The following is a 144,179-nucleotide window of genomic DNA, read 5'->3' on the forward strand; positions in this document are numbered from 1 at the left end:
CAAGATGGGGTGGTCTTCCTGATCCTTTTGGACCTTTGCACAGCTTTTGACACTACTGTTCATACTATCTTATGTCATCACCTTGAGGAGATTGGAGTTACTGACATAGCCCTTGAATGGTTTACGTCCTTCTTATGAGGCCATTCCCAAAAGTTATCTCTTCCCTCAGTACCATCTTGTGGGGTCCCTCAGGGATCTGCTATCTCGCCCCTGCTTTTAACATTTATTTCTGCCCTCTGGCTAACCTGATAAGGAATCATGGCTGCCAGTGTTATGCTTATGCAGATGATACCCAGCTCATTCTATCAGAGAATCACAACCTCAAGGAAGCTGCGTTACGGCGCAGGGTTGTCTAGCAGATCTTGGCACTTGGAGGAACAGTAATTGGCTCAAACTCATGGAGATAAGAGTGGTCCTTGTGATTGCCTCCCCCCTCCCCACTGCTCGGTCCTAATGGACTGCAGATTTTAGGCCCCCATCCCTGGGTGCCCTCCTTAGCCCAGTCAAATCTGTTAAGAAGCTGGGGATCAGCATATCGGCCACCCTTTATCCAGACCTACAGATCAGTGGTTGATGCAGTTTGAGCTTTTTTAGTTGAGAACTTATAAAAAAGTGATGCCGTTTATGCCTTCTGATCTGAAGGGCTTTGTGGTTGCCTGTGCAAACATGGGCATTTTGGATTATTGCAAAGCCACTTTGTTGGCCCAGCACAAATATCATATGAAAAGACTGCAGGTTGTCAATAACTCTGTGGCGCGGTAGGTAGCGGGCCTTCCCAACTTTGCGCATGCCTCTCCAGTTCTGAACAAGTCTTATTGGCTCCCGGTTGAGAGTATGGAGAAGTTAAAGGCCCTGTGTTGGATCCATCAGGAATTACATGGCCATGGGGCCCTATAACTCCATGAGAAGATCGTCCCATATGTTCCTAGCAGGGCTCTTCGCCCCGCTGGTCATCATCTTCTCCTTGTACCATGGACTAAGGAATCCACGGTAGGGGACCGGCGTTTTCCGTGGCAGGCCCCTTGATTTGGAACTCCCTCCCTCTGACCCTGAGGCTTATAGATGAGCATCTTAAATTCTGCAAGTCTCTAAATACCTTCCTCTAACTGCTATAGTTGTTTCGGCATGCTTGTATGTTACCAGATCCTTTGCTTTCTTGACCCCGTTGGTTGTCCCGTTACAGCGCCAAGATACCTCCGGGTGAAAGCTGCACTATACCAAGTGTTAACATAACATGATGGGATGTGAAAAGTAAAGTTCCGACTGCAAAGGGAGCTGCTAAAAGCCAGGGTGAGTAGCAACGGGGGGCAGAGGGGGGCAGTGAGGGGACTGTGTGAAAACCGGGTCAGAGGACAAGCAGTGCAGGTTTCACCTACAGTATGTTAGGGAGACTGGGACATGGGGGGAGCTTTAGCGGCGGTGCTCGGGTGACAAGGGTGAATAAAAGCAAACACCCTCTATCCAGATGGAAATTTCAGGCTCCTGCCCTTGAGAAGCCATCCCAATAAGAGGAAGCAGCAGAAGCTTTGGATGTTGCTCCATATCGTCTCCAGTGCCAAGTCTTCTGAACCACGGGTTGCTGGTGTAGCAGAGGTCGGCCTGGGATCAGACATTCCAGGTCTAGCCCCTCGGACCAGGATTGCCAGAAAATAAAATCCATGTATAGTCCAAATGTATTTAGGAACTAGCCCAATCACATACTTTTGCATGGGCCTACATATTTTGGTTTATCAGGTACTAAAACAGACAATTGAAACAAAAGGTTTACATTAATTTTGCATGCATATAAGAGATTTCCATATAGGAAGCTCGTATGTGAATTCCTCACCACCGTGACTGTCTGGACGGCTCTGCAAAATGCACTGCGTTCAATTAGTGATGTTCATTTGCTCTGCTGTAGCTGCCTAAAGCGCACTTTGTCCCATGCTTGCATGCTGTGTCCATGCAATCCAATGTAGCACTGATTGGAGAAATACATGCTAACAATAACCATGTCAATATTATTCTACATCCTATACTAACCGAAAACATATCTTGACAGAACTCCTCTGAAATACAAGTTACAGGAAGTGTGGGATGTTTTTACCCATGCATCCGAGCCCTACCACAAAAACTGTGCAGTACTGGCATTGAAAACATCATGATGGCCAGAGCTTCCCAGAAAATGCCCAGGGAAATGCATGAAGAATAGGCTGCCACACATTTTTGCCGATGTTATGGGAACAGAAGGGCACTGCCTAAAACCACCATTGGACTACCCACACAGTAGCCTGAAACCATTGGGAATGGCAATGCTGAGTGCAAAAAGCAACCTAGAACTGTGGGGAATTCATTTTCTTAAATCCCAAAAATGGTTGCATTACCAGTACTCACCACTATCGGAAAGCCGGCGTTTTAAAAACACCAGACTTTTTTGTGTAAAACTGAATAAATGAACCCAAAGCAGGCCAAAGAAAGACTTACTGAGAGGTGGATACAATCTAAAGTTATATTCTGAAGTGACTTGAATGTTCATAACAAGACTGGCTGAGCTCTGCAGGTCTGCAGCAGCCTAACTGAAACTGGATTTAAAACTACCAAAAATCGAAAATGTTTAAATTAACTGAGTGACCTACTTTTGAGTGTCACATAGTTTGTCACTGTTAAAATGTCATAGTTTTGAGCTTGGAATCAGCATTCTAGCTGCATATGTAAAAATTGTTAGTTTTATTTGAATGCAGAAAACTGGGTAACTAAAAGTGACATTAGCTGGGGCCTGGCTTAATGAAACTGAATTCTGCCTGACATCTACCCCCACAGGAGTTAAAACCTGCTCAGCCACTCTTCCCCTGGCCAAAAGGAGTTGTCACCTCTCTGATTAGATTAGGGGTGGAGCAGCTACAGGGAGTTGAACAAAGGCCTGTCCTGGGCCCAGGCAGAGGGTTTATTGGGGGGAGGCCATAAATGGCTTCCTCTTGAACAATGGGCCTTCCAGGGCCCAGGCAGATGGTTTATTGGGGGACCGTAAAACAGCTTCCTCTTGGCAGGAGCTGGGAGGGGCAGGGTCTCTGAGCTTGGCAGAAACTGGATAAACTGGTTTCTATACCATGTGACCTGAAAAGACACCCCCCTGGGGGCCAGAACATAAATCTAAAAAAATGGATCATTCATAGAGCGGACTTGTGAAAATTTTATAAGTGATATCATTATTCTTGTGATTTTTCTGTGCACATTTGAAGACGTGTTAGGACCCGGTGGTATGTTCAGGGGAGTTTTTAGCGGAAAAGAGGATATTACTCTAAATGTATGTATGTTAAAAATCTGACACTCCACCACCTAATGCCCACATGCTTTGCGAACATTTGTGTAAATGCGGGGACAAATCCAATATTGGTAACCCGACCAAAAAGTGAAATATGTTGCCATTTTTGAATGCAAGCCCCCAGGAAGACCAGAGTTTGAACAGGGGATACCTCATGTGATATGTGATGGGTGCATGTAATTTTAAACAAATGTGTACCTGTGCAAATATGCATTTGGATCAGATATAGAGTGTGTGTAAAGTTGACAGGGGTGGGTTCTCTGTATCATAAACAGACCTCATCATGATGACACTTCATTTCATTCCCCTAATCAAGGGGAAGAGGAGGAAGTGGCCAATGACAAGTGGAGAGGGGTAGGGCCTAGAAAGCTAGCCTCTCCACCCACTTTCAAAACACATAAAAGCAGACAGTCAGGACAGATAGGGACCTTCAATTACATTTGCTGCGGAGCATGCTGCCGGACCATACCACATCCAGAGATCCAGACTTCAAATCCATCAATCTCCAGAACCTGTAGCAGTACCTAGAAAGCAGAGCAGTATCCAGAATCCAGAGAGGCTAGACCAGCAGAGCAGAGCTGACCCAGATCACTGTGAAGTACCGAGACCAAAACCGGAGTCCAGTCCAAAACCTGACCAGATCCGTGGCGAGGCCTATTTCTATATACATTGTGAGTACCTAGCAGAACTGTGCAGAACCCAATCTCTTAGTTAAAATAATCTAATGCAAGCTATTTTAACTTGAGTAGAACTGTCTCCTAGAGATCCTGTCACCTATCATTTGCAAAGCTGTCACTTGTCATTTTCTAGCTGCAAGCTGTAACCTGTCGCTTTGAACTTTTAAAATTTCAAATAAAAAAAAAAACAACCTTCACAAAATCGTTCATAACTCCGTAACCGTTTGGGCTAAGAACTTGGTTTAACTTTCCTCTGAAAGCTTAGGATCTCAGCCTTTCAACGAGCCTAGAACCGACTTCCTACTCCTTATACTTTCTCCATAATCACGATTCTCGCACCCGCGAATTTTGCCGCGATTTGCGATTTGGCCCGATTTCTTTACTGGTAAAAAGACAGATGCTGTTGCCTGAACTACTAAATTTTGTTTGCCTCTTAAGAGCCATCCCTGAATCATGGCTAGAGTGAGCCTGGACTAATATTAACTAGATACCACTCACCCTGAACCTCTAGAGGGAATTAAAAGCATTTTAGCATATTTTTCACTTCATTGCCAGCACATATAAAAGCATTTTGGGCCTGTGTTTCAAACTTCTGTAGTCTAAGCTTGCTGGGGTGAACTGAATTACATTTGATTGCATTTCTGAGAACTGTGTGCTTTCCTTCCATTTCCTTGCATTGCATAAAGGGGGGGAGTGGATTGTCAGAGAAAAGTGATTACATTGTTTTGTTGAAATCATATTCAGTATTTTCTGTACTGCCTTTCATTCAACATTGCATCCATCTGAACTTATATAAAGCATTCTCTACCACCTTATTCTTCTGTTCCTATTCACAAGTGTGCTAGTGCCAGACTATCCATTATTGATTACTGCTCAGATTAAGTGTGATATTCAATTATTAATTCATTATAAAAGTGTGATATATATATATATATATATATATATATTGTTTAAATTCTCAAATAAACCTTTTAAACGTGCAAAACAGAACTACTTCTTGGCTCAGCGGGGTCAGAGGGATTCCAAGAGAGGGGTGTTATATAGGGGTAGTCATCCAGAACGCATGAACTGGACATAAAGATATATCAATAAGGGTTTTCATTCAGTATTCTAGACTAGGCGTTGACTTAGCTGTAGTGTTGAATTGAATCCTCTTACAGAAGGCACACCATCAGAAGGTGCACTGAATGTCTCTAATAGTCACAATAACCCACCGCAGATACACCATCACTCTGCCCACTCCTTAAGCACTGCTCTGACAGACACCAGAGACAACCACACAATTACCTTAATAATCTGCTGACAACTCACAAAATAACTAAAACGTATACCCTACAGGCAGCCCTATGTTTCCAGATCTGCACACATCCACATTGTGTCAATGCAACCTTGCCCTGCTCTCTGCCTGCTGCTAAATGAGTCCCCTGCCTCCTACAGTCCCTCCAGCTCATAGAAACTGTGAAATGGCAGAGGGCATGCTGATCAAGATTCCATAACACATGGCATAGAGAATAGTTTCACTTCCTCTCCTTTGGGACACAGCTCTGGGCAGCCCAAGCAACTTCAGTGACGGGTAGCAGATGAGGAAATTAATGTTGGTTCTGCTGCAGTCCCCCCCACCCCCCAATATACACACATCTTTGGTGCACGGAATGGCTTGTGAGACCAAGTGCTGTGGGTCTGAGGTGGGTCAAAAACAATAGTAATACAGTTTTAGGTGACAGCGTTGGGGGGGGGCATGAAGGTAATCATTTTGTCCCTAAAATCATTGGATCTGCCCCATTATTAGGGCATATTTTTTCATAGTGTGTGAATATAATAACTTATTAAGGACTCCAATGTGTGTGGTTAAATCAGAGAGAGATAACATTACTTGCCCAGGTTCACACTCTTTGGCTAAACAATCCACTAAGCAATTTAAGCACTTGACCTCACATTCATGGCTTTACTTGGCACAAATACGCAAGCTTTGGAATTCAAACCATATCATTTTGTATTACAGAGTTTGCTGCCATGTGTGTATTCTGCAAGTAATCTGAAAGCATGTAAATCCTTATGGGAACATGTTAAACTACAAGGATATCTAGGTAGCTTTATATTTCACATCCTGAAAGAACATTTGCCATTGACATAATGTGAACTCCCCCACCCCCAGTTCAAGCTAGCAGACATCATGGGTATAAACACATCTTTATGGAACTAATTTTGACTGGTTTGGAAACTGGCAAGTTTCCTAGTTAACTGATGTTTCATTTGGAAATGTCACAGCCATTACGCACAAAGGGTTTACTGATAACAAAGTAAATGTGTTTGTGAGCCCCTTAAGAGGTGCTGGTTGCAGCTCCGGGTGTCACTCTGCATCTGTGTGGTCAGCCAGTTCGCCGCATGGAAAATGGGAAGCGCTTGCTGCATGGAACAGTGCCAGACAATTGCATGGAAAATGGAAAGCGCTTGCTGCATGGAACAGTGCCAGACAATTGCATGGAAAATGGAAAGCGCTTGCTCCATGGAACAGTACCAGGCCATCGCATGGGAAATGAGAAGCTCTTGCTGCATGGAACAGTGCCAGGTGATCACATGTGAAATGGGAAGCGCTTGCTGCATGGAACAGTGCAAGGCCATCACATGGGAAATGAGAAGCGCTTGCTGCATGGAACAATGCCAGACCATTGCATGGGAAATGGGAAGCGCTTGCTGCATGGAACAGTGCCAGGTGATCACATGTGAAATGAGAAGCGCTTGCTGCATGGAACAGTGCCAGACCATCACATGGGAAATGGGAAGCGCTTGCTGCATGGAACAGTGCCAGGTGATCACATGTGAAATGGGAAGCGCTTGCTGCACGGAACAGTGCCAGACCATCGCATGGGAAATGGGAAGCGCTTGCTGCATGGAACAGTGCCAGGTGATCACATGTGAAATGAGAAGCGCTTGCTGCATGTAACGGTGCCAGGCCATCGCATGGGAAATGGGAAGCGCTTGCTGCATGGAACAGTGCCAGGCCATCGCATGGGAAATGGAAAGCGCTTGCTGCATGGAACAGTGCCAGGCCATCGCATGGGAAATGGAAAGCGCTTGCTGCATGGAACAGTGCCAGACCATCGCATGGGAAATGGGAAGCGCTTGCTGCATGGAACAGTGCCAGGCCATCGCATGGGAAATGGGAAGCGCTTGCGGCATGTAACAGTACCAGGCCATCGCATGGGAAATGGGAAGCGCTTGCTGCATGGAACAGTGCCAGGCCATCGCATGGGAAATGGGAAGCGCTTGCGGCATGGAACAGTGCCAGACAATTGCATGGAAAATGGGAAGCGCTTGCTGCATGGAACAGTGCCAGACAATTGCATGGAAAATGGAAAGCGCTTGCTGCATGGAACAGTGCCAGGCCATTGCATGGGAAATGGAAAGCGCTTGCTGCATGGAACAGTGCCAGACAATTGCATGGAAAATGGAAAGCGCTTGCTCCATGGAACAGTACCAGGCCATCGCATGGGAAATGAGAAGCTCTTGCTGCATGGAACAGTGCCAGGTGATCACATGTGAAATGGGAAGCGCTTGCTGCATGGAACAGTGCAAGGCCATCACATGGGAAATGAGAAGCGCTTGCTGCATGGAACAATGCCAGACCATTGCATGGGAAATGGGAAGTGCTTGCTGCATGGAACAGTGCCAGGTGATCACATGTGAAATGAGAAGCGCTTGCTGCATGGAACATTGCCAGACCATCACATGGGAAATGGGAAGCGCTTGCTGCATGGAACAGTGCCAGGTGATCACATGTGAAATGGGAAGCGCTTGCTGCATGGAACAGTGCCAGACCTTCGCATGGGAAATGGGAAGCGCTTGCTGCATGGAGCAGTGCCAGGTGATCACATGTGAAATGGGAAGCGCTTGCTGCACGGAACAGTGCCAGACCATCGCATGGGAAATGGAAAGCGCTTGCTGCATGGAACAGTGCCAGGTGATCACATGTGAAATGAGAAGCGCTTGCTGCATGTAACGGTGCCAGGCCATCGCATGGGAAATGGGAAGCGCTTGCTGCATGGAACAGTGCCAGGCCATCGCATGGGAAATGGAAAGCGCTTGCTGCATGGAACAGTGCCAGGCCATCGCATGGGAAATGGAAAGCGCTTGTTGCATGGAACAGTGCCAGATCATCGCATGGGAAATGGGAAGCGCTTGCTGCATGGAACAGTGCCAGGCCATCGCATGGGAAATGGGAAGCGCTTGCTGCATGGAACAGTGCCCATTCGAAATTCTATGTCAATACCAGAGGCTTCCTATTATGCATTCATCTCCTTTATCTACTCGTACAGCAGCAAAGAACATTTTTTACATTTAAAGATGACCTTTTCAAAAACAAAATGAAACAGTTTTTGATAACATGAAACGTGGCTCCATAACTTGCTGAATTTATGACCTCTGACCCAGCCAATCAGAGCCAGACCCAAAACATAAAAGGCTGTGTCGTTCATCTCTCGTCTTTTCTTCTTTGCTACTCGTCACAGCAGATAAGTACTCTACATTCCTGTGTATTATAGGTGTTAGTCGAAAAAATGTTCGCTTATGTGTTTACTTTGGTTTAAGCAGTTTTACTTCATTGTACATGTATGTGTTCATTGTAATACTGCTTGCAGTGTAAGAATATTCTTACTGTGTCACTGTTCTATGTTGCTCTACGTGTAGAGGACCGAGTTTACAGGAGAAACCCCGAGGTTCATTGGGCTTCGCTGTGGGGCCCCCACAGTTCTTTTGTGTTATAGCGACGCAGGGCCTTTTTCCTTGCTGGGTTGCATACCATTTAAAAGAATGCAACACACCCTTTGGCCTTTTGTCCGTCATTTCTCAGAAGCTGTGCATTAACGCGAGCGTTTCTGCCGCCTGTAAATACAACTCTGTTTGTAGCGTCCCCTCTCTATGACGATAAGTCACAGCGAGAGTATCTGTCCTCTCTTTATTTCATGCGGGATGCACGTGCATGGAGACGGGGTTACTGCCAAAGGAGTTCAGTTCTGAGACATCATTAAAAGGAGATTAGAAGTGATTCATGTCTCTGTGCCATTATTTAATTTGCTGCGCTTCATCGCAAGTGTTATATCTAACATTGGCGACGAGAAAATAACTGCGCGTGCTGTGGACATCTGCCTTCCAGCACAGGCAACAAACTCCTGTGAATTGCTGCTCCCTGCAGCCCAAGGGGGGCCCCGGGGGGAACGCTAAGCGTTTCCCCCCCGGGGAGTTTTTGGCACTGCACACGGCCAGCGAGTGGCCGTGGGGGCAGAGTGCCTCGGGGGGGTATTTAAGGGCTCAGGGAAGGTTCGGGAGGCAGGCGACGGTTAGGACTTGATGATTGTCAAGTCCTGTTGCCTGCTCCCGAGCCTTCCCTGTTAGCTGTGATTTCGGTGCTGTGAGGTAGCATAGGTGAGGCGGATTAGATCTGTAGTAGTGGGGGAGGTTAGGCATATTTAGTTAGGGTGATCATAGTCGGGGGTACCGTACATAAGGTACCCCCCCCTTACCAGTGTTTTTGTCCTTTCATCCTTGTGGTGCGCCCGTGGCAGTCGGTGCGGGGTTTTTTTCTGTCCTTTTGCATGATTTTTGGGGAAGTAGGTTTGTGGAATAGGAGCTCCTCCCAGTCCCGGGTCCTCGCTTAATTTTGTTGGGAGAGTTCGACTCCGCTGTTCGTGCCCGCGTTCATTTGTTAGGCAGAGGGGGCAGGGTCGGGCATTGCAGGGTCCGCCACTGGAATAAGGTTGTCTATGGTGGGAGGAAGTTGGGAGCCATCCCGCCGCGAGTGCCCACGCACGTTCAAGTCTTGAGGGCGCACGGTAGCTGTCTCCTGACAGAGGGGGCAGAGAGGGATCATTAAAGGGCCCGCGTGCTATATAGAGCAGGACAAGGCGGTTCTCACGGCACGCCGCTAGAGGGCAGTGTATACCGCAGCCTTCTGTTCACCAATTTGGAGCCTGTGAGCCCAGTTTTGGGGTTTTCTTGGTGGCGGGGGGGCTAATTTTGAATTAAGGAAGGGGTCCATCGGATAGGGTAGTTTTGAGGGGAAATAAATAGCGTTTTGGTGCCAAGTGCGGTTAGGCTTCAATCCTCCAGGGGGCAGTGTCATAAGTTTGTTTTGGGCCCATTGGACCTTGTTTTTTTTTTTTTTTCTTTTGTTTTTTAAGGTGTCATTTTCTCCCATAGCAGTTTAGGAGCTAGAAGGGGCCTGTTAGGGCAAATTGGGTATTATTAAGAAGGGTTTTTTAAAATTTAAAAAAAAAAAAAAAAAAACATTTGTCAGGGGAATAATTATTTATAAAACTTATATCTTGTTGTGATTATAAGGTATTTGTTTCTCAAGAAGATTAGTTTTTATTTTTAGGGCAGTTTTCTGTCCTGGGTGTCCCATTTTCCTAGGATATTGGGCCTCATTACGACCCAGGCGGTAAGTTACCGCCTGGGCCGTGACTTTACCACCATGGCGTAAACTACGTTTACGCCATGGTGGTTGGCGGACTTACCGCCCCATTCCGACCTTGGCGGGGCGGTAAGTCCCCAATTCCCATTTACCCTTCCCCATTCCCATTTTTGCCCCATAGGGTATAATGGGAGTGGGGAAGGCGTTAATTACGCCACCGTAAATTACGGTGGCGTAATTAACTCCATGGTCCCTTAGCGCCATGGATTTTAACACCTGCTAAAAGCAGGTGTTAAAAGCGCCATGGCGCTAAGGGACCTCGTACTCAGGCGGTAAGGGTCGGCGCTGTTAACGCTGCCGTTAACCCCTTACCGCCTGGGTCGTAATGAGGCCCATTGTCCTCGGGTAGGTGCTGGCTCGGGGGCTTAGTTAGTTAGCTGCAGGGGCATAATTTTAGCGCACATCAAGTATATTAGTGCAAAATGGTGGGACAGGGATCAAGTAAGAAAGGGCTGGTGGATGCTAGGGCTATGAGGGAGGCCCTGGAAATTATCAGCAGGGCGTCTAAGGCCCAGCTGGAGGGGGCAGTGGGGGAGGTCACGGGTGAGGGGGAGGTAAGTGGTGGTAGGCCGCAGCGTAAAGCAGCGGCAGATGGGGTTCTCGTGGCAGTGGTGGCTTGCACCTCCCGCTGCGGGGAGAGAGGAGGTTTGGGAATCCAGGGGCAGGAAGATGAGGAGGGAAATAGATAGGAGGGCGTCAGGGGGAGAAATGATTGCGGGTGGGGAGCCAGTGAGGGAGGGAGTGAATGATAGCCCTGGGGAGTGCTCAAAAAGAGATGGGTCAAGGGAATCACGGCAGGGGCGGTGATGGGGCGCAGAAGGGGTTGACAGGGCAGAGGGGAAGAGGGGGTAAATACCTGCAGAAGAGTGCAGGTGGGAGAAGGAGGGTGAGGTCCCCATCAATGGAGGAGGTTAGGAGGAGTGAGGGCTGAGGGCGCTGCGCAGCCCCCGCTGGTCAGGTGGAGGTAGAGGGTTTCAGTACGGCCCCTCCTCGGTCAGCGCAAGGAGAGCCTAGAGGGCGCAGCACAGCCCCTAGCAATGAGGATTCCGGGGTGGAGGATGGAACGCCTCGCCCGAGAGAAGAGGACCAGGCAGGGGTTTCCACAACCCCACCGAGAAGACGTCAAAGGAGTGGCGGGGCGGACGCCCCGGGCTCGGAAGAAGATCATCAACTCAACTCGGGCATGAGCTCGCATCCGCAATGTAGGAGCCCTCTAAGAAAGGAGAGGAGGAGCATCGGTGTGGACGCCAGACCACAGGCGGCAGGTGTGGAAAGAGGTGAGCGGGAAAGGGAATGGTCATCTGCATGGCAGTGAGGGGTCACAAGAAGGGGGACAGGGGATGAAGGGTCTGGACTGCAAAGTGTAAGGAAAGAAGTTGGTGTGCAGGCCATTGGAGCCGCAGGGGTTGAGAAGAGCATTTGCTCAGTGGAGGTCTAAACGGACAAGGTGGTGGAGCCATTGGTGCTCGAAGTGCAAGCCGGAAAAGATAAGGAGTGTGAAGTGAAAAGAAAGGGGAAAAAATTGCCATACATGGGGATAACAAAACCATTGGGGGCGCACTTGATGGCAGCGACCAGGGAGAAGATTCAGGCGGGGGAATTTGTGGATGTTTTTAAATTGCTCCATAGGGAAGTGAGAGCAAAGGAGGGGTCTAAGGAGGAAGAGAGGGAACTGGCTTCACGCCCAAGGGTCCCGGTGACTATTGAGAATTGGACGTCGGCGTTTATCATTTATGCCAGTGGGTACTGTGAAAAATTCCCGGAGCATTGCGTGGCCTTGCTTAAATATATGGACGTAATTAGGAAGGCTTTCACGAGTTTTGGGGGTTTTGCCTGGGTACGCTATGATGAGGAATTCAGAGCGAGAATGGCGGAGGACAGTCAGGCGGTCTGGGGGGAGATAGACATGGATCTTTGGCTGCAATGGATGGCTCCAATGAGGCCTGCCCCGACATTGCACACAGCAAGTGGGCTGCCTGTGCCTTACCGGCCCTTTCTTGGTCACCCCGCCCATGAGGGGGGGGCGGGGAGGAGGCAGAGGACAGCCCTCGACAGCATGTTGGGCGTTCAATAAAGAAGGATGCACGAGGTGGATGTGCAAATTTAAACACGAGTGCAGCAGGTGTGCGGGTCGGCATCCGGTTACAGATTGTTTTCAGGCAGGGGACAGTGGGTCAGGGCGAGGAGCGGGGCAAGGAGGTGGGGGGGAAGGACCGCATGCCAGGTAAATTGGGGTGTGCTGGTAGGTCGGGCTCAGTTTAACGTAAAAGGAGGGGGGGCACAAGGTTTGATGAAAGGTTTTTGGGGGCGAATTAAAGAGGGTAGGAGAAGGGTGAGGAGGAAGAAGCGTAGGTAGGGGAGGGCCGCAGGGGGGATGTAACTGTGGAAATTGTTAAGGGGTGGTGGCCGTCGTTTGGAGGGCATGGACGACGGTGGCGAAGCCCTCACTCTTGCCGCACGACAAGGTGAGTAAGCTTCAGGCTGCATGGACGGAGGTGCGGGAGCGCCTCTGGTGCAGCAAGGGGAAGTGATGAGCTGGGTCTGCATGGACGGGGGTGCACTAGGGCCCCTGGTCCAGCTGGGGGAAAAAAGAGGAGCAACGAAGCAAGGTGCTGGAAGAGGAACTTATGTGGAATGGACTGCATGGACGGGGGCACAGGTTTGGCCCCTGGTGCAGCGGTGGAGAGGAGTAAGGCAGAAAAGGGGCCTGCATGGACGGGGGTGCACTAGGGCCCCTGGTGCAGGTGGGAAACAGGTGGTAATGGACGCAAGGATCTTGAAAATTAGTTATATGGAAGGGACTGCATGGACGGGGTGCAGGTTTGGCCCCTGGTGCAGTGGCGAGAGGAGTAATAAAGTAAAGGGCCTGCATGGACGGGGGTGCACGTGGGCCCCCGGTGCAGGGAGGGGCAACGCAGGGCCAATATTAATAAGATGATGGAAGGTGGGGGGGCAAGGGGGAGCAGGAGGGTAATAGTTTAGAGGAAAAAGGGGGTCTAAGTGGGTTTAGGTGTATTGTTTAAAGGTTAGGTGAAAGGGGCGAAATATAGGGGGACGGTAGGAGAAGACCTGGGGTGTTTCCGGAGAGGGTTAAGGAGATGGCCAGAAAGGATAGGGTACTGAGGAGGTGTTACTAGTAGTGTGGGAAAGGTTAGGAGGTTGGAACTCATTCATTTAGGAGGGGTGCAGCATCTGAAAGTAGCAGGCTGGGCTATTAAGAGGAGTTGGTGAAAAGGTTGGGACGCTGGGAGTAAGGGAGACACAAAGGGTATGTCAGGGACCGGGGCAAATGGAATGTCTTTATAGAATTTTTTCAGTAGGTAGCAGGAGTGTTGCATTTATTAGGATGTTGTTGATTTGTAAGTGATTTTGTAATTTCTTTTTCAGATGCTGCTAGGAGGCCCGGTCAGATGTCAAAAATCTGTTTTTGGGACATTCTAGGGTTAAGTGGGCGGGGAAAGAAGCTGAGAAAAGGGTTGTTGGCAGGCAACTGGGGTGCAACTATAAAGATGTTGTGGTAAGATATCCGGGTTTGGGGGGCTGGCCTGGGATTAGTTGCTTCCTATGTTGGCTGGGGTGAGGGAAAGCTATGGGCCTCCAGATGGGGGGGGATTAGTCTTGCTGGGGAAAATGATCTGGTAAGGGATACGGGTGTGGCTCTTCTTAGGTTCTTGGCTGGGAGACTGGGTAAAAAGTTTGAGGTAGAAAAGTTTAGGGGGGGGTGGGGCAGAAAGAACTCCTCGGGAGAGGGTTTTTCTGGTGCCGGGGGCATGGCCCCTTTTGATGTGGGGGGAGGGAAGCACAATGGGGGAATGACACGGGAAAGGATGGGGTGGCGCTGTTTGCACAAGCAGGTCACCCCGGGGGAACAGGTATTGAGCCTGGAGGGGCATGGCCCCTGGGAGAAAGCGGGATGCCTGGAAAAGGGGCAAGGAGACGGTAGGATCCAAGGGATCATTAGGGAGGAAATGGGATATTTAATTATTTAATTGTTGGGGGAAAATGAAAATGAAAATGTTTAATTTATTTAATTGGTTGTTAAAATATTTCTTTAGTTTGTTAGGCCATGGAGCCAGTTAAGAGTTTGATTGTAAGCTTTGGCCTGTCACATTAAAGCGACCTTTTCCACTTTTAAATGAGTCTGGGTTTTTGTGCAGTAAGCCAAAAGGGGGACCCCGGGGGGAACGCGAAGCGTTTCCCCCCGGGGAGTTTTTGGCGCTGCACATGGCCAGCGAGTGGCTGTGGGGGCAGAGCGCCTCCCGGGGGGTATTTAAGGGCTCAGGGAAGGTTCGGGAGACAGGCGATTGTTAGGACATGACGATTGTCCCACCCTCCCACCCCTTTCATTTTCGTTTTAGGGTAGTGTCTGGTTATGTAATATGGGGGGGTCCATTGTTCATGGGATTATGCGGCGGTTTTTTAGATGACATGGCGAGTTTTTTATGAGTTTTGGGGTCTGTTAGGAGGGTAGGGGTTGGTAGTTTTGTGTGACACGTCAGGGCATTGTGAAAGTGTGTGTAATATATGTTGCTGATGTGGCAGGTCAGGCTGGCTGCAGGTCATAGGAAGGGGGAGTTTGGTGTAGAGGGGAGTTTGAAAGGTGTTGAAGTGGGTCGGGGCGCCGGGGGCATGGCCCCTTTTGATGTGGGGGGAGGGAAGCACAATGGGGGAATGACACAGGAAAGGATGGGGTGGCGCTGTTTGCACAAGCAGGTCACCCCGGGGGAACAGGTATTGAGCCTGGAGGGGCATGGCCCCTGGGAGAAAGCGGGACGCCTGGAAAAGGGGCAAGGAGACGGTAGGATCCAAGGGATCATTAGGGAGGAAATGGGTTATTTAATTATTTAATTGTTGGGGGAAAATGAAAATGAAAATGTTTAATTTAATTAATTGGTTGTTAAAATATTTCTTTAGTTTGTTAGGCCATGGAGCCAGTTAAGCGTTTGATTGTAAGCTTTGGCCTGTCACATTAAAGCGACCTTTTCCACTTTTAAATGAGCCTGGGTTTTTGTGCAGTAAGCCAAAAAGTCCGACAGCGCTCACACGTAGCTATCATCAACCGGCTGAAGTATGAAGAGCAGCGTCAGCCCAAAGCGGATTCGCAAAGAGAATCACGTGTGTTTTCCAGGCACCAGCGCACACCCCCTCTAGTAAGAGTTGGCCACACTTCACCCTGCAGCTGTGTGTTTCTGTCACTCCTGGGCAATTAATGGCTCAATTCTGCAAGAGGACAGGTGCCCCTCTGCGAGCCCATAGACCAGCACCATATCAGACTTGGAAGCTGTCAGTAGCTTAAGTATGAGCTTTATCAGCACAGGCTTCCCCTCCCCCGCCCCTTCACTGCATGACAGGGATAACAGGGGTTATGAGTCCCTGCAGCTACATGCAGTCTTGCCTTTTGACATCATGGATACTAGCTGCTTAGCCCCCAGATGGAACAGATGGTTCAAGGAACTGCACATATACATTGATGCAACGGGGGTGCCGGAAGAACGCCTCCTTAGAGGAATTTTAATGCACTCGCTAGGCCCTGTAGTGCTTGACATCATTTTTGAAATGCCTGAGAATAAAACCACCACATTTCAAGGCTTCATTGATGCTCTGAATAACTATTTTGCCCCCCTATGGAATGTAGATTACGAACGGCATATTTTCAATACTTCCACGCAAGAAAAAGATGAAACGCTAGACAATTTCGTCATGAGATGGAATCCCTAGGAAAAGTCCGAATCACACAGATGCCACACACTGCATCCCTATGCCAGGTCCGAGTGTCTGAGAGAGAACAGAGCAGAGATCAGAAGAAATGCTACAGGTGTGGCTATAATTTTCCCCATGTTGGCCCATGCCCAGCTTTCGGTCACATTTGTGATAAATGCGGAGGAGAGAATCATTTCCAGTCGGTATGCAAGAATGTGAAATACTTCCAAAGGCCCAACAACCACACCGTACCAAGCAGAAGGAGAGATAGCTCCCACTCGAGGCAGACAAGGTCTCCCGCGAGCAGAAGTCGACGGTCAATCAGCAGAAGGAGGGAACCCCTGCATCGATCCAGGCATCAACGGGAGAGGAAATAGGACATTCGAAGAAGGCGTTTGCCTGAGACCACAAAGAGAAGATTGACAAGGCACAAAGTGCAATACATAGAGACCTCACCAAGACGACGCAATGCCTCAAACTCCTCATCACCCAGTGGCGATCTCAAGAGAGGCTATGTACATGCCATAGGTATTATTATTGCAGTTGAACGGCAGCCCCCAGGAATTCCTGATTGACTCAGGAGCACCCGTAAAAATAGTAAACAAAGAAATCTACCAGGGCCTCAAATGCAAAAGAGAGCTGAAACCAGCTGACATTGACATATACCCATACAGCGCAAACACGCCCCTACAATGCAAAGGCATGTTCAAAGCCACATGTTCATACAAAGACAAGACAGCAAAGATAATAATATACGTAGTCAAAGGAGAGGTGCCAGGCGGCCGCATACTCAGTTTCAAGTCTGCCATACAGATGGGTCTAGTACAAGTCATGTACTAAATCATGACGACCTACACCACCAGCCCGAAGGACATGATGATCAAAATGTTTCCGACCCTCTTTAAAGGACTAGGACGACTCAAAGGGAAACAAATCAAATTACACATCAATCCAGACGTTAAACCTGTAGCACAACACTATAGAAGATCCACTAAACATCCAAAAGCAAGTACAGGATCAATTACACTCACTTCTAAATCAAGACATCATAGAACATGCCACAGGGCCGACACCCTGGGTGTCACCCATTGTCATCTGCGTCGACATGAGAGCGCCCAACACTGCCATTGAAAGAGAGAGGCACGTGTCACCAAGAATGACTGACTTGATGCACTTGCTGCATGGAGCAAAAGTCTTTTCAAAATTAGACCTCAACAAGGGCTACCATCACCTCGAACTACACCCGGAGTCCTGCTATATAACTACCTTTGCCACACACGTAGGCTTTTTCGTTACAAGCGACGCAGCTTTGCAGTGTCTTCGGCTGCAGAAATTTTCCAACATGAAATACATCAGACAATTCAGCACATCCCACAATGTCTTAATTACAGCGACGACATTCTAGTGTTTGGTGCAACTCAAGAAGACCACGTTGATGCCCTGCGTCGGGTATGCATGGCACTAGAAGAAGCCAATCTGACCTTAAATGTCGACAAGTGCGAACTGAGCAAGACAACGCTCAAGTTCTTTGGACATATCTTTCACATAAAGGATTGCAACCAGACCCCGACAAAGTTCAAGCGCTCGTTGAGGCGCCCACGCCCCAGATAACATCAGCAGTCTGGTCATTTCTAGGCATGGCCAGCTATTGTACATGGTACATACAGGACTTTGCATCTGTCAGCACACCTCTACGGCATCTCACAGGAAAAGGACAGGATTTTATTTGGTCAAACGAGTGTGAGGAGGCTTTCCAAGAAATCAAACGGCGGATCGCATCGGCCTCATGCATTACCCACTATGATCCAGATCTTGAAAGAGAAATAACAGTCAATGAAAGCCCAGTTGGCTTAGGAGCGATCATTGCCTAGTTCAAACCTGGCTCCCCATCATCAGCATCACTTTGCATTGTAGCCTACGCCAGCCGCAGTCTACCCCCTACGGAGTGTGCAAACTCCCAGAAAGTCTGAAAAAGAAAGCTTAGCGGTGGTGTGGGCATGTGAGCACTACCACTTGTTCCTCTACGAATGCAAATTCACCATTATCACTGACCATCAGGCCCTCACAACCATCTATGGAAAATCAACAGCTAAAATGCCTCCCCGCCTTGCACGATGGGGACTTCGCCTACAAGAATATTCATTTACAATAGTGCATCGTCCTGGAAAAGACAACAATCCAGCAGACTTCCTATCGAGATATCCTCTTCCTGCACAAGAGGAATCACAGTCCCGCAAGGCAGACCAGTACATCAATTACATTGTCAGTAACGCACTCCCTAAGTCCCTCACCATCACTGAAATACTCAACAGCATGCGCCAAGACCGAGTGCTCGTGACCGTCAAAAAGAGAGTATCCTCCGGGAGATGGCATGAATCAACACTGGAAGAGCAAACCATCCCTGATAAAGAAAATAAACTACTCCAAACGTTTCACCTTCTTAAACATACACTGTCACTATCCCCAGAGGGCCTGCTGCTAAAAGAGGATTGAATCGTAATCCCAGAGACACTACAAGACAGAGTGATCGACATGGCACACACCGGACATAGAGGAATTGTGTCCACCAAACACCAACTGTGGACAAAAGTATAGTTTCCCAAATGGATGCAAAAGTCAAGAAGATTCTAGGAAACTGCACAACATGCAAAGCGGTCGCACCGCGCACATTTCCAGAACCACTCAAATTGACAGCAATGCCAACCCAAGTGTGGTCTGAGTTGGCAGTCGACATGTTTGGACCCATGTCCAATGGCAAATATGTCCTGGTCGTTACGGATGAAATGTCCAGATTTCCAGAGATACATTTTATACGCTACACCGCGGTGCACACACTCATCCCGGCCCTGGACAAGACATTTGGAGACTACGGAATTCCAAACATTGTAAAATCTGGCAATGGATCACTGTTTAGTGGACATGACTTCAGAAGGTTCGCTGAACACCTTGGGTTCCAGCGCAGAAAAATGACCCCCTTATGGCCGCAGGCAAATGGCACGCTAGGACGATTTATGGCAAACCTAAAACGCACACTACAGGTGTGTTCCATCACGACCGGCTCCTTTATGCAAGCCATCTGCACTCTGCTCAGAGACTATCAAAACACTCCCCACAGTTCCACGGGAGTGTGCCCCTCTGGACCCATGTTTGGTAGAATTGTAAGAAACAACCATCCCACATCTGCTGGTATCTAGCACTAAAGGCAAGAGAACAAGACAAAGAAAGCAAAGAAAGAATGAAGGGTTATGTGGACTCAAGGAGGAAGGCGAAATAGGCAGAGGTACAGATAGGCGATCAAGTACTAGTGCATCAGTCACAAGGGTCGAAAGAAACACAGGTGTTCAATCCACAACTCATGACAGTCACCCACATTAACGGATCCATGGTAACAGCGCAATCCCAAATGGCATCGTAACTAGAAACTCCTTGTTCTTCAAACGAAAAGGCGAAGAAGCACCCAACAAAGCGAAGAGAGTGAACCCTCTGATGACTGCTCAGACAGTTGTTCAGACTTTATGGACGGGGACATCGACAACAGTGACAGTGAGTGAGATGATCACCCTCAAGTTACCCGCAGTCCATCCAAGAGAGCTATTTGTCGACCCACCAAATGGATAGAAGAGATGAACTGAAAGAGAATGTTTCAGCTAAGTAAGGGGGAGATGTAGCGTCCCCACTCTATGCCCATAAGTCCCAGCAAGAGGATATGTCCTCTCTTTATGTTTTGAGCGGTGCGTGCGCATGGAGGTGGGGTTACCGCCAAAGGAGTTCAGTTCTGAGATATCACTAAAGGAGACGTGCGTCATCGCAAGTGTTAGATCTAACACCATTTATTTCAAAAGTTCTACATTGTATTGTTTTAGTCTCTGGACGGAGCTTAGCTAATGGGCAACGTTTCTGACTTGAAAGCTGGGTAATAAAGGGCATTGCGGATTCGAGCCTGTGTTCAGTGAGTGCTTTACTTTTTTAAAGTGCATTCATTTTTTTCTTTATGGTGGCTATTTTTTATTTATTTTTGATTTTAGCTTAACCTTAAATGCCAAAATGGGCTGCATTACCAGCCCTCGTCTTGCTCCTTGCAAGTTCCACAACAAGGAAGCTGGGGGAACATGCACTCTGCTCAGGTGTTCTTCACTGCATGAATGCGTATATTTACATCATTTTGGAGGTTAACACATTCCTGCTCAGTTCAAATACATTTGTTCCACAACAAGGACGTTTTGGGGAAAATGCACTCTGCTTGTTGCCCCTCACTGCATACAGGTTTTATATATTTATGTATGTCATTTTTGTGAAGTTATTTTACATCCCTGCTCCGAGTCATGTTTCCACTCACATATTGGAACCCAAAACGCTCCACTTATATGGCATTGTTTACCCTCATGCCTGGTTGTCGAATTGACCTAATTTAATAAAGTGCCAGGTGACTGGTATTGCTGTTCCCCTTTCCGACTGTTTGTCAGTGTCTGCCTGCTCGGCACTGGCTTGCTATAGCCCTAGTATTGGTGGCGTTACACCTTCTGCCTACTTGGCAGTGTCTGTCTGCTCCGCAGTGGATTGCAATGAAACTGATATGAGTGTTGTTACACCTTCTGACTGCTTGGCAGTGTCTGTCTGCTCAGCAGTGGATTGAAATGAACCTTGCATGGGTTTTTACACATTCTGCCTGCTCGGCAGTGGATTGCAATGAAACTGATATGAGTGTTGTTACACCTTCTGACTGCTTGGCAGTGTCTGTCTGCTCAGCAGTGGATTGAAATGAACCTTGCATGGGTTTTTACACATTCTGCCTGCTCGGCAGTGGATTGCAATGAAACTGATATGAGTGTTGTTACACCTTCTGACTGCTTGGCAGTGTCTGTCTGCTCAGCAGTGGATTGAAATGAACCTTGCATGGGTTTTTACACATTCTGCCTGCTCGGCAGTGGATTGCAATGAAACTGATATGAGTGTTGTTACACCTTCTGACTGCTTGGCAGTGTCTGTCTGCTCAGCAGTGGATTGAAATGAACCTTGCATGGGTTTTTACACATTCTGCCTGCTCGGCAGTGGATTGCAATGAAACTGATATGAGTGTTGTTACACCTTCTGACTGCTTGGCAGTGTCTGTCTGCTCAGCAGTGGATTGAAATGAACCTGGTATGGGTTTTTACACATTCTGCCTGCTCGGCTGTGGATTGCTATGGACCTGATATGGGTGGTGTTACACCTTTTGCCTGCTCGGCAGTGGATTGTTTTGGACAGAAGGGGCAATGTTGGTGCTACATTTGTCAGACTGCACTTAAAGGTGCTCCCGGAAAAGTAAGTCTGTCCCATGATTCCATGAAGGTGCTGCTCGCGCACTATACAAGCTATAGGCTTGACCATGTTAATGTGGTCTCAGGAGCAATCAGGTCTTCACCCTGCTTGGATGCATTTGTTCTTGGCATACTGGTTGGTATGTACATGTATACAATGCCTTCATGTTGTCATACTGTAACATTTTATTGTTGGGAGATCTGGGTTTGTTTCTCTCTTTGATTCTTGGCGACAAAATGTATCCTTTATTAATGCATTCTTGAACATAGTCATAGAACTTTCAAGTCCAGTCATATGAGCGTTTCAAACCATTCCTTTCTTCTAGCTTTAAATTAAACTGATAGGGTAGTGGAGAGTCACAATTAACAGGATGAGCAGCTTCTCGCTCAGCTCCTAGGGGTGTTAAGGCATGTTTCTACATGTGATCCTTTATGTCCCTTTTAGATGTACAAAGGTCGCAACCTTTTATTCATGTCTCAGGTCAAAGGCGTCACGAGTGCTGACTAAAAAGTGCGACACGGTTTTCTTTAACCTCATGGGAGGATGTTCTCGATTCTAGCCCTCTAACCTGCCTGCAAGGTTTATATACTAGATAAGGTACACTTCAGACGTTTCTGTTCAAGGCTGAGCACACTATCAGTCCTCTCAGCTAACACGGCATGGAGGACATACGTTCTCTTGATGAGTCTGGCGTCTTCTCCCACTAACAGAGGACATATTTGCTGGTATGAAGGTGGAGTTCTCCATTGGTAAGAGAGACCAGTGTTTGCAAGTGTTTAACATCTGTATGTGGCATAATTGCCACTCCATCTTAATTGATTCCTCTACCCAAGCGGATGGAACAACCACCTTGTCTGTTTTCTGTCATTAAGAAGAGAATTTGGCTGGGTCCAAATGTCTTCTTCCTAAGTGGACAGTGTTTGTTTTACTTAAATCTTGGATGGTTTCTTCTTCCCTTAGTTTCCCTAGACTGGTTCAGCGGGTATTCTCATAAATGGGTCTATTTATGTGGCTTTCACCTCCTCCTAGGTGCCTGGTGCAAATCCTCTGCGGCATACAGTCACATTTTCTATTTATATTCTATCAATACATCATCACCATTTCTTTCTTCCCAGCTGGGTTATGGCATGCAACGGTATCAACATTAGCTTGTCGCGATTCGGTGGAGTAACACATGGTTTACTAGCAACTTGTGAAATAGGTCTTTGCAAAGAGCTTTAAACTTGCATAATAGGAAGCCTTCGGTCTTGACATAGAATGGCTAATCCCACCTAACTATTATGAGTGGGGGTTTAGATTCTGTTAAAGACACGGAATAGAGTATTATCCCTCCCTCCCGGGTTTATAGTGGCCCTTTTCATACCAGGGTTATGCTGGAGTAGAGGATTTTAATTGCAAATATGATACTATCCTATAATTGTCATAGGGCCTTTTCCTTCCAATAGACACTTTTTCACACTTGTTGTTTTAACAATGGTGTCAGGAAGTTTCTTACCCATTGCTTTAGAGGGTTGATTTCTCACCCTATATCACTGGGATGCCGTTACATAGGTTTGTCAGTTATGGCTCTCCCATTGTTCAGTCCCGTACCCTTATGTTACAGTAACTACAATGGGTAGTTTTTTCTCTGATTGTTTTCAGCTGGCCCTGCCTACATGAGACTAAGACGAGTATTCAATGGGTAAGAGGATTAAGGCAACCTATCGAGTTTAAAGGATCACACAAAACATCTCATTATATGTATATTGACAAGAGATGCTATAATGGCTATAAAGCGGGCCGTAGATGAGTCTGCGCAACGTGTCTTGCTCCTTATGGTAACATAGCTACATGACTCCACCTTAATTAACTGTTCCATTTTATAGTTCACAGCAAGTATGTTATTTCTCTTAACGGTTAATTGTGAATGGTAGGTACCCGTTTCGTAGAATGTTACAAAGGATATTCCTATTGGTAAATTGACTCAATAACCTGTTTCTGCTATCCAGGATATTTATTATCCTGACGCAGATGATCCTCTTATGTGAAACATTTAAATGCTTGGTTTCAATTTAATACATCCCATTTGGGAGATATGGAATGTCCGCTTTTCCTTTGCTTTGAATGTGTTTTGCTCAGCATTCATGTAGGAGTCACCTTACGTTTTAGTTGCCTTTCAGATTAGGGCAGTTCATTTGTAATAGGGAACCACCACCTTTGCAAGTGTCCGTTTTTGAGGTTTTTTCTAGTGCATTCCCCATTTGGTTTGAATGATCCTTCACAGTATATTTTAATACACATTCTAATCCCTGTGATCCTAGGGGCTATAAACCGTGACCTAATGGTTGCTATTTTCACTGGTTATCAGAGACAGGTAAAACCTGGGGAGGTTCACTTTGTACTGTTGAGATGGGGTCTGCTAGTAGCCTACGTCTAAATTATTTCCCACTAAGGAGAATAACTTCTCATATTCAAAGAAAGGGGAGGCCATACCTTGATCTGTTCTGTAAAGCATTCAAGGAATACCAAAGGCAGCCGGGGGCAAGGCATTATATCATGTTACCCTCAGGGCAATAGAGTGCATTTCATTTGCAATATGTTTTCCTCTCAAGCAGCTTTGGCATTTCTCTGGTCAGTAGCTGCAGGACATTATTTTCCACCTCGAGGTGCGAGTTGTTATGCCTTCTGTCCACGGTAATATATTTTATATTTATTTCTGCCTGACATACGGATTACAGAATATCTCTATTGGATATCTGTGAGATTTTCCAAAGGAGCTGCTCCTTGTGGATATCTTGTGGATCTTTAAAGTCTGTGCTCTAACATTAGGAGTGTATATTTTAGTGGTTGTGTTTTACATTAGGAATACTATTGTACTGTTACATTGTGCACGGTTGTGAACTTCTGTTGCACGGGACTACCGCAACCTAATCAGTCCTCTTTCTTTGACTAACAGTCGGTCCTACGCCTCGTTCTGACATTCTCCTCTGCACTTATGTGTCACATGTCTCGCGTGCCTTCAGCACACCAAAGGCGTTCTTAAGGCAACCCCTGTCTGTGCCTGTCCGTGCCCAGGACGGGTTCTAGGTGTGTACATGTGCCAATCCTTGCTCCCGTGCTCGCCACTATACGTGTGATGAGCTGATTGCACTGGCACTTTCCTCTACAAAAGTTCCTGGAACATTTGCCACATGTTCTGCCTCAAACTCAGAGGTGTGTGGGCTGCTACTTAATGCTCGCTCATTAGCAGCGCATACGTTAAGCTGCCGTGATCTGCTGGAGGATCTTCAGCCTGACCTGGCTGGGATATCGAACATGACTGGACCCCCATTGTGACCCTTTAATTATTCGATTGCTACCATCTGATTATGTCATTCTTAGGTGTGACCACGAGCCCCCTCGGATAGGTGGAGGTGTTGCTGTTGTCTCCAAGTCCAAGTTTCAAACCCGTGTTTTTCCACCAACACATGATTTGAATATGGATGCAATTTTATTCGGTCTATCCTTATCTGCCTCATGTACGCTATATCTACTTGTGGTATACCGTCCTCCTGGCTATGATAGGAGGTTTTGTGAGGAATTCCCAGGACTGACTATTCTGCTCCTCCAGAAATATTTGAATTTGGTCATTCTGGGCAATTTTAATTTGCCCACTAGTGAGACGGGTGGGCTACTGGCCAAGCAATTTCTACTCACTATGGAAGACCTAGGCTTTCCCCAATGGACTGTCTATCCTACACATCGTCTTGGCAACACCCTTGACTTTATCTAGGCTGCACCGGCTTCCCTCTCTGTTTGCCCGGCATTGCCCATTATTTGGTCTGACCATGTGGTGGTCCCTTTTTCTATACCTACAATGTCCCAGCCAGTGCCCGGCCCACAACGGTTTGCCCTCAAGCGTGGCTGGCACAAGGTGTCTTCCTCAGAACTTTCGTCAGCTATTCTTAGGGAACTGGCCATTGTTTCTAATGGCAACTTGGCTGCCTTCCCTCAGACCCTGTCATCTGTGGCTGATAAATTGGTCCCTTGTAAACACTGTCTCATTAGTACCCGACGCTCTGAGCCTTGGTTCTCTGCGGAGCTGAAAGCTCTCAAGCTCCAGAAGAGACAAGCTAAAAGGACATGGAGACGTGCGACTCTCCAGTATCACAAAGCTATTAGAACTGCAAAACAGCTCTATTTTAGTAAAAGTATTGAACAGGCTTTAAAACAGCCCAAGGCCCTATTTGAGGTCGTTAAGTCTCTTTCGGTGCAGACATCTCCCCAGTCGTAGGGTTCCCTCGTCCCAGGAACTTTGCAACTTGCCATCTCTTTTCTTTGAGGAATAAATAGCTAACATATGAAACGATATTGCTGCCTGTCTACTGTTCAAGACCCTTCCACGAGCATGAGTATGGTCGACTCTACTGTGCCGTCATCTCAGTGGTCCTCCTTCCCTGTGGTCACAGAGGAGGAAGTGCTTGTGGCGCTTGAGCGCCTTAAATCAGCTTCTCCTGAGGACCTGATCGCTTTCTATGTACTGAAAAACATCTCCTGGGATATTGTTACCCAACTCACTGAGGCAATTAATGGCTCTTTTACCTCAGGTATTATCCCAGATAGGCTGAAACATGCGTTGGTTATCCCTCTGCTGAAGAAGCCGGGGCTTGATCCTACTGTCATGTCTAATTTTCGGCCCATTTCCTTGCTTCCTTGTTCGATGAAGCTCATGGAATCACTGGTGTTTCCCCTGCTGAGCACTTTTCTTGAATCTTCAATTTTTTTTTATCCATTTCAATTGGGATTTCTCCCTGGCAGAGGAACTGAGTCAGTGTTGGACTCAGTGCTGGATGATTTGACCCACCTGGTCGATCGGAGTGGGGTTGGTGCTCTTATTCTGCTTGATTTATCAGCAGCATTTGATACCATCGACCACCCTACCCTGATCTCCCGGCTTTCAACCGCTGGCATCTCCGCCCGGGTACTGGCCTGGTTTTCCTCCTTTTTATTAGGACACACTCAGTCTGTTTTTCTGTCCCCTTTTTGTTCCAATGCAATATCCTTACTCTGTGGTGTCCCCCAGGGCTCTTCCCAGTCTCATATTCTGTTTAATGTTTATATCCATCCCCTTCTGGCTACAATTCACGCTTTTGGTTTGCTTTACTACTCTTACGCGGATGATACCCAGATTTTTGTACGGCTTGATATTGCAATCTCTGAATCGGCTGGCCAACTGAAAAACTGCCTGCTAGCTATTGCTGAATGGATGACAAGAAACTGGGTTAAACTCAACAGTGGTAAAACTAAGGTTTTAGTGGTGGGCTCCACTGCGTCATCTCTGTACTGGACCCTAGAGTTTTGGCCACTGAGTCTTGGTCCTTTTCCCCAGCCCCTTTCTTTTGTCAAAAACCTGGGTGTCAAGCTATCGGCTTCTTTGTCCATGGCTGATCAGGTCTACTCTTTGTGTCAAAGGCACCATTTCAAGCTACGCAGGTTACGCAAGGTTCTTCCGTTTATTCCAGCTAAGCTTCATGCCCCAGTTGTATCAGCCCTAGTTATCAGTAACATCAATTACTGCAATGCTCTGTATGTAGCCCTTCCTGAATATATTTTATGCTGTCTTCAGCTTTTGCAGAATGCAGCTGCTAGGGCTATTCTCCATCCGCCCTGGGGTGCCCATATGACCCCGCTGTTACGACAGCTTCACTGGCTCCCTGCTGCGCAACGCATCAAGTTCAAGACTCTTGGTATCGTGCATAGGGCTATCTTAGTTCCTCACTTTTTTATTTTTTTGCCCCTCACACTGATATTGTGGTCTCATCCTTCCTCCCTCTTCTTTGGACCCATTATTTTCTTATTTCATTTGTGACTCAGCTGCAGGACACTGTAGTGCACCCAGTCAAACCTGCCATTGTGAAACGCAATTGGCGCAAAGTCAACAACAATGATTTGGTTGCTGTCACGATCCGTCCCTGGAAGCTATGGCACGATTGGAAGGCACTACCACGAAGAACCTGACAGTAACGGCCTAGCCCTCAACCAACATGGAGGCCACCGCTACTTAAACCAGCCCCGCCCACTTACCTGCGCGTTGTATCTGTGATTTTCAACGATACGCTCGCTCGGCTACTCCTCCGAGTAGCCTCCTCCCAGCCTTCTACTGTTTTCTTCCTGCGATTCACTCTACTTGCCCTGCCTACGAATTTACCTTGCTTCCTTCTTTCTGCGGCGTCTGCCGCTCATCATTCCACTCTGATTCCTTACCTTCGGCGCCTCGCCGTTCCGACTCGCGGTCTCCTCCGCCACTCTCGCGCCTCCTCGCGTTCTCCTCTATTCGCTTCGGGGTTCGGTCTTTCCTTTGGGTTTGGGACTATACCTGGCTTCTAGTCTCTCTCTCTCTTTCTATCCTTTCTGCTTCCATCGCTCTCTTCTGAAACTGTTACGGATCCTTCTGTGATAGCTTACAGTACTCTTCTACTTCTCCCAATACCTCGTACTCTTTGCTGGTATATTATTCCTGGGGCTTTGCCGGTTTGCTTCCTATGTGATCCTGAGAAGTGAAAGAAGTGAAAGTCACCCCAGAACTTTACCGGTCTGCCTCTTGCAACTATACTCGACGCGAGTACCCTTCCTGGAACAGTCTGCAGGGTTTTTTGTGCCATCCATCGGCTTTTTCCCTGTCTTTTTGGGGCTTGGCTCCTTGGGGCCCCCCTCAAGACAGGTCCCATTCCCTGTCGAGGTGGCCTCCGAGGGAGCCAGGCCTTACTTGCATGACAGGAGGTCAAAGGAGAAACCATCTAAGGAACATCCCAAGGTACTACGGAAGAAGCCATCCAGTGTCCGAGAAAGCCAAGAAGGATCTTCAGGTGAGGAGCAGGGGGCGGAAGGTGATCAACGTGACAGAATACAATGCCTGAACGTAACCATGGCTTCTCTGGAACAGTACCAGGAGTTGGTTGCCGCCTTACAGGGTTTAACCATAGAAGTACAAGCCCTGAAGACTGAGAACGCCGCTTTACGCCAACAAGTGGTCTTCCGTAGAGATGACCAAGGGGATTTGCCGCCTATGCCTCTTACATTTGGAAAGTATGATGGTTATCCCGGCAGTCTAAAGGAATTCTTAGACGCCTGTCAAGTTCACTTCGTCTTTCGACCTTATGCATTTGAAACTGCTAGAGATAGGGTCGGTTTCCTTATCACCAACCTAACAGGGAATGCCTTGGCATGGGCCACCCCTTTGGTGACCAGAAACGATCCCGCTCTGTCCAATTATGACCAGTTTGTGGATCTCTTCAAAGGGAGATTCGATCGTCCTGAGGTCCTATACACCTCTCTTGAGGCAATACTCGATGTGAAACAGGGGAACACAGACGTGCAGACCTACATATCCCGATTTTTGAGACTAGCGGCGAAGACAGACTGGCCTGATTCGGCTAAGCAGACGATATTTAGGAGAGGTCTCCAGGACGAACTAAAGGACGAGTTGGCTAGGGTAGCTCGCCCACCGTCGTTCCAAGATATCATGACACTGACCCTGCAATTGGAATACCGGCTATCCGAACGCCGACAGGAAAGAAGGAGACCTCGGCTCAATCTACCATCACCTAGCCCTGCTCCACATCCTCCCAAAGACATGCCGACATCAGAAGAACCAATGCAGATAGGAACAGCCCGAGGTCCTTTGACGCCTGCAGAACGCAAAAGAAGGAGAGACTCTGGTCTCTGTTTATACTGCGGCTCCTCGAAGCATTTACTCAGGGACTGCCCGGAAGTACCTCCACGAAGAAAGGAAAACTCCAACCCTCGGTCCTTTGCAAGGGTGGTCTCGGGGGAACAAGAAGCAGCCCTTGCAACCTTACCCGACCCTCGGAACTAAGGGAAGACAACAGTCTGATGATCTTTCGGGTTCAACTATGGACTACAGAATCCTCCCCCATAGAAGTTCTAGCCATGCTGGACTGCGGAGCCGCAGGAAACTTTATGGATACCGAATGGGCTAAGGCACAACGAATCGCCATTAGACGCAAAGAGAGACCTATCCCTGTAGAAGGGGTAGACGGTGAACCCTTGTCCTCAGGTCCCATAGATTCCGAGACTTTACCCTTACACTTGGTCTTGGGAGAACACCATGAATCTATGATATTTGACCTGATTCGAGCAGCACATTTTCCTTTGGTGATAGGTATTCCATGGCTTAGAAGTCACAACCCTCAGATCAATTGGACCACCAATGTTGTGCGTTTTGACTCTACTTATTGTAAGGACCATTGTACCATCAATCCCCCTACCCAGGGAGAGAACAAGGAACACCGAACACCCCAGCATAAGGTGGTAGCTGCCATTCCCCTACGATACCAGGAATATGCTGAGGTGTTTCAGGACACTGTACCCAAGCTATTACCTCCCAATCGACCAGAGGACTGTGCCTTAGATCTCCTTCCAGGGTCCGTGGTTCCCTTTGGTAGAATGTATCCTTTGTCTCCTTCCGAAAAACTAGCCTTACGGATCTACTTGGACGATAACCTTCAGAACGGACTCATTCAGGAATCCCGATCGTCCGGGGGTGCATCGTTATTCTTCATCCCCAAAAAAGAAACCACCGAATTGCGGCCCTGTATTGATTACAGGGGACTCAACCAGATCACTGTTCGTGACCGCTATCCTATGCCTTTAATCAGAGACATTCTGGAAACGGTCAGAGTGGCCTCTTATTTCACGAAACTAGACCTCAGGGGAGCCTATCATCTTCTCAGGATAAGGACAGGCGACGAATCGAAGACCGCATTTCGAACCCCATTCGGGTTATACGAATACTGTGTCATGCCCTTTGGTCTCGTGAATGCCCCAGCTGTTTGCCAAAGATTTATAGATAAGATCTTTTCTGACATGTTGTTTGTGTCGGTTGTCATTTATCTGGATGACATCCTTATCTACTCTGAAAGGCTTCAAGAACACCAAGAACATGTGAGACAGGTGTTACACCGACTCCAGTCTAACCACCTTCTGGTAAAACCAGAGAAATGCCAGTTCGAAGTAACAACTGTTTCTTATCTAGGTTATATCCTATCCAAGGAAGGAATCCAGATGGAACCCGAGAAGATCAGAGCCATCATCGAATGGAAAGAACCTAGAGGAATAAAGGAGGTTCAAATATTCTTGGGTTTAGCCAATTTCTATCGCCAGTTCATCCCTAACTTTTCCGACCTGATGTTACCTATTACCGGTCTTCTCAAGAAAGGAGTTAAGTACGTTTTTGGTCTTGAACAGAAGAGGGCATTTTTGCGCCTTAAGGAGTTATTTACTTCGGCTCCCATACTTGTACAACCCGATCAAACAAGACCCTTTATAGTGGAAACTGACGCGTCTGGAGAAGCACTGGGAGCCGTACTTCTACAAAGAACGGACGATGGCCTCAAACATCCAGTCGCTTATTACTCAAGGACTCTGACGAAAAGTGAACGTAATTACTCAGTTCTGGAAAGAGAATTACTTGCCATAAAATCAGCCTGTCAAGAGTGGAGGCACCTACTCTTGGGAGCAGTGTATCCTTTCCAAATACTTACAGATCATCGCAACCTCCGGGTATTGCAGCAGATGGAGTGCGCCAATGCTCGACATGGCAGATGGGCCTATTACTTTTCCCAATTTGAGTTCACCATTTCATATGTACCGGGTACTGAAAACAAGATGGCAGACGCACTCTCCAGATGCCAAGGAGAGGAAAACAACCTACCGCACGAGCATGACCTCTTGTTCCCAAATCTGAAGATTATGGCTAGGGTCGTGCCACTTTTACAAGATCTGGTAACCCAATACAGTCTTCTACCGGCCATACCCGCTTCCGTCACTCAGGCCAATGCCGGTCTATACTACCATGGTACAGAGCTGTTTCTCCCTTCCAGAGAGCTTCAAGAACAGATACTATCATGGTGCCACGATACCCCCCTAGCGGGACACCCAGGTATCAAGAAGACACAGGAACTCATAAGCCGCAGATTCTGGTGGGCAGGACTACCCAAGGATGTCAAAAGATATGTAACCACCTGTCCTGTATGCGCCGCCAACAAATACCAAACAGGCAAACCTTTGGGCCAGTTGCAACAGCCTATCCTACCCACTAGACCCTGGGAACTGATTTCCATGGATTTTATTGTTGACCTGCCGGAATCCGAGAATAAGACAGCTATTATGGTCACTGTAGACACCTGTAGCAAGATGGCTCATTTTTCTGCTCTCTCAGGTCTTCCGTCAGCTCCAGAGACGGCTTCGATCTTTCTCAGAGATGTCATTCGTCTCCATGGATTGCCTCGGACCATCATTTCGGACCGCGGAACCCAATTCACCTCCAAATTCTGGACGTTACTATGTCACCAATTGGGTATCAGCCCAGCACTTTCCTCTGGTTTTCACCCCCAAACTAACGGACAAACCGAGAGACTCAATGCTGGGCTGGAACAATATTTAAGGTGTTTCTGTAGTCACAAACAAGAAAGATGGTCAGCCTTTCTCTCTCAGGCCGAATTTGCCTATAATAACAATTACCACACGTCCATTCGCATGAGTCCATTCTACTGCACTTACGGATATCATCCACAACAACTGCCCTGGACCGGAATGCAACCTACCCAATCTCCCGCCATAGACGACAGGTTGTCCGAACTCAAGGAAGTTCATAGAATGGCTAGAGAAGCACTGGAAGGCAGTCAGCTCACACAGAAAAGATGGGCGGATAGAAGTCCACGGTCCAACCCAGAATGGAAGCCAGGACAGAGAGTCTGGTTATCTACCAAACATCTTCCTAGATGGATACACACAGGCAAATTTGCACCTCGATACCTGGGTCCTTATCCCATCATCAGACAAATCAACCCCGTAGCTTATGAACTACGCTTACCTAGAGGTCTTCAAAGGGTACATCCAGTCTTCCACACCTCATTACTCAAGGAATACAAGGAGGATCCTTTTCACCGCAAGACTATGAAGACTAAGACTCCAAAGGTAAAGGAATCCCAAGAATACGAGGTTGATTACTTAGTGGATTCACGTTACCACTGAGGGAGACTCCAATATCTGGTCCATTGGAAGGGATATTCCGAAGATGAAAGGACGTGGGAACCCAGGTACCATCTTCACGCACCCAGACTCGTAAGAAGGTTTCATCTGAGGTATCCAGGAAAACCAGGGGGGTTCCGAGGAGGGAGAGGCCATACTGTCACGATCCGTCCCTGGAAGCTATGGCACGATTGGAAGGCACTACCACGAAGAACCTGACAGTAACGGCCTAGCCCTCAACCAACATGGAGGCCACCGCTACTTAAACCAGCCCCGCCCACTTACCTGCGCGTTGTATCTGTGATTTTCAACGATACGCTCGCTCGGCTACTCCTCCGAGTAGCCTCCTCCCAGCCTTCTACTGTTTTCTTCCTGCGATTCACTCTACTTGCCCTGCCTACGAATTTACCTTGCTTCCTTCTTTCTGCGGCGTCTGCCGCTCATCTTTCCACTCTGATTCCTTACCTTCGGCGCCTCGCCGGTCCGACTCGCGGTCTCCTCCGCCACTCTCGCGCCTCCTCGCGTTCTCCTCTATTCGCTTCGGGGTTCGGTCTATCCTTTGGGCTTCTAGTCTCTCTCTCTCTTTCTATCCTTTCTGCTTCCATCGCTCTCTTCTGAAACTGTTACGGATCCTTCTGTGATAGCTTACAGTACTCTTCTACTTCTCCCAATACCTCGTACTCTTTGCTGGTATATTATTCCTGGGGCTTTGCCGGTTTGCTTCCTATGTGATCCTGAGAAGTGAAAGAAGTGAAAGTCACCCCAGAACTTTACCGGTCTGCCTCTTGCAACTATACTCGACGTGAGTACCCTTCCTGGAACAGTCTGCAGGGTTTTTTGTGCCATCCATCGGCTTTTTCCCTGTCTTTTTGGGGCTTGGCTCCTCGGGGCCCCCCTCAAGACAGGTCCCATTCCCTGTCGAGGTGGCCTCCGAGGGAGCCAGGCCTTACTTGCATGACAGGAGGTCAAAGGAGAAACCATCTAAGGAACATCCCAAGGTACTACGGAAGAAGCCATCCAGTGTCCGAGAAAGCCAAGAAGGATCTTCAGGTGAGGAGCAGGGGGCGGAAGGTGATCAACGTGACAGTTGCATCCCTTTGTGCCCAACTTACCCTCCACAGTCCTTGCTCCCTCAGCTCTCTCGGAGAATCCTTCTCTATAGTGGCAGACCAGCTGGCTCCACTTAAGCTCTGTAAAACTAGGAATCTCACCTCAGAGCCATGGTTTTCAGATGATCTCAGAGCCCTCAAACTCATCTGTAGACGTGCTGATAGGAAATGGCGTGCAAAATACTTAGATGCCGAAAAATGTATTTTTCGCAGCACTATGGCCTCCTACCAGAAAGCCATTAGTGCGCCAAAAAAATCATTTTTCAGTGACAAGGTGCAAGCTGCTGTCAACAAGCCTAAGGCTTGATTTGAACTCGTTCAGTCCTTGTCCGCCCCCAATGCAACGGGCTATGGTGTTACACCTTCTCAAGCCCTTTGCAACGCTCTGTCATCTTTCTTTGTGACTAAAATTGAAACTATTCAAAATGGTATCGCGGTGGCAGTTAGCCAAGTCTCCCTTGTGCCGCCCCCCACCTCCTCCGCCATTGCCTAGGTCAACCTGGTCCTCCTTCCCGGTGTTCTGTGAACGTGACATTTCTGAAGCTATTCAGCGCCTTAAATCCGCTTCTCCAGCTGACCCTATACCGCTAACCTTGCTTAAAGACATCTCAGGCGAGGTAATTTCCCATATTACAGTGGCAGTCAACATGTTGATCCCTGAGGGCTTTATTCCCAGTCCATTGACTGGTTATACCTCTGCTGAAAAAGGCCGCTCATGATCCTGGGCTGCTTGAAAATTTTCGCCCCATCTCACTTTTCCCTGTATTGATGAAGGTCGTGGAGGCACTTGTCTCCCCTCTTTTATCCTCCTTCCTGGAATCTTCCGGATGTTTTGACATCTTTCAATCCGGTTTTCGCCCAGGAAGGGGCACTGAGTCGGTACTCAATTCTGTACTCGACGATCTCACTCGCCTGGTTGACCAGGGTGGAGTGGGAGCAGTACTGTTGCTGGATTTATCCGCGGCTTTCGACATGGTCGATCATACCATACTTATCTCCCGGTTGTCGGAAGTCGGGATATCCGACAAGGTTCTAAATTGGTTTTCTGCCTTTCTGGCGGGCCGTTCTCAGTCTTTCTCCCTGCCCCCTTTCTGCTCTAAACTGGTAGGGCTTAATTGTGGAGTTCCGCAAGGTTCTGCTCTTTCCCCTATACTCTTTAATATATATATCAGATACCTCCTCCTTTTCTGCTCAAGATCATAGATAAAATAGCGTACCCCCAAATTCAAGCCCATCTAGATCAAAACTAGCTCCTGGGTGCCAGGCAATCAGGATTTAGGCCTAACCATAACACTGAAACGACACTCCTTGACATGAAAATCAAGATGGACACCATTAGGGACGCATATAATCTTTGCATACTACTGCTGTTAGATCTATCAGCAGCATTCGATCTAGTGGACCAAGACCAACTATGTGATACATTAGCGAATGACTTCAGTTTGTCTAAAGATGCTACCCTCTGGGTGAAATCTTTTCTAGCTGAGCGTACGTCTAGAGTATCCATTGGTAAAGAGGCTGCAGATCCCATCCCAGTCCACATTGGGGTACCCCAAGGGTCATGTCTTTCGCCTACCCTATACAATGCATACACTAAGCTTCTTTTCTCAGCTTTGGACGCCATGGGTGTCATCTATACCAACTTTGCAGATGACACCCATATCCTCATACCGATCACAGGGAACTATAACCATGACACATTGATCATCAACAAAATGTATGCAAGAATACAAAATTGGATGGCTCTGAACAACCTATGCCTCAACGATGAGACAACAGACTCCCAACCTAAAATCAACGCCCTCCACCCGGACTACACATCAATTAACATTGATGGCACTCCGATTCCAGTATCAAAACAGGTAAAAACCTGAGTCTACCTAGACACTAATCTAACTATGACAAAACACGTAAATGCTCTATCCTCATCCACCTCCTATACAGCCAAATTAATTGCCCTAAGTCGCCAGTTCATCACGCCCACAAACTGCATCACCCTAGGCAGGGGGTTGTATACGAATTGTACGAATGACAATTGTCCAAATAACAATCGACCTTCTGCACAATTGACCGAATACAAACGGTCAATTAGGATATCCTAATTGACCATTTAAATTCGGTCAATTGTGCCTATTTATATATATATGCGGGGGAAACCCCCCACAGCTCCCCACCCAATCCAAACCCCACCCCAACCCCCCACCCTATCCCCTTATATTATTATTACCCCAACCCAACCCATTATATATATAAAAATGACCATACGGTCAATTGTGCAGAAGGTCAATTCGGACCCCTAATATTCGAACATTTCTGTCATTCGAACAATTGTAAACGAACAATTCGGGTAATACCAGGCAGGGCCCTGATATTATCCAAGTTGGACTACTGCAACACACTCCTATTAGGTACTTCGAATGCCAAATTAGGTAAACTACAACTCATGCAAAACAAAGCGCTACGAGCAGCCCTAGGGCTAAAAAAGTCAGATCGCATCTCGAATATCACGAGGGAGACCCACTGGCTACCCATCAAAGCTAGAATCATTTTCAAATCACTGTATCAGCCACAAATGTCTCGCCAAGAAAGCACCCATCTACATCAATAACTCAATACATAAAAAATGATCTAACAGAACACTCAGATCTAATAACAATTCACTCCTTGTGGTCCTGCGTTACAAAAGCTCCAGTGCTGGGGGAAGCAGCTTCCCAATCATGGCCCCTAATCACTGGAACACCTTACCTTTAAACATCAAAAATTAAGACTCCTTCCAGTGCTTCAAAAAATGACTAAAAATGTGGTTGTTTAACCAATTTGAGCTAGATGATACCTAGTTAATTATAGTTAGCCTCCTTCCACTCTAGATAGATACCAATTAAACATAAAACCACCACCTAAATATGTCATAAGGAACGTGACCTGTGTAACTTCAACCAATGTCTTCCTCAATATGTAATCTTTTGTAAAAGTGTGATATATGTATGTACTTTGAATGCTGTCGAATTATAACTAAGATGTCTGTAACTATGCCGTGATACCTCAGGGTTAGGGCATAAAATAAATGCAATATATATATATATATATATATATATATATATACAGACATAGTAAGCAATGGTTACCAACTGTAATTTGGAAGTCTGGTTATTCAAACTTGTGGTTTCCTCTGAACATGCTACCCACGGTTTTCTTTCTTTTCTCTTAGGTTCCAAGGGATTAACGGACGTCATGGTTTAAAGGCTCCTCTTGGTTTATCAGTGGCAAATTAATTTTCAAAGGGCCCTGCGGAAGCGTTGTTGATCCTCAATAAACAGCGTATGAAGGACAGTGGCTGATAGGAAGTGACAAGGGTGCTGCGTTACCTCTTTGCTTGGATCCTTAATGTAGGGATTGTTTCAAGTAAATGCTATTATTCTGAGCGCTAAAGATGAAGGACGAGAGATGAACGACACAGCCTTTTATGTATTGGGTCTGGCTGTGATTGGCTGGGTCAGAGGTCAAAAATCCAGCAAGTTATGGAGCCACGTTTCATGTTATCAAAAACTGTTTACATATTTTTTGAACAAGTTTTCTTTAAATGTAAAACATTTTCTTTGCTGCTGGACTAGTAGATAAAGGAGATTAAAGCATAATACTTGCCTCCGTGTCTTTAATAGAATCTAAACCCCCACTCACGATAGTGAGGGCAATTAGCCATTGTTCTTCCTTTTCATGACATTTTAAACTGAAGGTAAGCACCTTAAAATTAAAATGAACTGGTGCTCAGGTACCAATGATTTGTGTTGCACTTCCGCCTCTAATGATAGTGTACAAACAAACATTTAAAATCATTTTAATTGTCAAAGCATTGCCGTTCAAACTAGGCCAAAATAGCCCAAAATCCACCAACCTGCTCACTTCCGTAATTTCCAGGACAATTAGATTTTGAGTAGTCTAATTGCGTGGTAAATGGCCCAATATTGAAAGGACAAGATGTGTAGAGAAAGGGAGGGGCCCAGAGCGTGTGAAATTTGTGGTAAGAAAAGTGCTTGGTAATCTTCATTTCTCCTAGTCCAACGCTTCCTCGTAATTATTTGTGAGGTGACATAAGAAACTCTCTTTTATAGTGAATGTTTATTTATTTATTTATGACACGCCCAGACCCTAAGGTATGACGGCGAGGTTAAAGTTATAGAAAATATTTGTCGTACGCAGCCGGGCCGATTGGCGGGTACTTCCGCATTGGAGGCTCCGGCGCAGACCGTAGTTCCAGCACGTTGCTTTCGCTTACGTGCAGCCGCGGTCTAGTTCTCTGGCAGCATGGCGGTCGCTGGGAGGTATTTCACTCACTCCCAGCGATCGCTGCATTGCAACCCCCGTAGTGTTTTGTTTCCTGTTTTGGGTGAGAACGCTAGTATTTCCCTTACCGCGGCTTGGTCCGTGCTTTTCCCTTCACCTTTCCTAGCTCTCTCTCTCTCTCTCTCTCTCTCTCTCTCTTCGCTCCTTTGCTTCACTTTGGCTTTCATTCAGCTCCCGCGGCTCTCTCTCGCCGCCGGCTCGAGTCTCTCTCGCTACTCGTTCTTGCGAGGCGATACCTGCCTTGTTTCTGCCATCATCAGCTGTCGTTTACCTCCTCCAATCCTCAGTAGCCGGCTACCTACTCTTCTGCTACCACTGGAGACGACGTACCATCAATCTCATTGGGAGACTCCGGATTGGCTTCGTTCCTTTCAAGGATTTTTTCTGCCGTCAAGGCTTTTTCCCTTGTCGCCTACTACGGGAGAGGAGTCCCAGGACTGCTTGTTTCAAGCATTCACTGTGGCTTCCTCTCGTGGTAGACAAGTATCTTCGACCACGAAGAGAGACTTCTGCTCACGTCGGCATCTCAATACGGAAGAGTTGGAGGATTACTGATCAGGTGAGGAGAGTGGGGAGGAGAGGGAAACAAAATCGGACAGTTTGCAACGCCAGGAGAACACAATGTCAGCCGAAGAACAGATCCAGGAACTCTGGAAGGCGGTTCAGGGCCTGTCACAAGAATTACAGACGGTTAAAGCTGAAAACGTGGTTCTGCGCCAACTTGCCACGACTCGGGAGGTTTCGCCTGCTGAACTACCGACAATGTTGCTTCCTTCGGGGAAGTTTGATGGTTCACCAAAGAAGATAAAAGAATTCATGGAGGCTTGTGCAGTGTACTTTACATTTCGGCCTCGTTCCTTTGCCACCGATCAATCCAAGGTAGGCTTTTTGATCTCAAACATGACTGGTAACGCCCTTTCTTGGGCCACGCCATTGGTGATCAGTGCTAACCCCATATTACATGACTTTGCCGGGTTTCAGGCCTTACTGCAACAAACATTTGAGAGACCGGAACTAACCTTCACTGCATGTGAGGATTTGTTGGATGTACGGCAAGAGTCCTCAGATGTTCCAACCTATATATCCCGATTCAAGACTCTGGCGGCAGGAGCAGGTTGGCCGGAACAAGCCCAGTACACCATCTTCAGAAGGGGCCTAAGAGAAGAGATTAAGGACGAGCTTGCCAGGTCCTCTCGTCCACCGACTTTCGCTGATCTGCTATCCTCCACGTTGCAGATTGAATATCGTCTTCAAGAACGCAGAGCAGAACGCTGCAAACATTGTGTAGCAACAAAACCTCATACATCCAATACTTCTACGTCCTCTTCTCACGCCTCCTCCCACTCCCTCGAAGAGCCAATGCAGATCGGAGCTACCAGGGGTCCGCTTTCATTTGCTGAGCGAAGAAGGAGAAAGGAAAAGGGACTGTGTGCCTATTGTGGGTCTGAGCAGCACCAGCTCAAAGATTGTCAGGTGGTTCCAACCAGGTCACAGGGAAACAAACTTCCTCGGCGCCAGTAGGGACTTGGTTCCGAGGATCAACTTGCAACCCATTAAGTCCCTATGTTTCTCTCTCCATTACAGCTCCCAACACTTTGGAGGATTCCAGGTTGATGGTTATTCCTGTACGAATTGAATCCCGGGGAAGGTCTATAGATGCCTTAGCCCTCCTGGAATGTGGGGCGGCCGGAAACTTTGTGGACACTCTCTGGGAAGAGAAGGTGGGCCTTCATAGAGTAGCCCGCAAAGAGGATCAAAAGGTAGAGGGTGTGGACGGATCTCCCCTCTCGTCGGGTCTGATAACCCATACCACGGAAGAACTAGGAGTTACCATCTTCCAACATAGAGAAGTGCTCAGATTCGATATCATTCGAGCAGCGCACTTTCCTATAATTCTTGGAGTTATCCATGGCTTCGTAAACACAACCCTCAGGTAAACTGGACTAGCAACCAGTTGAGTTTTTCATCTCTGTACTGCAGACAACATTGCCTATCAGGACCATTCCATGGGGAGTCCCTTACTTCGACGGTGTTAACAAGCGATCATGTGGGAGTTCACGCATTACCACATTATTGTTTACCCTATCAGGAGGTCTTCAAGGAGACTATACCTGCGGATCTACCCCCACACAGGCCTGAGGATTGCTCTTTAGAGCTGGAACCTAATGCTTTAGTTCCTTTCGGTAGGATGTTTTCCTTGACCCAAACCGAGAGACAGGTATTAAGGAACTACTTGGATACCAATTTGCAAAATGGCCTTATTCAACCTTCCAAGTCTCCGGCAGGAGCTTCATTGTTTTTCATAAGAAAGAGGGACTCCACCGATTTGCGTCCTTGCATTGATTACAGAGGACTAAATAAGGTTACAATCAGAGACCGCTATCCCATGCCACTCATATCTGAGATCATAGAGGCCGTACAGGGAGCCCGTATTTTTACTAAACTGGACCTTCGGAACGCATACCATTTGCTTCGCATTGCCAAGGGAGATGAATGGAAGACGGCATTTCGCACCCCGTTCGGATTATACGAATACAAAGTAATGCCATTCGGATTAGTGAATGCCCCGGACATTTTTCAGCGATTCATGGATCGTTTATTTTCCGATCTGTTGCTGGTTACCGTCATCTTCTACTTGGATGATATTTTGATTTACTCATCAGATTTGGAATCCCATATCATTCATGTGACTCAAGTGCTGGAGCGTCTTCAACGTTATAAACTTCTTGTCAAACCCGAGAAGTGCGTTTTTGCAGTCCCCTCTGTTCAATACCTCGGATACGTTCTCTCGGAAGAAGGAATTTCCATGGATTCAGGCAAGGTCGCTGCTATACTCGATTGGTCCTCCCCGGACAGTGTAAAGGAGGTACAAAGATTTCTGGGTCTCGCAAATTTCTACAGGAGGTTCATCCCAAACTTCTCAGAGATAGTACTTCCCATTACGAGACTCTTAAGGAAAGATTCAGGGCCTTTCCTATGGTCACCCGAAGCTGAACATGGGTTTAGGGACTTAAAAGGATTGTTCTGTTCCGCTCCGATTCTTCGACATCCGGATCAAAACCGGCGGTTCATCGTGGAGACTGATGCCTCTGCCTTGGCTATAGGGGCAGTCCTTTTACAAACCTACGATGGTGTGTAACATCCAGTAGCCTATCTCTCGAAGACTTTGTCTCCCAGCCAACTCAACTATTCGGTTTTAGAGAAGGAACTACTCGCCATGAAGCTGGCCTGTGAGGATTGGCGACATTTACTGATGGGTGCGCGTCATCCTTTTCTCATTAGGACAGACCATAAGAATCTCAAGGCACTACAAAACATGGAGTGTGTTAATTCAAGGCAAGCTCGATGGGCTTATTTTTTCGCCCAATACGACTTTCATATTACCTATCTACCAGGTTCCTCGAATAAAGTCGCAGATGCCTTATCAAGGAAGGAGGTTCCTGGAGACTATACCCCTCTTTCTCGAGAAGCTATGTTCAGAAGAAACAAGATCCTGGGACTCGTCAACGTTTTCTTTCAAGAAGTGAAGACCGCGTTGGCTTCCGAAAGGATGAAATTTTCTAAGCTACGAGGAGGAAAATATACCGAGAAGGAAGGTTTAGTGTTTTACGAGAACCGACTGTACATTCCCGAAGGCCCTTGGCGTAAGAAGATCATTAATTTGGGCCATGATCCACTTACCTCGGGTCATAGAGGAGTGCAGAACACTACTGAACTTATTGCAAGAAGGTTCTTCTGGCCTGAATTGAAAGGAGAGTTTAAGGATTACATCAAGGCCTGTCCAATATGTGCCAGAGCTAAATATCCATCGGGCAAGCCCTTAGGTTTGCTGACCCAACCCGAGATGCCTACACGCCCTTGGGGTCTCATCTCTACCGATTTCATTGTGGATCTACCTGAGTCCGAATCCTGCACTTGCATTATGGTGACAATAGATACTTTCACGAAATTGGCACATTTTTCCCCGCTACCTGGCTTACCCACCGCCACTCAGATGGCGGAAACCTTCACACAAGATGTTTTTCGACTACATGGCTTACCTGACAAGATCATTTCCGATCGAGGTAGTCAGTTCATCTCAAACTTCTGGAAGGCTTTGTGTACTAGAGTGGGCATGGAGAGAGCACTGTCATCTGGTTTCCACCCTCAGTCGAATGGCCAGACAGAACGACTGAATGCCACCTTGGAACAATATCTGAGATGTTATACCAACCGACACCAAGACAACTGGGTGTCATTGTTACCCACAGCGGAATTTACATACAACAATTCTACACATTCCGCGATAGGTCTTACTCCTTTTTTTTGCACGTATGGAGTGCATCCTCGATCCATTTTTCCGGTGATTTCAGCTCCTACGAACTCTCCCACTGTGGAAGCAGTACTTCAGTCCGTTGCGGAGGCGCATAGGAGTGCAGAATTCAGTCTGAAAAGGAGCAGAAGCCGGAACAAGGAACAGGCGGATAAACGTCGGCAGGACTGTCCCGATTGGAAGGAGGGAGACAAGGTGTGGCTCTCTACTAAATTTCTGCCTCGATGGGTTCACCCTTCCAAACTTTCTCCTCGCTTTTTGGGACCCTTTTCTATTCTATCTAAGATCAACCCTGTCGCTTTCAGATTGAAATTGCCTCCCACTCTCAGTCGCATCCATCCTGTTTTTCACTCCTCCCTTCTCAAACCTTTTGTTCCGGATCCTCACCTAAGATCTCTTCCCCGTTTGCAAGTCCAAAGTTCTGGAAGTACGAAGGAATACGAAGTTTCGGCTATCCGTGACTCCAGATTCTACAGGGGACGATTGGAATACTTGGTCTCGTGGAAGGGTTACCCAGAGTCGGAGGACTCTTGGGAACCGGTCTCCCACATTCATGCCCCCCGGTTGTTGACCGGGTTCCATCAGTGTTTTCCGGGTAAGCCTGGGGGGGTTCGCTTTGTGAGGGGGCATACTGTCGTACGCAGCCGGGCCAATTGGCGGGTACTTCCGCATTGGAGGCTCCGGCGCAGACCGTAGTTCCAGCACGTTGCTTTCGCTTACGTGCAGCCGCGGTCTAGTTCTCTGGCAGCATGGCGGTCGCTGGGAGGCATTTCAGTCTCTCACTCCCAGCGATCGCTGCGTTGCAACCCCCGTAGTGTTTTGTTTCCTGCTTTGGGTGAGAACGCTAGTATTTCCCTTACCGCGGCTTGGTCCGTGCTTTTCCCTTCACCTTTCCTAGCTCTCTCTCTCTCTCTCTCTCTCTTCGCTCCTTTGCTTCACTTTGGCTTTCATTCAGCTCCCGCGGCTCTCTCTCGCCGCCGGCTCGAGTCTCTCTCGCTACTCGTTCTTGCGAGGCGATACCTGCCTTGTTTCTGCCATCATCAGCTGTCGTTTACCTCCTCCAATCCTCAGTAGCCGGCTACCTACTCTTCTGCTACCACTGGAGACGACGTACCATCAATCTCATTGGGAGACTCCGGATTGGCTTCGTTCCTTTCAAGGGTTTTTTCTGCCGTCAAGGCTTTTTCCCTTGTCGCCTACTACGGGAGAGGAGTCCCAGGACTGCTTGTTTCAAGCATTCACTGTGGCTTCCTCTCGTGGTAGACAAGTATCTTCGACCACGAAGAGAGACTTCTGCTCACGTCGGCATCTCAATACGGAAGAGTTGGAGGATTACCGATCAGGTGAGGAGAGTGGGGAGGAGAGGGAAACAAAATCGGACAATATTAGACAATGTTACAGGCAAGGCAAATGTACAGTTAGCCGGAGGGCTGTGGATACAGTAAAATACAGTTAGAATATACAAAGTAGGTGTACAAGAAAACTTACACTTATGGTTACTGTTTTTTAGGTCGAAGCATCCCAGTGCTGAAGTTGGTTAGGACCTAAGCGGTATGGCACAGTTTATCAATATTGGTTAAACAACCAGGTTTTCAGGGCTTTAAAGCCTGTGATGGTTGTGTACTTGTGTACTAACCCTCCCTGGGGTTAAAACCTCTCCTTAGCCCAACAGCCCTCAGCTAAGCCTAACCAAGCCATTGCATCATTCTGCCAGGTGGGAGGAAGAGGTGGGACACAAGTACCGTCTATGTAGTGGAAATGTTGGACTAGGTTAATGAAGATTACCAATAAGTAAACCCCACATAACCTTCACATCCCTCTCCCTGATCCTGAAATGTACATGTGAGGTATACCAACTGGATGCACTAAATGGGCTTAAAGAAACACACAAACCACTGATGCCATGCGCACCACCCATAACCATTTTATTAACAACCAGTTCTCAGACAACAGGGAGTTCGGAGCATACCCGCCTTCAGGACCAGGGCCGTCACGAGGCGGGGGCAGGAGGGGCAAACCCCGGGCCTCGCGCTTGCAGGAGGCCTCGTGGCACCCTCTCCTACATAGAAGGCAGCACAGTTCACCCGTGTCCATTATTCACACGCAGGACTGTGCACTGTCTCCTATCTGCCCCTGAAATGATTTTGCTGTGTGTTGCGAAGCCGTTTGGCTCTGCAACAAACAGCAAAATAATGGGAGACAGCGGGGTCAGAAGTGAGCTCTGCTGTCTCCCGTTATTCAGCTGAAAACGTGGACATGATGCCTAACAGGAGAGGACTCCTCTCCTATCAGTCAAGTGTGTTCACGTTGCTCATTGTGAACATGCTGACTGATAGGAGAGGAGTTCTCTCCTGTCAGGCAGCATGTCTACGTGTCGGAGTGAGTGCCATCCGGTCCCCCGTGGCTGCTCTGGTGTTTTTCATGGGTGCATGGAGGTAAGGTAATTGTTTTTTGTTTTAATTTATATGTGTATATATGTGTATTTAAATTAAATGAGTATGTATATGTGCATGAATGTGTGCGTGTATGTTGGTGCTTATGTTGGTGTCAATGATGTGTTTGGTTTTATGTATGCATGCATGCAAGGAGTTGTGTGACTTGTGGATGAATGCATGGGTGAAAGTGTTGTATGTGAGTTTGTGCGCCAGCCCCCATCCCTAAATTTAGCAGACCTGCGGGCCACTTAATTAAGGGGTGGAGTCATTACATTAGAGGTGCTCCTAGGCTACATTTTCGGGGGGCAAAGGAGTGGGACTAATACTTCAAATGTTGGGAGGGACGCTAACTTCAGAGCCTGTGGGGGAGGGGCAAACTTACTTGTGTGGGCACATTTAATAGCTTTCCACTTTCGAATTAGATTATTCTGATGAAGCTTCAATGTTACAAGCAACTATCTTTCGCCCTCATTTCTGAAACGACATCTTAAGGACTGCTGTGAGAATGAGATGTCTCATGTTACCACTTCCCTTCCAATCACTCCCCTGGCATGCAAGTGCTAAACCCACATCACAATTTCAATTACCTAAACATTTATGTTAATGAATGCAGGTGCTGACAGTGAAATGTTTTATGTTAGTAATTTCAGGGCCTTTTAACAGCGACGCCCAGGCCCCGTTTAATGTCTGTGTCTTATTCCATCTGGCCACAGCTCTGTTGGTCAGCCCGGCAGGGGCTGGATGACAGTTTTGAAAGCGGAGAGTGAGTGGGGCCAACGTGGGGCCAATAAACCCATTGCGCTGTCGGTCCCCCCACTGAGGGATGGTGTCTGGGTCTTTCAGCTTTTGCAGTTGAAATGGGCCCCCAAGCAGCTGCCCTCATGTTTGCAGTATTATGACACACCTACTGATAATCTGCAGCTTTTAACCACCTCAATGTATTATTTTGACTTAATTATTGATTTAAGCACTCCACAGGTGCCTTGGCCTATTTTTCCAATCTGTAAGGCCTGGGGTGCCCCACAAACATCGCAAAGAAATGGGCCCCCACCAGCCCTGACACATCTTCAACCAGCCCTGCTCCCACTTCCCTCCCAACGCCGTGAGCCCAGCTAGGAAGCTGAATAGCAATTTCACCTTCCCTTTGGCCACTAGTCGTATCTTTCACCCCAATTCAAAGGCTCTTTCATAATGCTATGCTAATCTCTGGAGAGGTGGGCCATCTAAAAGCTGAGACCAGAAGTTAAGACTTTGGCTTTATCAAAGTTAGTCTGTTGATATCGCATGGATAGGCATTTGTACTCTGCATGTTTGATGCTGCTGCCACTCCATAACGAGAGCTATGGGCTGGAGACACTTTGAGAGAGGCCTTCTGCCCAGGGGCTGGTGTTAGGCTCACCTGGTCCCCACAGGGGCGTCGATCGGACCCGGACAGCTGCGGTCTCCACCAACGTGATGCGTAGTGCTGAGATGACTGTCTGGACCGGCCCTCCTAATCTCGTCTGCTTGATCCGTAGAAATATTCTCCTGCAAGTGGAGAAAGGGATTTAACCACCCGTGGATCTTAGTGACGGCCCCCTCCCACTGTTCTCCCTTCTGGTCACCTCCGGTATCCCCTTAAGAGCCCCACCTTATGTTTTTGAATGATGAGCTCTCCATCCTGCATGGATTGCAGGGGCGCGTTGAATGCCAGTTACTTCACTGGTTTGAAGGCGTGGGAGAGTTTCCGGCGAGTATTGACTCCGAGGTTCCTGGAAATACCCAGTAAGTATCAAGTTCAAAGAGTTCAATATGTCTGATGTTTCACTCTTGTCCCCCCTTCCTTGTCTTGCAGCTGAAATCGTGAGAAGATGCTCTCGTGGCAGCTGGTGGCGCTCAGGTAAGAGTCGTATTATCCGGTAAGTGTTGCATGTGTTTAACGTGTTGTTTTATCTCCCTTTGCAGATGCGGCACATGAAGATGTGGGGAAATATAGAATAATGCCTCCGGTGGTAGATCAGGTAAGTCTATGGTGATAATAATTATATTTGTAGGTTTTCTCGGCTCACCTTGTTGTTTGCTTTTGTCCCGCAGGTGCCGGAGTTCGCGAAGAAATGATGGAGGCTGCTGTGAAGACTGGTGAGTCTGGCGCGGCGCTGCAGCTGGGGATGTGGCGCGTACAGAAATGATGCTCTTTCCAGGTCCGGAGGTGAGATGAATCCGAAATCAGGTGAGGAATTCGAAAATAGTTTGTTTTCTAACCTTGTCTTTTTCTTTCCTCTTTGTTTTAGGAGCTCCAGATGCGAGGCGGGCGTGGCAGAAGACTGGATGCAGACTGCAGGCACGGTGAGCGTTACGCTGCTGGATGCAGAATAACGCGAAGCATGTGCTGCTGATCGGGCGTGGTTTAAATAGCCTCCAAAGTAGTTCCAGGTAAGAAGTTCCCAAGAACCACACCCGAGTGAAAAATTGTTGGCTTGGACTCACTAGCAGCATGGTCTGCATTAGGTAAGTAAAGTCTATGAGCCTGGCGCCTATGGTGCCAGGACTGATTTCCATGATGAGCCTGGCGCCTAAGGCGCCAGGACTGAACCCAAACAGCCCCCAGCCGGGGCTGTTGTTGTTTTAGTAAATATCTGGATGCTTGCTCCTGGAGCTGATGGGCTTAGTCCTGATGCCCGGGGGTAGGCATCATGACAGCACTCCCCCCCAACGCCCCTCCTAAAGTTGTTCTTCCCCTTGGTCCTGGTTTGTCTGGGAAGTCCCGATGGAATCTCTTCACCAACCGAGGTGCATGAATGTGGTCACTAGGCTCCCATGACCTTTCTTGTGGTCTGTAGCCCTTCCAATCGATTAAATAAAAAAGTCTTGATTTAACCATTTTAGAGTCCAGAATAATTTTTTACCTCAAATTCAGGTTCTCCATCTATCAAGATGGGGTTGGGTGATTTGGTTAATCTTGTTCCTGGTTGCACTGGTTTTAAAAGTGAAACATGAACGACAGGGTGAATGCGCATATTAGAAGGTAATTCCAATTTGACGGCCACCGGGTTTGTTAATGGCCTTAATGGTGTAAGGTTCCAAATATCTAGCGTTAAAAGTCCGAGTTCCCTTCAGAGGAATGTGTTTTGTAGCCAGCCAAACTTGATCCCCAATCTGGTATGGTGGAGTTCTCACTTCTATGTTGAGCAGCATTTTTCTTTTATTTCTCTTTTGCTTGTTTCAAATGTTCTGCCGCTTCTTTAAAGGCTTGTGTAATAGTAGAGTGCAAATGACTAACTGCGGGCATTTCTAAATGCTGAGGTGAATCTAGTTCTGAGGTTTGAGGGTGATGTCCATGTATGGTATAAAAGGGACTTTGTCCGGTTCCTGAATGTACAGAGTTGTTGTATGCATACTCAGAGATCCATAAGATATCTTTCCAATTACTTTCGGTCTGGTGTAGCATGCAACATAGGTACTGTTCAAGGGTCTGGTTGGTCCTCTCCGTTTGACCACTGGTCTGGGGGTGGTGACTGGTTGATAACCTCACGTCAATTTGCGCCAACTGACAACATTTCTTCCAAAAATGGGAAATGAATTGACTACCTCGGTCGGAGACCAATACGGAAGGAAATCCGTGTATTCGAACAATGTTCTCGAGGAACTCCTTGCCCAGAATTGAGGCGGATGGTAAACCCTTTAAAGGAATAAAGTGGGCCATCTTTGAAAAAAGATCCACAATAACGAGAATGGTGTTAAATCCATTACATGGAGGTAGATCTGTAATGAAGTCTAAAGATAAGGTGTGCCATGGTGTAGGTGGAATATCCAAAGGTTGTAAAAGGCCAGCTGGTTTCTTCTTCTGACTTTTGTTTTGGGCGCAAATGCCACAAGACATTACAAATTACTTTACGTCTCTTCGCCAGGTGGGCCACCAGAATTGTCTCTTAATTTTAGCCTCTGTTTATGCGATGCCTGGGTGCCCTTCCATCAGCTTGTCATGATAATTGGAGATAACGAGTTCTTGTAGTTCCTTGTGTGGTAGAAATAGTCGCCCTTGATAATAAGGTAGATCATTGATGACTGAGTAGTCCGGGCCTTTCCTTACCCAGTCCTGCAGGGCTGTTGGATCGAAGAGTTGTTGGATTTTTCCCTGAATATCCTCTAGTGTCTGTAGAGTAGTTATGCCAAGAATTCTTTGTTCTGAAATTATAGGCACCGGTTCCGGGTTTGCATATGCTTCACCCATCCCTATTCGGGATAAGCCATCTGCTTTGCCATTTTTACAGCCTGGTCGATAAGTGATCACGAAATCGAACTCGGCAAAGAACAATGCCCATCGAAGTTGGCGCGATGATTGGGCTTTGGCTGTTTTTAAATACTGCAGGTTCCGGTGATCAGTGATTACAGTAATGGTATGCCTGGCACCGAGAAGATAATGCTGCCAAGCCTTGAAGGCGGATTTGATGGCTAATAACTCTTTATCGGTAATCGCATAATTTAACTCGGGTGCCGAGAACTTTCTGGACCAAAATGCTACTGGGTGAAGTTGACCGGTTTCAGGATCCTTCTGGGACAGGACAGCTCCCATGGCTAAACTGGATGCATCTGTTTCAACTATATATGGAAGTTCAGGGTGTGGATGCTTTAAGACGGGTGCAGACGTGAATTTTGCTTTCAGCTCTTGGAAGGCCTTTTCAGCTTCTTCGGTCCACAAGAAGCGTTTGTTTTTTCGCAAAAATGCTGTGATAGGGTGTACAACATGTGAGAAATCCGGAATGAATCTGCGGTAGAAATTAGCAAATCCAAGCATGCTTTGTACCCCTTTAACTGAGCTGGGTGATGGCCACTTGAGAATTGCGTCCACCTTTCGAGAGTCCATTCGGACGCCTTTTGGAGTCAGGATAAATCCAAGGAATTCGACTTCCGTAGCATGAAAAACGCATTTTTCCAATTTTGCATATAACTTGTGCTGGCGTAGTTTCTCAAGGACTGCACGAACGTGCTTCACATGGTCTGATTCTGAGGAAGAGTACACTAAAATATCGTCTATGTATACGACAACACAGACGTCAATGAGTTCACGAAGAACATCGTTCATAAAATACTGGAAGGCTGCTGGTGCATTGCACAACCCGAAGGGCATCACCTGGTATTCGAATAACCCGTACTTAGTGCGAAAGGCAGTCTTCCATTCGTCACCTTTCTTTACACGTACTAAATGATATGCCCTTCGGAGATCTAATTTAGTGTAGATGCAAGCGTCCTTTACTTGGTCTAGTAATTCAGGAATCAGAGGCAATGGGTATCGGTTCTTAACCGTGATCTGATTTAGTGCGCGATAGTCTGTGCACGTTCTGAGGTCACCTTCCTTTTTTGGCACGAAGAACAAAGCTGAAGATGCAGGGGACTTGGATGGCCGAATGAAGCCATTAGCAAGGTATTGGTCCAAGTATTGTCGTAGATGAAGGTTTTCGGGTTCCGTAAGGGCGTAGATCCTACTACATGGAGGTTGTGCACCAGGTATGAGATCGATTTTGACAATCGTATGATCTGTGAGGTGGTAAGGTGTTTGCCTGTTCTTTTTGAAAAACATACTGGAATTCTTGATATTCCTAAGGTAACTGCACGACTGGAGTAATGACTGTGGCCAGGCCCTTGTTCAAGGGTTTTTCCAGGTAAAAAGTATGTGCACAATCCGGGAAGGTTATTCTCTTCTCTCGCCAATCAATACAAGGATTATGTTTCCAACCAAGGTATCCCAAGTATTATTTGGAACTGCGTGGCTTTGATTAAATCAAACACAATAGTCTCTCGATGCCCATCCTGACCCAATAGTGTCATCTCTGCGGTGGAATGATTTACAGGCCCAGAGGCAATTTCAGTTTTATCGACTGTGGTGATGACATCTGAAGTTGTCTTTTTGCAAAGAGATAGATTCATCCTAGAAGCCAATTCGTGGTCCATATAGTTTCCTATGGCCCCGCTATCAATGAATGCCCTTACTGCGTGCAAACGTGATGGCTGGCTTTGATCCATGAGGACCATTGGTATAAAGAAGTGCGAGGTCTGAGTATCCTTCTTCAAGCTCGGCAAGCAGACCTCTACACTTGTCGGGCATGGTCATTTCCCGAATCAGGCTCTGTTTGATTATTATCAGCAACTCCGACTACGTTTTTGGATGGTTTTATAGGGCAATCCCGTAGAAAATGTCCCGAGGCCCCACAGTACAAACACAATTGCATCTGCTGTCTCCTTTCTCTTTCCTTTTGAGTTAAGGGCCCCTTGACCCCCCCGATCTGCATCGGTTCTGATGCATCTGTTCCTTTGAGGGACACATTGGATCTAACCGCTACCCGATTCTAAAACTTAGCTCGATCAGTCTTTCGATTCTGAAGTCGGTGATCTAACTGGACCACTAAGTCTATGTATTCTGCGCATTCCTGGGGTGGGTTCACAACTTGGGCCAAAACATCTTTGAGTTCACCCCTAAGTCCACGATGAAATAATGTAATTCGTTTTACCTCTGGCCATCCGGTTTCCACCACCAACCTATTGAAGGTTGCGATATAGGTTAGTAGATCCTGGCTACCTTGTCGTAGGGATGAAAGTTCGTTATCCAGAGCCTGTCCCTGTGAATGTCTGATAAATAGTCTTTCCATGCTCAAGTGAAAACCCTGAAAATCCCGAAGAAGAGGGTCATCCTGGTTGACTAGTGGAATTGACCAATCCGCTGCGCTGCCACTAAGGTATGATAGTACAAAGGCTACTTTGGCTTGGTCGTTCGGAAAAGCTCCAGGTCTGCATAAAAAGTGCAAGCGGCATTGGTTCATAAACACAGCGAACATTTTCGGGTCCCCAGCAAAACATTCAGGTGGAGCTATAGGAATGCTCCCTGGTAAAACCACTTGCACAGGATTGCTCGATGAAACAGGAATTGGATTCCCCCCCGAGTCCAGGTAATGGTGTTTGCCCAGCTTGGTTTTGCAGCAATTGTCTAGCAAGATCATCAGTGCGCTCCTTTGACACAATCAGTTCTCTCCTGAGGGCATTAGTTTCTTGGCGCATGGAGTGCACTTCTGCCCTAAATTCCCCTAACAATAGGGCTAGTTGGTCGGTTTCTGAGGTTTCCATTACGCCCGGGTGGGGATTTGTAGATTGGCTTCCCGTTCTGTTATGCTCACCTGGTCCCCACAGGGGTGTCGATCGGACCCGGACAGCTGCGGCCTCCACTAACTTGATGCGTAGTGCTGAGATGACTGTCTTGACCGGCCCTCCTAATCTCGTCTGCTTGATCCGTAGAAATATTCTCCTGCAAGTGGAGAAAGGGATTTAACCACCCGTGGATCTTAGTGACGGCCCCCTCCCACTGTTCTCCCTTCTGGTCAGCTCCGGTATCCCCTTAAGAGCCTCACCTTATGTTTTTGAATGATGAGCTCTCCATCCTGCATGGATTGCAGGGGCGCGTTGAATGCCAGTTACTTCACTGGTTTGAAGGCGTGGGAGAGTTTCCAGCGAGTATTGACTCTGAGGTTCCTGGCAATACCCAGTAAGTATCAAGTTCAAAGAGTTCAATATGTCCGATGTCCACACTGCTGGAGCCTGCTATCGTTCCCCAGCATAGACGCAGGAGCAAAAAAGTAAGTGAGGTGGGGAGGGCAGGGAGGAGGGAGAGAGGGAGGGAAGGAAAGAAAAAAAAAGCTTACCCGAGTCCCCGGCGGGGGTGAAGGCAGCCTCTCAGCTGTGGGGAGGCTCGGGGCAGTGATGGGCCCGCTTCGAGCCTCCTCATTGGCTGAGGGGCTGCCACGCCCCCCGCCGAGGACAAGGTGGCTGGAATCCCGGCCGAGAATCAAAGGATTCTCGGCCGGGTAAGGACCTGGCGAGAGCCAATCAGAATGCTTGTTGCATTCTGCTCGACTCTCGCCGGGTACTAATAACACTTATGGCGCACAGTCAGCCTGGACATACTTTCTGTGGCATGGCATGTTTACTGGCTGGGACGCCGTACATGGTAATAATGTCATATTGGTGCAGCCTGCATGGACCACATGGGAACAACCAGCATGAATATATCTTTATACTAGCATTTGTTGTGTGCAACGGCGGCATGAAATGTATTGGAAAATTTCCTGTGCACGGTTGGTGACTTGCAACTATTGGGTTTTTCCATGTGCTTCCATACACAACAAATTGCAAACTGTATGAATTTCTACCCAATTTTACAAAGAAAATGCTGTAAAATGCATAAGTGTAACCCGATGTTTCAAACATTTTCTTAGGAGTGAGAAACCCCCTCAAATAAGTCTGGCATAAAACCTTTCTTCAGTAGAGAAATCTAACTTTGCTGTAGTTGATTTGCAGTTGTAGTAATAAACCATATTTGGGTTCCTCCACACAAACTCAAGGGGAGATTTCTTGAGTCCCCTGTTTGCAAAGGTGCTGCCACGGGCCCAGTGCTTAACATCAAAAGGGGGCCTCACCACATCTTGTGACAGCCCTGCTCAGGACCCGATTACCAAAGCACCCTCTCCCTGCACGTGTAAGCTTAAGTGGTAGTGCAGTGGTAATAGTATTGTTGCAAATCCCCCCAAAATGCCAGATATGCTTATATTTTCGGTTAAAAGCAGTCGCTGTACTGCCTTTTTGAAGCAACCTACAGATGTCTTCACAAAGTAATTCATTGGAGAGGTGCAGTACCAGTGAAGGCCGACAGATGTCCTCGTAAAAATAAATCACATTACACTATAGTGCAACAATGACCAAATGCTGCAATTATACATACAACCCACAGCTGCAATTATGCATACGTTGCGAGGATATCTGTAGGTATTACACATAACTGCAGGCTTTGGACATCTGTAGGTTGTGTGTATAATTGCAGAAGTTGGTCGTTGTTGTCGATAGTGTGGATCTCCATGTGATTTCCTACGAGGACATCTGTATGTTGTCAGTGGTACTGCATCTCTCCAATGAAGAACCTTGTGAGAACATATGTAGGCTATATGTGTAACTGCAGCCTTTTGCCAAAAGGAGCTCTGCCTGTAGTGAACAGAGCAACTCGAGGCACACAGGGAGACCGAGCACATGAATACAGATCACTACAAAATGCCGAAGAGTCAACATGTGATACGAAATCTAAACCCCATTGGCAAAATTCACGTGTAAGTCATTGGTCTAAATAGCGGGAGGTTATTTAAAGTAACACATTATTTATTTTCCTTTGCATCTGTAGAGCCTAGCCAGTTGCAATGTCAACCAGACACTCTTTTAGAAAACCTCATCTCTTTCACTTTTCTCTGTAGCAATGGTTTGTTATTGTGGTGCAATGTGCCAAAACAACCACTAGGGGGATATTGGCATTTTAATGTTATAAGGGCGGGGGAAATCATTTAATCTTATGTCCTGAGAGCCCACCAAGAGATCTATTCAGTCGCCTCATTCTTTACTCACCTGTGTCTTTATTTATTAAAATGGTCTGTTCTCTGTGGCAGTTCAGAAGGAGACAGACCAGTTTTGGTATTTTTAGCAACATTTTATTGTGTGAAAAGGCCTCACTATCCCTAGTCTATGGGATTCCCTACCTAACACAACTAAACAGGGTGCCCGTCTGTCATGATCTGTCCTACGCCCAAAGCTAAGCTACACTGACTCCACCACTAGGACATAATAACAAAAAGGCCAGGAGAATGACTCCCTTCTCCTGCACAGGCTTCCTCAGGCCTCAATATATGTTTCTTAAATAATCTTTGGCTATTTATTGTATTAGCTTATTCAGTTCTTTGGGGGGATTTGTCCACTTCTTTGGTTCCCCTCTTTCGGGGCTGTGTAGCCTTCTCCTTCTTGGTGCTCTTGGCCTTAGATTTTCTTTTTTTCTCAAGTGTCTCTGAAAATCTCTCTTTTCCTGATATTTCGAGGCCAATAGTTCCTCTTTATGTGATTCTTGGTCTCCCCAATTCTATGACTCGCTATATTCTCATTGTAGGTATTCTCGCTCGTATCACTGAGACTTTGTTGCTTGTGTAGTAGCATCAACATCTCCTTGTTTAGTTTCTTGCAGAACACTAACTTGTTGAATGAGTCAATTCAGCTGAATTTATTTGGGAAGTTTCTGCAATTAGTGCACATTTCTTTTTAGCCGATCTGTCCTCCACTAACTTGACATGGAAGAAGAGATGGGCTGAAGAATTCACAAACATTGGTCTCTCCTCCTCCGAAGAAGTAGGTCATGTACAACTTTTGCAGTGCTTTATCCAGCAGTCTGTCTTCTTCCCATATATCAGTTCTTACTCTCTCCACACTTTCCTTCATTTTGCCTTCCATTAATCAAGATCCTGTGTCACTCATTGCCCATGCAGGAAATATCTGGAGAATGCATGCTCGAAAGCCACCTTTTAGTCTGCCCTGACATCTTATCTTATGAGGACATATTCAGATTGGGTATATGTCAACCTCAATCTATAATGAAATAAAATCAATCAAATCAAATAAACAAATTGCTCACTTCCAACATTTAATATTTTATCAAGCCACAAATACCCAGAATGCAACTGTATTCTCTTTTCAATTATCTCCATCTTGTATTGCAAAAACAACCAGTATGCTCAAACACAGGGACCATCCAAAAAACGACACACAAATCTGTGATCTTGGCCACAATCTGTGTTACACAATACATCCATGTGTTGAGGTCAGTGATTTCTTTACCTCTGTATCACGGTATGGATCCCCATGTTATGCAAGATTATTTCATTGATTTGGAAAATCTATTTCAGCCATAAAATGTATATCACTGAGCCAGAAGCTCTGATCCAACACCCCATTTACAGTAGTCCCACATGTAAATTCAGGTACAAGAAGCAGGCTAGATTTTATCTTAGTATTTTCAAATTTAAAAAAATTTGAATCAAAACCACAAGTGGTGCCATACTTTAGGATAGGGAAGTCATCCACAATACTCTTTACAAGCAAATACAGGTCACTTGGCTAAAGTAAATAACCTGCCTGATTTTTCGTGCTAGTGTCAATGGACACATACATCCATTTTTATAGTTAAATCTATATGGCTTATTCTAGGCAATATACAAGGTACATGCAAGTTATCAGTGCTTATAAGCTAAAATGTATTCAATAAACCAACAGCAATTTAATACATTTTATTTTCTCTAATATCAGCAACAGCTGTTTCCACATTGCAGAAAATTGTCAAATGAACCTTTAGCTTGAGTTTCTCTTATGTTATTGACAAATATTTAGTATCAGAGAAAATATACATAATATTAAATGACTTACTCATTTATGTGATTTGATGAATCTGATGGTGTCATCACTCCTTTCCCAGTGGTGACCTCCAACCATGTGGCCAGGGGATGACAGCTGCTACCCGATCCTGACCCTGGGGGGCAATATGAGGGAGGATCACATGGTGGGAGACCTCCACTGCGGGATTAGCAGGGCACTACCGGACAAGGCATGGTATTCCCCTGACTCTCGAGAATACTCCATCCATACCCAATGCCATACTGTTACACCATCCCTCATCCATGCAGGAAGAATACAGAAGACCTTTTCTCTTGATCTATATGGAAGTCTCATGAAAACACCTTTTCAGACTCTACCTGCAAGTCATTCAAAATTGACTTGCCCTTAATGAACACTTACCCATACTTTGTATGTAAAGCATCAAGAATGGACTGCTATTCCCATTACACAAGAATACTGGTACGAGGAAGATGAACCCAGTAATGCAGAGCGGAAAAGACCAAGAGTACAGGATGCACTCTAGTAGTTGGAAGCACATACCTGTAGCCGGTAGATTTAAATGGCGGCCAAAGCTGACTGGGGGAAATTATGTAGGCTGAAATATCCGAAAACGAAATGTTCGAATTACCAAAAGTTCGAACACTGGACATTTCAGCCCTGATAATTTGCCAAAAGAAAAAAATACACACACACACACACACACACACACACACACACACCCCCCCCCACTTCACCTTCACGCTGGTTCCAGCAGCACCAGTTCCCTTTCACTTCTGTGATTAGGAACTGGCGCTGCAGGGTCCTTTTTTTTTTTTTTTTTTTTTACGGACGGCTGCAGGGGTGTCCCCCGCAGCCCCCGCTCACTATACCATAAAGTATAGTGAGCGGGGCAATGCGGGGGACACCCCCGCAGCCCCCGTTTTTTTTAATGCTACCACCAGAGGAACGAACTTTTGCTGTTCGATCCTTTCGACCTTTTTTTCGGTCATTTCGACCTAACCCGACTGGGGCATGCTGCTTAAGGGAGAAGGCTGCTTCTCTCGGTTTGGACCGGAAGGCCGTGGGGCTGAAGGAAGTGCCGTGGAGCCATCCAGCTCAAGGAGGCAGAAAAGGAAGGCTGCCTGCTGATGGAACACCAGAAGCCAGCGCAGGGTTCTTGGACGTTCGCAGGTGTCAAGCAGCGGGGTTTACCTGATCCTGACTGGATCAGAAGAGCCCAGCAGGAACCACGAGAGGCAGAGAAGTCCGAGGAACGAAGGCAGCGAAACGGGTCAGAGACGCTGAACGACCGCCACTGGCTTGCCGCAGGAAGAAGAAGGTAAGCCAGCAAGAGCCAGCGAGTCCCCGAAAGGGAAACAGGGACACCAGGGCATATTGGCAGCCGTGCCACATGCAAATACATATTATGAAAGCAAAGAAAAGTGCTTGAAAGAGAAGAAGGCAGTGAGCATTTTGTTGAATGAAAAACTAGAAGAAAAGAGACTTTCAAGTCTGCGGGTGTATGCAATACACATTTAAGAAATGCCCTGGCAGGATAGTGTACCAGGAAGACGTAGTATTAGATAAAGCCAATACGGGAAGACATCACATTTGGAAGTGTGCGACGTGCCCACATGAGAAAAGCCCTGGAAGGAGAGTATACCAAGCAAAGTAAGGCTGCAAGTGTGTGCATTTAAGAAAGTTCTGACAGGAGAGTAGTATAAACTGTGGGGCTCCCAGCGACTCCCTGATCTGTCCAGGCAAAGAAGTAATAATGTAAACAATTGATCAGGGCTTCTCGAATTGACAAAAAACTCTCGTGACTCAGAGACGTTTTAATAAAATGCTTTACTCATACTGAGTTTTCAGTCATAACAAATCTGGTAGCCTAAACAGAAAGGTGATCCTAATTACACAGGGCAAAAACAAAACATATGTTCTGGCGGAATAGGCAAAGAGATCAATGCGCATAGAGGAAAAAACAACAGAAAAAACAACAGAAACAATTATTACAAAACATGCTGTACAAAGCAGATGGGTTCCATTTCCTTTACTTGGGAGCCAAAATGTTTTAAGATTTGCTGATTCAAACAGCTTGGAGATGACAGTGTTAACGTTTGACAGTGAGGGGAACTGTCAACACAGGTGTGCTTCGGCCACTTTTAGCAGTCTGTGGTGCTTGAAATTAGGCGACCTTCATTAAGACAGAGTAAGCGATTGTGTAAAGACAAAGAATGATGGATCCTGTGTGAATCTGTGAAAAATCTAACGAACAATGATGTTTGAGTCACTGAGTAGCCATTCGGGTATATTATTGGTAATTGAATAAGCTATTATTGCTTTTAGTTAGTGAAAATCCCTTCAGAGGGGCTTACCGTGTGAACCTTGGTGAACACAGTGTGGAACTCCACTTCTGTTAGTTGAAGAGGGTTCGGGTAAGGATAGAGATAAAACTCTCATGCCCTTGTGTATAACGGGCTGTTAGGGAAAAGGAGGAAGAGGAAATCAGGAATCGCAGGTAAGTGCAATATTGCTGTATCACATGTGCATAACGATGGGGATGGTACCTGTGTGATTCCCCAGTTGGGTAATAAGGAATGTGCATAGCGTTCCGTGCTTACTGGAGTGGATAGTTGTGTGAATAAAGTTGAGGCACATAGTTTTGACTGTGCAGTACGAGGTAACCCGACTGGTGCTAAAGCTATCGCACTGCGTGGGGAACTCAAATTGGTGTGTGCCTCAAGCACACCTAATTTGACCTCAGAAATATGCAAAGAGGCTCAAGCGTGGAGCGCAAATGGTTTGTAGTGTAGCGCGAATGGTAGACAATGGATGGTGGAAGACCAGCGCAGAGACGCGTGATGTATCCGAAATACCCGGTTTACTCCCAGAGTTACACTGGGCCTCATTACGACCCAGGCGGTAAGTTACCGCCTGGGCTGTGACTTTACCACCATGGCGTAAACTACGTTTACGCCATGGTGGTTGGCGGATTTACCGCCCCATTCCAACCTTGGCTGGGCGGTAAATTCCCATTTTCCCATTTACCCTTCCCCATTCCCATTTTGCCCCATAGGGCATAATGGGAGTGGGGAAGGCGTTAATTACGCCACCGTAAATTACGGTGGCGTAATTAACTCCATGGTGCCTTAGCGCCATGGATTTTAACACCTGCTAAAAGCAGGCTAAAAGCAGGTGTTAAAACCTCCATGGCGCTAAGGGACCTCGTACTCAGGCGGTAAGGGTCGGCGCTGTTTACGCCGCCGTAAAACCCTTACTGCCTGAGTTGTAATGAGGCCCACTGAGTCATTGGAGTGACGATCGAGGGGAGACTAGCTCGTGAGCTAACATGCAGTGCAGATACACGTGCGGGTCTGGCAGTATCGATAAGGGAAGACTGACAAGTCTGGCGGTGGTCGGAGTGTACTGACAGTCAAATCGTGCAGTTAACGAAGAATGGCGAATGACCGGCACGGATATGCGTAATGTATCAGTGTTACCCGGTCTGGTCCCAAAGTTACACAATGGGCCTCATTACACGGTAGGCGGTGAGCCATGGCGCTATTAGCGCCATGGCTCATGCTGGTTAAATACCGGCACCGCCTTGGTGGAAAGGGGATTTACCGCCCCATTCCAAGGTTGGTGGGACGGTAAATCCCCTTTCCGCCATTGCCATTCCCCATTCCCATTTCTGCCCCATAGTGCTCTATGGGACTGGGGAAGGCGCTAATTACGGCACCGCAATTTTGCGGTGCCGTAATTAGCTCCGAGGTCCCTTAGCGGGTTGGATTTTAACGCCTGCAAGAAGCAGGCGTTAAATCCTCCAACCCGCAAAGGGACCTCGTAGTACGGCGGTAAGGGTTAACGGTCACCGTTGCCATTAACGGTGACCGTTAACCCTTACCGCCGTCCGTGTAATGAGGCCCAATGTCATTGAGCGATGATCGAGGGAAGACTTGTTTGAAGTGTCATTAAAATGGCAGAGTCGCTCGTGCACTAACGTGCAGTGCAGATACACTTGCGTGCCTAGCTGTATCAATAAAAGAAAGCTGACGATGCTTACCTTGATCGGAGACTAGCAGTCAATCGTGCGGTCAGCGTGGACTCAGTTGGTGCTGGAGTTAGTGCTGAGACTGCCATGACTAGTCCGTGCGCAAAAAGCCTCAAGCGTCCATTGCCATGGTGACGAGTACAGTCATTTGTTGGCACGGCTAATGAATAGGGCGGCCATGTTCAAATGCCAATGTTTGTCAATTGTGCTCTTTATTAGGTTGCTCAGTGGGCTGTATGTGGTAACACAAACCAGTATAGCAGCTGTCCACGGCTAATTATTTTCACCCTTCTTTACAATCACAACACCATATACGGTGGTCTTGAGTACAATCAACCACACAACATAGGCCTGTCGGACCACTTTGGCAAGTATACACTACCAGCACAACTACAAGCACGGTACACCGCTCCAACATGCAGCTAGATCTAATATTTTTGCAAGAGACCCATTTACTAAAGGAAGATGAAAAGAGACTTCCAACTAAAGGGTACCCCCGTGCTTTGCGATAAGTGGCCTCAAAAAGTGGAGAGTAGCCATGATGGTCTGCAAAGGTATCCCACTACGAACAACAGAAGCTCTCCGTGATACACAGGGAAGATATTTGCTAATCAAAGGATATCTGGGAGATCGCAAAACCACAGCGGGGGTAGTATACAGCCCCAATGAGAAGCAAGCAGAGTTTTTGGGGGAGTTTCTGAGACGTTGGCGAAATTATACTAGGAGAGGACTTCAATTGTGTGGTAGATCAGACTATGGACAAAACTGTGGCTCCCACTTCTAACGACAGAAGTAATTACAATGCCATGACAACTCTTCTGAGAGCGCTCTCATTGATAGAGACCTGTTGATTCTCCCATCCTGGGGAGAGGGATTACACCTTTGACTCGGCAGTGTATGGGGGCTTCTCAAGACTAGACATGTTCCTGGTTTTTACCACTCTTATCCCTTCGGTCCAGGAAATAGAAATCCTACCAAAAGCACTCACAGACCACTTCCCCTTATAACTAAGGCTAGACCTGGGTCAGGACACCCCTCATCAGAAACCCACTTGAAGATTTAATGAGAACATCCTAACGGACATGGCCGCTAGGGCTTCCATAGAAGAGGCCATAATCCATTACTTTGAGGAAAATAGAACAGAGGGCATGGACATGCGCACTGCATGGGATGCAGGGAAGGCAGTCTTCCAGGGGGGGTGTGTCATCATTGGGCAATTGGTAGCTTGGGGTAGAACACAACATATACATCGGGATATGCTGGAGGGAATAGTACAAGAGAAAGAAAAGGCACACGCATCAAAAGGGAATAGGCGTACGCTGCGAGACCTCAGAATAGCTAGGCAAGCATTAGAAACCCACATGATGGGGAAAGCAGCACAGTCCATACTTAAGACAAAACAATATTACAATTCCAGGGACAATAAGGCGAACAAACTACTGACAGCAAAGCTTAGGAAAATAGCAACCCGCAACTACATTGGGGCCCTGAGGAGCGAAGACTGGAAGAGGGAGGTCACGGAAGCAGGGAAGTTGAAGCGGGATGCAGAAAGTATTATGGGACATGGGGTGGAACCAATTTCAGTTTATTATTATTATTAAGATGTTCAATATTATTTGTTAACTTTATTGTTTACTATTTAGTTGGGGGGATTTTATTTGGAGGATAAAATATTAAATGAAATTCCGATGTTCTTACAGCAAATGGTAAGGTAGATGTTAAGCTATTGCATTGTTCATCGAAATTTAATAAAAAGACATAATTGAAGAACAAAAACGTTATTCCCATAACAGCATTTATATTTGCAATGTACTACAAATAACCCAGGCTATTCGCAAACATTTGCCAATAACTGTGTTTATTCTCGTTTGATGCATGAAAATAACCCTGTTTATATTCCAGTATAACCCTGTTTACGTGCAAACGTATGAGCTCTCAACCTGGTCCCCAGCCCCTCAACTGCCTAATTTCTCATGGTGTCCTCTTTCCCCCTCCCCCCTCTAACCTTATGCCATTTCAAACGTTTTCCTGCTCCAAATGGCATTTTTTAAAATGTTTGTTTTCGGCTAACCCCAGTTGTTCCTGTTATAACTCTTGGTATCTCTCGCATCGAACAAAAACAAAGTAAATGGTGGCTTTTTCCATTTCTGAAAAGCTTCTCTGCTGCAAAGCACCATGGGAGATATAGCTATAATTTTGAGAGAAGAGGGCACCCCCTTTTCCAACTACTGTACAGAATAATCCCAGCCCCATCCCAGAAATCAAGACAACACTTCGTGCCCAAGTTGTTTTGTACCTGGTCCAATTCCGTCCAGCGGCTTTTGCTGTGCACTGCGCATACATTTTGACTTTTTCTGTATGGGGAAATTAATGGGAGTAGGCCGAAAACAGCATGTTTTTGCTTTCTTAATAACATAACTTTTTCAGTTTCTAATGTATCTTTACCATACTTTCCCATTTTGGGTGGGTTGAAGGGGGGGGTAGGGGTTGTTGGGGGCCTAACAAACTATTTGTTTGCAAAATATCAGCAGACAGGCAAGTCAAAAGTTATTAGCAATTCAATTTTTGGGTTTCCTATGGAGTTTGATACTCAACTTAACTATAATGTGCGATTGCCACACTATAATACATATATTTTGCTATTGGTTTGTAGTGTAGGTATGTGTATAGATACATATGTAAAATAGTACCTCTGGTGGGTTGCACTAGAAATATATTGGTTTGGGTTTACAGAGCTGTGCTTTCATTTATGGAGAGCACAAAATATTGCGTCAATTTAAAAATTACACAAGCAGGAAAATATAATTCTCAGAAGGGACAGACACTAATGCACATCAAAACTAAACCCCAAATCCTGCTTAACAATTACAGTCTTTTTAACAGCGGGTCCTTTCTTTTCACGATAATGTTAGAACAAAAGAGTTCACAGCCATTTAAATTGCCAACATTTTCTGGGAACAGAAGTGTATAAACTAAACTCCCTCTCATCCCACTAGGATGGTGTGCCTGTACTCAGAATTTCTCTTTGGCTGTCACTTAACATATTAAGGGGCCGATTCATGGAATAAATGTGCGCCAAAAATAATGGCGCAAGCAGGCGCAAGTTGGCGCAAGCGTGAAAAAACAGGCGCACGCATGCGATTCATGGAAGTCCCTGCGCGTGTTTTCCTGGGGATGTGCGCCAAACCCGTGCGTGGCGCACATGGGCGCACACTTCATAGCAACATCCTGAATGCCGTGCGCGACGGCACTGCGAATGCACACAACTTTAGAGCACACACCATAAAGTGGGCGGAACACAGGGCGGAATGCGCGGAATGGAGAACAACGTGTGAAAAAGAAGGCGTAACTGGGGAAGTACTGCAGGGAAATACACGGAACGCCCACACACACACGAACAACACGTATTCATGGAATGGAAAATGGGAAACCCACACACGGCAAAATACACGCACAGGTCTAAACACGTCCGCCACACGAAGGCAGGCGGTAGCGTCCCTGCGCATTAAAAAAGTGTGCGCAAACAACAAACACGTACACACTGCTACATGAATGTCCCATCCTGTGGCCCCCTAGGAGAAGTGACGTGTCACGCACCCCATAGGCATCCCATAAAATTAAAAAACACACACAGTACGCTGTGGCAGCCAGGAACACCAAAAATACGTACGCGATCAACACGCAGGCTAGTATGGCCAGAAGAAAAGGGGTACGCGACAAACAGGGACACCCGCAGTGGGAAAAATAGCGTGTGCGACTCACCGTCTGCCTTGCGTGTTCAAGAATAACGCGGAGCCAACACCCACCCGCTGTGAAATAATCACATGTGAACCCCAAAGCCTGCAAAACACACGCACCGCTTCCCACGAAAAGCACGTACAGAGCAAAGGAAACATACGTGGGACCCTCAACCCGTGCCAGGGAAACGCCCGCGCGTGTAACGTCACAGACGCGCTTACGCGCTAAGGGCCTTTCCTCGAATTACACGCTGACGTGCACTTTTTTCACGTGCCAAGTCACTCCGTATCAAGCTGGCCACGCAACAACAAACGGAAGACCACGCTCCTGCCCTGAAGGCCATTTTCCTGCCCCCCAGAGCCCTGGGCACGCTCCCACCTGCCATCTGCTGCTGCCTGCCTGCCTGCAAAACACCTGCCCTACTTTTTGGTGCCTGCACGTCAGCCATCTGCAGGGGTCCAGTTGTTGTGACCACCCCTGCTGGAACAGAAGACTCCCGACAGGTATTCCATTGCTCCACAGCCCAGCCCCAGGACCCAGTTGCCCACCTACACCTGCCTCTGGGGTTGCCATGTCGGACACACCACTATCTGGCACCACTGGCAACCCCCAGCCAGTGAGGCAAAGGGCTACCAGCTTCAGTGCCAGTGAAGTTGGTATCCTGGTGGAGCAAGTCCTGGGGAAGTATGATGCCCTCTTTGGAAGTTCGCGTGCCGACAATGAAGGACGGAAGAGGATCTGGATGGACATCGTGACTGACATCAACGAGGAGGGGGTGGCAGTCCGCGACATTCCACACGTCCGGAAGCGCTGAGAGGACTTCAGGTCCTGGACCCTCACCAAGGCCCGGCGCCTCTTGAAGGCAGAGGATGCAGAGGGGTGCCGGGTCCGCCTGACCAACATGCAGATGAGGGTCCTGGAACGGATACGCCCAGCGCTCCACCTCCAGGTCCTTGAGAGGCAAACCCGTCCGGAGTCGAGCGGTAAGTGTACATGCATTCTGATTGGAGGCTGTGCATGTTGAGGTGTGGCAGGAGTGTGCAGGTTGGACATATGACTTGGAAGGCCCATGTATGGATGTGTATGCATAGGGACATGTGCCTGCCGCATGTGAGTCCAGTAATGTGTGAGGCACATCAATGGTGTATGTGTAAAAATGCATGGTGGCCAAATACATGTTTCGGAACACACATGTTTGGAATTGAGTATGTACTGTGGCATGGTTGTGGTGGGACACATGGATGCTGGTTCCACCGTCATGTATGTGCACAATGTACACGTGCGTGTGTGTGTGTTTGACATGTGTGCCACTGTAAAACACCATGGAGGCATGTGACACCGACACATAGGAGGCTGATTGGCAGATGTGACATGGATGGGGATGATTTCACTGCGACATGTGGTGGCGATGTACAGATGCATGTATGTCTGGTGGCGTGAATGAATGTGTGTGACACTCCCCGTGTTGCGTGTGACGTTAGGTTAACCTTCGGATGCTCATGCTGTTGTATGTGTATGGATGCTGCTGCCAGATGCAACAGTCCTGTTAACTTGCGCATGTGTGTGGGTTCAGATGATAGGTGTGTTGGGTATTGTGATGCCATGTGTGAAGTTTGAGACTGCCCTCATGTGCAACTGTCATGTGTGTATCAGACCATTGCACAGTGCCCTGATGCCTGTGTTCTGTCTCTCCCTGTCTGCAGCGTCAACTGATGAAGAGGGCGGAGACGGTGCTGTGGAGCAAAGCGGCAGGAATGCCACTGTCAGCCAGAAACGCAAGGCCCAGCTCCCCTCCCAGGTTTCCATCTCATCGGCGAGTGAGGAGTCTGGTGCCGCATCCGGGGCCACAGCTGCCGAGGGGAGGTCCAAGAGGGGGAGGTCGGAGGTGGACTCCTCTGCAACAGAAGAGGCAGCTGAGCCCCCACAGGGGGCTATGGAGGTAGATGGCACAGAGTCATCCAGGTTGGTGGAGGCTTTGGTTGAGGAGGAGGCCGTGGAAGGCCCACGCACAGGGCCTGGAGGTGGGGATTCCAGTGGTGCAAGTGGTGCAGTCCAGGGGCAGGGACAGGAGGCAGCACAGGCCACCGCGGAGGTGCCTGTGTGTAATCCTGTCCCCGATCCTCTGACTGCATCATCCTGCTCCACCAGGGATGCCTACGTCCAGACCCGTTCTCAGGGAGGGGATCCGCGGACAACAACTGGCCTTCCTCTCCCTGCGGACGTGGCAATCCGTGAATGGGTTGAGCCTGTCCTATCTGGGATGGTGTTGCGTCAACTTGGCATGCAGGATGACTTGCAGACTTCTCGTGAGGAGAATGCAAGTCATTTTGCATGCCTCATTGACCACGTCAACCTACTGGGACAGGTCACCACCATTGGATTCCGCTGTATGTTGGGTTTTCAGCCGACCCCCTCCTCAACTGAACCCTCTATGCGCCAGTCGTCCACTGTGCCATCTATCGGCCCAAATGTCACCGGGCAACCCTGTGGAGCTGCCCCTGAGCCAGCGGCCGGGCTGGTGGAGGACACATCCCTGCAACAGTCGGAGGTCCAGCAGGGGTGGCCACCCCAACAACTGGACACCAGCAGGAGGAGGACGTGCAGGCACCACAAGGCAGGGCACATGCACGGCAGCAGCAGGCTCAAGATGGGAGCGATGATGGCTCAGGGCCATTAACATCAGAGGGGCAGGCATCGGCCAGAGGGCAGGAGGACCCTGGATTGGTAGTGTCGTCCGTGTGGCAGCGGTTGGGCCAGGCCATAGATGCGGAGCGGCAGCGGGCGGAAGAGACAAGGCTCGCTATGGTGAAGGCGGAGAACTCCATGCGCAGGGCGCAGAGGCGGGCTGAGTGCCTCGAGGGAATTTGCAGGGATTTGGAGGTGAACATGGCGTTATCCCTGCGAGACCTCAGGGCAAGTGAACAGGCCCGCCTCCAAAACATTGAACAGGAGTTTGATGATGCCCTGGCCCATGACATCAACAAGTGAGCCGTTGGACTTGCCCGCTGCCACTGTATATAGTTCATTAGTGTTAAGTTTCCTTTATTTTTTCTTTCATTTGGGGCGCATGGACTATGCCCCACATTTTTGTATATAGTTATTAATTAGGTAGGTTTTTTTGTAGGTTTCATTTATATCGTTGGGCTCATGGACCCTGGATTTGTTGTTTGTACATAGTTGAACAGTGGATTTCTCATCATCATTTATTTTTTTAATCACCATGGAGCAACGGATTTCACTAATTTCTTTCCCTTTGGATTTGCTTTGTTGGACGGAGACTTTGGACACATTTTCATTTGGATTTATTTGGATTCTGAATTCATATTCTTTTTTCTTTTTTGGACATGGCAGATTTTATTTCTTATTTGCATTATTGTGTGTTTTCCTTTCATTACGTTCATTTTGTGTTCAATACATTTTTGTTTCATACTTCGATGTGTGGCATTCTCTCATATGTTTCATGCATGTCACAATGTGGGTTTTCACATTCACTGGCACCCATTGTGTGACGGACATGTGTTGATGTACATACTTGCCATTTGGGTTATATCATGTAATGGCCATTTCAATGTGGGGTGGATGTAATACTCGGTTGGTTTTTTGGGCGGGGGTGGCGTGCCGTGGAATTTGGGTGGACATAAGGGCCATGATTGTGGATCATGATGACGTGTTGGGGGGGGGGCATGAGTCGGGGCCTGCTGGCAGGTGCACATCACTGCTGGGTGGGTGAGTGGGTGGGGGGACGTGAGTCGGGGCCTGCTGGCAGGTGCCCATCACTGCTGGGTGGGTGAGTGGGTGGGGGGACGTGAGTCGGTGCCTGGTGGCAGGTGCCTGTCACTGCTGGGTGGGTGTGCAGGGGGCACGGCCAGGGTGGATGGGCTTCCTGCGGGGCATGGCCAGGGGTGCAGGGTAGTCCCCTGTGTTGTGGCCTGCCTGCAGGCCCTGAGGAGGGGGGAGAGGGCACACCTGGGAGGACACACACTGACAATTAGCGTTGGGGAAGCCCAGGAATACACGTTCCCCTCCCGTGGAAGCGAAAACGCATGTAAAACTTCCTGCACACCCCTGAAATACACGTACCCCGCTCGCACAAGGCCTATCGCGTGTGAAACTACACGCGCACCCCCAGAATACGTGCAGGCAGCCCATACACCCTCCCCATACTCAACAGGCAGCCCTTCACCCCTGGCCATGCCCCACAGGCAGCCCTTCACCCCTGGCCATGCCCCGCAGGCAGCCCACTCTACAGGGGGGACTTTTTCCACGTTTTACACGCGATTGGCCTGGGTACGTGTATTACGAGGGGTGCGCGTGGAGTTTTACAAGCGATTGGCCTAGCGCGAGCGGGGTACGTGTATTCCAAGGGGTGCGCTGGGAGTTTTACATGTGATTGGCCTAGCGCGAGCGGGGTACGTGTATTCCGAGGGGTGCGTGGGGAGTTTTACACGCGATTGGCCTAGCGCGAGCGGGGTACGTGTATTCCGAGGGGTGCGTGGGGAGTTTTACACGCGTTTTCGTGGTTGGGGGGCTGTATGCTGGTCCACTGGCCTCTGCGCCATGTACTGGATTTGTGTGCTGTTCATGGCGCACAGGGCGGGGTTGGGGGCGTAACTGGTGGTGCTGCAGGGTCGCTGCGCCACTCTGCGCCACGGCTGGTTATGGATGTTGAAATCCATGAATACGCTGTGCGCCTAAATGTGTTTTGGCGCACGCGGCTGGCGCAGACTGCCGCACGCATACACTGTGCACCAGCCGCGTGCGCCACTTGTGCGCTGGTTTCTATGAATTACCCCTTAAGTGTTCAATAACCTGCTGTGAAATGTTGTACACCAGCTCATTGTCCAATTCTTAAGATACTCCTGTGAAAAAACACAGGGCTTTGGTTTACTTGACCGCTGTTAAAAAACAACATACATTTTGTGTCGAAATTCTATGACCTTCTTTTTTAAAATCACTTCCCCAATTGCTTTGTCTACTGTCAAAGAGAAATAAGCATTTTGCGCAGAAAATGCTTTGGGATTCTATTGTAAATCAGTCGGAATGACAGTCCTTAACAGCCCACCTCATTCAGTGGCTTAGCTAGTAAAGGATTCCCCTAAAGGGAACTGCTGTCAGCGTTTTCTATACTCACTTACGGGTTTGCCTTTTAAAACCCAGGCTTTGTATAGTATCTGACGCTTCACCCAGTCCGCTGTGCCACCCGCCGTCATCCTTCAAAAGTAATGTGGTGCCATTTAGGCAAGCCCTGCATGAGGTTTCCGCTGGACAAAACCTTTTCAGGGGTTCTGGATTCTATCAATTATCCCCAAGGTATTACCCCTGTTCTGCAATTGTTCTATTGAACAAAGATCTATCATCTGCAGACTTATCAGATTCCCAGAGATATCTCTAGTTCCTGTGCGTATGGGCTTATACAAATGTTACATTTTCCCATGCAGGTGTCATTTCACAAAATAATGTTGTGTTGGTTCAGCCTCCTTATTGGTTCCCATCGAATGTTTTGGCTCCCAGCAAAGCATCCTCCCATTGGGAAAGGTCCAAATTAGATATCTATAGGAAGGAGATGGGGACGTTATGATCAGACCCAAATCCATTTGCCCTCCACAAGTCTGGTTCTGGACCTATCCCACTATTGATATGTACATTATCGGTATCTCACTACAAATCTGAATTTGTGGATGGGAGGCAGAAGTTTGATGAGAGAAGAGTCAGTGGAGGTGGGCGAGATGAGCAGTAGAGCGACAGGCCCCGGAAGTGGGGTGCATGATCACAGGTCTCAGGGCAGGTGATGCAATGGCATTTGTCACACGCCTATACACAATTGTTTCAAGGCACGACGAGGCAAGGAAGGGGGACAGAGGGAGGACAGAGACAACGATCTTACTAGGCCAATTGACATTGAGATCGCGCAAGTGCAGGGGAGGTGGGGAGGGGAAAAGTGCTGTACATGGGATGAAAACAATAACAAAAAGTGCGGCCAGCAGGTGGCAGGTGCATGGTTAAGTGCAGACATCAGGTTTCCAAAAGTGCAGGTAGGGGGACTGTAGGGTTAAAGATACAGACCCAAGTGCAAGGGTTGCCGGGAGTCAGTGCAGGTGAGCAACTGGGCGGGAAAGGACCTGGGCTCGAAATCAGAGGGTAGCCAGGTGATCAGAGCAGTATCAGACAGGAAATCAGCAGGGGAGAGGAAGAGAGAAGGCAGAAGCAAAGAGGGAGGTCTTGAGGTGCTTCCGGAACCAGTGATGGTTCTCCTCAAGTTTCAGAGAGGCAGGAAGGATGTTCCAGAGGGAGGCCCCAGCCGACGATAGAGATCTACCACCAACTCATTGCTTGGAGAAACGAATGACCCTAAGAGAGTTGGAAGAGAGAAGAGCTCGAGCAGGAACGTATTTATGAAGAGAGAGTTTGAGGTATTGAGGACACAGGCCCCAGAAGGCCTTGTGGACAATGCAGAGGGTCTTGAACTTAATCCTTGCAGCCACTGGGAGCCAATGCAGAGATTTCAGTGCTGGAGAGATACGATCCCTGGGCTGGAGGCCAAGGACAAGTCTCGCAGTCCTGTTCTGGATGAGTTGCAGGGGGCGGAGAGTAGAGGCAGGCACATTTATAAAGAAGCTGTTGCAGTGGTCCAGCCTAGAGAGAACCAGAGCTCTAGAGATAGTGAGATTCTGGGGGAAGGAGAGGAAAGGAAGAATGCCTCTGAGGAGGTGCAGTTGGTAGTTTGACTTCTTAGAGACGTCAGAGATGGGAGTAGAAAAAGAGAGTATGGAGTCGAAGATGACCCAGAGGTTCTTAGCCTCACAGGTGAGAGCAGGAAGAGGGCCAAGAGGTGGGAAGTATAAATTACGGTGCACTCCAACAGCAGCAGCTTTTATTTACTGCTCGTGAAATCAGTGGGGCATCACTCTTGACTTCCTTCTACGCTCCCATCATTTTTAAATGTGTACTTGTGCAGAGCCTGGAAAGGGTTGTGTCATTTATCAAACTTTATTCTGCTGTGCAGGTGTTGCAACACTGGCGTAGAATAGGAATTTCGCTGTATTAGATTAGGACACAATTCTAATATTCTACCAACTTTAGCTGGGTGATGGGGAAACGATCAGAGGTGTAGTCAGTCTACGCTTTACATATGGCGACTATAATGATTGCATTATTGGAACTTCTGAGGGTGCACTTGGCAAATGATGGATGATCAATGGGTCAAACTCTAGGTTAGTCAAGAGACCAGCATTATGCAAATCAGCCTTGGGCCTCCCACCAATGGGAGCAGTCTGGACCGAACTAGTAGGCCACATCCACAGCACAGGAACAACAACTCGTAGCATGCTTCAGCCTTCTTGGTCCTTAGTGCGCTGCAGCGAGCAAGGGAACCATGACTGGGCCTTCCATCTCACATAGGGAAATATACTAAAACCAAAACATAATGGATAGAAGGTTTTGAATTAGTCATTTAATACCAACATCTGTAAATAATCCCTGGCACAGCCACCAATTGGAACGATCCAGCTCAAACTGCTAATCCAGAAAACAGAAACCTGCCTGCAGTTGCTGGTGGTCCTTTGAAGAGGGGAAGTAGACTTGCAGTTAAGGTTAGACTTCTCGATTTCCGTTTGGCTCAACCCCTTCAGCAATGGCCAAACAGACTAAACTAAAGAACAACGGCATGGACGTCTTCACTAAGCTGTGCCACTGGTTAAGATTCACTTACAGCCTTCAAATAATCACTTTTTGGTTTTACTCTGCTTTCAAATCAAGAATTACATTTCACTTGTATCAATCCCCGTTTTGTTTGCATATCCTTGTCTGAGCAAACCCACAGATTAGATCATTTGGAAGGTAGCTCAGTTGGTTGATGCAGCTGCTGTAGATATCTGTGTGCGGGCAACAGGTCACGTATTTTGCAAACTTCGGAGACTGGTGAAGTGAGCAACATTGAGTGGGCTCATGCCCTCTTGTTTTGGGGGGGGGGGGGCGCAATAGCAAATAGAATTAGTAGAGGACTTAAACCCATGGGAGCTTCTATGAGGCACTTATCAGTCCCAAACAGGAGCAGCAGGAATGCCTCAATATCCTGAGAAATTGAGGATGTGAGGCTATCAGGAAGCAAGACACAGACAACAGACTTAAAGTTCAAAGTAAAATAATTTATTAAATCAAATGTCCATATGGTAGAAAGCCTAACTTGCCTTATACTAAGGTGGGATTTCCCTACCTGAATAAAAGTCGTAGTCAAGGAGTTGAACTTAAAAGTCTGTGTCCGAAACCAATCCTTGGCCTCACAACTAAAGCTAATCAAAGTGTAGGGATGTCAAAGTCATAAGAAACAGTGCTCAACTCCAAGTTCTCAGCTTCTTCCAGGTCACAGCTTCCTTTCAGCTCCCCTTCCCAAAGTATAAGAAAGTTTCACAAAAAAGTCTTAAGGATTACCTTTTTCCAGTTAATGGTAAAACAGTTCACTGTAGTTCAAAATCAATCATCGGGGTTCCCTTCCCCAAAATCCTAGCACCACAGTTCACAAAGAAACCAAAAGATCTTAAGGCTTTGTTCAAGACCAAACAAAGTAGCTTCTCAAGTCTCAAGCATTTCCTTCCCCAAGACTTTTACTTCATCACTAATGTATTTGGATTCTCAACATGTAGGGCTCACTGGTCTAGGCGCAGTTGTCGGACCACACGGCCCACCCATCACAGGTCACACAACCAGGATCCTTAACATTCGGCCTCTGGGCTTTGATGTACACTTTTAGAATCTTCTGGCTTTTCCTTCTCAGCCTTTTGGCTCTGCCATTACTTGTCACACATCTTTTCCAGTCTTTAAGGCATTGTCGCTCTGCTTTCATTCATAAAAGTTCAGTTGAGGGTGTTTTGCTCACGCCCATCTTCTTATGCCTCTGTCACCCTTGTGCCCACTTCTGTAACTGGCTTCCACTTGGGTAGTTCTGTTTAGTTCGGTATTCAATAAACATTGTTTTGTGTACATTTGAAAGTTCCTTTTCGTTCAGTATTCAATACCATTGTAGGAGCGCCCAGGCGTTTATGCGTCTACCCCTGACACTTAACGGCTTGTGGCGTCTCCTTCTGTCGCGCTTTTCTTGTCCGCCTCGTGTCTTTCTCTGCACGGCAGCTCCCGGTATGCTGCTCACTGGACGCGGACAGCATCCTTTCTTCTTGGTGCTTCTCTCGCAGCTCCTGCTGCAAAGCACGGTCCCCGAAGGCTCCAAATACTTACACAGCCCCATGGCTACGCTCTGTGTCAGCCCCCTGGGAAGTTTGCCAGGATCTTGTTTTCTCATCCGGTCCCACCACGGCTGCCTCCTAAGGAGCACAGTCCCCTGCTGGCTTCCTCCACAGAGGCCTCCTTCTCGCTCTCTGCTCTGCTGCACGGGTCTCCTTTCATACACCTGTAGTCCCTTGACAGGCTGCAGGTGGGGATCTCTAATGAGACTTGCCTGACCCCAAAAGCTCCCTGTAGGCATCTTCCTCGTCCCAGTACTAAAGTGGTGAAAGAGTATGGTCTTCATTCTTCTTAGTTGCTTCTTCGTCTCAGTACTGTCAGCTGTCATATATGGGGACATGAGGGGAACAGCTTTACAATAAGCTATAAAGAACGGGGAGGGTGTTTTGGTTGAATCTCAACAGGATAAGGGGGATACCATGTCTCTTCTAAGGGTATCCTATTCTTCTTCCTCCTTTTCCGGGTGGTTTTAGAGGAATAATATCTCTGGGTTGGTCCCATGTCAGTGGGCACAGGGTCCCTCCGCCCATGTGATCCTCCTTAATTTCTCAACCCCCAGGCTCGGGATCCAAGAGCGATGGCCTTTCCCTGCCCACCTGAAGAGGATCCAAGGGGATTATATGCAGGGATGACCTCAGGTTACTCACAAGAAGGGGAGAGAAAATTAAGCAATGTGTGACGGGGTAAAATCCTATCTACAGGCAAGCACCTGCCATGCCAAAAAACTATTTTCGCTGCCACAGGAAGCAAGAGCCATTTACTTAGAATGTTTTTTTCTATGCATGGCATAGATTAGCCAAGTGTGGAAGCCAGGCTCTGGGGCTAGGTTTTGGTTGGAAAATGTGCATTGGACTAAGCGTGCTCCTGTTGCAACTTTACTTTTTCATCAACAAAACAGGTTTTTTACATAAATGCTTGGCATACTTAAAATTCCAGTTTAGGCAAAGGTGCCAACATTTTGATTTTCTGTATTGGGGAAGAGTGGCAAGAGCAGTTTTAAGGTGAAATCGTTGCTCCATAAGTGCGGGTAAAACATAGCGGCAAGAGCCTGGAGAAAGCACTCAGTGCTATCCAGACATAAAGCTTGCATGCCGTCCTATGTAAAGGTAAGTAAGTCCAGGCATATTTTCTCAAATGATTCACTATTCTTGTACAACATTTGTAGTTTTATTTCTCCACTGCAAACACGGAACCAAAGCACCAGAATGCAAAGTGGTGATGGCCTTGAAAGCCAGGACTGGCCAATAATCTCACACTTGGCATGAGGGGGAACAGGGGATAGGAAATCTTTCTCCCGTGTTATGTCATTTGCTGCGGTACAGCCTGGCTTCTTTGTTACATGAATCTGAATGACTTCCTTAAGTCAACTGGTGATTTGTGGTTCAAGTAAATGACTTCCGTTTGTAATCTAATCGTGTGTTTACATACTTAAGCAATCAGCTTAATCAGTGTGCTACACGGGGTGGGGCGATGGAGCGCTTTGCTGTGCAAATCGACCCTACAGTCTTGGGAGGATAGCTCAGCAGCAACGTGCTCGCCTTGGAATGAACACGACGCAGAGGAACACAAGTTCGATTCCCGGGTCCACGCTTAGAAACCTCTGGGCATTAAGCCTGTTATAAATATCATATCATACACGTCTAAAAAAGAGAATACCTGCAGCCGTCGATGGCACCCACTCAAGCCAATGCAACCTGGGGAAAGAAAGGTGAAATGGCACGTTTTGCAAAGCTTTTCTTGTCAGAGTGCGATCCGTACACAGCCACGGTGGGAATGAAAGGAAAATGAGAGCATTATTGTTGGGGGTCGCCTGCCATGTTCGTCCGGCAGGCGCCCCTGGGTGCTATCTCTGTGAGCACTACACAGGCCCACTATGTGTGGGGGTTGGGGCCTGCCCTGGACATCCGGCAGGCCCCTCGGCATTATAGACATCAACGCCATGGGGGTGGGGCACAGCCTGCCAAGCCTCTGACCGTGTGGACCTCGGCCGCCATCCTGGTATGCGGGTCCCACGGCATCAGGGAATACAGGCCTGTGCCTCTACGTGTAGGCCTGCGGCCTGCATCAAGGATGAGACACGGACCCAGTCGTTCCTCTTTGGGAGTCTGCAGCCGTTCTGTCTCACGTGCCTGCAGGAGCTCCTTTTATTACCTTGGGCCATGATACAGTCATGGCCCATCTTGAAGGGGCAATACACGTGGGAGGGATACATTCCCTTAAAGGGGCAACGCACATGGGAGGGTCACCCGTCACACTCCTCCTTTTTCATAAACAACAAACAAATATGGCTAAAAAATACATGCGTCCCACCTGTTACAGAACGACAAACTATTTCTCACTCCAGACCTTGCTGGATAACCAACTACTAAAATATAACGCTAACACATACCTAGCTAACTCAAAATAGTTACAAGCATGACACATGCCAACCAATTCTAAACAAGCTCCGCGGGTTACAGTCGCGGTGGATGAGCTGCCGGTGGAATGTAGGCAGTTCTCCCACAGTTTACAAAAACCCTTTATTAACCTGGGGTTCAGACCTGCAACTCCTGACAACAAGCCATGGCCCACGGCTGGCTCTCCGCACACCTCCCAACTGCGGGGCCACCGCTTCACCCTGTCGTTCTCTACTGAGACCACTCTAAGCATGTGACTAATAGGTAGGTTCACAGCAGCACATGCACAGGATTACAGAGTCCTCTTTAAGCAATTGCAGGACCGCAGGACACCAGTTCGTCCCCCATCGGCGTCCCCCCAGGAGTCACTTCCCAGGTCCAGTGATGGCACAGCCCATGGCCGGCAAAGCCGCACCTGGCGGGTGCTAGGGGCCACATCGGCCTAGTTCCCTGATGTTCAGAGCAGAGCAGCGGGACACCGGTCGCCGGGCATCCACGCTCCTCCACGTGCTGTTGGTGGGGCACGCTGCTGTTGATCGGGCACAGGGTGACCGGACATCACCTGCCCCCTCTCCGGCGATGTTCCCCAGTCCGGATTGTCTCCTTCCAGCAGGAGCGCACGAGGGCGCACAAGCACTCATGTTGAGCTGCAACCCATTTCTAGCCTGATGCACCGACTTCTGGGGTTGGTGTACAGGCTTGCCTGGTCTGCTGGTCAGTTACACGTTGTCTGAACTCTGGGGTCCCGCCGGTATCTCTCCACCCCCCAACCCCGCTTAGTCTGGTCACTCGATGTTGTGGCATACAGAGTGTCCTTGATGACCCGCAGTTGGGGGGTGAGGGGCACCAGTTTGGCAGGCAGGGTGGTTCGTGTTCTGCTGGCATGGTGCCGGGAAGCGACTACATCACCGCTGGTTGGCCTTCCTTTCTGCTTGCTGTTACAGTGCACCCTTCCTTTTCTGGCTGGCAACGCTGAGCTGGATTAGCGTCACCGGTGCATGGTGGGAGCCACCCTCTCGGATCACCTGACAGCACCTGGCGCCCCTTCCTCGGAGTTGGGGCCCCACACTTTGTTCAGCCCTGCGACACCTAGACCACTGGATGTCCCGGTACACATGACTATGACCTGTGAGTTGCGTGAGGGTGAGAATCCCATGTTGGCCATGATGAGGCCATGGTTGGTGCTGGGTCGATGACATGCTTCAATTGTACAGGGCGGTCATTGGTGCACAGAGTCATTTGTCCCTTCCGCGCAGCATTCTGGGCACTGCACTAGTGATGAGGTACCTGATGTGCAGAGTGCAGCATGCCCAGGTGCACTATTCTTGGAGCAATGGTGTGGTGCTGGAGGATTAATTCTGCACTGTGTCATGTGTTGACATGGAGTGGGTGGTTGCTCATATTCCCCTGGATGGATCAAACTCCCCCAATTTGCCATCCGTGTTGGTGCCTGTGGATCACACTTGCCTCTTGATTCCTGCTCTGGAGCACCTTCTTGTTGCCCCTTTTCCCTCTCACACCTTCCTGGAGTGCCGGGGTATGTTTGCTCTCGCTGTACGACTGGAGCACATCATCACTTTCTTGGCAAGTGGCGGGCAGGGTGACTGTAGTGGCTCGGTGGTGGGGGCCACCTAACAAACAGGTAGTCAGGGTAGCTGGCCTCCGTGGCATTGTGTTGCCAGGGAGTGTGCAGGGTGACTGTAGTGGCTCGGTGGTGGGGGCCACCTAACAAACAGGTAGTCAGGGTGGCTGGCCTCTGTGGCATTGTGTTGCCAGCGAGTGTGTGATCCCCTATATTCATCTGGATTGGACAGACTCGTCCCGACCCGTCCAGTGCGCCACCTCTTCATGGGAGTATCAGTGCCACTCGTGTTCGCTGGTCAGACCACCTGGTGGTTGAACTCAGGGGCCGGTAGGTGTCTCCCCAAGCCCATGTTAGCCTGGTCCTTTGACCTGACGGCACCGTCATTGAGGCGTGCAGGGCGTGGGAAGCTGAAATGTCCTTGCTCAGGAGGCGTGCAGGGCGTGGGAAGCTGAAATGTCCTTGCTCAGGGTTCCGATGATCATGAGGATGGGGGTCCCCTGTTGAGTATAATGTGTCCATTACTGGTGCTGATGCACTGCCCCCTTGATCGACAAGTTGTTGCTTTTTTTTTTTGTGCGCCAAGGCCATTTCTTCTTCACTCAGGAGCACACCCCCACGGTAGTGTGACACCGATGGTGGGGTTCTGCTAATGGTGTGAGCAGACACCTGCTTGTTCCCCAGGTAGTCTTCCACGCTTTAGATGCATCTGGGGCACACATGCACTGCCACACAGCCACAACATCCCTTCCCCTCTTATTTTTTTTTCTTTCTGGTGGCACTGTGCAGGGAGGTGATCATCGGTGCAGTGCGCAGCCCTTCACATCATTGCCCGTGTTTCCATAGTTCCATTGCCATCCGACCCGTAATGCCTCAGCATCGCTGGGGGCCCAGGATCACTGTTGGGCTGCATGTACTGAATGTTTGGAGCACGTCTCTTGCCCTCAGTCCCTGCTAGCCGGGCTCATGATTTCAGAAGGGCCCTCACTTGGCTGCCTGTCTGTTCTGAAGACAGGCACTGCGGTTGTCACCACTGGCGGCCCAGGATCCTCTTTCCAAGCTGGAGCCTGTGTCACTCACCCCGTCCAGCAGCCCGGGACTTCCTGCTGACGCTTTCGTTTCCTCGTGGGGCGGGTTGTGGCAAGCACGGCCTCCCCTTTCGCAGCAGATGCCGCATGCCGCTTATCACTTTCTTCATGGGGGTGGGGCCAGCAAGGCCTGCCCCTTCGCGGCGGATACCGCCGGAGATAACAGTTGGGCCCGCAGAGGGCGCACACCACCGCTGCCGCACCGCTTCCTCCCGACTGGAGCAGCATTGCACCTGCCGGGCAGGCCGACCACGGTGGCCCCGGCATATTCTCCTCCGCAGTGGTCGACGCGCCGGGGCTCAGGCGCGACACGGCGGCCCTGCACAGCGTGTGCCGCAGGGGATTGCGATCGGCCCCTCCCCTCATGGTGGATGTCGCCGATTGCTCCCCTGGGGACACACGCCCAGATCACCATCACTCTACCCACGGCAGGGGTGCCGGGGACAAACCCACGGCATGATCCACCCCAGCGGGAGGGGACCACTCTCTCCTTCCCGCAGCAGACGTCGCAGGGGGCCACCATGCTCCGATCCCGGCCACACGAGCACCCCCATTACTGAGGGCCGCAGCCGGGCGAAGCACGTCAGGGCTCCCTTGCACCTCTCCATCATGTTTGCGGCAAAACGCCGCGGGTGTGCGCCCCACCACAGGGCAGCCCGGGCACACACCGCCCACGCCGTGGCAGTGAGGCGCAGGCCACGCTGGACCCGCGGTGGGGTTGAATGTTCCTCTTCCCCCCAAACCACTCACTGGCAGCGGGGGGGCCACGTGGACTCGTCTTCGTCGCCATTGTTGGGGGTCGCCTGCCATGTTCGTCCGGCAGGCGCCCCTGGGTGCTATCTCTGCGAGCACTACACAGGCCCACTATGTGTGAGGGTTGGGGCCTGCCCTGGACATCCGGCAGGCCCCTCGGCGTTATGGACATCAACGCCATGGGGGTGGGGCACAGCCTGCCAAGCCTCTGACCTTGTGGACCTCGGCCGTTATCCTGGTATGCGGGTCCCACGGCATCAGGGCATACAGGCCTGTGCCTCCACGTGTAGGCCTGCGGCCTACATCAAGGATGAGACACAGACTCAGTCGTTCCTCTTTGGGAGTCTGCAGCCGTTCTGTCTCACGTGCCTGCAGGAGCTCCTTTTATAACCTTGGGCCATGACACAGTCATGGCCCATCTTAAAGGGGCAATACACGTGAGAGGGATACATCCCCTTAAAGGGGCACGCACATGGGAGGGTCACCCGTCACAATTATGAGGGGTTCCATAGCAAGAGGCTGCCGCTGCCGAGCCTTTCATTGCTGCTGGCTCGGAGAACGAAAGGTGCTGAATCAATCGCAACCGCAGAAGAAGGATGCGGCGCTCACACGGCCTCTTATTCCGGGATAAGTCGATTGAAGTGGTCTCCCGTCCTTTATGATGAAATGAGGAGAGACGCCGAGGCGAACAAAGTGGGAAGCTAGGGTGAGAATTGTGACAAATGAATAGAGCAAAACGCCCAACTGCTTTACTTGCTCAAAAGGGTTTCATGCGAGTTACTATCTGCCATATTTTAAATATAAAATAAGGTGTTCATTCTTACTCCCAAAATGCTCTTTCCCCTTATGCAAATGGCGGGCCTCGCATCCATTTCCTTCGCTGGCTAAGCGGATGCGGGTCTGCCGGAAGTTGTTAATATGTCTCTGTGACAACCCTCAGTGATTAGGATAAAACCACTTCTCAAAAAGTACAAACCCAGAGCCGAAGGTGGATTGGGAAGGGGCATAATACTCTGCACGTTGCCCTGGAAGGAGGAGCTAGCGAAGCTCAGGAGTAACACCAAGAGTTCTTCTTCTTCTTCTTCTTCTTAATTATCGAATGCGTGGGTGGACCCACGCAGGCGCTTCCCCATCCAAAAGGATGATGTGCACCTACCCCACCAACCAACACACAGCCCACACCTACACACAAACAACCAGCCACCCAACCACAAACAACCACCTCACACAATTCAACACCACCAGCCACCCTACCGCAAACAACCACACCCCACCAATCCACACCAACAGCTACAACACCCCAAACCCACACCTCCCACCACTCAAAACCCCACCCAGCGAGCCCCGTAGACCGGCGTGCAGACCCACGAAACCCCGGCCCATATGCTTACACATGCGCTTGAGGTGAGGCACCGCGCCCCGCCGCCCAACCTCCACGACCAACCCGAGCGACACCCACACTTCCACACAAACCTCCAGCCACCCAACCACAAACAACCACCTCCCTCAATTCAACACCACCAGCCGCAAACAACCACACCCCACCAATCTACACCAACAGCTACAACACCCCAAACTCACACCTCCCACCACTCAAAACCCCACCCAGCGAGCCCCGGAGACCGGCGTGCAGACTCGCGAGACCCCGGCCTGTACGCCTACACCTGCGCTTCAGGCGAGGCACTGCGTGCCGCCGCCCGACATCCGCGACCAACGCGAGCGACACCCACACTTCCACACAAACCTCCAGCCACCCAACCACACACATCCACTACCCCCAATCCCACACCACCAGCTACCCTACCGCAAACAAACGCCCCCCACCAACTCACACCCCGTCCCCAGCTCCGCCAACTCCCCGCCGCTTCCAAACGCTGTCAAGTCACGAATACACCAAGAGTTCTCCATCCCTTCAGGACCCTCCCATTCATTTCTCTCACCTGTGCAGGCTTGCAGGGTATCTGCTCTCCCGGACCCTTTCCTCGGCAACAGGATGTATTCTCGCCGGGACCGTCTGTTCAAGGGATGCCAACTGGAGGTTGCATGTGCCTTCCGTAGACACCTTATAATAAGCTGTGCATGCCCAGTATTAATGGAGACAGGTCGTGCATCAGAGTAGATAGGGAGGAATGGGGCGTATGAGGAGGGACACAAAGCATGTAGGTGTTGTTTCGTTATGTGCCCACCCACCGACTGCCTATGGCCATGCCCACCAATTCCTGCCTCTCCCCACTCAGAACACCTCCCCCTGGGTTCTCTCAGAGCTCGGCTTTGCACTAGAAGTGACTGCCAGTGTTTGTTCAAAGTAGTCTTCTGAGAGTTCATGACTTATTTGGAGTTGTAAACACTTACCAGGCCTGCCTTACGCCATTCAAGGGACATACTGCAATGGGAGCCAGAAGCCTCAGCCTAAACCCTGCTCTCCTAGAGAGTGACAGCTCAGGAAGTATCTAAGCCAAGTGCATAGAAAAGTGGGTGTCCTACGTCCATGTAAGAGACTCTGCTCCCTTCCTGTTGGTCATGGTGAGGCAACGTGTCACCTCTCAACCTCCTGCTGCACTGCTCTTTAGACAAATGCCCCCACCCCAGCGGTCCACTAGACACTGCGGGCCTCGTAAGCACTGCTCATCGCTTTCATAAAGCAGAGCATTTAAAGTGGGAGTGATTTACAAGTGATGACCTATTTAAGAGACCATTGTTTTGAACAATATGTTCCCTTGTTAAGAACTGCAAAGGGAAATTTTATTTTGAAAGCACACTCAAAGCACTGTTTCCTCGAGGACAATTAAACATATCACACAAAACCGCTTTATACTATCTGCCTTATTTGCACATGTTCATATTTACCACGCCAAAAATGTTTATTTTAGTTAGAATATAACATTTTCCTCACATTATATATGAAGCATGCCTTTGTCAAACATTGAAGCACAAACGTTTTCCTACTTTAGTCTTGAAAGTACATTTTCAAAATCGACAGGCCATTTTTTGCCTTCTGTTGAATTGCATTCTGGTATTTGTAGTCTTTCATTCAAGGTGAGGGGGGGGGGATAATGCCACCATTGTACACATCATGCAGGGACGTCATTTCACCAAAATGCCAGGGGTAGCAGAAGTGACATCACACGACCCTTGACCCCTCATGACATCACAGGAAGTGATGTCAATTGACCCCCCCCAAGTGATATCGCAGGAAGCGATGGAACACAACCTTTCACCCGTTGACAAAACAGGAAGTGGCATCACATAGCATTGCACACTACGAAAAATATGGTTACGATATCACTATAATGTGATGTACATTTCATACAAAAATTGATCGCCATATGTATCGTTAAGATCAGTGTGTATAGGCCCATATTACCAAATTACTGTGAATGCAAGCAGACGTCCATGACCAAATGATAATGATGTGTTATTACATAGCACTTACGCTTAAGCGCTTTATATACACCCAATATCACCCAACCTGTGTTGGTACTCATTTATCGACATCAGAAGGATGAAAGGCTGAGTTGAGACGTTTAAGAACAGACTAAATCAGTGACTCACCCCCTGAAGTGTGCCTGAAATAAACCTTTAATGAGTCTAGCAATTATTGTATAGAATTCCAGAAAGACACATTATTTGGTATTCCTATTCTTTCTTATTTAGGGTCACTGCTGAAAGTGTTAGACTTGTGGCACTCCTGTTCTTATTTTTCTTCTTTTTTTAAAGGGGTCTGAACAAGAAAGCCAGCGACTCCAGAAGTAAAGAGCCACATGGTGCTGGCCACAGCCCAGGAGCTTGCATTACAACAATAAAAGCATTTTTCTTCTTCTTTTTTTAGAGGTCGCAAGGGAGACAACAGAGGTCGCAATTGCGACCCCTAAATGACGTCCCTGACATCATGCCGAGCATATTTCTGTAAGGATTTATATATTTGTTGGGAGTACTTTACACTGGTTTGTGGTCTTTTCAAGTTCTTTATAAAACAGAGTTTTGTTGGAAGGCAAACGTGGGGGTGAGAAGGGTAACGACGAGAGGACAAGTGACTCATGACTAAGGGCCCCATTACGAGTATAGCGGTAAGATGTAAAATTGGAGGTAACTCAGTTACCTCCAATTTTACCACTACGCCAAATTATGAGTTTTGGCTTTGAGTGGAAAATGTACCTCCAACAAAACCCTGGAGGTAAACCTTGCCACTCAACACCAAAAAATCGGCAGAATTGGAGGAATTACTACAGCAGTAATTCCCTGGTGGTAATTCCACAAAAAAAGCTCCATTGGGTCCCATGGACCCAAAATAAATGGGGATTTACGCCGCTACTACCACTTGTAATCAGGCAGAAATTCCGCCTGACCAAGTAGCGGTAACGGTAAATCCGTTTGGTGGTATTTCAGAGGATTTACCTCTGAAATACCTCCAAAGTCGTAATGAGGCCCAAGATGTGGCAAGAGAATTTATGAAAACCTGTAGAATTGAGGGATTGTTTTCTCTGGTTCTGGCCCAGTGCTGATTTCACAAATCGAGGATACATGTGGGTGCCAGCATCCGCCCCCTTTTTTCAGGGGGCGGACGCAACCCCTGTTAGATGTTTTTGAGGCCATGATTACAAAAAGAGTTTGCTCGCTCAAGTGTTTGCGACTAGGATTTCAACCCAGGTTGTCATGTTGCCACTGTAATCGCATACGCACAATACTACATAAATGTGTCATCAAAGCACACGTCTCCTGTTTGGATTTTGTTTTCCTTGGAATATTCCATTCTAAATTGTTGGGTTTAAAAGGAGAGCACCTTTTGTACTTTGCAAGCATAGTTATTGCAAATTCTCTTCTCTCTGGTTATTTTTCCAGTGTTGATTACTTTTTGTTGAAAGTCTGTTTGTTCTGCTGCTGCCTCTGAATGCACAGCACATCCCTATTTATTTTGCCCATAACATAGCATGTTTCCCTGACACGGGACATCCTTTGCCATAACATCCCGATCAACCTTTTATCACATTTGTTATTCTTTAATCAAACAACTAAAACACAGAGGTCATCTTAACCATAGTCACTCCACAACATGGTCTCTTAATCAGCTTGTAGTTCTTTGGCACATTCGGCTGGGGTACCTGGAGCCCTGTTCCTGGATGATGGTTTCCTGCATTGGGAACTGTTGGTCATTCTTCAATGCTCCATTCGCATCCCCTACATTCAGCTGCAACAGAGGAATGTGTTTGCTTTGTGATCACTCTAATTTTCACTGTTGGCGACTAGAGCTGGTAGGGCCCGGTGGGGCTCAGGCCAGCTCGGGTCAAAGATGGCACTCTGGCGTCACTCTACTTTCCGGTCAGTTCCTGCTCAAAGCATGGGCCAGCAACACGCCTCACCTGCTGCACGTGGCACCTGTAAACCACACACAATGTTTTAAAAAAGCTCTTCCCTGACTCATTGATTCGCTGGGGTGGAACAGTGAGTCTAAGTATTTCCAGTTGTGGGAGCGGAGCAGCAACTTTGAAGCAGGTTGGTGCTTCCCATTTTCCACTCCCCCTGCCCAGGCCCCACCAGCACCCCACACCACCATCAATAACCCCACCTCACGCCTAGTTCCACCAGCCTCCTTACCCATGCCACAATCCACAATCACGCCTCCTCACAAACGCCCCTCCTCACACCCAGTGCTGCCAGCCGCTTTTCTCCTCTCCTTCCTCACACCATCCGCAAAATACTGATGCAACCCCCTACAAGCTCTACCACTGCTTCTTTTCACTAGCCCCTTTTCCAAACCCCTGCTCTTTTTCCTGGCCCACAGCCCTGTCCTTTTTCCTGCCCAAGCACTTTTTCTTACCTCGATCCCTTTTACTTGCCTATATCCAATTTTCTTGCCTCTATCCCTTTTGTTATTGTAGAAGGGTAAAAAGTAAACATGATGACAAAAAAAACTCAGAATAGTGCAGGTTTCCGGAAAAGCAAGTTTATTACATGCAAACGGCCAGAAGGGTTAGTCAGCTTCGTAAAACGGAAAACTAACAACTCCTTGTTGTGGTCAACAAAGTTACTTCATTTATACACAAGATAACACAATTTACATTATGAATACTTAACAGTTACAAAATCTCCATATTTCCATTCGCTAATCCCTATGCAAAAGCATACACATCGCCGATATTCTCTATCCTCATTGGATACAACTATCTAAACACAATCCCCTTTCACCTGGTCTCATTACGCAGTCAGTCATGACATTTTGAAATATAATTGGTTTGTCATTTCAAACAATGAACAATAGTTGACTTGCCTCATTTGTCAAAGAAACTATAACCCAGTTTGTGATGTGCGTAACCTCGACAAGATTCCCATCAAAGAGAGGGAGGATTGAAAACAATGGCCATTCCTTTGATCGTACAATGGTCTTCTCACTATTCCAGACCAGCTGGCGCCGCAAACTGCTCCTTCAGCATTCCTTTGCAATACCTCATGCTATTTCCATCTTAAATCATATGGCCTTCCTAGCATGTATCCTGCTTATTTTCCTGAGAACCCAAATGGAATCCTGAAACACCGGTCAAGCTCTGCCCTCAAGCATCCATTTCATGTATTTATTGACTAACCCCAATCCGACCTTTGCAACCTAACTGGACTTGTTGGTCTTCAATAACCACTGTTCTGCTCAGGCATCAAGTTGGATATCATCCTTTCTGGGACCCCGGACTCTCCAGGTATTTGCTGGGGATGATCACTCTGGACCTGTCATTCAAACATGCGATGTCCCTCAGGGCTCCTGTTTGTCCCCAATTTTGTTCAACATCTATATCAGGCCTTTGCTTGACCTGTTAGATGCCCTGGGTGTCCGGTACACAAATTACGCCAAATGACACTGAGCTCAGTGGTCATTATGAGCAGGGCCTATGTGCTATAAATAACATCTAATGCCATACAGGCATGGATGGCATGCAATTCATTAGCACTCAATTGTTAGAAAACAGAACTCCTGATTGCACGCTTGAGCAAATTGGCGCCTGAGTATTCTAACCTTCGTATTGCGGGCAATAGTATTGCTGTCTTAAAGAAAGTCAAGACCTTGGGGGTAGTTCTTGATGAGGAACTACCGATGAGGCCACCTGTCTCTTATATTCATTCCACATGTGGTCTCATCACCAAACGTATAAACTACATTCGTCCTTTCCTTACTGTTGAGAACTGTGCCTTGCTCGCCACTGCTCTCATCAATTCAAGACTTGATTATTGTAACAGCCTATTGGCGGGTACCACAGCTCTCAACATTTGGGCCCTGCAGGTGACCCAGAATAATGCTGTCTGAGCAACCCTAGCACTCACTCGGCGGCACATGTTTCTGTCGCTAGGAGAGCATGGCACTGGCTTCTAATCAAACAAAGGATTACACACAAGCTCTTGACCCTGGCTTTCAAATGCCATTCCAAAACCTGCTGGGCTTATCTCCTGGATCGTGTTAAACCAAATCTCAATACAAGGAACCTTTGTTCCTCTGTGGCACCTACTTTTATTCAGCCTAGATTCAAACTGGCCCGCCTTGGAGGGACCAGTTTTGATGTTCAGGCACCCCTATTGTGGAATCCGTTCCCTCTCGCATACTTCAAGCTGTTAATCTGCTCACTTTTAAGAAGGGAATTAAAACCCATCTCTTTAATCTCAACCCCGTCTAAGTTAGTAGTCTCCATCTGCTCCCTGCTCTAATCTTGAACCCTGATTTCTCTTCACTTCCACAGCGTTTGTTTTGTTGTGTTTATTGTGCGCTCTGTAGCCTACGGTCATGTGGCGCTCGATACAAATTAAAATAAATTAAATAAATAACAAGGCTTTGTGTTCCGAGGAAGTTTGTCCCTCGCATCTACACATCCATCTAACCATAAAAACAAACCTAATGGTAGTACATTCCGCTCTTGCCTCCATCTACCATTTGGCCTGCTATGCCATCTGCCCGATGCGCTCTGCTTCCTCCCCATCGCCTGACCTTGGTCATCCAAATCACTCGCTGATAGGGTCAGACTGGGGCAAATTGTCTCGGGCACCAATGAAAAAGTGGCCCACAGTTGCAAATGACAATTCATTCCTTTTGTGACAGACTGTTTGAGTAGTACCCAAGGGGGAGGTTTTTTATGAAATGTGATGTATATTGTGCATTTTAAAGCATATTTATTCAGTAACAATGGTCAAAACTACTAGCCATATGGTGAAGTAGCTTATCAAACTGGCCAAGTTTGACAAAAAAAACGGGTCCACACTAGCATTTTGCATTATTTGTTCGAGGCATTGCCCTATAGGCCAGTCCGCGCCTGCTCGCAGAGGGAAGGAAACTTAACTGTGTAATGCCACTTACCTGGTGCTGTGGTGCAGGGTCCTGGGTGCTCTCCTGGAGGCTCTACCCACGCTGGAGGTGGCCTCGGGTACGCTCGACACAGCCACTGACGGTGATGGGTGCTGCCGTTACGGCAGCTCTGCGCTTGCGCAGGAGACCATGTTCGGCCCTTCGTGCATGCGCAGTCTGCAATGCCCTTTGGGTTGCCAAGGCAACCATTACCAGTGTTCCTCAGCCGTCTGCTCATTTGCCCGCCTATAAAGGCAGTGGGAAGACGCTCTTCCATGCGTCTCAAAGTGGAAATTCTTGTCTGTGTCCTCGCTACTGGGATCTGTCCCTTGCTTGCTCCCTTGTCAGTCCGAGCAGCTCTCTTGATTCCAGTCCTTCTACCTGATTCTCTCCTGTCTTTCTTTTCTCCTTCCTGTTCTCTTTTCCCTTCTTACCCTGGTCTTCCTCTTCTTGTCCTGCCTTCTGCTTTGCTTCATGTGCCTTGGCTTTGCAGTATTCGCAGCCTGCCCAATTGTTTTCATTACCTTGGCTTTGCAGTCTCCAGCAAACTGCCCAGCTGTTTTCATTGCCTTGACTCTGCGGTCTTCATCAATCAAGCCATCTGTTCCATCGCGGCAGCAAGATGATCTCTTCATCATTCTGCTTGTTGGTGATCCTCCTGGACTCTTACCTCTGTGTGGCCTTCCCTGTCAGTGCTTGCACTGTCCTTGCGCCAGGTTAATCAGAGAAGGTCTGTCCCGTGGCGTGGGAAGCTGATCCAGCGTAACTCTGTGCATTGGGGTGTCATTGGGTTGGTTTCCTTCCTCACCTTGTCATCTGAACATCCGGAATCTACATTGTGGCATACTGGCTTCACCATCTCTTCAGAAACAAAAGAAAGCAGTTACGCAGTGCAAGCGAGACGCTCTGCTGACAGATTGAGGTGCCTACAACCTGATCACGACATGGAGGATGTCCAGGATCTCAGAAATGAAAGGCAGGCTCTTAGGGTGGAAATGGCTACCCTATGCCAGTGAAACGCCACCTTACCTAAAGCAATGGCACACAGTGCTTTTGCTTCCTCTCACGCTGAGAGCGCCATAGCACAGACAACCCTGATGAAGTTTGATGGAGATCCACAACATCTGGCTGAGTTTTGCAATCATTGCAAGGTGCATTTTCTGTTCCTCCAAATCACTTCGTACAGGATAAAGCCAAGATAGGATACATCTTGGGAAATCTAACTGGGAGTGCTTTGGCTTGGGGAGCTCCCTATGTGTCTTCCAACAGCCCCATCCTAGCAGATATTTCAGAATTCGCGAAGACTTTTATGGATGTTTTCCAATCTCCTGATCTGGCCTCATCTGCACAGAACCTACTAATTGAACTACGGCAAGGTTCCTGTGAATTAGTCACTTACATCAGTCGGTTTTGTCAGTTAGCCATAGCCTTGCAATGACCAGAAGTGACCCTAAGCACCCTATTCCGTCACAGGTTACGTGAAGAAATGTAAGGATGAACCAGACACCCTTCAATCATTGCTTGATCAAGTATTATGTATCGATCACTGGCTGACTGAATGCAGAGGGGAGTGAAGCAGGTCTGATCGTATGCTCTTTAAGCCTTCCTCCACACCAGCAGTGTCAGCAGCCCCTTCGGGTTCCGGACCAGAGCCAAACAGTTGTGAGCCATACATGGACCGTTATCCGAAAGTGAAAAGAAATTACGCACAGCGATGCGACTATGTCTATACTGTGGGGCCACAGGACATTACTTGAGTACCTGTCCTCTTCGTGCACCAAGGTCTTCGGAAAACTAAGAGGCCTGCCGTCATTTGAGAAGGCAATGGCAGGCCCATCCCTGGACTCAGCCCTTCTGCCCAAACCTGTATACAACCAACCCATCCAACCTTATTCGCTACTGATCCTACAGATAAAAGTCTTTTGGGAGAACAATGAAACGGATACTCTGGCTTTGCTTGATTGCGGGGCATCAGCCAATTATATTGATGTCAATTTCATGCAGAGAAATGGGATTCCTCGTCGAGCTAAGGAAACTGCAACTCCTATCGAAGTGATAGATGGAACTTTGCTGTCTTCAGGCCACTTTTACCAACAAAATGGTGTACTTGGCCTTTGGATACACGGCCACTCTGAACACCTTCCTTTTGACATCATAAAATCACCATCCTATCCCATTGTATTAGGATTACCCAGGCTATTGTTTCACAATCCTCACGTGAACTGGGAATCACATACTTTGGTGTTCGCTTCCACTTGTTGTACGCAGCTCTGTAGTAGCCTTGATTTCTCCAGGGATACCGTTGATACAACTCGGTGTGAAGAGACCTCAGTTGTGTTCTTTGGGTATCATTCCGGAGGTATATGGTGACTTTCGTCCAGGATTTTCGGAACCTGGAGACATTCTCCTACCGCCACATAGGTCCTATGATTGTGGGATCGACCTGTTGCCTGATAAACCCATGCCTCACGGGAAGATCTATTCTTTGACTCCTCTGGAACGCAAAGCTCTTTGTATATATCTGGATGAATGTTTAGACAAAGGGTATGTCGTGCCCTCGAAGTCCCCTGCTGGTTTTCCTCTGTTTTATGTGAAAAAGAAGGAGGGGACTTTACGGCCATGTATCGACTACCGACTCCTCAATGATGTGACCTGCAAAGACCGATACCCTCTTCCTCTGATTCGTGACATTATTGAATCCCTACGCCCTGCTACTATTTGTACTAAGCTGGATTTAAGAGGTGTAAACCATTTGGTCCGTATACAGGCAGGTGACGAGTGGAAGACAGCATTTAAGACACCTGTGGTACATTACGAATACCAGGTAATGCCATTCGGCCTATGTAATTCCCCAGCCGTCTTCCAACGGTTCATGGATCACATTTTTTCTGATTTGCTCGGCCTATTTGTCTGGGTCTACTTGGATGATACACCTGTTTTTTCTGCTTCATTAGAAGAACATGTGGCACATGTCCAACGTCCTATGCCGATTAGCCGAACACCATCTCTAAGCTAAGGCTGAGAAATGTTTGTTTCATCAAGGTTAGGTGGACTTTCTTGGTATTGTGATCAGCAGTTCTGGAGTACAGATGGACCCGGGTAAGGTGTATGCTATTCTCCAGTGGAAGAAACGTATAATCAGAAATCCCTGCAACGGTTTCTCGGTTTTGCGAACATTTACTGTCGTTTCATGTTATGTTATGTTGTTACTTGGCATTTATATAGCGCTCTATATATCATTGGTCTGACCTCAAAGCGCTGGTAGGTTGAATGCCCTCGGAAACTGTAGTTCTGGTCAGTAGAGAGAGATGGAGTCGCAGTGTGCGTGGGTGCACCGGATATCTGTGCAGCTGATGTAATTGCCGGATGGTAGCTGCATCCTAGCGATAGGTGTGGGGCTGGAGATATCAGTTGTATGTGTGTAGTCTGGTCAGTGGACACGTAGACTGGGCTCTGGCTGCGTTAGGCCTGAAGGAGGCATATGTGAGCAACTAGGCCGGAATGTGCTCGGCTAGCTGCATTTTATTAGGCTGATGAGGTGTTCATGTGGTCATATTTGTATGTGAACAGCTAGGCTGAATTAATCGGGGGTATAGCTGTGTTCTAGTTGAATGATGGTGTAGAGTAGAGAGTAAGCATCCCGCATTTCTCCAGTTTGTCAGTTGAATTGACTCATTTATTGAGTTGTAAACAACCTTTTGTTTGTACTCCAGACTCTGATCAGGCCTTTGAGGAGCTCAAGAGGGCTTTCGTTACTGCACCCATTTTGAAACATACTGATGAGGAACTGCCATTCATTGTAGAAGCCGATGCTTCCGATTCAGCTATTGGGGCAGTACTTATACAACTTAGTCCGGTCTCTGGTATTGAACACCTGTTGACTTACTACTCACGCAAGTTGACCTCAAGTGAGCGGAATTACACTGTAATTGAGAAGGAGGTTTTGGTCATCAAATCGGCATTGAAGAATGGAGGCATCGTCTCCTGGGTGGTCGTTTTTCTGTGGAGGTAAGCACTGATCATAGAAACTTGCAGTATCTTCGTTCTCTTTAGTGGTGGAATGCCAGACAAGCACGATGGGCCCTTTTCTTTTCGCACTTTGATTTTTCGATCACCTACATTCCTGGTACCCAGAACAAGAAGTTGGATGCCTGTACCGGTCTTTGGGAAAACCGGACGTACACTTTAGAAAGGATATCAGCTTGTTGTCGCCTATGCATTTCTTGTGTACCCTACACTCTCATCTACAGAACATCCTACTGGAAACTATGAAGGATCCATCGCATCGTGCTTGGTTACAGAGACCTGGTATCTGTGAAAAGGATGGGCTGTTGTTCTATATGAGTCATCTATACATGCCTACCCAAAGTCTTCGTGGGCAGTGCTCAAGTTTCCATGATGCTGGGAACGGTGGACACTGTGGAATCAAAGCCACAAAAGAACTCATATCATGTCAATCACGTAAATTCGGGTCGGCTGGCCTCATCAGGTGCAGGACTATGCCAATTCATGTCCAGTTTGTGCCCAGATGAAGAAAAGCCACAAGAAACCCATAGGGCTGTTACACCTGACTGAAGCACCTCCTTTTCCCTGGCATACCATAGCCACTGATTTCATTGTCGAGTTGCCTCCTTCAAATGGAAATACGTGTATCATGGTGGTCCTGGACTGCTTTACCAACATGGCACACTTCATCCCCTTCCTGAAGATTCAGACTATGCTACAGATGGCATGTACCTTTTTTCACAAGATTTACCATCTTCATGGTTTTCCCAAGAAGATCCTCTCGGATCGAGATTCACAGTATATCTTGTTGTTCTGGGCATAGTTATCGAGTACAGCAAGCCATGATTTCTGGATACCAACCACAGACTCACAGTCAAACCGAGCGTACCAACCAGACCCTGGAGATGGATCTATGGTGGTACTCCAAAGCAGCTCAAGACAACTGGAGTGTCTACTTCGACACTCTTGTCGTTCAGCTACTGGGCTGAGTCCTTTCCTTTGCTCTTCTGGTATTCACCCAAAGGTGTTGCACTGTCATCCAGTTCCACCCAGCACAGTACCAACTGCTGACCAGATGGTTCTCCAGATCCAGGCTCAACACCGTTTGGCGTCAGACCTGCTGGTCAAGGCACGGGAGTATATGAAAGTGCAGGCGGATAGAAGGCGATCACCTGAACCAGAGTATGCGGTTGGTGATAAGGTCTGGCTTTCCTTCTGTGGCCTTTCGTTTCCAACTGCCTTCCTCTTGGCGTGTTCACCCTGTTTTTCACACCTCTCTCTTGAAGCCTCACGCTACTGATGCCTATCAGCGGACCAGCCTTTGTCCAGCCCCCTTGCTGCGTGTTGGGTCCCCTGAATTCGAGGTTCAGCGTATCTGTGATTCCCGTATCTGGCGCAGTGGCCTTCAATTCTTGGTGGATTGGAAGGGATATCCTGCTTGTGATCGTACCTGGGAACCCCATTCCCATGTTCATGCTCCACGTCTGGTTCGGGAGTTCTATCTCTGCCACCCTTCCAAACCTGGGGCCCCGGGTCTTCCTGGGAGGGTTCATGGTGTCATGCCACTTACCTGGCGCTGTGGTGCAGGGTCCCGGGTGCCCTGCTAGAGGCTCTACCCGTGCTGGAGGTGGCGTCGGGTATGCTCAGCACGGTCGCTGACAGTGATGGTGCTGGCATTACGGCTCAAGCCATCTGTTCCATCGCTGCGGCCAGTTGATCTTTTCAACATTCTGCTTACTGGTGATCCTCCTGGACCTCTGTGTGGCCTTCCCTGTCAGTGCTTGCACTGTCCTTGCACCACATTAATCAGGGAATGTCCACCCCATGGCGTGGGGAGCTGATCCAGCATTACCCTGTGCATTGGGGTGTCATTGGGTTGGTTTCCTGCCTCACCTTGTCATCTGAACATCCGTAATCTACCTTGTGGCATACTGGCTTCACTGTCTCTTCAGCAACAAGCAGGTACAATGCACAAGCGAGATGCTCTGCATGACAAACTGCTGCAAACGAGAAACTCTGCAGACTAAGGCTCTAACTACGGTGAGCCTGTAATCTTCGAGAAGTCTTTTTATGTAAATATGGCAGAACTCTTGAGACCATAGCTATCTAACTACACATTTATCCTAAGTCCCCATGTATCTCCTTCACAAGTTTACCTCATCCCACTTCTATGCGCTACAAGGTGTACCCCACACAATGACATTTTCGATTACATTGTTGCTCGTTATGTTGCTACATGATGTAAACTAAAATGTATTCAAACTAGCTGCAAAATAACACATATATCAAATCTCCAACTTACATAGAACATACACTGACTGCAACATTATTGCATTTTAAAACGAGCCACATACAGCTTACAAAAACTTACCAACGTGAACCTCTTTTCCCTGTTGGAACGCTGTATGTGCATCCCAACACTTGCCTCCATCTGTTTTTTTTATACCCAGGCCCCTTTCTCGCCGACCCTTTACTTGTTCCCAACCCATTTTCTCCCCTTCTTTGCCACTGACCCATTTCTATGCCCCAGATTTTTACACAGACTCCGCTATTCTCTCCTTTCACATGCCCATTTCCCTTGCTCAGGCCGCATTTGAGAATAAGAGCCTAAGAGCCAGACCGGACCCTCTGGTTCCCCCAGCCTTATCAGCAACAAGACCTCATGGTAAGGTTGTGCCATCAAACCTGCAGAATCAACTTCGATTGTGAGTCATAGAGGAGTCACTCTTCTCCGCCATCACAATAGATCCTTTCTATCCTGTGATGGTCCAATTGGGCAGTCTCATACGACAAGCACAATTTGTGTTGAGGGTGACACGTGCGGAGCAGTACGCTGTTCCCCATTTCCACTGGGGTCTCCCTTACGAGCCCCCTCACACTCAACTTTTAGTTTGCTAATACTTGTGTTTTGTTCTGTGCATCTGGGTCTGGCCACTTGAACTCCCTGGATGGATGTTATTTGTATTTTTGTATTTTGTTTATTTGTATAGCGCTCCAAGCCCTGGGCCATCTGGGCGCATTACTCCAAAGGTTACATAATGTACAGAACAGAATTATAGATTAGAGATTTACAAAAGCAAGATAATATTTTTACATGTTGTACAGAAGACACAAGTTAATGATTACAAATTTATAAAAGCAAGGTTACATATTTGCAGGTGAGCAATTCTTACTAATGCTGATATGTGGTAGGTTTATCAGTATATCTATAATTCGGGGGCCAGGAGCCTATAGATCATGCCTTGTGACCCAAAATGGCTTGGGATGGCTCAGTCCCGGTGTTAGTGTGCAGGTAGTGCGGTCAGCATCGGGAATGATGTCAACAGGCTTCAGGGGTTGGCCCTTGTCATAGGCAAATCAGAGCACCTTGTTGAGTGTTTTCATGAAGCACCCTACAGCCCCCTTGGCCCACGGCAAAGAGGGAGTAATCCGCTAGTGGGTGATTCTGCAGAACTGCGAAAAGTAATCCAATTATTTTCCCTGAAACAGGGGACTGTTGTCTGATATAATGGAGTCTAGGATGCTGTTTACGGCAAATATCTCCTCCACTATTGGGATGACTGTCTCTGCTGCCATGGAAGACATGAACCATAACTTCATGTACCTTGAGTATTCATCCAACACCACCAGAAAGTGTTCGGTAAATTGGAAGATTTCGAAGTCTATACTTAGATCTATACTTAGATCTTTCTAATGGTTTGTCTGCCTGTGGAGGTGATGAGTTGGGAGAAGGGCAAGCCATAGCTCCTGCTGCTTCAAACCATATGCAGCAGCCCAGTGCTCCTTTGGTTTTGCCTCTAAGTCTTCGTCTTGTTCGTTTCTTGATATCCAGCATAGCCCAGGTGTATGACCTGGTCATGCAGATCCAGACGGATAATCAACTGAGACCACCTCAGATAAACTTCCTCAGACCTGACGTTAAATTCAGACGGTGTGAATGCATCATGAAGTAGATGCAGACAACTGAATAATATTTTAAGTACAAACATTTATTACCTAAAAGGGGAGGGTTGGAAAACGGACTAACGTGCCCTGTGCTAAGGTGGGATTTCCCTACCTCAATAAAACTGATGATAGTCTGTGTCAGGAACTCCAAAGCAAATGCTTGTTTGTGTCCAACCCCTATACTTGCCCACACATCTAACTGTATACAATGTGCTGGGATGTCAGCATCAAATAAGAAATCATCAAATGAAAGTTCAGAGCTTCTTCCAGCTCTCGGATGGAAAAGGGTTTTCCCTTCCCCAATGTTCAAGCAGTTCACTTTACAAAAGAGGGCTTTCCTGCCCGAAGCTTTCAAGTCTATCAAACTTCTAAAACTACACAATTCTTCAGGATATTCAATGTTCTAAAATACCATAGTCCCGTGGATCACTTCACAGCTCTTCAGTTTGGCTACCTTTCGCCAGTTCATAAAGTTAAGTTCCTGTTATGGATCGCCAGCGACGATGGTCTGTGTGGCATCGCTGGCGCCGTGTGCATTCCATTTAGCACGGTTCTACCAAGATGGCCGTGGATCCTGGACGTTACGGTCCTGTCTTTTCTCGGACTGCTGTGGGGCTGGCTCCGCCCCTTCAGGAAGTCTCAGTATTTCAGAACGCCGGCTCGGTACAACAGCGCGTTGCTACTCTTTCAGTTGCCACGCTAAGTGAGTATCGGGACATCCATAGGATTCTACCGTTCTTACAAACCTACCTGTGCCTTTGCTTTCATCTTTTTCCTGTTGCTTCTTTCCTGCTTGCAGACTCGAAGACTGCCGTACAGCCAAATCGGCAAGTTCACCCTTCCGAATCTCTCTCTCTGTTTACACCATCCTCTGCCTCGCGGTACGTTGCTACGTTCATTCCCTTTCATTCCTAGTGTTAACATGGTACTAAGGATTCTAATTGTTATGTCCTCCGATATCACAGAAGCTTCCTAGAGGCGCGTACAGGAACTACCATTCCCATAACTCCTTTCAGCAGATCAGATCCTTTCTTTCTACCAAGCTTTACAGGCGGATTCAATTCAAATAATTGGTAGGCACTCCCACGTCTGAATTCACATTTCCACTTTATATCCTTTTCTGTCTTCTCTATTAATATTCTCATTCCATTTATTAGCGTTACGACAGCTCTCAACAGAACCACTACCAGGACCCATCCCCAAGCGCTACTGATTCAAACTACTTCACTTTAAAGGGTAATCTATACTCCCCTACAATTCAATTCAGTTTCTAGGGATTCAGACCTAACCTCTTTCCTTTCTTTTATAGCACATGATCGAAGGGACGCACCTTCCATTTTCGGAGGAAAGTTTGAGGCAAGACCAAAGGCGTTCCGGGAAATATTCTCCACCATCCATTCCGGGTTTTCTTCCCCAAGAGGGTTTCCCTGGTCGCCTCACACTACCTTGGCTTTGACCTGGGTCGTGAGGGGAGATTAGGAGAATTCTCAACTCTTCGAATTTGAACCTCAGGAACAGGTTAGTGAATCATTTGTTACTGTGACTGTGTGATCCTCAGTGATTCTATAGAAGACCTCTTAGGTCTTACAGATAGCAACGCCCATATATATACAGTTCAGAAATTTTTCTGGTATTACTGGGGTACACATTACAGTCACAAATACTAATCCCTAGACATGGAACAACAGGTCCAACAACTAGTTGCAGCCGTTCAGGCTCTGCCATCTGAGGTCCAACAGCTAAAACAAGAAAACACAGCATTACGACATCAAGCACGTCGTTCTCCGCAGTGTTCAGAGTTACCTCCCGGTCCTCTGGCTTCTGGGCAGTTTGATGGAAGCCCCCATTAGGTAAAGGAGTTTTTGGACTTGTGTAGTGTCCAATTTATATTTAAGGCACCTTATTTCCGCACTGACCGTGATAAGGTAGGGCATATGATTTCACAGATGTCAGGCGCTGCGTTGGCATGGGCTACGCCTTTAGTCACCAGCAATAATCCTATTCTAGATTCTTACCAAGCCTTCTGTAATAGTATCAAAAGTATGTTCGGGAGACAGGAGGTAACCATTTCATCTCAGGAACAAATCCTGGACTTTAAACAAGGAAACCAAGATATTCTCACTTACATCACCAATTTTAAGCAATTAGCTGCAGACACAGCTTGTCAGATGATGCCCTAATCACCATCTTTCGTAGGGGTCTCACGGAAGAATTAAAAGACGAAGTTTCTAGGGTAGCCCGACCTCATACATTAGCAGACTTTATCACTTTAATTATGCAGTTGGATTATCGTCTTCAAGAGAGAAGACAAGAAAGGAAGAAGGGGAAGGCCTATCGATCATTCAAGGAAGAGTGTCACATCCCTCCTAAAGGGCCAGGGCATCCTCCAGAAGAACCTATGCAATTGGGATCTGCCAGGGGCCCGCTCTCCACGGAAGAAAGAAATAGGAGAAAGATACAAGGCCTGTGCATGTACTGTGGGGCTGCTACACATACGATCAGAGAGTGCCCTAATCTACCTCTTAAGAAACAGGGAAATTCCAACACCCGACCGTGAAAGGAATGTCGGTTCGGGAAGGTCAATTCATTAATCATTCCTCTATTATAACCCACTCTTCTCAGTGTGCTCCTCTTTCTTCTCACACTATGGTGGTTTTATTAATCACTTTAGCCTGGGGAGATCGGAAACTGATCAACATCCCGGCCCTCATAGATAGTGGAGCGGCTGGGAATTTTATTGATAATCAATGGGCAGACTCTCACAATATTCCTCGCTCTGCCAAATCAATCGCCATACCAGTAGAGAGTGTTGACGGGAGTCCTCTTATCTCCGGACCCATTAAGGATCACACATTACCTCTAAACATGGGAATAGAGACCCATCGGGAGACACTGGTTTTTGATGTCATTAGAACAGCCCATTATCCGATTATTCTAGGAATACCATGGTTAAGAACACACAACCTGCATATCAACTGGACGGCAGGAACTTTCTTTCTGGGATCAGAATATTGTGTCCATAATTGTTTAGGGGAAAGGCAAGACACTCATCACAAGATTACCCTTAGGCAGTCAGAACCTTCTAAACACACCACTCTGAATGAAATCACTACTCTTCCCCAGGAATATCAGGATTATAGTAGCATCTTTACACTAACTGAATACTCGGAACTCCCTCCACATCGGAGGGATAATTGTACCATAGAGCTAATTCCTGATAGCCCCTTGCCATTCGGACGCATGTACATTCTTTCCGCAAAAGAAAAGGAAGTACTCAAAGAATACCTACATACCCATCTCAAGAACGGTCTCATAACAGAGTCCTCTTCTCCTGCGGCGTCATCATTATTTTTGATTCCAAAAAGGGATACATCTGAGCTCCGCCTGTGCATAGATTTCCGGGGTTTTAACAAGATTACAGTTCCAGACAAATACCCGATGCCCCTTATTCCAGACATCTTGGAAGCGGTAAAAGACGCAAAGATCTTTACTAAATTGGATTTGCGGGGAGCCTACCACTTGATACGTATCAAAGAGGGGGATGAATGGAAGACTGCTTTCCGGACCCCCTTTGGACACTATCAGTACAGGGTGATGCCATTCGGACTAGCGAATGCCCCTTCTATCTTCCAAAGATTTATGGATCATTTGTTTGCGGACATCTTATTGCATTATGTTGTTATCTACTTAGATGTCATTTTGGTGTTTTCATCCTCAATCATTGACCATGTTCGCCACGTCAGAGAAGTACTCCACCGATTGCAATCGAATCATCTTTTTTGCAAGATTGAAAAATGTGAATTCTACCAACCTAGAGTTGCCTACCTAGGATACATATTATCCTCCCAAGTGATAGAAAAGGATCCAAAAAAGGTTTCCGCTGTTATGGAGTGGCCTATTCCAACCTCGGTCAAAGATATTCAAAGGTTCCTCGGATTTGCAAATTATTATCACATATTTATCCCACATTTTTCATCACTCTCCTTACCTATGACATCTCTTCTTAAAAAGGATGTCCTTTTTGTATGGTCATCAGAGACCCAACAATCCTTTGATACACTTAAAGAATTATTCTCCAAGGCTCCCATTCTGATTACCAGACCAGTCGTGTCAATTTATTGTGCAATCGGATGCCTCACATCATGCCGTGGGAGCAGTTTTACTACAAGTAGATGACAAAGGGATTGAAAGACCTGTCGCTTATTTATCCAAGACGTTGTCACCAGCTGAACTGAACTACACCGTATTGGAAAAATAATTATTAGCAATTAAGAGAGCCTTCGAAGAATGGCGACATTTACTTCTAGGAGCCCATCACCCCGTGGAGGTGAGAACCGATCATCATAACCTACGAATTCTACAATATACCCAGACAAAGAACAGCAGGCAAGCCAGATGGGCACATTTTTTTCTCCCTATCGCATCATTTTCACTTTCATCCCAGGCCGAAATAATTTGAGAGCGGATGCTTTGTCTAGAAAGGAACACTCCGTACCCCATTCTTTTAAGTCTGAAGCCATGTTCCCGAAGGCCATGTTCATTCAGGTTGTTCATAGTTTCCTACAAAAGATTGAAGAAGAATCTCAAAGGGTGTTAAGTCATCAGGCCCACATCTCAACAAGATACCAGCTTACCAGGAGTGGAGGGTGTCTGTATAAAGATCATAGGTTATATATCCCCACTGAAGCACTACAGAAGGAAGTGTTACGATTGTGTCATGACACCAAGGCAGCCGGTCACAGGCGTGTACATAATACTTCAGAGCTCATTCAGAGCCACTTCTGGTGGCCATCATTGGGACAGGACGTTCAGGAGTATATTGCCTCTTGTCCTATTTGTTTACAGACCAAATCTCCCCGAAAACCTCCTATAGGTGAACTAGTGAGAATGAAGATTACCACGCAACCCTGGCAGATAATCTCTACGGATTTTATAGTTGACCTTCCACTGTCAGAAGGGTGTACCACGATCATGGATACAGTGGATTCATTAACTAAATTGGCACATTTCATTCCACTGCCCAACATACCCACAGCATCCAATATGGCTCGGATCTTTTTAAGTCATATTTTTTCACTTCATGGGTTACCGGAGATAATCATTTCGGATTGTGGATCCCAATATACATCTCGTTGTTGGAAACAAGTTTGCAGCATCCTGGGAATATCTAGAGCACTGAGCTCAGGATACCAACCTCAATCCAATGGACAAACTGAGCAATTAAATCAGACCCTGGAGGCTTATCTTCGATGTTTCATATCTTCAGCACAAGATAACTGGAAAACCCTTCTACCTTTAGCAGAATTTGCTTATAATAATGCTTCCCATTCTTCCATCAAGTCCAGTCCTTTCTTTTGTACTTATGGGCTCCATCCCTCCTTTATTCCACATTCCACTTTGAGTCCTACTTCCTTCCCAGATGTTGACAAAATGGTGGGTAATATTCAGGATGGACATAGGAGAGCTCGTTTGGCTCTTCATGACGCACAAACAAGAATGAAGAAATATGTGGACAAACACTGCACCCCGGTTCCCAATATTGGGGTTGGTGATTTTGTTTGGCTGGCCTCTAGATACTTACCGAGACATTTGATTCCTTCCAAATTGTCTCCCAAATTCTTCGGCCCTTTTCGAGCCTTGGCAAAAAGGGGCTTGGCAGCCTTTAAGCTACAACTTCCTGCATCATGGAATTGCATTCATCCCACCTTTCATGTGTCACAGCTGCGACCTGATGTTCGTAATCGCTTTCACCCATCTGTCACTGGATCCCCCCCTCAAGTTCTGACGTCATCCGGGCCAGAATATGAAGTGGCTGGGATTTGTGATTCCCGTTACCACAGGGGTAAACTGCAGTATTTAATTGACTGGAAGGGATATTCTCCGGCTGAACGTTCGTGGGAACCGGCATCGGCTGTTCACGCACCACGGCTGGTTCGCCTTTTTCATCGCCTCCATCCAGCTAAACCGGGTTCTGTATCTCTTCGGAGGGGGCATACTGTTATGGATCGCCAGCGACGATGGTCTGTGTGGCATCGCTGGTGCCGTGTGCATTCCATTCAGCACGGTTCTACCAAGATGGCCGTGGATCCTGGACGTTACGGTCCTGTCTTTTCTCGGACTGCTGTGGGGCTGGCTCCGCCTCGTCAGGAAGTCTCAGTATTTCAGAACGCCGGCTCGGTACAACAGCGCGTTGCTACTCTTTCAGTTGCCATGCTAAGTGAGTATCGGGACATCCATAGGATTCTACCGTTCTTACAAACCTACCTGTGCCTTTGTTTCATCTTGTTCCTGTTGCTTCTTTCCCGCTCGCAGACTCGAAGACTGCAGTACAGCCAAACCGGCAAGTTCACCCTTCCGAATCTCTCTCTCTGTTTACACCACCTTCTGCCTCGCGGTACGTTGCTACGTTCATTCCCTTTCATTCCTATTGTTAACATGGTACTAAGGATTCTAATTGTTATGTCCTCCGATATCACAGAAGCTTCCTAGTGGCGTGTACAGGAACTACCATTCCCATAACTCCTTTCAGCAGATCAGATCCTTTCTTTCTACCAAGCTTTACAGGCGGATTCAATTCAAATAATTGGTAGGCACTCCCACGTCTGAATTCACATTTCCACTTTATATCCTTTTCTGTCTTCTCTATTAATATTCTCACTCCATTTATTAGCGTTACGACAGCTCTCAACAGAACCACTACCAGGACCCATCCCCGAGGGCTACTGATTCAAACTACTTCACTTTAAAGGGTAATCTATACTCCCCTACAATTCAATTCAGTTTCTAGGGATTCAGACCTAACCTCTTTCCTTTCTTTCATAGCATATGATCGAAGGGACGCACCTTCCATTTTCGGAGGAAAGTTTGAGGCAAGACCGAAGGCGTTCCGGGAAATATTCTCCACCATCCATTCCGGGTTTTCTTCCCCAAGAGGGTTTCCCTGGTCGCCTCCCTCACACTACCTTGGCTTTGACCGGGGTCGTGAGGGGAGAGTAGGAGAATTCTCAACTCTTCTAATTTGATCCTCAGGAACAGGTTAGTGAATCATTTGTTACTGTGACTGTGTGATCCTCAGTGATTCTATAGAAGACCTCTTAGGTCTTACAGTTCCTTAGTTTCAATTCACACAGATTTTCCTTTATTCAATCACAAAGTGTCCTTTTCCTTTAGGGGGGTGTGTTCGCTCTACATGCAGTTGTCGGACCACTCGGTCCACCCATTACAGGTGAATCAACCGACACACCTTACTTGCATCTGCTTCATAAGTATTTTGCCACAGTTCCAGCTTGACAATAAAGCATGACTGATTCCTTTCACTTGCCCTTGAAGCTTTCTTGTTTCTCCTTTTCTCACCATTTACTGGTATATTAGCTTTAGCTTGCAATGACCAACACAAGCTTCCCTGTACACTCTCCTGCTGGGAAACTCAGTTTGAAGTCCTTTTTGCACCAGCAAGCTTGAATACAGGTTTACTTTTCTTAACCATTCATTGCTCTCAGTAATGTGCCATAATATCTGCTTGACTCTTGGCAATGCTCAATTGACTCTTGGCACTGTTAATCTCGACCATTCACTTATGCCTGCTTACTTGGCTTTTCTTCTAAGCTTTGCTTTCATGTCGGTTTCTTGCCAAATCACTTCACTGTGGTCAGTTTGTTTCTCCTTGTGAGAGAGGGTATGCCCAGACATGGGTCCCTTGCTCGCTGCGCCACAGGGAACCAGGCTGCACCTCACTGAGGAGGTCCAACAGGGCCGAAACATGTCTGGGGTTGCTTGGTTTTCTGTACAGAGGGGACCTGGCCTAGCAGTTCGGGCTGGGCTGCTACCTTCGGTGGCGGCAGCTGCTGACTGATTTGCACATGGCTGGTCCCCTTTTGCAATGGCGCAGACGGGCTAAAAAACGGTGGTGTGGAAGGTTGCCCAGAGCAATTGCCAGTGGTTTAGATTAATTCGAAATCTTCCACCCATCACTTTTGTGGTCAGTTTGTTTCTCCTTGTGAGAGAGGGTATGCCCAGACGTGGGTCCCTTGCTCGCTGCGCCACAGGGAACCAGGCTGCACCTCACTGAGGAGGTCCAACAAGGCCGAAACATGTCTGGGGTTGCTTGGTTTTCTGTGCAGAGGGGACCAGGCCTAGCAGTTCGGGCTGGGCTGCTACCTTCGGTGGAGGCAGCTGCTGACTGATTTGCACATGGCTGGTCCTCTTTTGCAATGGCGCAGACGGGCTAAAAAACGGTGGTGTGGAAGGTTGGTCCAGAGCAATTGCCAGTGGTTTAGATTCATTTGAAACCTTCCACCCATCACTTTTGTGGTCAGTTTGTTTCTCCTTGTGAGAGAGGGTATGCCCAGACGTGGGTCCCTTGCTCGCTGCGCCACAGGGAACCATGCTGCACCTCACTGAGAAGGTCCAACAAGGCCGAAACATGTCTGGGGTTGCTTGGTTTTCTGTGCAGAGGGAACCTGGCCCAGCAGTTCGGGCTGGGCTGCTACCTTCGGTGGCGGCAGCTGCTGACTGATTTGCACATGGCTGGTCCCCTTTTGCAATGGCGCAAACGGGCTAAAAAACGGTGGTGTGTAAGGTTGCCCAGAGCAATTGCCAGTGGTTTAGATTCATTCAAAACCTTCCACCCATCACTTTTGTGGTCAGTTTGTTTCTCCTTGTGAGAGAGGGTATGCCCAGACGTGGGTCCCTTGCTCGCTGCGCCACAGGGAACCAGGCTGCACCTCACTGAGGAGGTCCAACAAGGCCGAAACATGTCTGGGGCTGCTTGGTTTTCTGTGCAGAGGGGACCTGGCCTAGCAGTTCGGGCTGGGCTGCTACCTTCGGTGGCGGCAGCTGCTGACTGATTTGCACATGGCTGGTCCCCTTTTGCAATGGCGCAGACGGGCTAAAAAACGGTGGTGTGGAGGCTTGCCCAGAGCAATTGCCAGTGGTTTACATTCATTCGAAACCTTCCACCCATCACTTTTGTGGTCAGTTTGTTTCTCCTTGTGAGAGAGGGTATGCCCAGACGTGGGTCCCTTGCTCGCTGCGCCGCAGGGAACCAGGCTGCACCTCACTGAGGAGGTCCAACAAGGCCGAAACATGTCTGGGGTTGCTTGGTTTTCTGTGCAGAGGGGACCAGGCCTAGCAGTTCGGGCTGGGCTGCTACCTTCGGTGGCGGCAGCTGCTGACTGATTTGTACATGGCTGGTCCCCTTTTGCAATGGCGCAGACGGGCTAAAAAAACAGTGGTGTGGAAGGTTGCCCAGAGCAATTGCCAGTGGTTTGGATTCATTCGAAACCATTTACAAAAGAGGGCTTCCCTTCCTGAAGCTTTCAAGTCTATCAAAGTTCCAAAACAACACAATTCTTCAGGATATTCAATATTCTAAAATACCATAGTCCCGTGGATCACTTCACAGCTCTTAAGTTTGGCTACCTTTCGCCAGTTCATAAAGTTCAGTTCCTTAGTTTCAATTCACACAGATTTTCCTTTATTCAATCACAAAGTGTCCTTTTCCTTTAGGTGGGTGTGTTCGGTCTACGTGCAGTTTTCAGACCACTCGGTCCACCCATTACAGGTCAATAAACCGACACACCTTACTTGCATCTGCTTCATAAGTATTTTGCCACAGTTCCAGCTTGACAATAAACCTTGACTGATTCCTTTCACTTGCCCTTGAAGCTTTCTTGTTTCTCCTTTTCTCACCATTCACTGGTATATTAGCTTTAGCTTGCAATGACCAACACAAGCTTCCCTGTACACTCTCCTGCTGGGAAACTAAGTTTGAAGTCCTTTTTGCACCAGCAAGCTTGAATACAGGTTTACTTTTCTTAACCATTCATTTCTCTCAGTAATGTGCCATAATATCTGCTTGACTCTTGGCAATTCTCAATTGACTCTTGGCACTGTTAATCTCGACCATTCACTTATGCCTGCTTACTTGGCTTTTCTTCTTAGCCTTGCTTTCATGTCGGTTTCTTGCCAAATCACTTCACTGTTCTTAATAATTTCTCTGGTTCTATCACAGTTCATTGCTTCATTATTATACTTATTCTGTAGTTTCCCCATAATGCCATAAATGAGGGATTTTACATATTTACAGTGTCCTTTATCCGCTTTTCACATATAGCAAATATCCCCTTTAGACTTATGTCGGTATGCCACAGGGCTCCCAGTGGTCGGGGGCAGCTCACCGGTGTTGCTTGCTGTGTCCGACGGGTAGTGTTTGGCTGCAGCACTTGTGTCTCCGGGAAGCATCCTCTGGCCTGCCTGTTCTCCCGTGGCTTCAGGGACAGCTTCTCTCTCACCCGCCGGGCTAGCGAATGCACCTCACTGCCTCTGTGACACTGCCAGTTCCTTCTCTGCTGCCATTCGTTCGGTGGTGCCTCTCCAGCTGCTTCTCTGGTTCAGAGGGAAGTTCCAGCTTTCCTCTGCAGAGCTTTCTCGCGGCCGTCTGCTTTCCACCTGGCTTTCCGCTGCGCTTGCTCTGCATCCCTCTCTGACTTCTCTCGATTTTTTGGGGCCTCGCTTCCACATGGCTGCTCTCTCCTTCACTTTCACGCTCTTCCAGCACTAGCTTTAAAATATCCTGCCAGCTGGATTAAGCACTTGGCAAATAGACTGCACAGGATTAGTTTGGTAGTCTGTTGTCAGTCTTTGTTGCATCTTCTTTGTCCCAGTACCAAAGTGGTGTTCGTGTATGTGATGTTTGGCTCTGGTGTGTCTCTTCCTCATCCCAGTACCAAAGTTGTGTTCACTGGTGGATAAGTCAGGAAAAAGATAGGGAAGGGACTGGCAATAACCTACAAAGGCCTATGGGACATTGAATTCATTCAAGGGAAATGGGTGATAACTTGAAACACTTGTGTATAGGCGCGTTATTAATGCCATATCATATCATAACATATCTCACCCAAGGGTGCCTCAGCCCCACTCTCCAAGTCTCCCACACCCAGGTGATCCTCCCTCACATATCAACCCCCAGGGTCAGGATCCAAGAGTGATGGCCTTTGCCTGGGCCCCTGGGAAGAGGATATATTGGGGAAAGTGGTGAGGACACTCTCAGATTCCTCACAACGGTCACTTCTACAAACGCTGTGACTCTGGGTTTCAGTGCTCTTCTCGGCTAGGAAAGTACGTGGAATAGATCTTTGTTTCTGATGTTGACACATGGGACATTGTAGGATTATTGTTTTCACAATCTCCAACAGAATGCTGATTCTGCTGTATTGTGTCCGCCTTCTCTCCGAGATGTCCACTCTTCTGGTGGGCCCATTTAGCAATCCCTTCAAATCATCTTCCTTAGCCCTCATGTCCATGATCCAAATCTTTACATATTCGTCTGCAACAAAATTGAACCACTGTTCTAATGAATCTGTTGCACAAGGTGCGTCTACGTGACAAACAGTTACTGTAGTATGCATTAGCATCTCAGCAGTTTCTTGCCACAATTTTTTCCCCCATACATCTTTAGCATGAATCTTTCATTCATTCTTCTGCCAGGTAGGCAGCCACACCACCAACCCATTCGCAATGGACCATGAGTCGGTATAAATATAACAGCACCCAAGCGTCTCCTGTTTCAAGGCTTGATAGACGGCATACAAATCCGCGAATTGGCTGCTCTTCTCTTTGCCAGAGGGAGTTAACAACTTTTTCAATTTGGGATTATAGGCTACAGCTTTCTAGTGTCGCTTGGTTCCTACATTTTTAGCTGAACCATCAGTATACCAGACATGTTCAACTTGCTCACTCGATAACTCTCCATATGGTATTCCCCATTTCACTGGAGATTCACCAATCAGCATCTCTCCCTCGGGTTCCAGGTCTACTAATGGAACACTGGTCACTTTCTCGTGCAATTTCGCTACTCCACCCTTTCCTGTCTTGGCACGATCGTGAATGTAACATTTCCATTTGATGATACTGGCCTCTCGTGCACCCCCGATTTAATGTGTTTTAGGGGAACTCAGTACTGATTGCCTGATTGGTATTTTCGGTCCGATCAACACATCATGACCCACCATTATTTGTTCTGTATCCACAAGTGCCCAATAACATGCTAACAATTGTTTCTCAAAGGCTCATTTCTGTCACCAGAATCCGGCAACGTCTGGCTCCAAAATCCTAAGGGCACCCGCTTCCTGTCCTGTTTTTGCCACAAACTCCAGTTGGCATAGGCATCTTGTACAGATACATTTAGTTCCACCTCTCCGTCCCTCAATGGCCATAAATCAAGTACTTTCTGAATGGCGTCTTTGGCTAATTGGAACGCCCTACCTTGCTCCTCACCCCTTAAAAATTTAATTTCTTGCGTGTTACTTTGTAAAGGGGCGTCAATATCTGCCCCAAATGTGGAATGTGTTGTCTCCAGAAACCAAACAGCCTAATAAACTGCTGAGCTTGTTTTTTTAGTCCTCGGAGCTGAAAACTCAAGGATTTTTGTTTGCTTTGGCACCATTTTGCAATGTCCATTATGCCACTGAATTCCCAAAAAAGTCACTGTCTCTGGGTTTTGGCCTCATTAATTTCCCACCCTTCTTTCCGTAAACCATCCTTGATAAGATCGCACACTATGCTCATCTTTCCCTTGGATCAATATATCGTCAATGTAGTGTACGATCTGCACATCGGGTTTGCACAGGATTTTATCTAAGTGTTCTGCCACCAGCCGGTAACAGATATTCGGACTATGCATATAACCCATTGGTAAACGTTGGAACGTGTACTGCCCCCCTTTCCAAGAAAATGCAAACTGCTCCTGACATTCATCAGCAATCGGCACGGTGAAGAAGACATTAGCCAAGTCCAACACCGTATACCAAGTTCGCAAACATTTCTGTACATTTTCCATCAAAGTCACTGCATCAGGGACTGCTGATATTAACGGAGGAGGGTGTTTATTCAATGCACGATGATCAACAGTGATACGGTAGCTTCTGTCTGTTTTTTTAACAGGCCAGGTCGGATTGTTCCAAGCTGTGGTCACAGGACGCAACACACCGGCTTCTAAATAACCTTTAATGGTTTCTGAAATCTCCTTCTGCCCTCCGGGAATCCGATATTGTTTCATGGATACTCTTTTGGTGGCTATCAGAACCTGCACCATGGGCATCTTCAATTGTCCTACCACCACGGGGGTACACGTGAATGCACTCACCCCAAACTGATAAAGTCTGCCACCCAATCCAAGTGTCAACCCTTTTAGAATGTCAAATCCAATAATGTATTCAGTGATCTGAACGATTAATACCTGATAAGTGTCCCTCTTCAAACTTCCAATTTTCATATCGATTTTTGTTTGGATGGCAGGGGTCTCTTTGCCCTCTAACACTGTGATCGTGAAATGTCATCCCTTAAACCTTATAGGATTTCCATGTATCAATGAGTTCTCTGCCTCGGTATCGATTAAGGCGCGGACCGCCTGTAGATTTCCTGACTACCAAAATAATTTTACCTTTACATGTGGCCGTCTGTCTACCTTCATTTGGGCAGTTGTTACCAGAGTTTGACCATCATCCTATTCATACTTTGAGTGCGGGTGTTTAGATTCCATTTCCCCTATTGCACTCACCATTTTCCTCAGGTCTACATAAGTTGGCTGGGATTGTGAGGACATACCCGGAGACTCATCACCTCCTTCCTCTGGAAGCGGTAAAAATGATTCCTCCACCCTTTTGGTGTTTATGTACTTCCTCTCAGCTTCACTTGTTTGTAACTCTCCTTCCCATCTAGACGCTGCTTTTTATACAATTGATACATTTCCTACATCTCAATCCCATCAATGTCTTCCCGTGGCACTCTGTCTTTCAGTAAAGCAAAAACATATCCTTTCTGGATACGCGAGAATCTCGGCTGTCAAACCTCTTTCCAGGAGTGCATTTTTCACTTGGCCCCCCCTCTCTTGCTCTCAGGGTAATTCCTCTGCCTTTTCCCATTGTCCTAGATCCGCTTGTTGTCTAATAGCATCCACTACCTCATCCGTTATTTTACCCATCATTCCCAACAACAGGGTCATTATGACATTCTTATATGCCAGGGTGGCAGTTCGAATAATGGTATTTATGGCTGAAACAGGTAATGCTACCAACCCCATTTGCTCTGGAGTGTCTAGATGAATCGCCTCTTTCATGGCATGTTCCCTCACTCTTTTTATAGCCTCGTTTTGTGTGTACTATTTTTTCTCCTTAGTCGGGCAATCTGAGGCAATAGGATACTTACTGTTGCACCCTTGAGCCGCCAGTTGTCACAAAAAACAGTTGAACCTCTCCCCCATCATCCTCATGAGGAGGGCCTACACTTAGTATCTCCTGTACCTGTACCTGCTGTGTAAAGGGTAAAAACCTGGTGGAGTCCGTCACATCTACCCGGAGACCCGCCGCCCCTAACCTGACCATCCAGGCTAACAAGGGTTCACTAGCCCTCTGCATCAATCGGCTAATGATCTCCCCAATCTCTTGCTGTGAATAATCCTCGAGTGCATTAAAATCCAACACCCCTCCTCCTCGATTATTTGGATTACGACCCATTCTTCTGCATTCCACAGGTTTAACTGTTACCTATTTACGGCCAGATACCGACTGGGGTAAGACCTCTGACTCTGAACCACTCTCGGTACTAGTACGGTCAAATATATCTCCATCCCACTGATCAGGGTCCTAATGTACCCCGGCGGAAGCAATCACAGTTGCCCCCTTACGAGAGTTCACTCTCCCTTGTCTCTTTCTATAATTGTAACGAGCATCCCTCACAGCAGCTCGCTCGGCTATCGCTTGATATTTGTCCACCTTATCATAGTACAATTTAATTTGTAGCTGCTGCATCAACGCAATCTGTTTTTCAGCAGCCAACTCCTTTTCCAATTTTAGGACATTCGCCTGTAATTCCACGTTGTGCTGGTGCATCTTTCGAAAGGCATGTAGCAAAATCCAGACTCTCCTACCTAAAGACGAACGATCTTTCCCTTTTCTACTAACACCTGTTGTAAACAGCCCTCCACTTCAGCTTGACTGGCCTCTCTTATACCGGTGTCCCATTCCTCACTCAGGCCAGCACCACATGCCCAGGTCTGTGCAACTTTGTCATACGGACTCTTAGTCCACCCTGGAATAGTTACCTCAGGACAGTCTTCCTTTTTTCCTAAATAGGGAACTCATTTTACCAAATGGATATTTCACGTCCCTATCATTAATACCTCACCACACACTTTTCAGTTTCCAAATGATTGCCTCTCTGAGTCCAGAACTTTTAAATACATCAAAATAGCAGGGCTCTTTGGCATCAATACCAGCACAAAGACCCTGCGCCAAAATGTTTTGCTCTGTTCTGGGCCAGGTGGGGAGACCTCAAACCTACGTCCCTCTGCCCCTTGCAAAATCAGTTAGTGGACTCAGGTAGGCAAAGAATCACATATAAAACGCTGGTTATGATAATAATATAAATGGCTCGTTACATGCCCTTTATTCACATATAACATACACAAGAATAAACACATAATCGGTTATATAGAAACCATAGAAACAGAAAGCATCACTGTTAGAATAGTTCCAGAAGACACCTTCATCTCGCCACCACATCACTGCTTAGTCCCAGGGCAGGTAGGCAAAGAGATCACTCGTAGTAACGGGGTCTGGAGCGGAGCATCCTCAATCTCAGCGAGACTGCATCACCCAGGGTACAAATTCTACCTGCCTTCCCAAGAGAAATACCTCTTCTCTTTTTGGGGCTAATCCCCACCCCTCATCGGTTGCCAGACTACCCACAGCCGAAGAGTATACAATAAGCATGAGCAGCAAAGAGTGGAATATTCCAGCTAGAATCAGAAAAACCCCAACTTCTCTCCTTGCTTTTGTTCCCAGTGCCCCTTATCACTACACCTGCAGAGCGCTCCAACTCCCTTTCTGGCTTGTCCTTTGGGCGGATAATACAACAACTATTCTCCCCAGCTTGGTCATCTGACAGTAATATGTGACATTGCCTCTGCTGCAGAAATACATGTTTACTTGCTGAGCCCACAAAAACGTAGGCTTTCATTGCGCTTTCAATGCTTTAACAGAAGTGAATGTCCAAGATGGCCACGCATCAGCGCCATGTTTTCTTTGCTCATTTTCGCCCATGCACTATAGAAACCAACTGCAAAAAACAAGCTCTTTCAAAAAACAGAATCTTCGTATTGAGAAACGCCAAAGAAATGCACGTGGTGATGGTGATGACCCACAAATGATAAGCACCATATGATGCCAGGAGTGGAGAACATGCATAGGGCATGCGGTTGCTGATCGAACTCAAGCGGCGAAGAAAAGCTCACCTGCACAGAGGGGAAATATGTACCGTACCATTGAAGTAATAAGGGACGCCATCATTTGCATGGTGCTACACGTTAACAGGTTAACTAACATCAAGGCGCTGTAAATTACAGGCGGTTGAACTCTCCTCAACAGTACCTGATCTTGAAAAGATGAAATGCACGTTTAGCTTCATCAGGCATCGAATCTATAACCCGCAGGATGCACAGAGGTACTAGATTAATTCCCCACCTGAGGGAACTGGCATGAAAGCCTTGGCAGGTACAGATTACAGAATGACAGAAATAATAAGCATCATGGCAGGTAGGAAGATACATTGCCAACTCTAGTTTTAAGAACACAAGGTTGATGGTGCACCTTTACGGATACAAGGACAGCAGTAAACACAGAGTTACGTGACTAAGTAGGCTGTGTAGAAGTACAGAATGAGGACTAAGGGAAGAGCATGAAAGTTAGCGCAGCGTGCTTCATGAGGGAGCAGTTCAGTGGGCTGTACCCATGACGTAACAACATTAATCCGCCGCCAGCACATATTTGCAACGTTAGTAAAACAAAGACAAAGTCGTCATTGGTGGCATCGGGAAAGCCAAGTAAATTTTGCAAATATGTGCCAGCGGTGGGTTAACATTAATCCACAGCCGGCACATATTTCTAATGTTGGTAAAACAAATTCAATGTTGGCGGCGTTTTAAAGCCGCTGACACAAATTAACATAAACATTAAAAAAAGCAAATTGAGTGCCGGCGGCGGCTTGATAACATTAGGCAATCCTAGCCACCACCGGCATTAAATTAAACACATTTAAAAAACATTAAGCAAAATAAAATATGTACAAAGAAAATGTCTTACCAGAAACAAAATGGCTTATTTGTACAAACACACACTTGCACATCCAATCACATCACTAACTGCACAGCCATTCAGGCGCTCCTTACATCAAGCACACTAGACCAATCCCCCACAAGTCACTAGATGTACATTTTCAGAGACATTTTAAACCAAAACGAAACTGTTACAGTACCTTATTTATTTTTAATAAAAAATACTGTAACATGTGTACCATAACTAGAAAGCTGCACTAAATATTTTTAAAAGTATCAATCAAGTCAAATATTAAATAACATTAACAGATGGTGGCTGCCATTTTGGAAGTAAAAACAGCTAACAAATTCACTACACAATACAAATTCAGCCAAAGAGTGCAAAAAGAGGTGTGGTTGGAGGGAACATGGGTGGGAGTGGGAAGAAAATCCTATAGATTTCACTTAGCAATGGGTGTTAAATGGGTGCGACACATAGCCAAACTACATAAATCCATCCTATGTCATCTGCATTGAAAAACATTCAAACCCTACATTCAAAGACCCCATTTCAAGCTCTGAAGTTAAAGCTCTTATTTTAATGACAATAGTTTTGGCTTTAAAGGTAGCGCTTTCAGCACCACCTAATAGCCAAAACTAAAAAGGAGTTTGATTTGCTGGGTTTGGCCAATTTCTTTTTTCCCTCATGAAAAGCAACCCAAGTAGATTCTAAACAGCTGAACTCCACATTTCTTGCCATGAAAACCAAACAGTGGTATGCTAACAAGATGGGCAAGAGCTCAGAGTAACATTGTTTAGGTTTAACCTTAGCAGTGTTATTCTCAACAAGTACAGTGAGTACACAGGACAGCCTCTGGCAGACAAAACTAGTAAATGGTTTTAAAAGGCATTGAACTGAAACAGGTAATTTAAATGTCAAAGTATGAAAGGGTACAGAGGATCACAATATAGGAAGTGTATATAAGGATCATACAGGGAAGTGGCACATTGGACAGGCCTATGCTGTTTTAAATCCCATCAAACTCCATGAATTGTTGTGTCCAATTATTTGCTTCAAAACCTGAATGTTGCAGGGTGATACACTGGACAGAAAGTGTAAGGCGATCCATCCTGCTAAAAACTCACCATAGGCCCGTCAAATACCCCAGTCTCCTGTAATGAATATATTCAGGACATGTCCAAAGTCACAAGGCAGCCTTCCTCATAAAATCAGTACGCGTCTCTTGAGAGGCATTTCTGAATAAGGTGCTCAGGAAGCATGTGCCTTCAGAATGGTTACATTGTTGGTGTCCACACGAGGAGTGGGAGCTCCTTAAACCCCCCCTGCCACCTTCTCGCAGATCCAGTTAAGGTCATTGACGCAGCTCTCAGATTCAATCTGGTCCAGTTTCATCAGCCCGCAGCTGTTTCCTTCAGCAGCGCCGAGGACCCGAAACCTGCACAATGAAGGGGCACGAAGCAAAGGTGAGACGGAGCACTGCGTGACCAGTAGAATATTAAGAACTACAATGCATGCTGAAACACGTATGGCATATTGTAACGGTCTCTATGTTCGCTCTACTGCTTCAGGTCCTTTCATATCGTTCTTTCCCTACAGTAATAATGTATAGGCTGTGAAACCTGCCTCTTTGCATTGCACATTGTTGACTCATATCTCTTTGTCTTTCCCGTTGCAGGTGATGCTGAAACAGGCTCTATCTACCCGTAAACCACAAGGTGGCGATCTTCACTCATCTTCAGAAAGCAATTGTATTGAGTTAGCAGTGCACGCAGCAATGGGGTTACTTTTGCCTCCCTGCGATTAAAAGGGACGACAGGGTTCATAACTTCGATTTTAAATATTCCAACTATCCTTTGATCGAACAATCATCCTCCAAATTCAAAATCCAATATTATCCAGTAAGTTTTAAATACCCTACAGCTACAACTGTACATAGCCTATGATAAAATACAAAACCCCTGATAAACTGTGTGTTAAGTTATATAACATTGCCTTACAGTCTCCGTTGGGTCAGTAGTAGGCTTCTTTTCTTATAAATGGAGACAGGGGGCAGTGGCATCTCCAGGAATCGTGCTCATTTGAAACACACAGGGGTACACAGAAAAAGTGTGCAGTCACTTGTAATGGGCGATAGCAAAGTCCTACATCAAAAATGATGAAACAACACACTTGTGTGTGAGTTTGTCTGTGTGTATGTATAGTCAGAGAGTTATCCTAGTGGGTAACAAAACACAAGACACATGTCAGCATCGAACTTATAAAATTTAATTGTTGTACACGGAATAACATAATGCAGGCAAAGCAAATTCATGGAAATAATTGAAAACGAAACAGGTGTCACTAAGGAAAACCAAAAATAACCCACATTGTCTTCATGCAACGGGGCCCCCTTTAAGCCCAGGCAAGGGGGTAAGGGAGGTGTGCGTTTTCTGGTATTGTCTTTTCAGAGGAAGTGGGGCTGTGCACATCTGGATGCCTGATTGATGTCCCTAGTCTTTGTCTTCGGATAGTCGGTTGAGTACGCCAGTCTCCGCCTCCATGGCCATCAGGTCTTAGGCTTGAGGAAGGCCTGCAGAACTAACCTAGGTGGGCTCAGGGAAGGCCCTAATCGCTAGTCCTCTCCCTGCTGGTGCCAGCCATAATACTCTACCTGACCCCCGATGAGATTGCACCATCTCGACCCTCCTCCCACCAGTTCTATATTCTGCCCCGTACTGATCTGTTCTGCTGTAACCTCCTTCATCTTTTCTGCTAGGGGTAGTTATTCTCCTCCTACCTCCGCAGGTTTCGTACATGTATCTTCCTCTCAAACTCCTCTTTCTCTGCCACAGAGGTTAAGACCTTTAATCTCTGGCATTTTCCCGTCTGTGGTTTCCTTGAGGGTTCCCACCCTCCACCCTTCTCATAGCCCACCTCCTCCTGAAAGTGACTCCCCTCCTTGATGTAAACCTCTTCCTCCAAGCTCCTTGATTTACTCCCTCCAACCTTTCCAAAACTCTTATCCTCCGTCTGATGCCACCGCCACTGTTACACTCTCCAACCACTCCTGTGCCCTGATGATCATTTTATTTTTCCAACTTCCTCCACTCCGCATCAACTTTCATCCTTTTGATGACACATCTCTCTCTCCCCAACCTCCTCCACACTGTCCCTCCAATTCTCCCCTTTCCTATGGCACCTATCTCCAACCTACTACAGACTCTCTCTCCTGCTCTCCTACCAGTACTTTTGTCTCCACCTAACTTCTTCCTCAAACTTCTACTGAAACTCGTCACACTACCACTCCCCACACTACCAGACTGAGATGGCAGCCTTAGATAGTAGGGTCTTTCTTCCCCTGAGTTGATGTTAGTTGATATTGAGCACCTCTTTGCACTGAGGGCAATGCTGGTTTGTGTTTGGCCCTGGGGTGGTGGTCATGTGACTTGGAGTGGGGCTGGTTTGAGGGTACATGAAGGCATGCTGTTGTGTTGAGCTTTGCCTGTATCTGGTGCAAGTGAGTACATATATAGGGAGGGAGACATCCACCGGCCCATCATTCAATACTCTCCATTTTTTATTTTAATCGTCATATGGTTCTTTTTGGTATTAATAGATTTTTCTAGAGGTGACAAGGTCAAAACTTTTTGTGAAATGTTATGATTAATCTTTTGATTTCAGGTGGAACTGTATTGGACACATTTTTGATGATTTGTTGATCTGGTCACCCACATCTTACTGCTGTCACTGTTATCCCTATAGGGGGAAGATGTGTTGTGTGAACTTTGCCTGCATCGGGCGCAAGTGAGTAGAATGTTGAGATGGAATGCAGAGCTGAGAATGTTTACCTATGAGAGTGTTCCAGGGTTGTCAGTTGCAAAGATGTAAGCCCTGAGAGAAGATGCAGGTGGGTGTCCTATGTCCCCTTAACTTACCTGACTCTAAGAACTATATTTAATGTACCCTAAACTAAATAAAGAAGTTAACAGTTCACTGGAAATGTTAGAGTCATTTGTGGCCAGAGACTGAACCCAACACATGCCACCATCTTGGATTCCAGAAGGGCCACAGGCAGGTATGGTGTCTCCCTCCCTGCCCCTGGAAGCACTGTTGTCATTGCTTGCATGAGTCTGGGTCCCTCTGATTTCCTAGCATGTGAATCTGGACTCAGACAATCTCTTGATAAGCATGGGAAGCTGTTCACTACATTTGTATCTTCCTTCATCTCTGGGGGATTGTAAACCTGTAGTCACTGCAATAATGGGAATGGGGTGTGTTTGTTTCTCTGTTCGCGGGCTCTGCACAAATCACTTTCTCATTGGTCGACTGACAACCTTGTAACTGCAGGGACGTCTGCAGGCTGCGTGGGTATGAGTTCCAATATAACATGATTCCTCTCACACCCATGGCAAAGAGAACAATTGATTTACAAGTTTTCCCATGATTGTGAGTTGTTATAACATTATGGCCCTCATTATGAGGTTGGCGGTAGTTCGGTGGTAAGTCTATAGAACTACCGCCACATGGAATTACCTTTACTGCTACTTGGTCCTTTTGATTCTCCGCTGGATTACATGTGGTGGTAGGCAGTGTAAGTCCCCATTATTTGGAGTCCATAAGGGTTTTACGGCAGAATTACCATCAGTGGTAATTCTGCCAATTTTGATGATTTTTCACCGGTAAAGTGGAGGATTTACCTCCAGCCTGATGCTGGAGGTAAATTCTCCACTTCAAGGCCAAACTCGAGTGGTAAAAATGGTGATAATTCTGTTACCCCCACTTTTTTGCCACTCCGCCAAACTTGGAATGAGGCCCTATATTCTGAAATGAAGAGGCTTCCTTTCTTACGCTGGAGTTTTGGGTCCGGCTAGGGAGCTTGAATGGCTCTCTGAGTGTTTCCACTTTATAGGAAGGTGTTTCTCTAAGGGTTATGGGCAACCCCATCTTCCTGTTTTAGCCATTGGTAAGGGTAGGGTCGGTAATGGCAGTGTGATGGCCTCATTGATTACTACCTTTGTGGTCCTGCCTTTTATCATAAGCAGTGGGGTTATGAATTCCTCAGTGACTACCACCTTTGTGGTCATGCACATCCGTAGGGCTGATGTGGGGGAGAATGTCTTGGTGACTGTCCCGTTGGGGCCCCTGCCTAGTGGTAGGGTTGATAGAAGGGTGTGCATTCCTGTGACTATCCCCTTGGGCCTCCTGCTTATCAGCAGGGGGAGGTTCAAATGTCCCTGTGATTATTCTCTTGGAGTACCTGCCTCTCAGTAGGAGCAGTGGAGCTATAGAGCTGCAGTGTTGGTGAGGTTGCCTAGGCTCTGGTGACCACCCGCCAAGAAATTGTCTGTGTCTGTAGGGCAGGAAAGGATACATATAGCCCTGTGACTGCCCCCTGCCTTAGTGTAGGGACTCAGTTGGGTTAATGTGGTGAGCCCCAGTATACCTCCTCTGGGTCTGTACTTTTGCCCACCCCATTGTCTAGCCCGAAGGTTAGACATGGGTTTCAAAATCAACCTTCCACAGCATTAGCACCCCCTGCACTCCAGCATGCACACTGTCCTCTCTCTCCCCTGGACTTACAAAAAAAATGGCCTCCCCCAAACCTACTTCCCACTCTGACAATGGGCCTCAGTATGACTTTGGAGGCAGCCATGCCCTTAATAAGGGCATGGCTGCCTCCAAACTCGGGTCGGGGGCCGGGTTCCTTGAATGAGGAATTACCGGGTCATTCCAACCTTGGAGATTCCGGTAATTCCTCATGCAAAAAACCCATCCCCATTCCCATTTCCCCATAGGGCTCAATGGGAATGGGGAGGGAGCTAATAACGGGCCCGTTATTAGCGGGCCCGTTATTAGCTCCCTGGTCCCCTTGCGGGACCCACAAAGGACTTCTGGTATGACCAGACGTTCACAGCGGGTCCCGCAAGGGAACCTTGTAATAGGGCGGAACGGGTTTACCAGCACCGGCACCATTACCAGCCCTGTTAAACCCATTCCGCCCATCTCATAATGAGACCCAATATCGTCTATGCCTACATCATTAAACAATTGATGGGCTCGGCGCTCATCCTGCTTCTCAGCATCGTTAATGCCTACCTCACTGAAGAGTAATTCCCAGACTGACTGGTCTCAAATGACATCTTTGAAAGAAACAACGTTAGTCTAGACCTGGCCAACTACTGGCCCATTACAAACCACCCATTTATTGGCAAAATCTTGGGCCTTCTCATCCTCCTCCACGTCTCGGCTGCATCTGACACATATGAGCACCACATCCTCCTCTCCCTCCTTGCCAAAAGGATGGGATTTTCTGCGCTGCCCTGAACTGGTTTACCTCCTTCCTCTCGGGCAGACATGAGGCTGTCTATATGAACTTGTTGCATTGTAACTGACTCCCAGCCTCGCCTGGAGTCTCCCAAGGCTCCATCCTCTCACCGGTGCTTTTTAACCTTTACATGGAGCCTTCCAGAAATGCATAGCCAAGAAGGCCCAAACGGGCTGGCTCGAAATGGCCACCTTTTGCAAATTCAAACTCATCATTCCGCCGCAGGACTTCCAGGCCGTAGTGCAGGCACTTCTGTTGAACACTTCAATGGGGGAAATACCCTACTCACGGGGCTCACAGCTGCTCACCTGGCTCCCCTAAAAGCAGTCCACCACACTGCAGCATGTCTTATTATGGGTGTGCAGAAATGTGTCTTACACCCCCGTCCTACACAAACTACATTGGCTTCATATCCAGGCCAGGATAACGTTCAAGACTGCAGGTATCATCTACAAAGCAGTCACAAGTAGCACACCACTGTACCTGGCAGCTAAACTCCACATATCTGGTAGAACACACTCCTCATACATCAAATCGGCTAACTGGCTTGAATCACAATTCGTCCATAAAGAGAGGACCCACAAACAATCCTTCTCTTGTCATGCACCCACCTTCTGGAACTTGATCCTGTTATTATCTCGGAATGCCCCCACAATTCTACAGTTTTGCAAATCTCTCAAGCATGGCTTTTTCAACAACACCTGACTAATAACTAATCCCAATGGATGCACATACTGATGCACAGACCTCAACTCACAGTACGGTGCTACTGTAAAAGGATGCCAGCCCAAATGCTGGCTGCACACACTCTGTACAGCGCTCTGCTGCTCTCGAGCTAGGTCTGTGCTTTAGACAATAAAATAAAACAAAATAAAAATCAATGGGTTCCTAGCACTATATTTTCACAAAATGCTCAGAAAAAGTGGCTGTGTGGTCCTGGAAGCATGCTGTCACAAATTCAGTGTTAAACCATCCAGCAGTTTCTTTAACAATGCCCAAAAAGTAAGTTAAAAAATGGTGATGTCTTGGTTCAGAATGTGGACTTACTTCCTGATTCGATTTCTGTGGATGCTTCTCTAGCAATCAGAAGGGCCTGTGGTATTCACGGACATCAAGGAAAGCAGCAAAATTGTCAATTTGGAAATTTGGGGAACGTAACATTATTTTGAAATGGTCTTTGTTTTGGACAATGTAACCACTGCAAACAACGGGTCAAACATATTATAGCTGGGGCGGCTGATACTATTGCTATATACAACATAACTTCAGAGAGCGTCCAAGGTTGTCAAAAAGGGGTGGAACATGTCTTCAAAAGAGCCAAAAAAGGCAGTTGTTGTTCCTTGATGTCCGCGGACTAAGCCTTGGACCGTGGGCAGTGCTGTTGACCGTGTCTCAAAATATTTTGTGACCGAGAACATTACAATAGTTTTACACATAAAGGAATGTCTGAAAGTTTTCAGAATGGTCAGATTGGCGAGACATGCTTCAAAAATTGCAAAAGAATTATGTTTTTTGCAGCATTTGCGAACCAGGACACCTGCCCGTGTAATCGAGTTTGTATGTGGACATTTTTGTGTAAAAGAAAAGAGAAAAAACGCTGCAGCCAGACCATGTGACCACTTCACCCTGGCACTGACAATGCAGAGGTTGCTTTTAAAAATAAATAATAATAATTGTTTACTGGTTAAATATCAAATTCAACCTAAACAAGAAGAAGAAACCCGAATGAAAAGCCAATACAATTCCATTAGATATTACAACTGTATTAAAAAAAAAAATGAATTCTTGCTTTATGGCTTCTTTAAAATCAACATTAAATTCAATCACAATTTAACAAACCTTTACATCAATACATTAATACATTCCATCTCCTTAAAAAAAGATATTTAAATACATTCATAGACAATCAAAGGGATCTTTAAACGCATGTAATACAGAATCCAGCTATTCTTCCAATTTTAAACGCTTAATAAGCCCAGCCGTGGCTAGTGCAATAGATATTGGCTGACCACTTAAACACATGTACCAACACTTCTCCTTCTCAACAGTGCACTGATCATTCAGCAGTCTGCCAAAATACCACATCCTGAGTTCTGAGAGTTTCGGCGGCCTTGTAACGAACGCTTCAGAGACCCCACACAACCTTACAAATTACAAAACTGGCAACACGACTGTGAAGCCTTGACAATAGTCCATCGGCCGGTGTCTCCCTTGCCTCGTGAATATTCCATCAATAAATTACCAGCCCATGTATTGGGTAACCTTATTAAATAAGATTCTAAGACCCCCAAACCCTTATGCTCATGGTTGAGATGCTTGAGCGAGTTGTAATTATGAAAGCTGTCCACAGTGCGGCACCAATCAAAACGATACAGTGCAGTTTTGACCTCACCAGGAAAGTTCTTCAAATCACGTTGACTCGGCTGTAACTCGGCTGTAACTCGGACAACAAGTTATTACAAAATTCACAAACGATAGTAACAGTCTCGCAGCCTATCGTACAATGCGTCAGTAGGTGGTACTAACATGCGAAAATACAACTGTAAGTACTTCCAGTGGGCCCAAACTTGAAGCGACTTGACCCCTAGCTGATATCGTCTAGCTGATGTGGAAACAGCATTGGGAATGCTCAATACCCTGCGCCATATTAGACTTTCTAATCTCCCCAAAATGGCTGCAGGGTCTCGGTGCTTGCAGAGTTGTAAATAGTTAGTGCGTTTGTTTCACCATTCTGGGTGCTAGAGTTAGTTTGTTTTGCCATTCTGGTAGTGGCAGCATCAAGAGGCCACAAGACCTGGTATCTGTGCAGTTAGGGTGGTCGCAGGCCAGGGACTGGACCTTTTCAATTGGTTCGTAAATTTAGGTGGGAGAGAGTGGTCCTTTTACACTGTGTTTTGAGCGCTCTGCTACTGGAGTCATATAGCATGTACTTTGTGAACAGTGCATGGAAATGGTGTTCACGTAGGTTGTTGCTAAGAGAAGAAGGGGCGAAGATTCATCAAAACATTGTAGGTGAAAGTTCCCTTTGCTACACGATTGAGCACATCTTCGCATTTACAGTGTGGACAATGTTTATGGTATTTTGGAGAAAAATATTTCTGTGAACTTTGATATCATTTGATTATGTTAATTTGTATCTAAACACATCACTCAACCACCATAGGGCCTGATTCCCAGAAGCGTTTTATAATGGCGCAAACCCATTGAAAAATGCTCCATGAATCAGGCCCTATATGCTCCTGTTCAATGTTCCCCAGTTCCTGTTCACCGAGGCGCTGTGCTTCTCGGCCAGTGTAAAAATAGTACCGTCTTCTGCTTCCTTTTCTTCATTGTGATTGGCTATTTGTAGCCTTTAAATATTTAGTAGGCTATTGCTATTGCAATAGGGCGATGTCTGTGGAGTTAAGAAACATATTTTTTCTTAATAACCTTTGAACCCTTGCATGGAACAATGGGAAATAATTCCATAGTAAAATGTGGAGGCAGCCGCCCCTGCTTGGGGAATTTCAGAACTGTCCATGGACCACATCGTATTTGTAAAGAAAACTTGTTTTGATCACTTTCTGAACAGCTTTTAAAGGGCTGTTTTCCACAGGAAGAAAACACTTTTTTTTGGGCCTAGATAGCTCGAAATTGGTTGTTTGGATTTTTAAGATTTTTGCTATTCTAATAAATTGCTGGACTGAAAAGAAATCGAGTTGGCCAATAACAAGATATTAACGTTTTAAGATGCATCCATTTATGACGCTTGTGCAGTAACAAACCTATTTCTCACAATACAAAATATGTCCTGACATTGAAACTGTAATATTATATGCCGCTGTAGTAGAGTTGTATGTTATGCATCCAGAATGTGTTATGGCCTCAAAGCAATTCTAACCAAGAGACCCTGGAACACTTATATAGTAGATCCTAGTTCTAGATTCTGGAATAGAGGTTTGCCTTGGGGAGAGGAATGTTATGGGAGTTCTGTTAGAGCTGGAGGGTGGTGGAGAAAAGAGGGCAGTGAAGCTGGGGGTCTGTATACCCATTGCTTCAACATTTATCCTGAATAAAGAGTGTCTGACAGCTTCAACAATGTGGGACCTACCTTTATAACATGGAAGTTGCAAAGAAGGAACATGAATGCTTTAAGAATAACTGCGTGCCACAAACAAACGCTGCGCACATGCCACGTCTTCAACTGTGCAATGCACCACTTTGCACCCACGTAACGCAAGCTCTGCATATGCTACCTCTTCAAATGTGTAATAAACAGAAGACGCACACAGTTCATGCATTAGGGGTGGTAAATAACTGACGCATACCACATGCACGACCCTACAAGAACAACATGTTTACGTAACGCACACACATTCAACATGGACATGACTATAGGTAACTTTGTACACTACTTTAAAAAATATTATTGAAACATTACCGTAAAATATTACATATGTCTGATTATGTTAGATACAAACAACTATCCCTTGCATTATTTAAATGAGCTCCATCACAACAAAATATTTTGTTATTGTTACTTTTGATGTTGTGGTGAAATGCACAATGCATGCCATGTTGTAACAAAAAATTAGAAATGCATAGATTTACAGTAATTCTAGCATGATTAATTTTACGGCGACGTGCACTTCCCTGCATCCATGTTTTATGTGCTGCTAACACCAATAGCACCTAATCCCACCCCCCACACATCTTAATTGAATTTAGGAAGCAAGCCCTGTAATTTATTTATATTATAAAAACGGATTACTTCCTAAATTAACTTAAAATACTCCTCTTCCCATAACTAGCAATCACAGTGATTGCCACATCTCAATATATAATATAGTTTCGAAGTATTTACTCGTTTTTTTTCCCACTCGAAAGAAATCGAGATCTCGGCAAAATGCTCGGAAAAAATCAAAATAAACCTTAACAAATCATCTTTTCTTACCCTGCACACATGGTCCCTGGCCTCATAACTGCTCTGCTTACACCCCTCACATCATTTTAGGGCAGTTTCCAAAAAGAGATCGGGAATCAAATCAAGATTACCATAATGGTGGATTTTTGGACATGAGAATCCTTGGCACCAGCAAAGCATCATTTGACATATGACAAATATTTTGGGTACAGAGGCACACCGCTCTATGCCAAATTTAAAATAAAAACTACTGGATAGATTTATGCCCGCCAACAAAGGATTTCCTTTGAGCGCTTTTTTTCTTACTTGGTGCAAATCCGTCCAACTGGTTGGGCTGTGTGCTTAAGCAAACATTTGACATTTTCCCTATAGGAAAATGGATGGAAAAGTGAAAAACACCCCCTTTTTGTTGCCCTTTATATCCTTTAAACCGTAACAGATTTGTAGTGGTATGGAGTGAATTGTTGGACTTCGAGTTTCATGGTTGTAAATTGGAGTAAAGAAGAAAGCATGTTATCTGTACAGTTTGTATACTTTACTTTTTGTTAGAGTAACCATAACTCTCTTTTAAAAAGTTGTTTTACTAGTCACATATATACATAGATAGATGTATGTGTGTTATGGTGTATTTAAGTGGATATAATGATTAGTTTTCTCTCATAAAAACCTGTGAAAAAAGTTCATTAAAGGAACGTTATGGTTGCAGAACAAAATCTACAAAGCATAGAAATTCACCAGTTATGGTAGGCTAGGTGACGATAGCTTGCACCTCGCCTTTCATTACTCTTCACAGATAACATAATAAAATTCATCCTCAATGACGTCACTAATGGCATCACATATCCTATTTTTAAATATAACATAACCCATCAGATCATGTTTGCAAATTCACACGAATATCCACACCTGATATATAGATATGAATAACTATGCTATATAATGTGCTCAGCTAAATGTGCCACACAATCATAAACATTTACATTAAATGTACATCGAATTTAGAAGGAGAATCAATTGGCATTTTTGATTTCAAACAGGCAGTTGAAAAATATAAGTGAAATATTTTATTGTGCAGTGAAAGAGAACATTATATTACAGCATACTTATATTGGATTCAGCACCTGTGCTTCATTGACTCTTTGTGGAATGAAAGGGCTTGATATTGAGCATATGTGAAGACAAGTCTTTTAAATCCTTTGCCAAATCGGTAACTCAAGCGCATCATAAACCACAGATTCCAGGAGACTATCTACTTTTTGAAACAAACTCTTGAAATAATAGTTTTATTTAGTTTGGGGAGCGAAACTACCCCAATCTCTTTTTAGAATCCTATTGCTCAGGGATTAATATATATACAACCGGACAGGAGTTCGCTTGCATTGTCAGTGGTCGCACTCTGTTTTGCGAGCAGCAAGGAGTCTCTGGAAATATGTATTAGTGCCATTTGTGGTTGGGGCTGGCCACTGGTTGAAAATGGGAAGGCACTGGGATTCCTGGTCATCTGGCTCTCCTCAACTCCTTTCCTTTCTGCAAATTATGCTACGAATTCCTTCAGCCAATGGTACAATCTAAGTTCTTTCTTTTCGTTCCCATAGAAGCATGACTTTTTACATAAGGCCCACTCCCACCCTGTAGCGTCATTTGATGATACAGTTTTGATTGGAAAGATTCTGCGGTTGGTTTTCTTCTCCAATTCAACTCCAATTCCAACCCAAAAGGTCCTTTTCATTGCATGCATTGGCCAATTGAGCTTGCTTTGTCATAGGAGGGATGTGTCAGTTACAAAGTAGCTCCCGCCAGCGATTAGGGGCCTCTGCGGGGCTGAAATATTCATGTTTGATACAATTAATTAGGTACGCATCTGACAGTGGAGAAATGACACATTCTGCTTCATGAGAATATGAGAAAACAAATATAAAACCCGGGTCACCACAAAGACAGTAGTATTTTTTACATATGTGATTTATGCAAACAGCATACATTCTAGAATATCATTTGTATGTGTGTTTTATTCACCCGATCAAGGCAAATTCTAAACTATATTCAATATTTCTGTGAGAAAACTGATATTATGTACTTCAAATGTGTAATTCTCATGGAACATTTAAAAATGAGACTTTCTGCTCTCCATTTGAATTGTTGAAATCTACGTTTCATAAGTGAAAGCTGATAATTTTATCAGTGAACAAACATCAGCTTTTAAAAAGGCAAAACAGCTGGTGTCACAGGGCGGTCCTATCACAAAGAATTACGCTGGGCCTCATTACAACTCCGCGGTAGCTGTGCCAGTAAAACCGGCAGGCTGCCGCCGGAGTTGTGATTTTTTCCAGCGCCTGTCTTCACGGAAACACTGGGGGATTATGACCCCAGTGTTCCTGGAAATCAGGCGCCGGAGCATCATTAACCCCCATTCCCATTTGAGTCCTATATGACCCAAATGGGAATGGGGATGACGGTAGCCTTTACTCTCCAGTTGCTCTCGCCTCCTGGTCTCTTGGACATGGTCCACCACCTCCTGTCCTCATCCAACTAACCTACACCTACCCATTCACACACACCTCCTTATATATATCCCACCCCCTCCCCGGATTGGATACTCACCCTGCCCATTCACTTACCTGCCTCCAGGGCGTATGACAGGGAATTGCCATGGAAGGGCTTAAAAGGGCTGGTAAGCCCCGCCCCTTTCCAACATGGCCCTTCACATGGAGTTTATACTAGCTCTCCAAGACCAACTGTTTCCCATGGCCTCTTTGGAGACTTTTCCTCTTACAAAACTTCATGGTGGTTTGGCGGGGGCCTGATGTACAGGGCGTTTCTCCCTTAGAAAACATCCGTGGTGGTGTAGTGGGTAAAGGCCTTTGTGGAAGCCTTTATTTTAAAGAATATTTCCCTGGTGATTTAGTGGAGGCTTGTCCCGGTGTGAGCTCTAGCTGATGCTGTAAGCTGGAGCCTTGCTTCTTTGGCAGCCGGTGTTGTGGGTGCTGCGGCACACTTTGGTTTTCTGCAATCCTTTTCCATATCCTCCTGCGCTAGGCATCCAGTGCTGGTCTGCCCGCGGCACCCCCTTATGTTTTGTAGACCGCAGCTTTGGCATCTTCCTTGTAGTTGCTGTGCTGCTTCTTCTGCCTGGATGCCGCCATCACCACAGGTAAGGCGGGTTGGGGAGGGGACCTGCCTGCACTGAGGCGCCCGTGTTGGGTTGGGGTGGGCTTCCTCACTTGACAGGGCCACAACGCTGATCCTGTCATACTGGTCAGATGACTGAATGATGGTTTATTCTGTACATTGGTGTGCAGTCATAATGTCGACTTCAAAAAAGTTGAAAACAAAAATGTCGAAAAAAAAAAAAGTCGAAAAAAAATAGAATGTGTTTTTTTATTTGTAAAAACATTCGACATTTTTTTCCCGACATTTTTGAATTCGACTTTTTTTAATTCGACATTATCACTATGAACCCTGTGCATTATCTGATAAATACATGCTTTTTAACCATTTATTCAATAGACTTAATGGTTGCATCTCAAAGTTCAATGGATCTTTCTGGGCATTTGGTCCTTGAAAACCCATTATCTTGACAGTAATTCACCATTTGTCATAGTGGTGGTGTTCTCGGGATCCGTTTAAAAATATGAGACCCAAATTGATTCCTTTTCAAGATATACTACTTGCACTTTGACATTTTTCTAAAAGCAGAAACCTCACATTAGCAAAAACAGCTGTTCATTCTTCTTTCCAGGCCCCATAATAAGTGACACATTGATGGCATTCCTTGTGAATTCAGTTCATAGTTAGGCAGCCAGCTACAGTTTCATATGCGCTCTTGCCTTATTTAAAACAACACATACGTAGCATTTTACTTTTGAATCAAACATTTCCACCTTTAATCAACAACTTAATCGTCTATGTCCCTGAGAGCACATACATTTCATTCTGGTGTGAATTAAAATTAGTGTTCTGCATATCATTGCAAATAAAGCACTACGGTCTAAATGACAGAGTTCCTCAGCTTGCATCTTCAATAATATACCATGTAGAACTATATCTGAATTATGTTTTTATTTTAATATACTTCCCACAGGACAGTGGAATACATGGAATACTGTAGTCCTGGTGGAGTGCTAAAAGAGTTAAGCACTCACTTTGGAGCTGCAGGCCTTCACTTCTCAAGTTCCATTACATTTGGTAGTAATAACAACTGTTGGTACAGTGCTTAAAAGAGGTTGCAAACAGGCATGATTTGCAATATAGAAAATGTGATATTATTAATATTATCAATTATAATAATCATTATTACATTTACTATTCTAGCTGGATGAAGGAAAACCTAGGCTGCAGTAAAAAAAAGTATGGACTTTGCTGGCATGCACACATAAATATGCCACAAAAACATAAACCATTCAATTGGGCATTCGATTAAAAGTTAGGGTTCAGGGGCATTGAGTCTGCCTTTCCTATACACACACACACCTCTCTATAGCTTTACTATAAATATAGCACATCAACACATAATCCCTACCCTCAACTCTCTGCCAGACTCCTTCGATCCTGACACCTTAGTAGATGAGTACAATACCACTATGACCAAAGCCTTAGACCTTATCGCCCCACTAAAGATGTGGAAAAGTAAACAAGAGCTCACCCAAACTCCAGGTTTACTCCTCAACTCAAAACGCTGAGAACTGAAAAAAGAAAACTTGAACTCCTATGGAGACATGCACCCACCGAGGATAACAAAAATAGCCTGATCAATATCTCTACCCTATACAAAAAAGAAATCATACGCACTAAACGGGAAACCTATCACAACAGGATTCACCAAGCCAGTTCAAATACTAAGGAACTCTTTGTGATCCTAAGGGAGATGGAAGCCCCCATACCGCCAACAGACAATTGCTTGAAGGACAAACTCTGGTGTACCAACATCCAGAATGCCCTATCAAGCAAAATTGCCCTCCTCCAGAACAAGATTACGGATAAAAGAGCGAATTTACCCAATCTAACCACACAGGCTAGTACTTTAACTCAATCTACCAAACCGCCTCATCGCTTCAGTTTCGCACAAGTCTCTATCCCTGAGGTACAAAAAATTATCTCATCCCTCAAACCGTCAAATTGGCAGGGAGACAGCTGCCCAGCCTAGATTATCAAAGATGCCTCTAGAGACTTGTCACCTTTCATCTCTAAATTAATTAATGCCTCTTTCTCATCCAGCACCATCCCCAGTAATCTAAAGGTGTCTTGGGTCCTACCCCTCCTTAAAAAAACATCTCTAGATCCATCCATTCCCACCAACTATAGGCCTATCACTACAGTACCTTTCCTACTAAAGATCATAGACAAAGTTGCCTATCTTCAAATACAGAGGTAATCCAATCACCTCCTGGGAGTCCACCAATCAGGTTTCAGGCCTCAACCCGGTACCCAAACGTCCCTGATTGATCTTAAAACCCAGATCGATGAACTTAAAGACAAGGGGAAAATAGCTTTGCTACTCCTCATTGAATTTTCAGCCGCATTCGATTTGGTGGACCATAAAGTGCTTTGTAAACACCTTGACTCAACCGCCCACTTCTCACAGGAAGCCATAGCATGGATCCAATCCCTTTTTGAATAACAGGACCATGAGAGTCTTCTCGCCTTCAGCAGCTGCTGTCCTGATTCTGATTACATCTGGCGTGCCGCAGGGTTCCTGCATATAGCCAACAATGTACAACATATTTACAAAGCCCTTATTTGATGACTTGGACCTTCTGGGTATCACCTACACTAATTATGCAGATGACACCCAGATCCTCATACCACTCACTGGGGACTATGACGACAAGGACACAGCCCTTGTAAATAAAATGTATCTAATCATCCAAGCATGGATGGCTGCCCATGGCCTATGCTTGAATGATGATAAAACTCAGCTCCTCATACTTGGAACTACAGTCAACCTGAACCAACTTAACTCCAAATATACCTCATTCAACATCGATGGCAACCACATTAAAGTGGTGAAAGAGGTAAAAACTCTTGGCTTTTATCTAGACTCAACCCTCACACTTGGCATCAGGTTAATGCTATAGCCTCGGCTACAGCATACACCTGCAAATTGATTAGAGCTTGCAAACTGTTTCTTTCCAAGGACAGTTGCACTATCCTTGCCAGAGCCCTCATTTTGTCCAAGCTGGATTATTGTAATCCCTTGTACTTGGGTGCGAGCAAACACATTATTAATAAGATCCAAATCCTCTAGAATAACGCTCTCAGAGCCGCACAGGGCATACCCAGAAGAGAACATATCTCAGAGCTGAGGAGAAAGAACAAATGGCTGTCCATCAATGACAAAATCATGCTTAAAACCATCTCACTAACACACAAATGCCTCAACAATGCTGCCCCACTTTACCTCTCGGAAAGAATTATCAGAAAAACATCAGTATGCCCCACAAGGACTGCTAATTCCTCCTGCCTGGTAGTTCCCAGATTTAAACAAAAAAAAGCTGGAGGGAGCAGTGTCCCTGTTATGGAGGCACAGTATTGGAACGCCCTCCCTGCACCTTTTGAAAGCGGACCAAACCTTCCTAAAATGTAGGAATAATACCCTAAACTGGCTCATAGCCAAGGATAACTGACCACCTATCTGCACCATACTGTATGATACATCATGATGTATATAACTGTACTTGTATTAAATACTGTAAGTTCTTGTGTATTGCTGGGACCCTTGTATGTATATAAATATTGTAATTCATGTAATCTTTTGTATATATTGCTGCAACCTTGTAACTCATGCCTAAAGTACACTTTTGTAACCCTCTGATGCTCGCGCCCAGATACCTTCAGGTGTGGTGCACCATACAAATTAATAAACAAACCACTGCAAGATAGCCAAAATATACAAGAAATTAGTACAGCTTGTGACAAAGGAAATGTGGGTGGGCATGTCATACTGTAGCCCATGTTAACTACTAAGTGCACACATTGTATCTGCCTAGAGTGCCCAATAAAGGAATTCATCCGGTTGTGTATGCCGTGGTGTTTCTCTCAGTTTCTGCATGCTGCATGTGCCCATCTTCAGTCCTGATCACTACAAGGGGGGGTACATGTGGAGGCCAAACATTATGAAAAGAGGACCGGTGCCCACCTGGCCCCTGCCTAGAGGTGTCACTAGCAGGTGTGAGTCCATTGCTATTGCCCTGCTAGCCTTTAACACTTTTCACCTACTCCCCCCACAGGCTTTCCATATCCACATCTATTCTGCACCCTTGGACCTCCTGGAGCATCCCACTCTGGCTTCTAAATCACAAGCCTTCTCACCCGTTAGTGCTGGGAGGTTCACGGTCCAGTGTACTGCATGGCTATATCACGCATTCACTATTCCATGTGCTTTTGGACTAATGTGCATTTTTTTCCTCTTTGTTTTGTAAAATAGTGTAAATGCTACCTGCCATTTACGTATGTCAGACAGCATTTACAGTGGATTTGAATGGAGCCTGCCTGCTTTTGGCAAGTGTCAAAAACAGACAGATTCCATAGGAAGTTCTTGCTGTAACACAGGCATGAAAATATCATGGTGGCAAAAATCCATGAGTTTTTTTCAGGCAGAGCGTAGGGCGCAGCCAGAAAGGATAATTCCTTTCACTGCCTCAGCTCCACCTGGAAAAAGCAGGAACATTCACCAGAGTGCAAAAAACGTTATGAACTCCTTGGACATTGGATAATGAGGGTGTTTTTGTTTAGTGGTTAAAGGTTCTGTTATAATCCTGGTGGGTCACTCAGCAGCTACAGAAGATGCCATACCAGGTAATATAAAGCACACAGCTTTGTTGGACAGATCTTACAGGTTCCAGTTACTTGCAGTAAGTTAAAGACAAGGGATCACGCCCACCAGCCGTCCCTGGACATACCAGCTCAGGTGACACTCTCAGAACATACACATATCACCACTCACCAACGTTCTCTGAGCTGTCACTCACTCACATACACCAACATTCTAAAACTGAGAATCAGGGAGTACCACAGTACACTTGCACTAGACAGCTGACATAAGCCAAGATACAGCACGTTCTCCTTCATTCAGTTATTCTTTATTTCTTTTGTTTTCATCATTTTGTGTTTCAGTATTAAGTGCTTCAATGGTTTTGTTTTCGATTTATGTACTGATTGCCAATCACATAAGCTGCACCTGGTCAATGAGAATGGCTTCATGCAGATGAAGGCAGATTGATCCAAGCACACAATAGCTCCCCAGGTAAAATGAGGGCTCACATTAATCTCATTGTGGTAGTTATGTCTTATGTCAGTCAGTATCATGTTCATTTAGGAATTGAGCACACATAAGATCATGCACAACAAGTCATATAAAAAAGATTTAGGGCCTCATTATGAGTTTGGAGGTGAATCGGTGGCAAATACACTGATTTACCGCCAAAATCATTTACGGTTACCACCACTAAGTCCTGCCGCATTACCACAAGTGGAGGTATGGTGCTGTAAATCCCCATTTCTGGAGTCAATAGGACTCTTTGGGGCTTTTGGCAGAATTGCTGTGAGCGGTTATTCTGCTGATTTGCTGGAAGTAAATTGAAGGAGTTTCCTCCAGCTTTTTGCTGGAGGTGACTTCTCCACTTTACCTCCAAACATGGAATTTGGTGGTGCTGTAAGTGTGGCAGTAATTGCATTACTCAAAAAATAGAAGGTGAGCGCTATAAGGAAGGCATGGTATCAACAGTAAAACAGACAAAAGTGACCACAGTTCAAGGGTGTTTATTGAATTTCAAAAAGGGTTTGATAAAATGCCTATCTAATCCTAAAACTGTAGATGGGAACAAGCTACGACCATCAGATAATAATAACGCAGTCCTAGTGGTGTCTTGTCAAAATAAAAGGGCCTATACCAATACACCTATTTCCAATCCTTACCTCTAAATACAAATAGTGTGGGAAACAATGTTACGAAAAAGAAAGAAGTATTCACAAAAAGATATGTCTGGATGTTCAGGACGTGGGCACGTTTTTAGCATGGGATAAGGCGGAGCACTCAAGCTTAGCAAAGTCTATGCCTTTTCCAGTACAAGGGTACATTTCAAACATTAGCATCAGGGCCTTCTGTGCCCAAGTCTCCTTGCCTCTCAAAGTCTCTTGATCCAGAGGGTCTGATGCAGCCGATCCTACCTCTCCGGCTAACTATCGCCTGATCTCCATCACTCCTTTCCTAGGCAAACTCTTCAAAAAACTGGCCATCTCCCAGCTCAATCTACAAACTGAATTTGTTGGTTGCCTACATGACCACTAGTCTGGCTTCAGAGCTACAAGAAGCAAGCACAGAAACTGATCCCCTGAACACCCTTGAAGACTTGCTCTCCAATCTTGACTCTAATCTCCCTTCTGTTCTCATTCTCCTTGATCTATCCTCTGCTTTTGACATGGTCAACCATGCCATCCTGCTCAATTGTCTCTGGGACAACCTTGGTATTACTGATCAGGCCCTGGCCTGGTTGACCTCCGTTCGCACTGACCGACCCTCTCAGGTCCAACTGGGTTCTTTGCTCTGATCTATCTCTCTCTCTCTACTTGTGGTGTTCCACAGGAGTCTAACCTCTATCCCTGGCTCTTCGACCACTACCTGGCACCACTTGCCCATCGCATCGCTACTTTCTGTCTAATATTCAATGTTATGCGGATGACACTCAGCTCTCTTTCAGGCTCCCCTCAGCCACCTCTGCTTCTTCTCTCATACCAGAATGTCTGCCTGCAATTCAGGAATGGTGTGCCGCCAATGATCTCTGCCTTAATGCCAGTAAAACTAGGATACTCCTCATTGGGACACCCGCTCCCTCCTTTCCTCTCTCTCTGTGGCTGCCCACTCTGGGCCCTCTTCCTGCTCCTTCCTGTAAGGCTATGAACCTTGGTGTCATCTTCGACTCCAACCTCTCCTTCTCTCTTCACATCTTTGACGTCTCTAAGAAGTCAAACTATCAGCTGCATCTCCTCAGAGGTATTCTTCCTTTTCTCATTTTCCCCCAGCAGCTCACTGTCGCCAGAGCTCTGGTCCTCTCTAGGCTGGACTATTGCAACAACCTCTTTCTAAATCGTCCTGCCTCTACTCTTCGACCTTTACAACTTATCCAGAACAGGACTGCAAGAATTGTCCTTGGCCTCAAGCCCAGGGATCGTATATCTCCAGCTCTGAAATCTCTTCACTGGCTCCCTGTGGCTGCAATGATCAACTTCAAGACCCTCTGTATTGTCCACAAGGATTTCTGGGGCCTGGGACTGCTTTACCTCCAACATTCTCTTCCAAAACATCTTCCTTATCGAGTTCTCCGCTCATCCGCCTCCAACTCTCTGAGGGTCAGACACTTCCCCAAGCCGAGAATTGGGGGCAGATCTATCTCCTCGGCTGGGGTCTCCCTCTGGAACAGCCTCCCTGTTTTTCTCAATCTTGAGCATAACTACCTCCGGTTCTGGAAGCAACTCAAGACATTGCTTTTCACTTCCGCTTTCCAACTTTCTCTCCCCTGCTGATGCACCTGACTGCTCCACGCACTGGCCACCTGGTCACCCTCTGAACTCAGGCCCAGGCTCCTGCATGTCCAGTTGCCCTTGCACTGCCTCCAGCACTTAAGGGTCTGTATCTGAAACCCTACAGTCCCTTCTCTCTGCACTTATGAGCCACCCGCTGGCTGCACTTGTGAGTTAACTGCCCTTCCCCTCCCCCCTGGCACTTGCCCCCTTCACTCTTCCCTGCAGTTGCGTGATCTGAATGAGACAAGGCCTAGTAAGATCGTTATTTAGTACTCCCGTTGTTTCCCCCTCCTTGTTTTGTCACACCTAGAAACACTTGTGTACAGGCGCGTTATAAATGCCACATGATATCACATCATAACCAACAAACAATAAGTTCCTTTCTTCTTTCAGGTTCTCACAAATACTGAATTTCTCAGGCGATTCACCATTCACCTCGGATCCCCCTCTGCCGGGCTCAGATCCTTTTTACACAATGTTCTTCATCTTGGACCCCCCGTCATCCGGGCTCAGATCCGTTTTATACAATGTTCGCAGAATAGGATATTCTTTCTTGGGTGACTCACAGTTCACCCCAGATTTCCGTCAGCCGGGCTCAGATCTGTTTTAAAACAATTAGTCTCCCTCCGCCGGGTTCGGACCAATTTCAATTTCAGTTGTAATTCTTAACTCAAACTTGCTTTAACCAAAATCTTTTAGCTGATCTCTCTCCGCCCAACTTCATATACATACTTTTATATACATACTTCATATACATACTTTTTCATCAAATATTGAAGACTTTCGAATGTGTACAAGGTTTTGCTTGACCCGTTGTAGGACCACTTCGATTTCACAATTTCTTGATCACTTTCACAATTGCCATCTTTCAGCTGGACACCTAACAGAGACTTTAGAATGAATACCCATGTGGTACCGGACCACTCTGTCTACGGTATTGTATCTTGACTTCAAAGTTCATTTACTCCTCTTCTGTTTAATTCGCGTTGCTTGCCCCATACGCTTCATACACTGTTCTTTCAGCTTTCATTTTACCGCCGCTTGCAACCTTGGCTTTAACCCAGACTGGTCTGGTATCAGTCTCCCCAACTCATTGGCTGTGCTGACTTCTTGGGCGCTGCTTTGTTGTAGGAGCCAAGGACAGTACCCCAGTGGCAAACGATTCTGCACGCATTGACTATTGATACGGGAGAGGCCCGGGTATCTCCGACAAACAATGCAGGATTCTTCAGATTTGATTCCTGGTCTTGCATTTCCTATTCTCGACGGCTCATGAAAGTAACAGTCTTTTGATGAAAAGGTCAAGGGTACTTCCCTCCTTTCAATTCTCTTCAGTCTTGCTGTCTTTCGCCTTGTATTTAACTGCCATCTTGGAACTGCTACTCCCTTGTGTGCTTTGCCTCGCTCAGAGTGTACTTTCATGCTCCGGCTTTTATCCGTGTGGGGAGGTGTGATGGAAGTCAGGTGTGTGTAATGATCAGTAATTGCCGGACCCTGTCTGACCATTATATTGGGACATGCCAGGTATACGGTCTGTTTTCTCTCACAGTGAGCTGTCCGTGAGAAAGTCGTCACATTGGGAAAGGGAGGGAGGTTGACTTCATAAGTATCCTACCAGTTAGGATGGGTAAAAAGTGTTACAGGGAACACCTGTAACACCATCCACCATCTCACCATCCAGTGTCCCACTTCCACTCCCCGAAGACCCCTCATCCAGGTGATCCTCCCACACTGGTCCACCCCAGGAACTGGATCCAAAAGCGATGGCGGTGTCCTGGCCACTTGGATGACAGATATCCGGGGACCAGCGGGTGAGACACCTTCAGGTTTCTCACAGCGGGCACCACCTTATGTTAAATTACCTATTCAAAAAAGCTTTTTGAGTAATTCCATAACTGGCAAAAAAGGTGGATCTTACCTATAATCCCTGTGAAGGTGATTTGTAACGTAGCCACCACTGTACACCTATTATTAAATTGCTGCAGTAAATTGGTGATCTGCCGCCATTTTTATTTCAGTTACTTTAGGCATCCAGTTTCTTGGACTCTTTGAGACTGAACTTGGCATTGCCCCAATTTCCATCCCAGACCGTGTCACACTTTTATACACCATTATCTGTAGTCCAAATGACATCCATCAAGCCATCAAGCAGGTATTGAGACCCTGTTCTCTTATAATTAAGAGCTGTAGTGGGGGTACAACAGGAGCCACTCGCTGAAGCTACCTCCATCTGCTGACATCTAGGGATACATGCACTGTTTTGGAATCTACAAATAAAATCATGATTCCCCCACATATATTTACACTGCTTTCCTTATTTCATACAGACCATGATCTCAAGTGACAATTTTCAAACATTATGGCATAGGATTGAATTGGTATCAGGTAATATTATCCCCATATATATGGTCGCCGTAAATAATATCGCCGGGAAAAGGCTGTGGCGATATTATTTGGGTGACCATATATATGGGGACAGGGGGCAAAAAAAAAATTAAAAAAAAAAAAAAAATTAAAAAAAGAAAAAAAAAAAGTTTGGGGGTTGCGGGGGTGTCCCCCGCATGTTCCATGCAATAATGTTGCCACAAAAAACGGCCATTTTTCTGCGATATTTTTGCATGGAGAGATTTTTGTGGCGACATTATTACATGGAACCATTGAATTGTGTAATGTTGTACGGCTAGAATCACTAATCATGTGAGCTAAGGGAAGACAGTGGAAATCTACCATAACATACAGCTTGTCCATTTTTTAATAAGAAGCTGCAGTTTATAACACCATCGCACTTTACGACATATTTTAAGAAAGGCTATATTCTGGGCATATATATTTTTGGAATTGTTTGAAACTGGATCTTAATAGTCTGCATATCTGGGTGCCTGGCACACTCAAAGCGGAGTTGGGGCTAGGAGAAGGAGTTATATGTGGAAGACTAGAGTGGAAGGTGGGGGCCCAAGCCACCTGAGGGTCCTACAGGCTGCAGACTAGGGAATTGAAACCTGTTTCTCTACAGAGGTTTAGGACTTAGACTCCCATTATCTCTCACTATGCTGACTACTAAAGTTGATGAGTCCTAACATCTGGAAAGCCAAAGGCTCAAGACCCCAGCTGCAGACAATTGACACAAATGTAAGAGATGGACAATTGAAAATGTAGCTTGTGTTCCACCCACATATAAACTGGGAAGTGACTTACTGCTTTTCATTTAAACTGGATCCATTCACCCAGGTCCAGTGCCATCCTGGGACTGTGTTGAAAAGCCCGATCCAGGCGTAGTTCTTTATGGTGGCCCTTATTGTCGAACCAATGAAACTCTGCAGGAAATAAGAAACACAGCTGATTAATGTTTGGAAAGAGTGTAATAAATACGAATATATTTTTAGCTGTACCATTATCCAAAATTAATTTTCATATTGCGAACCATAAATTGTCTTTAATTCTTATTGGGATTATTCAAGCAGTGTGGATGGCGAGCGTTTCCATTTAATTGGACAACACATGTCTTCGGAGCGTATTCCACCCAATATCTTACTTAACATTTTGAGTTCAATGTTTTTAGAATGCCACCACTACTTACAATGTTTTTAAAAAATAATGGGAGGTGTGCACTTTGGAAAGCAGATTCTTAATTAGAGGAAAGTGTTACCTTACATAGATTTTCCACAAAAGTAAAAGACAAAGAAAAACCCAATCCTGTCATCTGGTGAGCCCTGTGCTTATGCAAAACAACCTCTCTTATAGTAACTTCTAAAAAAGTGGAGTCCAAAACAGTGGAAGAATGATATCACTCGGTAGAGCTGACTGGAGGAGTTGCCTCTAGAGACAATCCGGGGAAAGCCGAGAGCGCATCAGAAAGAGGACTGTAGATGTTGGTGTCGTTAGAGCCGATGAGTGATCATTGCAATTACTGCAGCCCATCGCAATAAGTGAATTTAGGAAATTAAGTTCTGCTTACATTTTCCTCTCAGGTTCACTTGTAGTCAAGTCACAATAATGTCCACATTAAAGATAAACATTAACTCAGTCTCAGTGTTCCTAAATCCTTTAAGAATGTGAGGAATTAAAATGCCTGGATGTGATCTGTTAGCTTAAAAATAAATCTATACATTCATTCCAAACTGAAACAGGGGATGGCTCTGGCTTGATCATGCCCACCTGGTCCTGTATCACTGATGCCTTTTCAGTTCTTTGTGGTCCATGGAAATTACCCCCACCTCTGTCTAATCTCGTATCAGAGATATCCTGCAATTTCAGCCTGGTCGTGTGGGTCTGTGGAGCACAACACTGCTGATGTCTCACTACCTCTATATGGTCGTCCTGCGCGAATGTCTTACCAGCTCTGCCTGGTTCTCTATCACCACCAGGTGGGAACCCCTGGAGGAACAGTCTTCCTGGCTTCTCGTCCAATTCTTTAATTCTTTTGAGAAGTAATAGCAGCTTCTTCCATGCAGCTGCCAGTTCAATGGGCACAATAGCGGCCCAGATCCTGCTGAAAGAGGACATAGAAAAAGGTCACAAGGGACTAGACTAAGGGCCTCATAATGAGTTTCTCTGTATTTCACCCTGCAGTAACATGAAGGTTTTGCATGATTTAGAGCTGGGAGCGATTCCCCATATTCGAGTCACTAACCTTATATCATTTGAAATCTGACATTGTAGTTGAGAGTTTATCGCTGTGTACATGAAGTTCCTCAAACATCCCTGCAGAGATCCTAGACTTCCAAACAGGAAGAGGGCACATGCCAGTGGACAAGGGAGACTGGAGTGGTTTGGAGGCCCATTGGATGGGATCAAGGCCTCAGGATGGAGTGGCTCCAGCGGTGGTTGATGGTCGAAATAGTGTGTCCAATGTGGAGGACGGCAACTGGGAGGAGGGTGAGAGGGCACATGGAGGCCCACTTGGTGTGTGTGTGTGTATGGTTATGAAGGTGGGTGGGCAGGGAACCAGAGGAAGGAGTTGGGAATACTTGTTGTTTGCAAAAGGGAGCTGGATATGCGGTGGTTGCAGGGTACCTGCAACGATTATTGGTTTCCGGCACCTCCTATGTTAGTGGGGAGCGCAGTACGCCATTAAGGACAGGAAGGTCCTGCCCCTTAGTGAGGGAGAAATAACAGCACGAACATACGGATGATAAGACTTCTTCAAAACCGGGAACGTGTACATCAAGAAGAGAGCAGAGGACTGAGGAGAGGATTAAGGACAGGTCTGCCATATCTGACACTATGGGCCTCGTTACGACTTTAGAGGTAGCCATGCCCTTAATAACGGCATGGCTGCCTGCAAAATCGGGTCCTGGTCCGGGTTCCCTGAATGGGTAAATACTGGGCCATTCCGAGTATGGAGGGCCCGGTATTTCCTCCTTCAGGGAACCCGGGCCCGGTCCTTCCCCATTCCCATTTGAGCCCTCATAGGGCTCAATGGGAATGGGGAGGGAGCTCACAACGGTCCCGTTGTTAGCTCCCTGGTCCCCTCGCGGCCCCGCTATGGACGTCTGGAAAAACCAGACGTCCAGAGCTAGTCCCGCGAGGGGACCTTGTAATTGTGCGGAATGGGTTTAACGGCGCAGGCACCGTTACCGGCGCCGTTAAACCCATTCCGCACAACCTATAATGACGCCCTATAAGTCCCTTCTCCACTACAAGAGAGGAGGAGGGACAGAAGTGTTTTGTGAAGGGTAGAGGGGTGCCTGCTAACGTATGCAACGTGAAGACACACATAGAAGACAGCTGGTTGGACAAAGTGACAGATGGTGCAGGGCACAGTGGTGCAGGTGCAGCGCGTAGTGAGTGAAGCAGTGGGTGAAGTTAGTAAGTTTTCCAGGTGCTTGGTGTGTATTAGTGTGACAAAGTTGTTAGGATTTGATGAAGGAGAGGATATGTGGAATGGGCTCAGGGAAAATGTAGTAAGTGCATTGCAAAGAGGTGTCGAAGGAAGAGAAAACAGAGGTTGCTTGGCAGACATGTGTGCCCCCACGTTAGGGAGAATTCTCATTTCATGGCTAATTTCCCTTACCTAGTGAGTCCCTCAGCAGCTTTGCTGGATTTCTGGAGCTTATTTTTTCCACTTGGTAAGAGTGTGAGCTTTTCCCCCACTCTTACCTGGGTTTTGCCATGTGTACTTCATCTGTTTTTGTGATTGTGGACTCTGGTATACACCACTTCAGTAGCCCCACTCTTTTGTGTGTTACACAGCACCTTCAGTGCAGTGATACAGATTTGTCTTTTAGACTTCCCACTGACTCCATTTCTGGGGCTGACTACTGTCTCCCAGAAAAGGGTAAAGTTGCCATTAACTTTACATAGTCATTTAACCACAGATCCAGTACACCCCATCTTACATGGAGTATTGGAAAGGGTTAATTCTTAGCCCTTTTTAGCTGTACCTCTTGGAGCATTATTTCGCTCCCTTAACATTAAGTCTTGGCTGGTGGCAGTGGTATCTACCCTAATTTTCCTACCGCGATTCTATTACATAACGTGGTATTGTTTTAGGCTATGTTAGTAGCCTCGAGCTTTAAACCCGCTAGCCCAAATACTTTTTATTTCAGCCCCGGTTGGATTTAATCACCATTTCGTTTTGTTAACATCCTTCTTGGGTCTTTCTTTGCGCAGCAAACCAGGTTTGCCTCCTTTGTTCGCCGACCTTTGGCGGGCTTCTGACCAGAAGCCCTCCTTTGGCATCTGGGTGTTTAGGTGGGCTGAATGTGAGGGAGGGGTGTAGTCACCCCCTGCACAGGGTCTTCTTGGAGACCCAAGTCGCACTTTGTGTTGATTGGCTGAGGTGGTTGTCCGGGCTGGACAACCCCCCTGCTGAGTGATTGACTGCCAGGCTGTGTGAATGGGGGATTTTGGCAAAAAAGTCAGGACTCTTGGGCTAGAAGTGAGAGTCGCCACTGGAACTGCAAGGAACCGAAGAGAAGCGGAGAATATGATGGCTGCTGCAACCCCGAGTCGAGGTGAAGCCATGCTGCAGTCCTGACCTATCTACCCTTCAACGACAAGAGAAGATCCAGTCCGGAGTGTTCTTCCCCTGAGCCTGGTGGGATCAACCAGCTCGTCTTTTCTTCAGTCAGAGAATCCTCTCCTGGTTCGAAATCACTGCTGTGCTATAGTGGTCCGGATAGCCATCAGAAGAGCCCTCTCCTGATTTAAAGGAGCGCACCTTTTATTCATCGTTGTCTTTTTCGCTGCTGCTGGCCTAATCCCTCGCTAGTGCAGATCGCTCCAGACGTCCTCCTTCTTGTCCCCATGACTGAAGCCGCAGGAACCGTGAGTCAGCAGGAACTACCAGGAACAACTGCCGTGGCACCAGCTTTTCTCCAACAGAATAAGGTACTTTGCACACTTGGTCTTTCTCTCCGTGTGACCATCCGGAATCGGGGTGAACCCTTTTCCTCCACGAATATTTGTCCTTTCTTCCCTCCTTCTTATAACTTTTCCTTCCAATTGACAATCCTTACAAACTCTTGGCATCTCGAATCTCAAACTGTTCAACGTGTGATCCTCGACAACTGAGAATCTGCTCCATTGACACTGGCGCAGGCCTATTGACTTTAATCTGTATCTTTGAACAAGTCCTCAAGTCTCCTTGCCTTGAAAAAGTATTGCCTTTGATTTTTATTCACTTTTCCCTTGTTTTAAATTCTTAAGTACAAAGTGTGTTTTAACTTCGTGAGCATTTCTATACGCGGTTACGCGTTAGTATCGCAACACCGGTCTGTCAAATCCTAATGTACTTACCTTGAATTTACTGGCACAAGTGAAGTGGAATTGTTTGTGTGTAGTGTATTTTACGTGTGGTTTCGAATTTATAGAAGTGAAGTGTTTTATAACAGATGGTTTAAAAATAAATGTACTTCTATTTTTTACCTGAAACCTTGAGTCAGTGTTTGCTTGAGTCACAGTAATTGTGGTCTCTTTGTGTAATCTCTGCTACTGCTCATATACTCTTGAGATAAGCCTGGCTGCTCCGCTACTGCTACCACTTTAACATAGTAGTACAGGCTTGTACCGAAGGTGAACTTGTATTACCACTTGTAGTCTTAATTGTGTGTAGTGGTCCCTAAGGGCACTGCACAGGATTCTGCCTAACACCCCAACTACACAAAAGCTGTCTTAATATATTTACCCCAACAAGTTTGTTGGAGGTTCGGATCAGAGCATTATTCGAGCAATATGTTGTATATGATAAAGCACAGTTTTTATGCCAAGGATGCAGGAACGCAATTTGTCATGGATGGAGATAGCCATGGATCTCTGACTAGAGGTGATGGCATCCTCGAGTCTGACTGCTGAACTGCATACAGCATGGTTACCTCCTCATTGGTAACTGTTAGGCAGAATTATATGCAGTACCCTTTGGGAACACCACACACAATTAAGACTACAAGTGACAGTACAAAATTCACCTTTGGTACAACCCTGTACTACACAGTAAAGTGGTAGCGATGGCTGAGCAGCCAGATTTATCTCAAGAGCAAGTGAGCAGTATCAATAGTTACACAAAGGACAGCAATTACTATGAGTCAAACAAACACTGATTCAAGGTTTCAGAGTAAAAGAATATATATTTATTTACACATCAGTTGAAAAACATTTCACTAAAGTAAAGCAGTTGAAAAATCACGTTACTAATACACCACACCACTCCCAATAGATTCTGGACAAGTTAAACTCAAAAGGAAGTATGAGCAAAATGGCACTCCAGCAATTTAAAAAGGGAGGGAAAAACAAAGTTAGACTAAAATTGAGCAGCACCAACAGGCAAGTAAGCAGGGCAATCTAGAAAGAGGAACTACAGTGATGGAATCAAATCAAAAAGGCTTAGGGCCAAAGTCAATAGGACAAAAGTCTTTTACTCAAGATCACACAGTTCAGGGTAGTTCGCGGTTAAGTCTTTGCCAAGAGTATCGGACGAAGTTGGTCGGCAGAAAAGTTTGTTTAAAGAGAAGAGAAGGACAAGCCCTCGGATTGGCGAAAGGTTTCACACACCTTCACTGTGGCTGAACGAATCAAACAACCGGATTTGCACAGTACCTTTAAAATGAGAAGAAGCTGTTGCTGAGGCGGACGTTCCTGGCAGGTCCTGCAGGCTCACGGTTCCTGAAGCGACTGTCGGACTGACATGAAGTAGGAAGACTGGAGGGTCCTGCAATGCCCAGGGAAGAAACCAGCAGCAGAGCAAAGCAACGGATAAAAAGTGCGCTCCTTAAAACCCAAGCAGGGTCCGACCTTCGTGGCTATCCGGCCTACTGTAGCTCTGTACAGCGAATTCGACCAGAGGAGGGAGTCCTGGCTTGAAGTTTGGGTGAACTGGTTGGTCCCACCAGCTCAGGGGAAGAAGATTCCTGGAGAATCTTCTATGTCGTTGGAGTCTGTAGATTCGGACCTGCAGCAGGGCTTCACCGGGCGGTTCAGTCGTTGTAGGGATCCTCTTCTGTCAGCTCCTCGTCGGGTTCTTTCGTTCCAGTGGCGACTCTGCCTTTCCAGCCCCAGAGACCTGCTTTTTATGCAGTTTTCCCCCATTGACACAGCCTGGTTGTCAATCACACAGCAGGGTGGCTGACCTGGCGGGACAGTCACCTAGCCAATCAAACAGGAGTGCGACTATGGTTACCAAGGGAACCCATGGCAGGGGTCCTAAAACCCCTCCCTCACATCCTGCCTACCCAGACTTTCAGGCACCTTAAGGAGGGCTTCTGTGCAGAAGCCTGCGAAAGGACGGCGAACAAAGGAACCAAACATGGTTTGGCGTGCAGAGTAAAACACGAGAAAGACATTTTCAAAAAGAAATGGTGACTAAACCCAGCCGGAACCGTATAAAAACGTATATGGTCTAGCGGGTTTAGGTTTGAGGCTACCAAGATATTTAAGATAACCGCGGTATGAAAAATAGGGTAGTTACCACTGCCACCAGCCATGTCTTGATGAAAAGGGAGCAAAACAGTGCTCCAAGAGAAACAGACAAAAAGGGATAAGTACTAACCCTTTCCAGTACTCCTTTTAAGATGGTTTGTACTGGGTCTGTGGATTTAAAGAGACTAATAAAGTCAATGGCAACTTTACATGCTCTGGGAGACAGTAGTCAGTCCCAGAAAATGGAGTCTGAGTTGGGAAGTCTAAAAGACAACCCTGTGTCACTGCACTTAAGGTGCTGTGTAACACACAGTAAAAAGATGATGCCTGTGGAGTAGGTGAGGCTCCACAGTCTATGAACCCAAAAAATGTTAAACACACATAGAAAAACACATGTAAGAGTGGGTAAAAAGGCTCACACTCTTACCAGGTGAAAAAATAAATCCTAGAAATCCAGCAAAGCTGCTGAGGGACTCAGTAGGTAAGGGAAATTAGCCATTCTGGAGAATTCTCCCTAACACTTGCCCCCCC

Source organism: Ambystoma mexicanum, chromosome 3p, assembly GCF_040938575.1.
Source record: "Ambystoma mexicanum isolate Mex_15411 chromosome 3p, UKY_AmexF1_1, whole genome shotgun sequence".
Classification (NCBI taxonomy): domain Eukaryota; kingdom Metazoa; phylum Chordata; class Amphibia; order Caudata; family Ambystomatidae; genus Ambystoma; species Ambystoma mexicanum.